Genomic DNA, 144,179 nt, shown 5'->3' with positions numbered 1-144,179 from the left:
TTTGAACTATCTTTTACAAAGTCCTGGCGGGGAGGGTGGTCACCTCAATCACAGCCATACAGCCTGGAAAACATGCAACAACCCTGTGATGCCGGCCATGAAAGCCTGGACAGAATATGTCTAGAACATGGCCATACAGCCCAGAAAACATACAACAGCCCTGTGATCCCGGCCATGAAAGCCTTCGACAACACATTGAGTTCAAAATGCAAAGACAATGGCATTCATTTCACTTAGTAGAGAGGAGAGGACAATGCAGAACTGGGTTAGGCAAAAGCAAACTGCAGCAGCCTCTTTGAGCATGCATGTTCTTCTTCACTGATACGTTTTTCCCCCATCTTGACCATGATGTTGTTTAGCCACATACATCTTGTGAAATGTTGGAGATTAGATTTGCTGGAATTTCATATTTCCACTGCAAATTGCATTGCTGTGGGCCTTCCCACTGCTTTCCTCACAACACCCTGTTCAAGAGACGGAGGTGTTGCTTTTCTCGGGTGCCAAAGACGAGAGACGTGCCCGAGTCCGCCTGGGGAATGGCAGCCAAATGCCTTTGCTCACGGGCAGAAGGAGGAGTCGGCTTTTTTATATTACCGGCTGCTTTGAACGTTGTGCAAACTCATAAAGGTTTCCCTGCCCACACAGTCTGGGGCCAGGCCTTTGCCTTTCCTAAACATGTCAAGTTATTGTGTCACTCGTTTGCAGAACTTGGAGGCGAGGCTGCAAAAATGTGACGGTTGGCCACTCCGTTTTCCTCTTAGGTGACAAAATTCACCAAAAAAACCTAGCATGACTTGGGTGGTGTGTCACTTCGGAAAAAAAAAAAAGCATAATTTCACAATATTTATAGTTTAAATAACAAAAATGTATAATTGTAATATATAACTGTATTTAGTAAATCAAAAACTATTTACTACCCTTATTTCCACGTACAACGATATATGGTACCTCTTGCAATTTCCACACTGATTTCTCTCTATTCTAGTTTCAATGTAGTCATGAATAATGAATAATATAATAGTAATAATATGATAATACGCTACAATAATAATAGAATAATAATAGAATTATATATATATATATATATTATCATTAATATATATATATATATATATATATATATATATATATATATATATATATATACACACAGTAGAGTCTCACTTATCCAACATAAACGGGCTGGCAGAACGTTGGATAAGCGAATATGTTGGATAAGAAGGAGAGATTAAGGAGAAGCCTATTAAACATCAAATTAGGTTATAATTTTACAAATTAAGCACCAAAACATCATGTTATACAACAAATTTGACAGAAAAATTAGTTCAATATGCAGTAATGCTATGTAGTAATTACTGTATTTACGAATTTAGCACCAAAATATCACGATATATTGAAAACATTGACTACAAAAATGCGTTGGATAATCCAGGACGTTGGATAAGTGAGTGTTGGATAAGTGAGACTCTACTGTATATATATATATATATATATATATATATATATATATATATATATATATACACTAGCTGTGCCCGGCCACGCGTTGCTGAGGCAAAGTATGGTGGTATATATTACAGTAGAATGTCACTTATCCAACATTCGCTTATCCAATGTTCTGGATTATCCAATGCAGTCTGCCTTTTAGTAGTCAATGTTTTTGTAGTCAGTGTTTTAAATTCATTGTGATATTTTCGTGGTACATTTGTAATACAGTAATTACTACATAGTATTACTGTGCATGGAACTACTTTTTCTGTCAAATTTGTTATATAACATGATGTTTGGTGCTTAATTTGTATAATCATTACGTAATTTGATGTTTAATCGGCTTTTCCTGAATCCCTTCTTATTATCCAAAATATTCACTTATCCAACATTCTGCCGGCCTGTTTATGTTGGATAAGTGAGACTGTACTGTATATTTATAATCTTATATTATCTGCTTAGAACTGGATTATATGAGGCCCCTTCTACACAGTTGTAAAAAAATGCACACTGAAGTGGATTATATGACAGTGTGGAGTCAAGATAATCCAGTGCAAAGCAGATAATATAAGTTTATAAATGGGTTATATAGCTGTGTGGAAGGGCCTTGAGTCTACACTGCCATATAATCCAGTTAAAATCAGATAATCTGTATTTTATAGGCAGTTTGGAAGAGGCCTAAGTGAGGCCTAACTCTGCCTGTCCCCTGGGCTGAGTGCGTTTCTAGGAGACCAAGTGGGCGGAGCTTAGCCTTCTAACTGGCAGCAATTGGATAAAAACAATTATTCATCTCCCTCTAATTAGGACTTTATTTTTCTTTTCTTTTTATTGTATGAACGTAGAGGCATGGATGAGGGGTTGTGCTGCCAAGTTTAGTGTTTCTGGGATGTGTAGTTTTGTTGTTTTGTCCTAGGCCGAAACGTCATTACCCTTATATATATATAGATGTAATCTGCATAATTCCCATGGAGTAAACAACAAAACCACTGGACCAAATCACACCAAATTTGGCCACAAAAGGCATAGTCATCCAATCAATCTGCATGTGGCAGCGTGGCAGCAAAAATGTCTAGGCGTGTCAGTGCTGACACGCGTGTCATAGGTTGGCCATCACTATCCTAGGTTCACATTAACTGCTGCCGAATGACTCTTAGGTTTGCTGCATTTGGAAGAAAGAATGAGTTAAGAGCAAATAACTTCCACGAAGGAAATGCGTCTCCAATTAATATGAACCAGAATAGTTCCAGAAAGGAACCTGTGAAATTACAATTATATTACCATATATACTTGAGTATAAGCCGACCCGAATATAAGCGGAGGCACCTAATTTTATCACAAAAAAACTGGGGAAACATTGACTCCAGTATAAGCCAAGATACCAATCAAATTACCGTATGTACTCAAGTATAAACTGACCCGAATATAAGCCGAGGCACCTAATTTTATCACAACAAAACTGGGGAAACATTGACTCCGGTATAAGCCAAGATACCAATTAAATTACCGTATGTACTCGAGTATAAGCCGACCCGAATATAAGCCGAGGCACCTAATTTTATCACAAAAAAACTGGGGAAACATTGACTCCAGCATAAGCCAAGATACCAATTAAATTACCGTATGTACTCGAGTATAAGCCGGCCCAAATGTAAGCCGAGGCACCTAATTTTACCACAAAAAAACTGGGCAAACATTGACTCCAGTGTAAGCTGAGGATGGTAAATTTCAGAAATAGAAATAGATACTGTATATGTAGAAACTAAGTAAGGGAGGTTTTTATATCTGTGGAAGGTCCAGGATGGGAGAAAGAACACTTGTTTGTTGGAGGCCAGTGTGAATGTTGTAATGAATCACCTTGATTAGCATTAATGGCCTTGTCAGTTTCATGGCCTGGCTGCTTCCTGCCTGGGGGAATCCTTTGTTCTGAGGTGTTAGCTGCCCCTGATTGATTCATGTCTGGAACTCCCCTGTTTTTGGAGTGTTGTTCTTTATTTACTGTTCTTATTTTAGAGGGTTTTTTTAAAAAAAAAAATACTGGTAGCGAGATTTAGTTCATTTTCATGGTTTTCTTCTTTCTGTTGGAATTGTCCACATGTTTATGGACAATATCAACACCCTTGTTTGGATCTGGAGTGTTTGCTCTTTGGAGCTGGGGAGAAAATAAAGAAACATGTTGTTGACGGTTTTTGCTTGGTTCCATGCAAATGTGCCTCAACGTGTTCTTGTTTTTAATTAAGCAGCAGCCCCAGGAAATGAGGATTGTTTAGCAGAAGTTGGATGGAGAGAGCATTAGGAACATTTCCCTTCAAACTGTTTTTCTTTTCCATGAAGTCCTGGGTCGAGGTTTATAGGAGAGCTTCCCATCTCAGCGGGGCAGCAAATCCTGGGAGTTGTAGTTTTACAACATCTGTACAAAGAGTACTGATGCCTCATCATACTACAAATCCCAAGATTTCATACATTGAGTCATGGAAGTTAAAGGGAAATCTACCTGATTTCATTCTACAATGCAGACATGTCCTACATGCTGGATTTTAGTTGCAATGTTTAAGGAGCTATCCAAGAAACAGAAATCCAGAATGGTTTCACCAGCTCATTGGCATGGCAAACATTAACCTCTCCTGTAAACATGTATCTAAGACTTCATCGCAATATTTTTAAAGAAACTTTTTAAAAATGCAGTAAAATGGGACATTTTGGCACTATCCCCATCAAACCGGAACAGTTGGAGAGTATGCATTAAACCAAGCCTATTCGATCAATTTCAAACAATGAATTTTAATTTTACATTCTCTTTGTATTTTGATATATGTCTTTGCATTGCATTTTAATCCTTGCACTAGGTATTTTAATCTATGTGTTTTGTCATGGTGCATTTTAATGTACATATTTTATGGAGATGATGTGTTCAGGTGTGTTGTGTCCCACCTCGAGTCATTGTCATCGTCATCATCATCATCATCATCATCATTAATGCCATTATGATACTTTCCCTGGTGGTGGCGCAGTGTGTTAAAGCGCCGAGCTGCTGAACTTGCAGACCAAAAGGTCCCAGGTTCAGATCCCGGGAGCGGAGTGAGTGCCCGCTGTTAGCTCCAGCTTCTGCCAACCTAGCAGTTCGAAAACATGCAAATGTGAGTAGATCAATAGGTACTGCTCCGGCGGGAAGGTAACGGCGCTCCATGCAGTCATGCCAACGGCCACATGACCTTGGAGGTGTCTACGGACAACACCGGCTCTTCAGCTCAGAAATGGAGATGAGCACCAACCCCCAGAGTCAGACACAACTGGACTTAACATCAGGGTAAACCTTTACCTTTACCTTTAATTGCAGCATTCATACCTACCACACCGAGACTATTAATTGCTATTGAAACTGGCCAACCAAGGATTCCGCAAGGTAGAAAGCAGCCAGGCTTGCAAGCAGCAAGGTTATTCAGTGCTATTCAACCTGGCCAATCAGGTGAAAAAACCCCTAGGTGAAAAACCCCCAGGCTTTGAAGTCATGAGGCTACTCCGTCCCATTCAACCTGGCCTAGCAAGGATGCCCTATGTAGAAAGCAGCCAGGCTTTGAAGCTGCAAGACTATTCAGTGCAGTCCTGCTTCTTAGCAGGGGGTTGGACTAGATGGCCCATGTGGTCTCTTCCAACTCTACTATTCTATGATTCTATGATTCTATGATTCAAGCTAGCCAAACAAGGATTCCCCTACAAAGGAAGTCGCCAGGCTTCAAAGTAGCTCTTGGATTGAGGGTGCTACTCCAGCTACTCCAGAAAACGGCCAGGCTTTGAGGCTGCAGACTATTCACTGCTATTCCACCTGGCCAACAAATGATTCCCATAAGCCACAGCAACGCGTGGCCGGGCACAGCTAGAGTTTTATATAAAACTTTGGAGAATAAGCCACCCAGTAAGACCTTGGTGACCAAAGCACCTCATGACCCAGGAACACTTTCCAACAGTTTTCCTGGGCATCATCTAAACACAAAGGACTCAAGCTCCCATCAACACCGGAGCCAATCTATCTCTATTGGCCCCATAACCCTGAGGACGATAGGATCCATTTACAGGGCCACCTGCCCTTTGAACAATCACTTGGACATTACAAAAGACACTCACCACCTGGCATGACTAGCCATACGCTGGACAATCATGTCCTGTTTTCCCAAATGGACATTCCCCCTTTCCCAGGACTGGATTGGCTAATCCCATCACTTTGGACAATGTACAGTACGGAATACTATGGACATGGGCACCGTGAATACCAATGTTTTATCACAGGAGAAGCAGAGCTGTCCAGAAGAGGAGGAGACCCTTTATCTGTCTTTTTTTTGCTGGAGACGAATTCCAGGAGGCCGAGGAGGGTGGGATGGATGGATGGCTGTGCTTCTGTGCTTTCAGATAAGGGACACGCCTCCCCACTGGCCCCATAGTCATCTTCTCCTTCCTTAAAAATGCCTCCTCAGCCTTTCTGCACGAACCCATGCACAATTATTGTTCTGCCTTCTTCTTTTCTGCTTAAAAAGAGGACATTTGGATTGGAGCCAAAAGGGGCTAATCCAGTGATGGCCAACCTATGACACACGTGTCAACACTGACATGCCTAGCCATCTTTGCTGACACGCTGCCGCATGCAGATTGATTGGATGACTATGTCTTTTCTGGCCAAATTTGGTGTGATTTGGTCCAGTGGTTTTGTTGTTTACTCTATGGGAATTATGCACATTACATCTATCTATCTATCTATATAAAAGGGTAGTGAAATTTCGGCCTAGGACAACACAACAAAACTACACATCCCAGAAACACTAAACTTGGCAGCACAACCCCTCATCCATGCCTCTACATTCATACAACAAACAGCTCCAGCTACTCCAGAAAACGGCCAGGCTTTGAGACTGCAAGGCTATTCACTGCTATTCCACCTGGCCAACAAAGGATTCCCATAAGCCACAGCAACACGTGGCCGGGCAAAGCTAGTATATATATAAACTAGCTGTGCCCGGCCACGCGTTGCTGTGGCGAAGAATGGTGGTATGGGAAATAAAGTATTGAGGAATTGGTGGTAGTTAAGGTCAAGGGTAAACGTTTTCCCCTGACGTTAAGTCCAGTCGTGTCTGACTCTGGGGGTTGGTGCTCATCTCCATTTCTAAGCCGAAGAGCCGTCGTTGTCTGTAGACTCCTCCAAGGTCATGTGGGATGACTGCATGGAGCGGCGTTACCTTCCCACCGGAGCAGTACCTATTGATGCACTCACATTTACATGTTTTTGAACTTCTGGGTTGGTAGAAGCTGGGGCTAACAGTGGGGGCTCTGTCAGTTCCCCCAATTCAAACCTGCGGCCTTTCGGTCCAGAAGTTCAGAAGCTCAGCGCTTTAACATGCTGTGCCATCAGGGGACATTATTTCCTAAAGGTTGTGAATATACAATATTTCTGATTGTTTTTTTTTTGTCTGTTGGAGGCAAGTATGAATGCTGCAATTAGGAAAAATGATTAGGATGTAATGGCCTTGCAGATTTAAAGCCTAGCTGTTTCCTCCCTGAGTGATTTTTTTGTTGGGAGGTGTTAGCTGGCCCTGATTGTTTCCTGTCTGGAATTACCTTGTTTTCAGAGTGGTGTTGTTTGCGATATTTTATATGCTTCTACTGTCTGTGGCCCTGAGAAAACAGAGGATTGGCCAGACTTTGATTATGGGAATCCTTTGTTGGGAGGTGTTAGCTGGCCCTGATTGTTTTCTGTGTGGAATTCCCCTATTTTCAGAGTGTTGTTCTTTATTTAGTGTTCTGATTTTAGAGATTGTATTGTTCTGTTTTATTATACCACATTAATTTTTATATATTCTGATTTTAGTGTTTTTGAATACTTGGAGCCAGATTGATTTCATTTTCATGGTTGACAGCAACACAATAATAATAACAGTAAGGATAGTAATGATAGTAATAATAATGACTTTGGTAATACATAGTGCTTCACTGCCTTCTCAGCTTCCTTTCTGGAAGAATCCTTTCTTGGGAGGTGTTAGCTGGCCCTGATTGTTTCCTTTGTGGAATTTCTAATTTCCTTGCTTTATTTACTTTCTTTATTTCTTTATTACTGTCCTGGTTTTAGAGATTATATTGTTCTGCATTATTCTATCCTAGAAATTATTTCATATCAAAGTAGAATCAAACTTATCCAACATTCGCTTATACAATGTTCTGGATTATCCAACACAGTCTGCCTTTTCATAATCAATGTTTTTGTAGTCAGTGTTTCAAATTCATTGTGATATTTTACTGGTAAATTTGTAAATACAGTACAGTAGAGTCTCACTTATCCAACATAAACGGGCCGGCAGAACGTTGGATAAGCAAATATGTTGGATAATGAGGAATTAAGGATAACCCTATTAAACATCAAATTAGGTTATGATTTTACAAATGAAACACCAAAACATCATGTTAGACAACAAATTTGGCAGAAAAAGTAGTTCAATACGCAGTAATGCTATGTAGTAATTACTGTATTTATGAATTTAGCACCAAAATATCACGATATATTGAAAACATTGACTACAAAAATGCGTTGGATAATCCAGAACGTTGGATAAGCGAATGTTGGATAAGTGAGACTCTACTGTAATTACTACATAGCATTACTGCGCATGGAACTACCTTTTCTGTCAAATTTGTTGTATAATATGATGTTTTAGTGCTTAATTTGTATAACGATTACCTAATTTGATGTTTAATCAGCTTTTCCTGAATCCCTTCTTATTATCCAATATATTTACTTATCCTGCCGGCCTGTTTATGTTGGATAAGTGAGAGTCTACTGTATATTTATAATCTTATATTATCTGCTCAGAACTGGATTATATGAGGCCCCTTCTTCACAGTTGTATAAAATGCACACTGAAGTGGATTATATGGCAGTGTGGAGTCAAGATAATCCAGTGCAAAGCAGATAATATAAGATTATAAATGGGTTATATAGCTGTGTGGAAGGACCTTGAGTCTACACTGCCATATAATCCAGTGCAAATTAGATAATCTGTGGAAGAAGCCTAAGTGAGGCCTAAATTTGCCTGTCCCCTAACTGAAACCTGGCTGTCCCTTGGTTGCTAGGCAACGAAGTGGGCAGAGATTAGCCCTCTAAACTGGCAGCAATTGGATAAAAACAATTATTGCTCTCCCTCTAATTAGGACTTTATTTTTCTTTTCTTTTTGTTGTATCAACCTAGAGGCGTGGATGATGGGTTGTGTTGTCAAATTTCGAGGTTGGGGGGCCTGTAGTTTTGTTGTTTTGTCCACTGCCCTGATGCCATCACTCTTTTATATATATAGAAGGGTAATGAAATTTCGGCCTAGGACAAAACAACAAAATTACACATCCCAGAAACACTAAACTTGGCAGCATAACCCCTCATCCATGCCTCTACGTTCATACAACAAAAAGAAAACAAAAATAAAGTCCTAATTAGAGGGAGAGGAAAAATTGTTTTTATTCCAATTGTTGCCAGTTAGAAGGCTAAGCTCCGCCCACTTGGTCTCCTAGCAACCCACTCAGCCCAGGGGACAGGCAGAGTTAGGCCTCATTTAGGCCTCTTCCATACTGCCTATAAAATACAGATTATCTGATTTTAACTGGATTATATGGCAGTGTAGACTCAAGGCTCTTCCACACAGCTATATAACCCATTTATAATGGACTTAATGTCAGGGGAAAACCTTTACCCTTGACCTTAACTACCACCAATTCCTCAAGACTTTATTTCCCATACCTCCATACTTCGCCACAGCAACGCGTGGCTGGGCACAGCTAGTTTATATATATATTATATCATTCAATTATTATTCTATTATTATTGTAATATGTTATCATATTATTACCATTATATTATTATTATATTATTTATTATTCATGACTACATTGAAACTAGAATAGAGAGAAATCAGCGTGGAAACTGCAAGAGGTACCATAGATTGTTGTACATGGAAATAATGGTAGTAAATGGTTTTTGATTTATTAAATACAATTATATATCACAATTATATATTTTTGTTATTTAAACTTTATATATTGTGAAATTATGGTTTTTTTCTCGAAGTGACACACCACCCAAGTCATGCTAGATTTTTTGGTGAATTTTGACACATCAAGCGCAAAAGCTTGCCCATCATTGGGCTAATCCCTCTTCAAGGGAATAAATGGCTCAGGACTTTGGGGAGGATTGCTTCTCCTCCTCCTTGAAATGCCTTCCCCATTGTTTTGAAATCCTTCTTCAACAGGGATTTGAAGGCAGGGATCAAGGATTTACGGCAAAGAGAAATCAGCCACACACAGGAGAGGATTCAGCTGAGCTCAGGAAGATTTCTTGAAGAGGATCATAAATACAAGACAGGGAAGACAGAGACACCTCCCAGGTGGACAAACCAAAGCCAAATGTGGATTTGGTGCCTTGGGGACCACACACGAGGCCCAGAGTTTGCTTCGCTTGCACAAAGAGATGGCAAGTGCAAAGCTGGTTGGAAAAGGCACGATGTTAAAAATACAGTGTGCAAATCTGCAGGTCAAAGGGCCTTGGTGCAATGCAATGCTCCTATTTCCAATGGCAAAACTTAAGGGTGTATTTACATTATGGGATGAATTCAGTTCCAAACCACTTTTAACTGCCATGGCTCAATAATAAGCCTGCTGTGGCGCAGGCTGGTGAGCAGCCTGCTGCAATAAATCACTCTGACCATGAGATCATGAGTTCGAGGCCATCCCGTGGCGGGGTGAGCACCCGTCAATTAAAAAATAAAAAATAGCCCCTGCTCGTTGCTAACCTAGCAACCCGAAAGATAGTTGCATCTATCAAGTAGGAAATAAGGTACCACTTATAAAAGTGGGGAGGCAAATTTAGCTAATTTATGACGTTGGAATGAGGAAGTGCCGTCAGAGTGGATGATGAAGCAGCTGCTCCCCCCTGTGGCCAGAATCGAACATCCCCTCAGGAGAAGGTTAAATTGCCTCTGCGTCTGTCTGTCTCTATCTCGGTTCTGTGTGTATATGGGCATTGAATGTTTGCCCTGTATGTATATAATGTGATCTGCCCTGAGTCCCCTTCGGGGTGAGAAGGGCAGAATATAAATGCTGTAAATAAATAAATAAATAAATAAATAAATAAAACTTTATTTATACCCCGCCACCATCTTCCCACAGGGACTCGGGGCGGCTCACATGGGGCAAGGCCCGACCAGCACAATTTACAAAAACAACAGCATAAATACATTGAACAATATACAAGAAGTAAAACACAGTAAGACAATAAAACAAGAGTTAATACAGCAGTAATAATATCAATCAGCCACCAAGTACAATTCAGTCGACTTCATTGGTGGGGGGACTGCAGCAGCAATATAAAAATAACATCATCAGTTAAAATACCAGAATAAAAGGGACCTAATAAAATTCTGGATAGAGTTATAATGCCAACTGAGGCTGGTCATCCAATGCTATGGGGATTTGGGAATTGTTGTTTGCTGAGGCTCCGGCACTCTTTGGCAGAAGTGGCTGAAAACTTCATTAAACTACAACTTACAGGATCCCATAGCATTGAGCTGTGACAGTTCAAAGGGTGTCAAACTGCATTCATTCTGCATTCATTGCCTTACGAGTCAAATAGGGCAGCAATCTTGGCAAGTCTCCACAGTAGAATGAATATACAGTAGAGTCTCACTTATCCAACACTCGCTTATCCAATGTTCTGGATTATCCAACGCATTTTTGTAGTCAGTGTTTTCAATACATCATGATATTTTGGTGCTAAATTTGTAAATACAGTAATTATTACATAGCATTACTGCGTATTGAACTACTTTTTCTGTCAAATTTGTTGTATAACATGATGTTTTGGTGCTTAATTTGTAAAACCATAACCTAATTTGATGTTTAATAGGTTTTTCCTTAATCCCTCCTTATTATCCAACATATTTGCTTATCCAAGCTTCTGCTGGCCCATTTATGTTGGATAAGTGAGACTCTACTGTACTTTGAACCCACTTCAACCCCCCCTTGGCTCAATGCTATCAAATCTTACGAATTTTGAGCCCCCGGTGGTGCAGTGTGTTAAAGCACTGAGATGCTGAACTTGCAGACTGAAAGGGGAGTGGAGCAAGCATCCGTTGTTAGCTCCAGCTTCTGCCAACCTAGCAGTTCAAAAACATGCAAATGTGAGTAGATCAATAGGTACCGCTCCGGCGGAAAGGTAACGGCGCTCCATGCGGTCATACCGGCCACATGACTTGGAGATGTCTATGGACAACGCCAGCTCTTTGGCTTAGAAATGGAGATGAGCACCAACCCCCAGAGTTGGTCATGACTGGACTTAACGTCAGGGGGAACCTTTACCTTTACCCAGAGGCGGTCCAACCATAAGGCGAAATAGGCACTTGCCTGTGGCGCCCTCGTCCCGGGGGCACCATCGTCCTGGGAGGAGGGCACCACTCTCCACCTCCTTCTCTCTCGGGCCTTCCGGCCAGCGCAGACCCACCTTCGCACCACGCGAGCCCACTTTTGGGGCCTTCAGAGATTGTGAGGTCTGTGGGAACTTGGAAGCTAGGTATGTGGGGTTGATATATCTGTAGAAGGTCCAGGGTGGGAGAAAGAACTTTTCTTTGAAGCAGGTGTGAATGTTGTAATTAATCACCTTGATTAGCATTTAATGGCCCTGTGGCTTCAAGGCCTGGCTTCTTCTTGCCTGGGAGAATCTTTTTTTGGGAGGAGTTAGCTGTCCCTGATTGTTTACTGTCTGGATTTCTTCTGTTTTCAGAGTGTTGTTCTTTATTTATTGTCCTGATTTTAGAGGGTTTTTTTCAATACTGAGGGCTATCTGGGTTATCCAAGTCCACACTGCCCTATATCCCTGTTCAATGTTTAGTGCTAAATTTGCAAATATAGTAATTCCTACATAACATTACCATGTATTGAACTGCTTTTTCTATTGATTTGTTGTAAAACATGATGTTTTGGTGCTTAATTTTTAAAATCATAATGTAATTTGATGTTTTATAGGCTTTTCCTTTATACTTCCTTATTATCCAACATTTTCGCTTATCCAACGCTTTTATTTTTCAGTGATTGGTTGGGGGGGGGGGGGGCGCCAAAATTCTGTTCGCCTACACTTGAAAAATACCTAGGGCCAGCTCTGCCTTTACCTTTACCTTTCTTGCATCGGGAAAATTAAATATTATGGCACACCATTCCTTTAAGAGCGACCCATAGTGTTTAATGATCTACAAGGCTTGGCTGTAATCTATAAAACACAGCCTGGTTTCCGTCTGAAATTCTTTGGCGGAGACCATTATACATTGTATGTTAAAGGTCCTTTAATCCAACTGTCTTTTTCACTCCGAGGCTGAGTCTACAGTGACTTATGTCCCAGGATCTGAACCCAGATTATCTGCTTTGAACTGGGTTATATGAGTGTCCAGTGACAGATAATCTGGGATCAGATCCTGAGACATAGGATCTGATTCCAGATTAGTGTAGATCTCATGTGCCTTAGTTGTGCACATGAATGTTTCAAAACTCCTGTAGATTCACTCCTTTTGTTTATAGCACTTTTTATTCTTGGCTTGGCAATAAAATTGTGTTTATGACATAGCTAACTTCTTTTACAAAGGCTTCTGTATTGAACAAGAACAACTTTTCCTGAAGCAATAAAAGAAGGGGGAAATGTAAAGAGCAATAATTGTATTTCAGATGTACGGGAATCAAGAAGAGCTTTTTCCCAGAGTCCTGGGCCACATCTACACTGCCATATAATCCATGGATTGTGTGGCAGTTAGATATTTATATAATCCAATTCAAAACAGATACTGGATTATGTGGCAGTCTACATCCAGCCCTAGTCCAACACTGAATTCATGGTGCACTATCTCTGATCAGCTTCCAAAGCAGTAGTTCAAATAATGTTTATGCCTTACGGATAAACTTATGGGAGGGACCGAACCCGAACATTTATCATCGCGGCTTCATTCATTTCACCGCTGCAGGAACAGATTTGTGCATGCAGTGCCAGGATACGCCTTGCACATGCGCGTGACGGTATGTTTTGTGTCTCAATTCAGTTGCACAACACCAGCAATTAACACAAAGGTTGTGTGGTGTAGTTAATGCATAAGAATGGTATGTCCTATACACAACACACCCTTTATGACAGGGGTCCCCAAACTAAGGCCCGGGGGCCAGATGCGGCCCTCCAAGGTCATTTACCTGGGCCCCGCCCTCATTTATAATATAATATTTTATATCAGTTTTAATAATATAATAGATTGTATATAATAATAATAATAATAATAATAATAATAACTACTTTATTTTTATACCCCGCCCCATCTCCCCAAAGGGACTCGGGGCGGCTTACATGGGGCCTTGCCCGATACAACAATCAAATATCAATCACAAAGCCATAACACAATTATCCCAATAAAAACATCAACATCAGTAAAAACAATCATTAAAATCAACATGAATCGTACAATGTTAAAATCAGGAGACTAAATTCATAGATCCTGGGCAAAGTGCAGAAAGTACCAAAATGGAGAAAGGTAATTTCACAGTTAATATACATATGATATTGATAATAATATTATCATTTTATACAATAGAATACTAATAATAATACCATATAATAATATTAATTATATGTTATATATTACATATAATATTATAGTATAGCGGTATAGTTCAATATAGTAATATATAACGCTAATATTGTGCTATGCTAATAATATAATATATTGTATGTACATACAGCTGCTCTGAATTCCCTTTGGGGTGAGAAGGGTGGGATATAAATGTAATAAATAAATGTAGTAAATGAATAAATACATTATTTTGGACTTAGGCTTGCCCAGAGTCTGAAATAACTTGAAGACACACAACAACAACAATCCTAATTAACCTGACTATCTCATTGGCCAGAAGCAGGCCCACACTTCCTATTGAAATCCTGATAGGTTTATGTTGGTTAAAATTATTTTCATTTTTAAATATTGTATTGTTCTTTCATTGTTATTGTTGTTGTTTTGCACTACAAATAAGATATGTGCAGTGTGCATAGGAATTTGTTTTTGTTTTTTTTCAAATGATAATTCGGCCCCTCAACAGTCTGAAGGATTGTGGACCAGCCCTCGGCTTTAAAAGTTCGAGGACCCCTGCTTTACGATGTTGCATGTTTTCAAAGGGTTTACTGTGAGTTTTTTGGGCTGTATGGCCATGTTCGAGCAACCTTCTCTCCTGACGTTTTGCTTGCATCTGTGGCTGGCATCTTTAGAGGTCTGTTGGAAGTGAGGCAAGTGGGGTGCTCATTGCAACATTCACACTTGCTTTGAACATTTATTTATTTATTATTTATTTCTCACATTTATATCCCGCCTTTCTCACCTGAAGGGACTCAGGGCGGCTTATAACAGTGGCAACAATTAGATGCTCATGCAAACCAATATAAAACAGCACATAAAACAGTTAAAACTATTAAGATACATTATGAATTAAAAATATACATTTCAAACAGATCAAGGTTCTGTCGTACCTCAGGTTAGCTTCACCTTGCTCAATACACCAGGCTGCACACAGGTTTAAGTCTTTTGTAGTTTATTAGGAAATAGGAAATAAATAGTTCTGAAAGGAAAAAGTAAAGTTCCAAAAGATTGTTGCAAAACGAGGCTATAAAGAATAATCCAAGAAAACACTAGACATAAAACAAGGTTTCATTAATGCATGACAATGTCCCATAAACATGAACAAACCAAGGCTGCAGGATAATCCAGGAAAACACGAGCTTGCTTCTTGACTCGAACGAGAAGTTGCTTTGACAAAGGTTTCTCTCTCAGCACACTCTTTTAATACCCCTTGCCTAGCATGAAGGCATTTCTTTGGCCTCTGACCTCCCTCTTGTTTGCTATTCTAACACTCCTGCGAATCCTGAATTCCAATCGACCAGCTCGATCCAAAGATTGCGTTTCGTCGAGGCCAGACAGCTCGTTAGCGTTAGCGTTTGTCTGTATGCTATCAGACTGGGAGCTGTCCTCCCTTCCTGAGTCAATTTGCACCTGGCTAGCTTCAGTATCATCAACACCATTCCCTGCCGTGGAAAAGCCTCCCTGTTCCTCCTCTTCCACAGCAGCAGGAACACTCTGAACCTGAATCCCATAATTCCCGTCAGAGTCATCTTGAACCTGAATCCCATCATCTTGAGCCCGAATCCCATAATCCCCATCAGAGTCATCTTGAACCTGAATCCCATCATCTTGAACCTGAATCCCATAATCCCCATCAGAGTCATCTTGAACCTGAATCCCATCATCTTGAACCTGAATCCCATAATCCCCATCAGAGTCATCTTGAACCTGAATCCCATCATCTTGAACCTGAATCCCATAATCCCCATCAGAGTCATCTTGAACCTGAATCCCATCATCTTGAACCTGAATCCCATAATCCCCATCAGAGTCATCTTGAACCTGAATCCCATCATCTTGAACCTGAATCCCATAATCCCCATCAGAGTCATCTTGAACCTGAATCCCATCATCTTGAACCTGAATCCCATAATCCCCATCAGAGTCATTTTGAACCTGAATCCCATCATCTTGAACCTGAATCCCATAATCCCCATCAGAGTCATCTTGAACCTGAATCCCATCATCTTGAACCTGAATCCCATAATCCCCATCAGAGTCATCTTGAACCTGAATCCCATCATCTTGAACCTGAATCCCATAATCCCCATCAGAGTCATCTTGAACCTGAATCCCATCATCTTGAACCTGAATCCCATAATCCCCATCAGAGTCATCTTGAACCTGAATCCCATCATCTTGAACCTGAATCCCATAATCCCCATCAGAGTCATCTTGAACCTGAATCCCATCATCTTGAACCTGAATCCCATAATTCCCATCAGAGTCATCTTGAACCTGAATCCCATCATCTTGAACCTGAATCCCATAATCCCCATCAGAGTCATCTTGAACCTGAATCCCATCATCTTGAACCTGAATCCCATAATCCCCATCAGAGTCATCTTGAACCTGAATCCCAACATCTTGAACCTGAATCCCATAATTCCCATCAGAGTCATCTTGAACCTGAATCCCAACATCTTGAACCTGAATCCCATAATTCCCATCAGAGTCATCTTGAACCTGAATCCCATCATCTTGAACCTGAATCCCATAATCCCCATCAGAGTCATCTTGAACCTGAATCCCATCATCTTGAACCTGAATCCCATAATCCCCATCAAAGTCACTCTGAGGCTCCAGCTGAGTCACAATAGGTTCTTTCTTTCCAGTATATATACACTCCACTTGTCTCATCACCAACAGACCTCTGAAGATGCCAGCCACATATGCAGGTGAAACGTCAGGAGAGAATGCTGCTGGAACATGGAGAAAAGACGGCTATGAGAAAAGGACATTATAGTCATGTTTAAAATATTTGATAGGATGTCACGTTGAAGAAAGGACATGCTTGTTTTCTGCTGTCTGGAGGCTAGGACACAATAGAACAACGGGTTCAAATGGCAAGAAAAGAGATTCCATTTAATCACTAGGAAGGAAGGGTTTTCTGACAGTCATCAAAACCTATCACTTGTGGCAGAAAATGATAGTCTTCCAAGGGTAGAGTTCCCGATAGTAATGAAATATGTTTCTTAGGAGTTCGTGGAATCTGCTCATCTGGAGGCTTTTGAGCAGAGGCTGGATGGCCATCTGTCGGGAGGGCCTGGATTGTATTTTCCCGCAAGTTAGAATAGAGTTGGACTGGATTGCTCTCAGGATCTTTTCCAAAACTATGTTTCTTTGGTTCTAAGATATCTGTGGTATGTGTATGTTCTGGAACCATGACTTGGGTGCGATTTCTACTTAGTCTAATGTGCTTAATATTTATGGAAACAGCTCAGTTGCCACAAAGTTAGATCCGTGTTGCAAACTGAAAGGCAAAAACCCAAACACTTTGGACTGTGTATTGTCAAAGGCTTTCATGGCTGGAATCATTTAGTTGCTGTTAGTTTTCAGACTGTATGGCCCTGTACAAGCAGCATTCTCTCCTGATGTTTCACCTCCTGCACCTGTAGCTGGCATCTTCAGAGGTCTGTTGGGAGTGAAGCAAGTGGAGTGTATATACAGTAGAATCTCACTTATCCAATCTTTGCTCATCCAACGTTCTCTATTATCCAACGCAATCTGCCTTTTAGTAGTGTTTTGTAGCCAATGCTTTCAATACATTGCAATGTTTTGGTGCTAAATTCGTAAATACAGTAATTACTACATAACATTACTATGTATTGAACTGCTTCTTCTGTTAATTTGTTGTAAAACATGTTTTGGTGCTTAATTTGTAAAACCATAACATAATTTGATGTTTAATAGGCATTTCCTTAATCCCTCCTTATTATCCAACATTTTCGCTTATCCAGCGTTCTGCCGACCCATTTATGTTAGATAAGTGAGACTCTACTGTATATCTGTGGAATAATGTCCCGGGTGGGAGAAAGAACTCTTGTCTGGTTGAGGCAAGTGTGAATGTTGCACTTGGCCATCTTGATTAGCATTGAATAACCTTGCAGCTTCAAAGCCTAGCTGATGCCGCCTGGGGGAATCCTTTGTTGGGAGGTGTTAGCTGGCCCTGATTGTTTCCTGTCTGGAATTCCCCTGTTTTCTGAGTGTTATTCTTTATTTACTGTCCGGATTTTAGAGGGTTTTTTTTTTTAAAAAAAAAACTGGTAACCAGGTTTTGTTGGTTTTCATGGTTTCCTCCACGTGCTTGTGGATTTCAATGGCTTCTCTGCATAGTCTGACCTGATGGATGTCAGAGTGGTCAAGCATTTTTTGTGTTCTCAGATAATATTCTGTGTCCAGGTCGGTTCACCTATTGCTTTCCTTTAAAAGACTTCACTGACTAAATCAGTCTGCAGTGCCTTTCGTGTTCTTTGACTCAGACAAGGGTTCTTCCTCACACCCTGGACATTCCACAGATATATAATATATAGGTAAAGGTAAAAGTTTTCCCTGAGATTAAGTCCAGTCGTATCCGATTCTGGGGGTTGGTGCTCATCTCCATTTTTAAAATGAAGAGCTGGTGTTGTCCGTAGACACCTCCAAGGTCATGTGGCCAGCATGACTGCATGGAGTGCCGTTACCTTCCTGCTGGAGCAGTACCTATTGATCTACTCACATTTGCATGTTTTCGAACTGCTAGGTTGGCAGAAGCTGGGGCTAACAGTGGGCGCTCGTTCTGCTCCCCGGATTCAAACTGCCAACGTTTTGGTCTGCAAGTTCAGCAGGTCAGTGGTTTATACTCGGGTTGGCTTATACTCGAGTATATATGGTACCTTCCAAATTGCCAACTATCTAAAAATCCAAATGCCAAAACACTTTAGAGAGGTATTTACTCGAGCTAGATTTGATCAGCTTGATACAATGGTTAGATTTGGGAGATTTAATAACATCCCTTATAATGAACGATTCTGTATCTGTGGAACATCTGAAATTGAGGATTTAGCACATATATTATTTGACTGTAAACTGTATCAGAAGGTGAGAGATTTGTTCCTTGGTCCATATATCAAACGGACAATGCACTGGGAATCGCATATCAGAACAACGTATTTTATGTGCGGTCAAGATCCAAAAATAACATATAAAAAGGCTCTGTATTTGAGCAAAACAATACATTTGAGATCCACATATGTGGGGCTGATTGGGGTAAATTGTAGGGGTGACAATGAAATATGTTGCATACATTCAGTTTTATCATATTTATTTATTGTATTTTAACAAGTTTTTTTATCTAATTTTTGTATAGAATGTAATCAGGTCTTTTCAAGCCTGGTTGTTTGGCTTGGTACTTTGATATGGCCTAAGGGCTAATCAATAAAATGTTCTGTGTTCTATATACACACTGTTTAACTCACTGCCAAGAGGACTTCTGAAGATGCCATTATCCACAGATCATAGAATCATATGATCATAGAATCATAGAGTTCGAAGAGACCTCCTGGGCCATCCAGTCCAACCTCCTGCCAAGAAGCAGGAAAATAATAATAATAATAATAATAATAATAATAATAATAATAATTCATTTTTGTATCCCGCCACCATCTCCCCGAAGGGACTCGAGGCTGCAAACACGGGGCCAAGCCCAAAAGAATACAAGGTATAAACAAGTTAAAATATAAAGCAAAAACAATAACAATAACAGTATAACAATAAAATAAAAACAGATTCAGGCACCAATTATACAAGTAAAACCATAACAACAAGAGAAAAGGAAAAAAAGTCATAAAAATCACATTCAAAGCACCCCCAACAGATGGCCACCCAGCCTCTGCTTAAATGCCTCCAAAGAAGGATGCAGAAGAAACATCAGGAGAGAATGCTACTGGTATACGGCCATACAGCCCGAAAAAAATCTCACAGCAACCCAGCTTTGGATTGTAAACGTGCAAGAATCCAGTTTGACGAGAAAGTCCGTTAAGGCATGGTGACCTTTATGCTCTTTAAACATTGCAAAGCAGGAGTGGCCGAGAGAACAAAAGGGAACGTGAGCGAGTGAGTGAAAAGGCCCCACGCTTCCTTGAGCAAGCTCTAAGATTGTACAGTATGCACGGCCCAATGCAAAGAACGATCCTGCCCCGGGACAAATTGATGTGCCAAAAGCCAAGATGTGCCAAAATGATGTGCCAAAAGTCAAGAATGCCTAGGTCTTTCTCGCCTTGCTGGCCGGGGAAATGGGGAAGTTCTACACTCAAAACAAGAACTTTTCCAAACTTTTGGATTAGACCCAAAAACAGATTGCTGTATATACTTGAGTATAAGCCTAGTTTTTCAGCCTTTTTTTTAAAGACTGAAAAAGCCCCCCTCGGCTTATACTCGGGTGAGCTTATATTTGGGTCAGCTTATACTCGAGAATATGTGGTACATTTATTATTTTTCTCTATTATTATTGGTATTATAACATTTATTATTTTTCTCTATTATTGTTGCTACTATTACATTTATTTTATTTTTATTATTATTACACTAGAGTGTCACTTATCCAACAAAAACGGGCCGGCAGAACGTTGGATAAGCGAATATGTTGGATAATAAGGAGGGGTTAAGGAAAAGCCTATTAAACATCAAATTAGGTTATGATTTTACAAATTAAGCACCAAAATATCATGTTATACAACAAATTTGACAGAAAAAGCAGTTCAATATGCAATAATGTTATGTTGTAATTACTGTATTTACAAATTTAGCACCAAAATATCACGATGTATTGAAAACATTGACTACAAACATGGATTGGATAATCCAGAAACTTGGATAAGAGAGGCTTGGATAAGTGAGACTCTACTGTATTATTTTTCTCTATTATTATTGCTACTATTACATTTATTTTACTCTATTTTTATTATTATTAATAATACATGTATTATTTCACTCTGATCTTATTATTATTATTATTATTATTATTATTATTATTATTATTATTATGGCATTTATTATTTTACTCTATTTATTATTACATGTATTATTTTCCTGTATTTGTTGTTGTTGTTGTTATTATTATTATTATTATATGTATTATTTTACTCTATTATTATTAAAAGGATACATAAGGGCATTTACATTGAAGAAGATGAGAATAATGATTTGATCAGAGTTGGACAGTCTTACCTTAAATTTTAGCTTTATGAAAATATTTAAAATCATTTAACCTACTGATGCCTCAATTAATGTAATTTTATTGGTATCTATTTTTATTTCTGAAATTGACCACCCTCGGCTTATACTGGAGTCAATGTTTTCCCAGTTTTTTTTTTTTGTGGTAAAATTAGGTGCCTCGGCTTATATTTGGGTCGGCTTATACTTGAGTATATACGGTAATCGCCCCAATCTTATGGGGAAAACCAGAGGCCACTGCTTGGCTGTACTTTCTTGGAAAACCACGCAGATAGCAAAGTCAATGTGACTTTAGATAACTAGGAACTTCTCCTTGTGTTATCTAAAGTATAGAGAATAATAGGCAACCGCCTAGAAAAAGCACATCAATTTCTCTCAGAAGAGCTAAGATCCTCTGAAGGTGCCATCAGCCACAGATGCAGGCGAAATGTCAGGAGAAAATGCTGCTAGAACATATTGGCCATACAGCCTGGAAACCACACAGCATGGCAAAGTTAAAATTAGTTTTCAAATTAGTTTTCAAGGATTGGATGAAGAATGAAAAAAAAATTAAAGTATTGATATAACGCCCATTAACAGACCGAGACAAGTCAACTATTGAAGACAAAAGCAGTAAACACTGAAAACAATAGATGAAAACATCAGTTGATAAGACACCATTATAGAGAAGAAAGGAAGTCAAGAAAGAAAAGACTCCCTACCCCAACCCCTCCTTTTTCTTTTTTTTCTTTTTTCTTTTCTTTTTGTTTTGTTTTGTTTTGTTTTTGTTTTTGCTCCTTTTCTTTCCTTTCCCACTTTTTGCAAACCTTTCCCTTCCCCCCAATCCACCAAGGTGGTATTTTTTTAAAACTATTTTACCAATGTAACACTCAATAAAAATTTATTTAAACTAAAAAAAAATAGTTTTCAATCTCAAAGTCAGGCACGTGCCCCAGAATCTATATATATAAAAGAGTGATGGAATCCTGGCGACCGACAAAACAACAAAACTAAACACCCCACAACCTCAAAAATTGACAGCACAACCCCTCATCCATGCCTCTAGGTTGATACAACAAAAAGAAAAGAAAAATAAAGTCTTAATTAGAGGGAGATGAATAATTGTTTTTATCCAATTGCTGCCAGTTAGAAGGCTAAGCTCTGCTCACTTAGTCTCCAAGCAACCCACTCAGCCCAGGGGACGGGCAAAGTTAGGCCTCACTTAGGCCTCTTCCACACTACCTATAAAATACAGACACCACCAGACAACGCCACAGCAACACGTGGCCGGGCACAGCTAGTTCCCTCTAAAAGAACATTTTGTGACACTGGTTCCTTTCTTTCAAAAAGGTAGCCATCAGAATTGGTGGTGCTCCATGCAAGTGAGGCTGTGAATTCATCTGGGTTTTAATCCAGATCCTAAAAGAGCTTCCCAAAGGGCTGACTTCATTGGAGCCGTAGAGCTCAACGTCTAAAATTGCCGATTTATTTATTTATTTATTTATTTATTATTTACAGCATTTATATTCCGCCCTTCTTTCTCACCCCGAAGGGGACTCAGGGCAGATCACATTACACATATAGGTGAACATTCAATGTCTTTTAACATAGAACAAAGACAAGACAAACATAGGCTCCGAGCCGGGCCTCGAACTCATGACCTCCTGGTCAGAGTGATTCATTGCAGTGATTGATTGCAGCTGCTCTCCAGCCTGTGCCGCAGCCCGATTAATGTTTGAATCAAATCCTGGAGTAGAAGATCGATTGCTCCATTCAGCTGTAGAATTTTACTACAGCTTCATATCCTTTCTGTTCTGTGTCTGGTTCCTTATCATCCCTTCTTCTTCTTCTTCTTCCCTCCCTCTTGGCTGGTGTCCAGATAAGGCTCTATCTCGGCTGTGTCAAGGGCACTTTGCAGAATGCAAGATGTCCTTCCCGGAGCACAATAAGCGCAGGCCCTGGGGCGCATCTCGGGAATGCACATGGCAAAGGTTGCTCGGCTGCAAAGAATTCTGGCCGAGTTGTGACACAGTCACGGATAAGCATGCATGTCTCCACCAGTTCCTCGGTGCCTTCTTCTTTTCTTTAACCATTTAGAGTTAATGCAGGAAGGCCCAAAGGTTTCAGTGCACAGCTCTTCCCCTAAGGACCCTACTGTTGTGACTCAGCTGGAACCTCAGATGGACTCTGATGGGGATGATGGGATTCAGGTTCACAATCAGGTTCAAAATGTCCCTATTGTAGAAGATGAGGAACAGGGAGTGCTAGTCCATTTTCCCTCAGCAAGGAATGGTGTTGATGATACTGAAACTAGCCAGGTGCAAATGGACTTGGAAAACGAGGACACTTCTCAGGCTGATAATGAGGTTCAGCAAACTAACGAGCAGGCTGACCTTGACAAAACAGGTTCCTTAGATTGAGCTGACCGTTTGGAATTCAGGGTTCAAAGGAGTGTGAGAATTGCAAACAAAATAATAATAATAATAAGTTTATTTATATCCCGCCTCCATCTCCCTGTAACACCCCTAGACTGCGTGAGCACTGGAAACCAACACGGAGGCCAATAAACAATCTAATATCTTTATTAATGCAATAAAAGAATAAAACAAAAGTATGCAGAGTATATAGTCAAGCAATTGTCCTTTTAGGAAAGATCAAAAATAGTCCAAATAAATGAAGTTATATGTCCAGTATTAGTTTACAATCCAATAGTTTACAATCCAATAACCGAAACACACTCAAACTCTTTGGAAGTTTGAGTGGGGAAAGAGCAAGGATTCACCGGGAGATTCTTGAAGTAAGTCCAGACAAGGATTCAAGGCTAGGCAAGATAATTCGTGGTGGATCTGAAACGCAGTCCAAACTTGAACAGGAGTGAAACGCAACTCCCGGTCTACTCGTGAGTAAGCGCACCGAAAGGCTGCTTAGGAGCTCGAAAACAAGGGACGATGTTCTTCTTTGATTAGTCACGTTGATACCGCGATAGGGAGAGCTCAGTGCAGAACTTTTATGGAAGTTCAAGAGCTCCCCCCAACAGGTGTTTAACTCCCCAATTGTTCCCAGAGAAAGTAGCTGTGTCTACACTCCCCTGAAGGGGACTCGGGGCAGCTTACAGCAAAATCAGATACAAATCAATGATAAAATACGAAATATCAAAGAACAATAACAAAAACCAATAATAATATATACACAATAACCAAAAAAACACAACGCTGTATTAAAACATCGAATTAAAAACAATGAGGTTGCAATAGTGAATAAGCAAGGTGCACATTATGAGTTACAAATTCATAAATAGATAAAGTGCAACAGATTCATTTAAGGTCACATTAGGTAGGGAGGAGCCCTGAGGCTAGAAAGGGAGGCTAGAGGCCAAAGAAATGCTTTCATGCTTGGCAAAGGGTATTAAAGCAATGTGTTTGGAGACAAACCTTTGTCAAAGCAACTTTTGTGCAACCAAGAAGCAAGCTCTCGTTGGACTACCTTGCAGCTTCAAGGCTAGAAAGGGAGGCTAGAGGCCAAAGAAATGCTTTCATGCTTGGCAAAGGGTATTAAAGCAATGTGTTTGGAGACAAACCTTTGTCAAAGCAACTTTTGTGCAACCAAGAAGCAAGCTCTCGTTGGACTGCCTTGCAGCTTCAAGGCTAGAAAGGGAGGCTAGAGGCCAAAGAAATGCTTTCATGCTTGGCAAAGGGTATTAAAGCAATGTGTTTGGAGACAAACCTTTGTCAAAGCAACTTTTGTGCAACCAAGAAGCAAGCTCTCGTTGGACTGCCTTGCAGCTTCAAGGCTAGAAAGGGAGGCTAGAGGCCAAAGAAATGCTTTCATGCTTGGCAAAGGGTATTAAAGCAATGTGTTTGGAGACAAACCTTTGTCAAAGCAACTTTTGTGCAACCAAGAAGCAAGCTCTCGTTGGACTGCCTTGCAGCTTCAAGGCTAGAAAGGGAGGCTAGAGGCCAAAGAAATGCTTTCATGCTTGGCAAAGGGTATTAAAGCAATGTGTTTGGAGACAAACCTTTGTCAAAGCAACTTTTGTGCAACCAAGAAGCAAGCTCTCGTTGGACTACCTTGCAGCTTCAAGGCTAGAAAGGGAGGCTAGAGGCCAAAGAAATGCTTTCATGCTTGGCAAAGGGTATTAAAGCAATGTGTTTGGAGACAAACCTTTGTCAAAGCAACTTTTGTGCAACCAAGAAGCAAGCTCTCGTTGGACTACCTTGCAGCTTATGTTCTTGGGACTTTGTCATGCTCGATTGGGACTTTGTTTATTCCTCGTGATTTCTGGATTTATTCTCTAAGGCTTTATTTTGTAACCATTTTTTGGAACTTTACTTTTACTTAAGAACCTTTTATCTTCTATTTTCTAATAAACTAAAAAGACTTCAACTTGTGTGCAGTTTGGTGTATATAGCAAGGTGAAGCTATCCTGAGGTGTGACACCTGCCCATAACTTTCTCTTAGGGCCTCACCACACTTGAGCATTTATCCACTTTAAATCTGGTTTCTGCCTCCTGCAGAATTCTGGGCTTTGTAGTTTGGTGATGCCCAGGACCTGTCTGGTTGAGCTGTTTAAAGGCTCCTCCCTAAAGTGGATTTAAAGTGGGTCCGAACTCTAATGTAATGAAGGCCTTAGAATCATAAAATAATAGAGCTGGAAGAGACCGCACGGGCCATCTAGTCCAACCCCCTGCCATGCAGGAAAAGCACCATCAAAGCATCCCTGACAGATGGCCATCTGATGAAAGGCCTCCAAGGAAGGCACTTCCATCATATTCTGAGGCAGAGAGTTCCACTGCTGAACAGCTCTTTCACACAGTCAGGAAGTTCTTCCTAATGTTCAGGTGGAATGTCCTCTCCTGTAATTTGAACCCATGGCTCTATTGGGCTGCCTCCAAAGGAGTCTAGTGTCCAGATTGAAGGAAGTCATGGTGCATCTCTATTCTGCTTTGGTCAGACATTTTCACCTGGCATCACACTGTATCAAGTTCTGGTCACAACAGTTTAAAAGAGACATTGATAAGCTGGAAGGTGTCCAGAAGAAGAGGGTGACTAAAAGGACCAAAGGTCTGGAGACCATGAACAATCCCTCTGAGGAGCGTCTTAAACAGGGGTCCCCAAACTAAGGCCCGCCCTCAGTTTTAGACTTAGGCTCGCCCAAAGTGTGAAATGACTTGAAGGCACAACAACAACAATCCTACTTGATGATCTCATTGGCCAGAAGCAGGCCCACACTTCCCACTGAAATCTTGATAAGTTTACAGTATGTTGGTTAAAATTATTTTTATTTTTAAATATTGTATTGTACTTTCATTTACCAATATTGTAAATGAAAGATTGTAAATGAATGTTATGGTAATAATATATAATATAACTAGCTTTGCCCGGCCACGCGTTGCTGTGGCTTATGAGAATCCTTTGTTGGCCAGGTGGAATAGCAGTGAATAGCCTTGCAGTCTCCAAGCCTAGCCTTTTTCTGGAGTAGCTGGAGCTTTTTGTTGTATGAACGTAGAGGCATGGATGAGGGGTTGTGCTGCCAAGTTTAGTGTTTCTGGGATGTGTAGTTTTGTTATTTTGTCCTAGGCCAAAATTTCATTACTCTTTTATATACAGTAGAGTCTCACTTATCCAACACTCGCTTATCCAACATTCTGGATTATCCAACGCATTTTTCTAGTCAATGTTTTCAATATATCATGATATTTTGGTGCTAAATTCTTAAATACAGTAATTACAACATAGCATTACTGTGTATTGAACTACTTTTTCTGTCAAATTTGTTGTATAACATGATGTTTTGGTGCTTAATTTGTAAAATCATAACCTAAATTGATGTTTCATAGGCTTTTCCTTAATCTCTCCTTATTATCCAACATATTCGCTTATCCAACATTCAGCCGGCCGATTTACGTTGGATAAGTGAGACTCTACTGTATATAGATAATATTATAATGTAATACAATACAATATTTATTTATTTATTTATTACAGTATTTTTTTCCTCATCCTTCTCACCCAATAGGAGACTCAGGGCGGCTAATAATAATACAATATAATAATATTGTATAATATAATAATATTAATTATATATTATATATTAAATGTAATATTAGTAATAATATTATGGTATAATGGTATAGTACAATATAGTAATATATAATGCTAATATTGTGCTATGCTAATACAGTAGAGTCTCACTTATCCAACATTCGCTTATCCAACGTTCTGGATTATCCAACGCATTTTTGTAGTCAATGTTTTCAATACATTGTGATATTTTGGTGCTAAATTCGTAAATACAGTAATAATTACTACGTAGCATTACTGCCTGCTGAACTACTTTTTCTATCAAATTTGTTGTATAACATGATGTTTTGGTGCTTAATTTGTAAAATCATAACCTAATTTGATGTTTAATAGGCTTCTCCTTAATCTCTCCTTATTATCCAACATATTTGCTTATCCAACGTTCTGCCGGCCTGTTTATGTTGGATAAGTGAGACTCTACTGTAATATAATATATTGTATGTACACATACAACTTGTAACCCACTTCGGAGTCCCCTTCGGAGTGAGAGAGGGTGGGGTATAAATGTAGTAAATAAATACCGGTAAATAAGTAATTGTTGCTGGTTTTTTTGTTTGTTTGTTTTTTTGCACTACAAATAAGACATGTGCAGTGTGCATAGGAATTTGTCTCTGGCTGGTCCAAAACCGGTGACCTAGGGATGATTCCTGTCATTCATAAGGTTCAGATCTTGCTGATGCCATTAAACATGACACATTAAGCATCAGCCACAGTTGCGCAATATATATCATTCCAATCCCAATCGCTAAATTTAAGAAATATAGAAACCATGCCATTACACATTTCTCAAGGTAGTGCTCTCACCTTGAGATTCCTCCCCTTGCTCCGAGGACCAAATCAGAGAAACCGAGAGTGCATCTACACTGCAGAGTTAATGCAGTTTGACACCACTTGAACTGCCACGGCCCAATGCAATGTAAACCATGGGAGTTGTAGTTTTACAAGGTCTTCAGCCGTCTATCCCACACATCGCTAGTGCTTCACCAGACTACAATTCACTCCTATGACTCCATAGCATAGAGCCATTGTTGGAGGTTGTAGATATAAATAGAAGCTTTACCACTGTTTTGGAACCAAAATATACCCTGCAGTATAATAAAGTGTCACTCAGGCTTGTGTAACAAGTAACAGCAACTTTACTTCAGTTCAAAAGTTCAAATAGGGCAACAATATATACAGCAGTCTCTCTGAATTCACACAGAGAACAGAGGGAATAAACAATCCTTTTAAACAGTCATTTGTCTTAGAAATAATCAGGCTTTGGAGAGTTGGCAGCCATTTCCCTCCTGACTATTTCCAGTCAGCGCTCTCTTCACTCTCCGAGGTGAAAGTGGCAGTTAAAACCGTTTGTGTCAGCAGCAAGTTAGACAGTGGCCAATCGGAATGTTGGCTTTTGGCCTGCTCAGGCAATCAGCTGCCAACACATGCCATTCTAGTCAACCCATTTCATCATGATGCCTCTTTTCAAATCCTCCCACTTCACCAGACCACAACTCCTATGACCCCATAGCATAGAGCCATTGTTGAAGGTTGTAGATATGAATAAATAGAAGCTTTGCCACTGTTTTGGAACCAAAATATACCCTGCAGTATAATAAAGAGTCACTCAGGCTTGTGTAACAAGTACAGTAACAGTAACTTTGCTCCAGCTCAAAAGTTCAAATAGGGCAACAATATATACAGCAGTCTCTCTCCTATGACTCCATAGCATTGAGCCATTTTTGGAGGTTGTAGATATAAATAAATAGAAGCTTTACCACTGTTTTTGAACCAAAATATACCCTGAAGTATAATAAAGAGTCACTCACGCTTGTGTAACAAGTAACAGAAACTTTACTTCAGTTCAAAAGTTCAAATAGGGCGACAATATATACAGCCGTCTATCTCCTATGAGCCCATAGCATAGAGCCATTGTTGGAGGTTGTAGATATAAATAAATAGAAGCTTTACCACTGTTTTTGAACCAAAATATACCCTGCAGTATAATAAAGAGTCACTCAGGCTTGTGTAACAAGTAACTGTAACTTTGCTTCAATTCAAAAGTTCAAATAGGGCAACAATATATACAGCAGTCTCTCTCCTATGACCCCATAGCATAGAGCCATTGTTGGAGGTTGTAGATATAAATAAATAGAAGCTTTACCACTGTTTTTGAACCAAAATATACCCTGCAGTATAATAAAGAGTCACTCAGGCTTGTGTAACAAGTAACTGTAACTTTGCTTCAGTTCAAAAGTTCAAATAGGGCAACAATATATACAGCAGTCTCTCTCCTATGAGCCCATAGCATAGAGCCATTGTTGGAGGTTGTAGATATAAATAAATAGAAGCTTTACCACTGTTTTTGAACCAAAATATACCCTGCAGTATAATAAAGAGTCACTCAGGCTTGTGTAACAAGTAACAGTAACTTTGCTGTATATATTGTTGCCCTATTTGAACTTTTGAACTGAAGCAAAGTTACTGTTACTTGTTACACAAGCCTGAGTGACTCTTTATTATACTGCAGGGTATATTTTGGTTCAAAAACAGTGGCAAACTGCAGTTTTACACTGCAGATTTAATGCAATTTGAGACTGCTGTATATATTGTTGCCCTATTTGAACTTTTGAACTGAAGCAGTCTCAAATTGCATTAAATCTGCAGTGTAGATGCACCGAAAGCTATGAAATCTGGGAATGCCGGGGAGAAGTACATTTGGCAGAACATTTTAAGAAGCAATTATGTGAATGTCTTATGCTGACTTACATTTTCCGTTTAGGTTGGAAAGATTTGCTGGGAGATTGATCATGCCCTTCATGCTCACCCGCGATTTCCTCTTTTTTTTTCCAACCAAAATAGAGTAGGCGGAAGAAATCAACAATATATATTTCTGAGCAGTCGGTACTGTGAAAATCATAGCTGTTATACATGGCAAAAAGATAATGGAAGAATATCTTCCCTGGCTCCGGGATCCGTTTTTCTAATGTTTTCTCTCGGCTTTCATGTCAGGAAGTCAGTTTCTTCTTCATAGCAAAACCCACTTTATATTAATACAAAACCATTGGCTGTCTTCCCTTTGTTTGTTTAATTGAAATGATCCAAGTGTCCTCATTTGGCCTGCTCATTTTTTGTGAGATCCATACTTTTAAATTACTGTATATACTCGAGTATAAGCCTAGTTTTTCAGCCCTTTTTTAGAACTGAAAAAGCCCCCTCGGCTTATACTTGAGTGAGGGTCCTGCTCGGCTTATACTCAAGTATATATGGTACATTTATTATTTTTCTCTATTTTTATTGATATTATTACATTTATTATTTTAATATTATTAAATAATATTATTTTATTATTTATTATTATTACAGTAGAGTCTCATTTATCCAACATTCACTTATCCAACGTTCTGGATTATCCAACGCAGTCTGCCTTTTAGTAGTCAATGTTTTTGTAGTCAGTGTTTTCAATACATTGTGATATTTTAGTTCTAAATTCGTAAATACAGTAATTACAGTAGAGTCTCACTTATCCAACATAAACGGGCCGGCAGAACGTTGGATAAGCGAATATGTTGGATAATAAGGAGGCATTAAGGAAAAGCCTATTAAACATCAAATTAGGTTATGATTTTACAAATGAAGCACCAAAACATCATGTTATACAACAAATTTGACAGAAAAAGTAGTTCAATACACAGTAATGCTGTGTACTAATTACTGTATTTACGAATTTAGCACCAAAATATCATGATTTATTGAAAACATTGACTACAAAAATGCGTTGGATAATCCAGAATGTTGGATAAGCGAGTGTTGGAGAAGTGAGACTCTACTGTACTACGTAGCATTACTGTGTATTGAACTACTTTTTCTGTCAAATTTATTGTATAACATGATGTTTTGGGGCTTAATTTGCAAAATCATAACCTAATTTGATGTTTAATATACTTTTCCTTAATCCCTCCTTATTATCTAACATATTCATTTATCCAACGTTCTGCCGGCCTGTTTATGTTGGATAAGTGAGACTCTACTGTATTGTTACTATTACATTTATTTTACTCTATTTTTTATTATTAATACATTTATTATTTCATTCTGATATTATTATTATTATTACATGTATTATTTTACTCTATTATTATTAAAAGGATACATAAGGGCATTTACATTGAAGAAGATGAGAATAATGATTTGATCAGAGTTGGACAGCTTTATTTTAAATTAGAGTTTTATGTAAATAATCAAAAAAATTTAACCTACCGATGCCTCAATTAATATAATTTTATTGGTATCTATTTTTATATCTGAAATTTACTGCTCTCAGCTCTATTATTGTTGCTACTATTTCATTTATTTTACTCTATTTTTATTATTATTAATAACACATTTATTATTTCACTCTGATCTTATTATTATTACATGTATTCTTTTCCTTTATTTATTATTATTATTACATGCATTTTTTTACTCTATTATTATTAAAAGGATATATAAGCACATTTACATTGAAGAAGATGAGAATCATGATTTGATCAGAGTTGGACAGTCTTATCTGAAATTTGAGCTTTATGTAAATATTCAAAAACATTTAACCTACTGATGCCTCAATTCATGTAATTTTTGGAATCTATTTTTATTTCTGAAATTTCCCACCCTCGGCTTATACTTGAGTCAATGATTTCTCGGGTTTTTTGTGGTAAAATTAGGTGCCTCGGCTTATATTCAGGTCGACTTATACTCGAGTATATACGGTATATCCTGGACTCTTGTGTGGTGCAGTGGCCATCTCCTTCAGCAGATTGATGCACTAGACTTAAATATACATTTTAAATTGACCTTACCTAAGTATGTGTTGTGAATGCGCCTTTGGAAACTGTGGATGATAGTGGTGGGATCAGGGGAGGAAGGAAAAACCCTCGCGAGGAGGGCTCGTTGGAAGATTTGTTTAGGAAGAGGCTCAGGGAGACTGATGGGGAGTCTTCTGAGGAGGATTCAGATGGGGATCTGGAAGGGGAAATGGATGCTGGGGAACAGGTATTGATGGAGGAACCGGGCACGGACTGGGCACGGGCACCGGAGATGCTTGGGGAAGAATCGGGGCCCATGGATGCTGCTGATGCTGGGGAAGCTTGGATGTCTTCAGAAGCAGATCTCACTTGGTCTGCTTGGAGGAGTGAGAGGGGGTCCACAGGTGTGGATAGAGTTGGGCATGGGCAGGATGATTGGGACTCTGATGAGGAATTAGGAACGCCTGACCCAAGGGCATTGGCTGTGTGGAGTTCTGATTCAGATTAAGAAGTTGAGACACCTGCTCTTTGGGTGTGGATAGTTTGGAAGCCCAGGGAGACCTGATATCATTCTCTACTCGGTGGCTGCCTGACTGCTTATCCCGACTCTGGACCGGCTTGACGACGCTTTCCGCTCTGCCCCCTTAGCTCCTGGCTTGGTGTTTGCTTCTATAACGGCTTGGTGCTGCTGGCTTATCCCGACTCCGGACCGGCTCGACGACGCTTTCCTGCTCCACTCCTTTAACTCCTGGTTTGGCATGTGTTCCTGCAGCAGTTGCTGCGGGCTTGCCAGCGTCTCGCTGTTCCGCTGGCTTGTTTGCTCTTAACTGAGAGTCCTTTAGCCCAGTCTGGGAGTTTGTTTGGTTTTGAACTCCTTTTGAACGTTTAAGTTTTGCGAAGGGTTTGTGGGCTTCAATACTGCTTGTTTTAGTTTTTGCCCTCATTTTCCGCCCATTGTGAACTCTTGAGTCAAGTTTTAGGACTCTAAATTTAATCCGGATTATATCTCTGGTTAATCCGGATTATTTGCCAGTCTTTGTTTTTGGGGTTTTTTCTCACTCAATCTGCTTAATAACACTGAAAGTTAAGTGTTTTAAGCCTTTTTGTGTTTGTTGAGCTATTTTTGGACATTTGCTTTAATAGACTCTGTTTTGCTCTCTTATTGGCGTCTGACTTTTGACAGTATGGGTGATTCTAATGTGTGATTTAATCCTGTGTTTATGTGTATTTAATCTATGTGTTTTAGCTGGTTTTATGTATTCTTAGTTATCTATTGAATTCTAATTCTATGTTGTTCCCTGCCTTGAGCCTTGTTACATTATGTATTATTATTGTATTATGTATTATTATTGCATTAAAATGTATTATTATTATTTTCATATAGTATGTCTGTGTGAATGTGCTTTTAATTAGCTGCCTTTGGAGCAATATATAGTATTTCCACCCCCAAAACAATTCAAAAGATCCTTTTAACTCCCTATTAATGCTGCCCTTTGGAAACAGAAATGCCTGTTTGCAATTAGCGTCAATTGCACTTGCAGGAAGAAGCATGCAAAGATGGCAAAAGCATGAGCCGGGCAAAGTGTTTCCAAAATAATTAAATGCAATAATGATAGGGTAGGCGGAGGCGCCCAGTGCCACCAATAGAGAAGACTTAGGAAATCGGGCCCCGAGTGCGAAGCGTTAAGGCCAAAGATCCAATTAATTTGGAGGCGCAGGAATCTGAACTCTGGGAACGTTTATTCTTCTCTTTCAAGGCTAATCCTCTTTCCAATCATGAGTTATGCTAAACGTTCAAGCTTCTCCTTTCAAGAGGCTTTGCGTTTTGTGCCCGAGAGCATTCAAAGCGTGCACCCAGGCCACAAGGCGAAAGAACAGATGCGTTTTATTTTTGGATTTAGGAACAGAATGTGTGGCTGATCAGCTCAGGTATACATAAAGCCACACAGAATAGGAGAACCGAACAATGGTTGGGTTGTTGTGTGTTTTCCGGGCTCTATAGCCATGTTCCAGGAGTATTCTCTCCTGATGTTTCGCCCACATCTATGGCAGGCGTGTTTAAACTGGTTCTCCAGCAGCAGGACAGCAACAGTTGCAAACCAAACACACACACACACACACACACAGAGAAACCTTTCAAACTGGTTATCCAGCAGCAGGACAGCAACAGTTGCAAACCAAACACACACACACACAAACCTGTTTAAACTGGTTCTCCAGCAGCAGGACAGCAACAGTTGCAAACCAAACACACACACAGAGAGAAACCTTTCGAACTGGTTCTCCAGCAGCAGGACAGCAACAGTTGCAAACCAAACACGCACACACAGAAACCTTTCAAACTGGTTCTCCAGCAGCAGGACAGCAATAGTTGCAAACCAAACACACACACAAAGAAACCTTTCCAACTGGTTCTCCAGCAGCAGGACAGCAACAGTTGCAAACCAAACACACACACAGAGAACCTGTTTAAACTGGTTCTCCAGCAGCAGGACAGCAACAGTTGCAAACCAAACACACACACACAGAAACCTTTCAAACTGGTTCTCCAGCAACAAGACAGCAACAGTTGCAAACCAAACACACACTCACAGAAGCCTTTCAAACCAGTTCTCCAGCAGCAGGACAGCAACAGTTGCAAACCAAACACACACACACAAACAGATATATAAACCCCACTTGACTAATTTCCAACAGAGCTCACAACCTCTGAGGATACCTGCCATAGATGTGGGTGAAACGTCAGGAGGTAATACTTCTGGAACATGGCCAGACAGCCTGGAAGACATACAACAACAAGGTTGGCTTTAAGCCCATCTTTAAATCTCTTTTTCTGCCCACCAACATTACGTTTATCATGGTCTGAAAAGATACTATATGTGGATTAACTGGAAAATCAAATGAATGAAGCCAATTGGCTGAGTTTGCAAGGACCTGGGAATTGGTTTGCAACTGTTGCTGTCCTGCTGCTGGAGAACCAGTTTAAACAGGTTTCTGTGGGTGTGTGTTTGGTTTGCAACTGTTGCTGTCCTGCTGCTGGAGAACCAGTTTAAACAGGTTTCTCTCTGTATGTACAGTAGAGTCTCACTTATCCAACACTCGCTTATCCAACGTTCTGGATTATCCAACGTATTTTTGTAGTCAGTTTTCAATACATTGTGATATTTTGGTGCTAAATTCGTAAATACAGTAATTACTACATAGCATTACTGCATATTAAACTACCTTTTCTGTCAAATTTGTTGTATAACATGATGTTTTGGTGCTTAATTTGTAAAATCACAACCTAATTGATGTTTAATAGGCTTCTCCTTAATCCCTCCTTATTATCCAACATATTCGCTTATCCAACATTCTGCCGGCCCGTTTATGTTGGATAAGTGAGACTCTACTGTATTTGGTTTGCAACTGTTGCTGTCCTGCTTCTGGAGAACCAGTTTAAACAGGTTTCTGTGTGTGTGTGTTTGGTTTGCAAATGTTGCTGTCCTGCTACTGGAGAACCAGTTTAAACAGGTTTCTGTGTGTGTGTATTTGGTTTGCAACTGTTGCTGTCCTGCTGCTGGAGAACCAGTTTGAACAGGTTTCTGTGTGTGTGTGTTTGGTTTGCAACTGTTGCTGTCCTGCTGCTGGAGAACTGGTTTGAACAGGTTTCTCTGTGTGTGTGTTTGGTTTGCAACTGTTGCTGTCCTGCTGCTGGAGAACCAGTTTAAACAGGTTTCTCTCTGTATGTACAGTAGAGTCTCACTTATCCAACACTCGCTTATCCAACGTATTTTTGTAGTCAGTTTTCAATACATTGTGATATTTTGGTGCTAAATTCGTAAATACAGTAATTACTACATAGCATTACTGTGTATTGAACTACTTTTTCTGTCAAATTTGTTGTATAACATGATGTTTTGGTGCTTAATTTGTAAAATCACAACATAATTGATGTTTAATAGGCTTCTCCTTAATCCCTCCTTATTATCCAACATATTCGCTTATCCAACATTCTGCCGGCCCGTTTATGTTGGATAAGTGAGACTCTACTGTATTTGGTTTGCAACTGTTGCTGTCCTGCTTCTGGAGAACCAGTTTAAACAGGTTTCTGTGTGTGTGTGTTTGGTTTGCAAATGTTGCTGTCCTGCTACTGGAGAACCAGTTTAAACAGGTTTCTGTGTGTGTGTATTTGGTTTGCAACTGTTGCTGTCCTGCTGCTGGAGAACCAGTTTGAACAGGTTTCTGTGTGTGTGTGTTTGGTTTGCAACTGTTGCTGTCCTGCTGCTGGAGAACTGGTTTGAACAGGTTTCTCTGTGTGTGTGTTTGGTTTGCAACTGTTGCTGTCCTGCTGCTGGAGAACCAGTTTAAACAGGTTTCTCTCTGTGTGTGTGTGTGTGTTTGGTTTGCAATTGTTGCTGTCCTGCTGCTGGAGAACCAGTTTGAACAGGTTTCTGTGTGTGTGTGTTTGGTTTGCAACTGTTGCTGTCCTGCTGCTGGAGAACTGGTTTGAACAGGTTTCTCTGTGTGTGTGTTTGGTTTGCAACTGTTGCTGTCCTGCTGCTGGAGAACCAGTTTAAACAGGTTTCTCTGTGTGTGTATTTGGTTTGCAACTGTTGCTGTCCTGCTGCTGGAGAACCAGCTTGAAAGGTTTCTGTGTTTGTGTGTTTGGTTTGCAACTGTTGCTGTCCTGCTGCTGGAGAACCAGTTTAAACAGGTTTCTCTGTGTGTGTATTTGGTTTGCAACTGTTGCTGTCCTGCTGCTGGAGAACCAGTTTAAACAGGTTTCTCTGTGTGTGTGTTTGGTTTGCAGCTGTTGCTGTCCTGCTGCTGGAGAATCAGTTTGAACAGGTTTCTCTCTGTGTGTGAGTCTACTGAGTACAGTACTGGCTGGAAAGAAGATGGCTCTGTATTCAGAGAAGCCTGACTATTTCTGAGACCTTTTTTGTTGCTGACCTTCACTGAAGCAGATTTATGGACTGAGAAAGGACTGCTTATGACTGCTGATTTCTGTAAGCAATCAGAGGAACTACTGTAAACACCATTGTTCTGTTGATCTCTTGGACTTAGTAAAAGTTCCTGTGTTATTTGTTCTGCAAAGCTGAGCGGTGCATCATTCTGCACAGTGAATCTGGGTTTGTGGGCACACGTAAGAGCTTCTACTTATCATCCACAATCCCTAACAACGTTTCCTGTTCTTGAGTTGGGTAACCTCCAAGTGTTTTGGACTTCAACACTCACAGCTCCTAACAAACTGTAACCACTATTTACGGTTTTTCTACTATGGTTTATCTTATCTGCTGGTGGTTTTTATAAGAAAAAGGGAAGCCAGATTTGTGCATTTAATAAAAGTATCCAAGGTGACTTAGGCTAGGCAATGCTTAATAAAAGGAGGAACATGCTGGTTCGAATCTATTGTTCCTTTGAAATTATTTCTGCTCATCTACGCATGACAAAGTACACTTGTTGACTCTTCTGCGGAAAATATGAAAACTATGACAGAACTTCCCCTTCTGCTTCTACTAATTTCATTGCCATCAGAGAGTTTCAACCACAAATGGTACTTATCATTCGTATGTACCATATAAGCTGTCCACATGAACTGTATAAGTCAAGAGCACAAATAGTGCTTACCATATATACTCGTGTATAAGTTGAGGGCAGGTTTGGGGTCTAATCACAAATAGTGCTTGCCATATATACTTGTGTATAAGTCAAGGGCAGGTTTGGTGTCAAACTTTAAATGGTGCTTATTGTATATACTTGTGTATAAGTCGAGGGCAGGTTTGGTGTCAAGCTTTAAATAGTGCTTACCATATATACTTGTGTATAAGTCAAGGGCAGGTTTGGTGTCAAACTATAAATGGTGCTTACCATATATACTTGTGTATAAGTCGAGGGCAGGTTTGGTGTCAAGCTTTAAATAGTGCTTACCATATATACTTGTGTATAAGTCAAGGGCAGGTTTGGTGTCAAACTTTAAATGGTGCTTACCATATATACTTGTGTATAAGTCAAGGGCAGGTTTGGTGTCAAACTATAAATGGTGCTTATTGTATATACTTGTGTATAAGTTGAGGGCAGGTTTGGGGTCTAATCACAAATAGTGCTTGCCATATATACTTGTGTATAAGTCGAGGGCAGGTTTGGTGTCAAACTATAAATGGTGCTTACTGTATATAACTGTGTATAAGTCGAGGGCAGGATTGGTGTCAAACTATAAATGGTGCTTACCGTATATAACTGTGTATAAGTCGAGGGCAGGTTTGGTGTCAAACTACAAATAGTGCTTACCGTATATGCTCTTGTATAAGTCTAGGACAAGTCTGGGGTCCAACCACAAATGGTACTTACCATATATACTCTTGTATAAGTCGAGGACAAGTCTGGGGTCCAACCACAAATGGTACTTACCATATATACTCTTGTATAAGTTGAGGACAACTGATTAAAATTTCTGGATGTATACATGAGTATATACGGTAATTCACTATATGAGCCACTGTGAAATGGATGCCACCCATTATGTGCTAACAAGTAATTATTGGCCGGGCTAGTAGCCAGCTGTAATAAATCACTACTGATAGAGAGGTCATGAGTTTGAAGCCAGTCCCGGTCAGATTGAGTTCCCAACCACTAATAGTCTAGCTCACTGTTGACCTATGCAGCTCGAAAGATAAGTGCATCTATCGAGTAGGAAATTTAGGTACCGCTTTATGCGGGGAGGCTAATTTAACTAATTTACGACACCATAAAAACTCCCAGCAGCGTGCGGAAAGGAATGAGGAAGTACTCCATCAAGGACTTGGTGTCACAAGTGGACAATGAAGTGGTAGCTCCCTCTGTGGCCGGAGCCGAGCATACCCCCATGAAACTGGAAGCTGGAAAATGTTAAATTGCCTCTGTGTCTGTCTATATGTTGTATGTGCACTGTGTTTGACATGTATATGTGAATTGTAATCCGCCCTGAGTCCCCTTTGGTGTGAGAAGAATGGAATATAAATACTTCAAATAAATAAATATTCATACGATTCTATGAATTGTTATACAATGTTATACAAGGCGGAGCAAGCGGTTGAAGAGGATATGGCAAGCATGGCACTGGGATGATTCCATCATGCCGTGTAGGATGTCCCTGGGTGTTATTTTTATTTAATCTTTACCTATCGCCACAAGGCTGCCTCTGCAGCTCCGGACACGTCTTGTTTGCTAATTGCCTTTCGTAATAATTGGGCTAGGAAGAGCTGCAGACAAATATTTGGCTGGCTTAGTTCAAATAAATATTTGGAAGCCAGACCCACCCCATCGCTGCCTCTTTGTCCTTCTGGCCTTTGGCTACCAGGCGCCTTCTTTCTCTTGCCGAGACATGCCTCTCGGTCAGTCCCCGTCCCACAAACAAACCTTCCTATCTTTTTCCCATCAACCTCTCAGCAACTCATGTTTCCTCCTTGAGACTGGCATCCTTGCTTCCCTGGTGGACTTCCCACATACCCTGTTTCCCCGAAAATAAGACCGTGTCTTATATTAATTTTTGCTCCCGAAGATGCGCTAGGTCTTATTTTCAGGGGATGTATTATTTTTCCACAAAGACAAATTCACATTTATGGTTGAATTTTTTTAAATGAAAATGTATTATCTACTGTACAGTAGTTGTCATCACAAAACAGCATAACCAAACTGTGAATCCTTTCAAGAATTTCTATATTATATTTTATTGCTATACTGTTTTAAAATTACTGTTTTAAATTTCTGTTTGTATGTAAATTTATGTTGTTATTGGCCTTCTCCCTGTGTAAGCTGCCCTGAGTCCCTTCTGGGAGATGGAGGTGGGATACAAGAATAAAGTTATTATATTATTATTATTATTATTATTATTATTATTATTATTATTATTATTATTTCTTGTTACTACCTTTATTTCCATGTACAACAATATATGGCAGGGGTCCCCAAACTAAGGCCTGGGGGCCAGATGCGGCCCTCCAAGGTCATTGACCTGGCCCCTGTCCTAAACTTTAGAATTAGGGTTGACCTAAGTCTACCTGGTCTTTGGAAGTCTCTTTGCTTATCTAAGGTCTTGTGAAATCGTCTAGATGGTCTTTGGAGGTCTCTTTGCTTACCTATGATCTTATATCGTCTAGATGGTCTTTGAAGGTCTCTTTGCTTAGCTACGGCTGTATGAGACCATCTAGATGGCTTTTGGAGGTCACTTTCATTACCTATGGTCATATGAGACCGTCTAGATGGCCTTTGAGGGTCCCTTTACTTACCTATGGTTTTATGAGACCATCTAGATGGCTTTTGGAGGTCACTTTCCTTACCTATGGTCCTATGAGACCATCTAGATGGTCTTTGAGGATCCCTTTCCTTATCTATGGTCTTATGAGACCATTTGGATGGTCTTTGGAAGTCTCTTTGCTTATCTATGGTCTTATGAGATCATGCCAAACTAAGGCCCATGGGCCGGATGCAGCCCCCCAAGGTCATTGATCTGGTCTCTGTCCTAATCTTTAGACTTAGCGTTGACCTAAGTCTGAAGCGACTTGAAGACACACAACAACAACAATCCTAATTTTGGACTATTTCATCCTAGTCCGGCCCTCCAACAGCCTGAGGGACTGTGAATCGGCCCTCCACTTAAAAAGTTTGAGGACCCCTGATCTATGGTGTGTACATTTACCGATCCTGCATGCTTCTAAACAAAAACTTTACTAGGTCTTACTTTCGAGGGAAGCCTTATATTTAGCAATTCAGCAAAACCTCTACTAGGTCTTATTTTCTGGGGATGTCTTATTTTCAGGGAAACAGGGTAGGTCTCAGAATAAGAAGCCTCAGAATAAAATAGATATTTGCTGATGGATTCCCCTCTCATGCTGATGGGTTACCCAACGCTAGCACTGCATGGTGTCCATACTGAATACCATCATTACACAATGGAGAAAAAAACAATCAATTCATAAAATCATAGAGTTGGAAGGAACCCCAAGGGCCATCCAGAACAGCCCACTTCTGCCAGGCAGGAAGGCACAATCAAAGCCCTCCCAACAGATGGCCATCCAGGCTCTGCTGGCAAGTCTCCAAAGGAGTCTCTACCAGACTTCCAGGCAGTATATTCTGTTAGGTAGATTTATTTATTTATTTATTTATTTACAGTATTTATTAGGGTTGTCCAAAAATTCGTTATGATTCTTATATCGGAATTATTTTGGATTGTTCTCCCTTTTTGAATCGAGTTTTGAGACATTGTCCCTGGGTATTGCACCCTTCTCAGGGCAGATCACATTGTATACATATAAGGCAAACATTCAATGCCATCTATATATATAAAAGAGTGATGGAATCCTGGCGACCGCCAAAACAACAAAACTAAACACCCCCCAACCTCCAAAATTGACAACACAACCCATCCTCCACGCCTCTAGGTTGATACAACAAAAAGAAAAGAAAAATAAAGTCCTAATTAGAAGGAGAGGAATAATTGTTTTTATCCAATTGCTGCCAGTTAGAAGGCTAAGCTCTGCCCACTTGGTCTCCTAGCAACCCACTCACCCAGGGGACAGGCAGAGTTAGGCCTCACTTAGGCCTCTTCCACACTGCCTATAAAATACAAATTATCAGATTTTAACTGGATTAGATGGCAGTGTAGACTCAAGGCCCTTCCACACAGTTATATAACCCATTTATAATCTTATATTATCTGCTTTAACTGGATTATCTGGACTCCACACCTTTGCCCTTTACCTTAACTACCACCAATTCCTCAATACTTTATTTCCCATACCACCAGACTTTGCCACAGCAACGCGTGGCCGGGCACAGCTAGTATAATATAGAACAGAGACAGAGACAGACGCAGAGGCAATTTAAACCTTCTCCAGCTTCCAGCTTCCTGAGGGTATGCTTGATTCCGGCCACAGGGGGAGCAGCTGCTTCATCATCCACAGCGATGGCAACTTCCTCATTCCAATGGCGGCTGGGTGATTTTTATGGTGTCCTAAATTAGCCTCCCCAAATATAAGTGGTACCTAAATTTCCTACTTGATAGATGTAACTATCTTTTGGGTTGCTTAGGGCAGCAACAAGCAGGGGCTATTTTTTTTTTAATTGTCGGGTGCTCACCCTGACATGGGCTGTCCTTGAACTCATGACCTCTTGGTCAGAGTGATTTATTGCAGCTGGCTGCTAACCAGCCTGCACCACAGCCCGGCCCCTAGATAATGCTAGATATTGCTCTGTTAGATAGAATGGAATTGTTTATAATTCCATTGTGCATTACTGTTGGCTGTGTGCACAAGCTTTTAACGAGTAATATGATAACGTCGACATGGTCCGCTTTAAGGCTGAAGCATGAGGTTTTTAGACAAATGGATCTAATTTACATATGTTTTAAATGTTACAATGTATTTTAATGATGTATTTTTATAGCTTTAATTGATGCTATGTACTGCTTTGTTTTATTATTATTTTCTTGGCATTAAATGTTGACAACTGTTGTAAGCCGCCCTGAGTCTCCCCGGGTGAGAAGGGCGGGGTATAAATGCTGGAAATAAATAAAATAAAATAAAATCTTGCTTTCTTATTTAAGATCAATGCCTCCTGGCTGGATTACAATTTTTGGTCCAAGTTTTCAAGCCTTTTCATGATAGTGATATGCAAGTCTTCAAGCCTTTGGACATAGTTTTGCTTCAAGTGTTGAAAGCCCTGGATTACAGGGTTTTTACCTTTAGGGATTTTGGATTCATATTCAGAATTGGTTACGCCCAAAAATATCAATCTTATGGATATAACTTTGAAAATGCTTTTACTGTCTGGCCTTTTATTGTACCCTTGTGATTGCTTCGTCTGCTGATTTTGGAATGACTTTTGGATTATTGTCTACTCATTTTCAAAACTTTCTTTTCTATTATATACTCTTTTCGTAATAAACTTATGACTTATTGTTGAACTGTGCGGTGTTTGGGTGAAAAGGAGTCCTGCAAGCGGCTGGGTTGCAACAAAGAGATTCAAAAAGATGTCACCTCATTTTGTAAGGCAATTATCTCCAAGGGTCCTAGCTCAGGAAGCAATCAGGCAGAAAAATCCAGTCCCAGAAGAGAATACAAAAGCTAAGTTTATTTTCATCATAGCTATCATAAGGCAAAACAGCCGTACACACACAAAGGTCTGTACTTGCAAATGGCCGCTGCAAAGCGTATAACAGTTGTGGAGAAGTGGGGGAAGGGATCTTTTGATTAGTTATTTTATTTTATATATATATATATATATATATATATATATATATATATATATATATATATATATATTCCCCGCTGCCACCAATTGTGGAGATGTGGCAGGGAGGAATCTTTTTATCCCACCGCTGCCACCAAATTGTGGAGATCTCAGGCAGAGAGGAAATTTATCTTCTTTATTCTTCTTATTTACTTTAGATGGTAGCGTTACTTAGTTTTGAATATAGGTGACAGAGACTTGGATATTGAAGAACAAAAACGAGTTTATTTCAGGCAAAGAGCTTAGTGGTGGTTACAGTAACTTCTTTAGAGGCACTTAGATAATGGTTGCAAAGTTATTAACTGATCACTTTGGATCCAACTGGGATTGCTTCCCCTTACTACTCAGACTCTACACATAAACTCAAACAAGTCACCTAACTTGCTTAATTTAACACCACTAGAAATCTGAGTTCCCCTGGTTTCCCTAACCTGGAACCAGTGTCTTCCCTGTGAATAAAAATCACAGACTAAACTGTTATTTAAAACATTCCCTCCTTTTCTTCCAAACGGCGGTTGGCTCCGCCCTCGTTGCTATGGTAACCTGCCTTAGAATGCTGAGCTGGTTACCATCCCCCACGCACTGATAACTAATACTTACCCTTTTAAACATAGTTAAACATGACTTTTAAAACAAAATTAAACAAACATGACATCTATAAATCAAAATAAAAACACACTTCTTTACAACAGTAAACAAAGAATATATATCTTGGCTTATCTAAACTTGACCAGTTACTGAGGGTCTTTTCACCTCCACACCTACTTTGGCATAGGTGGTATCTGTGACCTAACTTGGTTACTCCAAGCTAGCTTTTCTCCTCAGAACTTTCTGGAGAAAAGCACCAGCTCACAAAGAAAGGGAGGGCCACAGGTCCTTTGTTACACGTACTACTGTATATACTCGAATATAAGCCTAGTTTTCAGCCCCTTTTTTAGGACTAAAAAAGCCCCCCTTGGCTTATACTCGGGTGAGGATCCTGGTTGGCTTATATTTGAATCAGCTTATACTCGAGAATATATGATACATTTATTATTTTTCTCTGTTATTATTGGTATTATTACATTTATTATTCTACTCTATTATTGTTGCTACTATTACATTTATTTTACTCTATTATTATTATTATTATTATTATTATTATTATTATTATTACATTTATTATTTCACTCTGATCTTATTATTATTACATTTATTATTCTACTCTATTATTACATGTATTATTTTCCTGTAATTATTATTATTATTATTACATGTATTATTTTACTCTATTATTATTAATAGGATACATAAGCACATTTACATTGAAGAAGATGAGAATAATGATTTGATCAGAGTTGGACAGTCTTATCTTAAATTTGAGCTTGATGTAAATATTCAAAAACATTTAACCTACTGATGCCTCAATTAATGTACTTTTTTGGTACCTATTTTTATTTCTGAAATTTCCCACCCTCGGCTTATACTTGAGTCAATGATTTCTCAGGTTTTTTTAAATGGTAAAATTAGATGCCTCGGCTTATATTCGGGTCGGCTTATACTCGAGTATATATGGTAGGTCCTGGCTAGCACCCATGGGGAAAAGAAATTTACTTTTTTGGTATCTATTTTTATTTCTGAAATTTCCCACCCTCGGCTTATACTTGAGTCAATGATTTCTCAGGTTTTTTTTATGGTAAAATTAGATGCCTCGGCTTATATTCGGGTCGGCTTATATTAGAGTATATATGGTACTTTGGTTCATACAAAGAGCTTACATTGTCTCTATGAAAGGCTAATATGATATATGCAGAGGCAAAGCGATATATGCAAAAGTTTACTATTTTCTGGCTTATGGCCCCTTCAGTTTCACAATGTATACCTGTCTATATATATAAAAGAGTGATGGCATCACGGCAGCGGACAAAACAACCAAAGTAAACACCCCACAACCTTGAAAATTGACAGCACAACCCCTCATCCATGCCTCTAGGTTGATACAACAAAAAGAAAATAAAAATAAAGTCCTAATTAGAGGGAGAGGAATAATTGTTTTTATCCAATTGCTGCCAGTTAGAAGGCTAAGCTCCACTCACTTGGTCTCCTAGCAACCCACTCAGCCCAGGGAACCCTTTACCTTAACTACCACCAATTCCTCAATACTTTTATTTCCCATACCACCATACTTCGCCACAGCAACGCGTGGCCGGGCACAGCTAGTATTTTATAATGTGTTTTATGAATACTGATGTAAGTTAATAATAATTTTTTAACTGATTCATATTGCACTGTATAATTTTTATATATGTGTTTTATTGTAAGCCGCCCTGAGTCCCCTGTTGGGTGAGAAGGCCGGGATATAAATATTGTAATAAATAAAATAAATAAATGTGCACTGTGTTAATATTCATTTCACAGCGCATATTAATACACCACGTTAGATGCGTAGTTGCACATCTGCAACCATTTGATTGCAATTTTGGATGAACTGTATTAATTTTATAGAAATATAAGATATCACACACATTTCCTGCACTGTTCAGTGGATACTTCTGTGGATTCTTTGAAATAGAGATTGGATGGCCATCTGTTGGGAGGTCTTTAGTTGTGTCTCCCACCCTAGCAGAATGAGGCTGGACTGGATGGCCCTTGGGGTCTCTTCCAACTCTACGATCCCTTGAAAAACTTCAAAACCCATTAATTCATGGATCATATATCCAACCCTACCCACTCTCCCACCAAGACTGTTTTATTGTTTGCGCTTCCTGGATGAATCTACCCGGCAACCTCTTTGTGGGCAGCTTTTTTCTTTTTGGCCCACAAACAGCTGGGTAAGTACTTTTTTTCTTATATCAAAAGGCCTGTGTGTGTCCAGGTGGTATAGCCACCATCCAGATGTTTCCACCGTGGCTACAAAGCATGAAAAGCATAGAAAATCATACCAGAAAAAGGAAGAAGTGGGATGAAGAATGAGGAACCGCAGAGTGATGGGTAGACACATGTTTCTTTGGAAACGAAAGACCAACGAGTTCAAAAAAGTGTATTTTAAAATTTAAAAAATTGCACTAAAGTATTCTTGCTCAGTTCAGCACTATTTCTCAAACCGTCTTTGCACAAATGTTAATCTTGGAAAGGGTTGATAGGTATGACTCATTATGAAAATATCAGATGCTGTTTTTAATAAATCAGTGCTTTTGGGCTCTTCAGTTAAAAGTCATTATACATAATCTTTTTAAACGGCCAATAAATGTTTTACCATCAGTCAAAAGATGAGTTGTGTTGTTTAAGGCTTTCATAGCCGGAATCACTGGGTTGCTGTATGGCCATGTTCCAGAAGCATTCTCTCCTGACATTTCACCTGAATCTATAGCAAACAACCTCAGAGATAGTGAGAGCTGTTGGAAACGGCTATAAACTTCACAAGAAATAATTAGGGCTGGCTAACACCTCCCAACAAAGGATTCCCCAAGGAAGGAATCAGCCAGGCCTTGAAGCTCCAAGGCCATTCAGTGCTAATCAAGGGGTCCAATTGCAACATTTACTCTTTCTTCAACAGACAAGAGTTTTTTTTCTTCCAACCTGGACATCTTTTCAAACAGTAGAGTCTCACTTATCCAACATAAATGGGCCGGCAGAACCTTGGATAAGCAAATACGTTGGATAATAAGGAGAGAATAAGAAAAAGCCTATTAAACATCAAAATAGGTTATGATTTTACAAATTAAGCACCAAAACATGTTTAACAACAAATTGGACAGAAAAAGTAGTTCATCTTTACACATTAATGCTATGTAGTAATTACTGTATTTACGAATTTAACACCAAAATATCACGATGCATTGAAAACATTGACTACAAAAATGCATTGGATAATCCAGAACGCTGGATAAGTGAGATTCTACTGTATCTATGGAAAAATGTCCAGGTTGGAAGAAAAAAAACCTCTTGTCTGTTGAAGAAAGAGTAAATGTTGCAACTGGACGCCTTGATTAGCACTGAATGGCCTTGGAGCTTCAAGGCCTGGCTGATTCCTTCCTTGGGGAATCTTTCATTGGGAGGTGTTAGCCTGCCCTGATTATTTCTTGCCTGGGATTCCTCTGTTTTCTGAGTGTTGTTCTTTATTTACTGTCCTGATTTTGGATTTTTTTTAATACTGGTAACCAGATATTGTTCATTTTCATGGTTTCCTCCTTTCTGTTGAAATTGTCCACATGCTTGTGGATTTCAATGGTTTCTCTGTATAGTCTGACATGGTGAATAAATAAAAAGCAACACACACAAAAGGGGAATTCCAGACAGGAAACATTCAGGGCCAGCTAACACCTCCCGGCAAAGGATTCCCCCAGGCAGGAAGCAGCCAGGCTTTGAAGCTAATGCTAATCAAGGTGGCCAACTGCAACATTCACACTTGACTCCAATAGATAAAGAGTTCTTTCGCTTATCTTGGACATTATTCCATAGATATACTAGCTGTGCCCGGCACGCGTTGCTGTGGCGTTGTCTGGTGTTGGTGAGAAATAGTTGAGGTAGTGGTGATATTGAATGTCTGTTGTATGGTTGTCTTTATGTTTAGTATGCACACTGAAGTGGATTATATGGCAGTGTGGAGTCAAGATAATCCAGTTCAAAGCAGATAATATAAGATCACAAATGGGTTATATAGCTGTTTGGAAGGGCCTTGAGTCTACAATGCCATATAATCCAGTTAAAATCTGATAATCTGTGGAAGAGGCCTAAGTGAGGCCTAACTGTGCCTGTCCCCTGGGCTGAGTAGGTTGCTAGGAGACCAAGTGGGTGGAGCTTAGCCTTCAAACTGGCAGCAATTGGATAAAAACTACTATTCCTCTCCCTGTAATTAGGACTTTATTTTTCTTTTCTTTTTGTTGTATCAACCTAGAGCCGTGAATGATGGGTTGTGTTGTCAAATTTCAAGGTTGGGGGGCCTGTAGTTTTGTTGTTATTGTCAGGGTATTGTGAATTTGTGTGAAATGTTAAAATCAATCTAGGCTTTTAGAAATGCCTTCTGTGTGAGTTTTCGGCAAGGCATTTCAGTAACTATGGAGTTAATAAGAACCTGCTTTGATTGACTGCTGCCCTGATGCCATCACTCTTTTATATATATATAGATAAACCCCAATTGCCTAATGTCCAACAGAACTCACAACCTCTGAGGATGCCTGCCATAGATGTGGGCGAAACGTCAGGAGAGAATGCTTCTGAAACATGGCCAGACAGCCCGGAAACCTCACAGCAACCCAAAAGATGGGTTAAAAGCAATAATCATACTGTTAGGGTGGTAAATGCCAAAGAGGGTGCATCTCACTATTGATTTCTGCAGCATTTCAATGTTTTACATAGACTGTGTTACCCAAGGCTGTTGGGATTTGCAGTTCAACAACATGTGGAGATATCGGTTTTTGCACACCTTTCTGGCAGAGTACAGTGAGCAAAAGCACCTGCCAAAAAAACGTAATGGAGACAGAACTTTTCAATATTTGCTTTTCTGGAAATCAGTCGTCTATAACCATCCAGTTTAAACAAATGCAGTCACACTTTTACCTACTTCCTCTCCCCAAAGAAAGACAAGGCTGTTCTGTTTTTTTCTCTCTCTCTCTCTCTTCCGTCAACACTCAAAAAAAGAGCAAAATTGTAATATTAGGCATTGTTACAGTGTCATCCCTTAATGTTCATTTAATGCTACCAGCTTTGACAGGTCTCATAGATCATGTGTATATTATTACCCTGCTTTTATCTCCTTTTGGTTACATTTTTTATGGAGACAGATTAAAACATCATCATTAGTGATACCTCATTGCCGGAGCATGATTGCTTTCCAAGTGTAGGGTCTTGGCGGTGGGTCCGAAAGTGACTGTGGATGCCTATTCTTGATCCGCATGTTCTTCTGAAGGAAATCAGTTTCCAAATGGGTTGTCTTGACACACCTTCCTCTTGACATCTTTCTCCCTTTCGCCTTCCATTCGTGCCTCTTCGAACTCCACAGCACTGCTGGTCACAGCTGACCTCCAATTAGAGCGCTCAAGGGCCAGGACTTCCCAATTCTCGGTGTCTATGCCACAGTTTTTAAGGATGGCGTTAAGCCCATCTTTAAATCTCTTTTCATGTCCACCAACATTACGTTTGTCATGGTTTGCAAAGATACTGTATGTGTGTTAACTGGAAAATCAAATGCATGGAGCCGATTGACTGAGTTTGCAAGGACCTGGGAACTGGTTTGCAACTATTGCTGTCCTGCTGCTGGAGAACCGGTTTGAACAGGTTTCTCTCTGTGTGTGTGTGTGTGTGTGTGTGTGTGTGTGAGTCTACTGGTTTGCAAAGATACTATATGTGTGTTAACTGGAAAATCAAATGCATGGAGCCGATTGACTGAGTTTGCTAGGACATGGGAATTGGTTTGCAACTGTTGCTATCCTGCTGCTGGAGAACCAATTTGAACAGGTTTCTGTGTGTGTGTGTGTGTGTGTGTGTGTGTGAGAGAGAGAGAGAGAGAGAGAGAGAGTCTACTGGTTTGCAAAGATACTATATGTGTGTTAACTGGAAAATCAAATGCATGGAGCCGATTGACTGAGTTTGCAAGGACCTGGGAAATGGTTTGCAACTGTTGCTGTCCTGCTGCTGGAGAATTGGTTTGAACAGGTTTCTCTGTGTGTGTGAGAGAGAGTCTACTGAGTACAGTACTGGCTGGAAAGAAGATGGCTCTGTACTCAGAGAGGCCTGACTATTTCTGAGGCCTTGTTTGCTGCCGACCTTCACTGAAGCAGATTTATGGACTAAGAAAGGACTGTTCATACCATTGTTCTGTTGATCTCTTGGACTTAGTAAAAATTCCTGTGTTATTTGTTCAATCTTTTTTCAGACCCACCAACATTGTTTTCTGTTCTTGAGTTGGGAGTAGAGTAACTGCTTTGGGAAACCACAATCAGGCATTTGGACAACGTGGCCAGTCCAGCAGAGTTGATGTTGGAGGACCATCACTTCAATGATGGTGGTCTTTGCTTCTTCCAGAACACGGACATTTGTCTGTCTGTCTTCCCAAGAGATTTGCAGGATATTTCAGAGGCAACGCAGATGGAATCATTCCAGAAGTTTCGTATATAATAGAATTGTTATAGAATCTGTTATAGATTCTACAACAGTGTCTATAATACAGTATGTTATAGAACTCCTATATGCTGATGACAACATAGTCTGTGCTCATTCAGAAGAAGGCCTACAAGCCACTCTAAACACCTTCGCAGAAACATACGAGAAGCTCGGCCTCTCATTGAACATTGAGAAAACCAAAGTGCTCTATCAAAAGATGCTTAAATAATCTCTCTGCAATAACAGAAATACAGCTTAATGGTGCAACATTAAAAAATGTTGACCATTTCCGCTACCTTGGCAGCCACCTCTCCACAAAAGTCAACATCGACGCTGATATACAACACTGTTTGAGCTCTGCGAGTGCAGCATTTTTAAAAAAATAAAGCAGAGAGTGTTTGAGGATTGGGATATTTGTAGGGAAACAAAGATGCTTGTTTATAAAGCCATTGTCCTCCCAACTCTGTTCTATGCCTGCGAAACGTCGACCATCCACAGACATTACACTCCACTTCGAAATCAAAACAAAACCTACATAAAGGTAAAGGTAAAGATAAAAGTTTCCCTTTGACATTAAATCTAGTCGTGTCCAACTCTGGGGGTTGGTGCTCATCTCCATTTCTAAGCCGAAGAGCCAGCGTTGTCCGTAGACACCTGCAAGGTCATGTGGCTGGCATGATGGTATTGAGTGCCGTTACCTTTCCACCAGAGCGTTACCTATTGATCTACTCACATTCTGCTAGGAGGCAGAAGCTGGGGCTAACAGCGGGAGCTCACCCGACCCCCCAGATTCAAAATAAAATCCAGAGCAGCCATAACAATGGTCAATAATTTGCAAATATTCATGGTTGCAGGCTTTAAAATAATCTAGAAACAGGCCAAAGCAAGATTAAAACTGCACCAAAGGCAAAGAGGAAATTGCTGTTTTGGGTTCTTTTCAAAAAAGGATAGCCACCAAGAAGTTCTTTCATATTCTGGCCATCTTATTAATTACACTAGATACATGTTGTGCCATGTATTCTCCAGTATCTTATAAATCAAGCAGTCAGGAATTGCATTTGGGCCAAAACCACCCGTTTTGAGGCGGGTTGTTGTTGTTTATAATATTTATTTGTATCCCACTTTGTTACTGAGATGCAAAATGGCTCTCAGCAATTAAAAAAAGGAATGCAATTTAAAATCTCCAGCATATAAGTATTAAATAGTTCAACCTGTTGTTTTGAGAATGTGGCATTCTCCACTCCCGGCGCCGTGTCTAAACATTGCATGGGATTACTTGATAATAAAAAAGGAAGCATTGCACAACGTGAAAACATTGCACAATACAAACACTGCAACTCTTCTTTTCGTGGTTTTATCTGGGGAAAAAAACCTTGAGAAAGCTTTGCTTATCCCCATCCATCAGTTCCCGTGTAATTTGCGAAATAAATTCAAGGGTTTTCTTTTTCCTCCAAGATAAACTGGAGTCCCTGGATTGAGGAACAAATGCCTCTGGAGAGGCTTGCTCCGTCTTGTGCAACTGGTTGCAAGTACGTGAGCATAACAATGCATTGCAGAGGAAGAGTGCCAAATGCTACCTTCACTTCAGCATCATCATTAGAAGCCATGAATTATATTACTGGGAAGAACCAATCCAGACAGACCTGTGGCTTGTTAATGCTTTAACATGAAAAAGCGTAGGCGTCCATCTAATTGTCACACAGAGGTTTAACAGATCTTTAGTATTCACAGAATTCTAGAATCTCATAGTAGTGTTGTCCAAAATCTCGAGTTCATCTCATTGTGGTTCAGAGGTTTAACAGATCTTTAGTATTCACAGAATTCTAGAATCTCATAGTAGTGTTGTCCAAAATCTCGAGTTCATCTCATTGTGGTTCAGAGGTTTAACAGATCTTTAGTATTCACACAATTCTAGAATTTCATAGTAGTGTTGTCCAAAATCTCGAGTTCATCTCATTGTGGTTCAGAGGTTTAACAGATCGTTAGTATTCACAGAATTCTAGAATCTCATAGCAGTGTTGTCCAAAATTTCGAGTTCATCTCATTATGGTTCAGAGGTTTAACAGATCTTTAGTATTCACAGAATTCTAGAATCTCATAGTAGTGTTGTCCAAAATCTCGAGTTCATCTCATTGTGGTTCAGAGGTTTAACAGATCTTTAGTATTCACAGAATTCTAGAATCTCATAGTAGTGTTGTCCAAAATCTCGAGTTCATCTCATTGTGGTTCAGAGGTTTAACAGATCTTTAGTATTCACAGAATTCTAGAATCTCATAGTAGTGTTGTCCAAAATCTCGAGTTCATCTCATTGTGGTTCAGAGGTTTAACAGATCTTTAGTATTCACAGAATTCTAGAATCTCATAGTAGTGTTGTCCAAAATCTCGAGTTCATCTCATTGCGATTCAGAGGTTTAACAGATCTTTAGTATTCACAGAATTCTAGAATCTCATAGTAGTGTTGTCCAAAATCTCGAGTTCATCTCATTGTGGTTCAGAGGTTTAACAGATCTTTAGTATTCACAGAATTCTAGAATCTCATAGTAGTGTTGTCCAAAATCTCGAGTTCATCTCATTGTGGTTCAGAGGTTTAACAGATCATACTGTTCATAGAATCATAGAACCTCGTGATGTTGTTGTCCAAAATCTCAGGTTTTCCCAATGTGCTAGAGTTCAGATTGACCCAATGAAGAAAACGCAGGGATTTGTGAACTAAATGATTATGAAATAATACATGTGTATAAACTACCCGGTGGCGCAGCGGGTTAAACCACTGAGCTGATGAACTTGCTGACCAAAATGCCAGTGGTTCAAATCCAGGGAGCGGGGTGAGCTCCTGCTGTTAGCCCCAGCTTCTGCCAACCTAGCAGATTAAGAACATGCAAATGTGACTAGATCAATAGGTACTGCTCCGGCGGGAAGGTAACAGTGCTCCATGCAATCATGCCTATGGCCACATGACCTTGGAGGCGTCTATGAACAATGCTGGCTCTTTCGCTTAGAAATGGAGATGAGCACCAACCCCCAGAGTCGGTCATGACTGGACTTAACATCAGGGGGAAAATATCTATATCTATATCTATATTTATATCTATCTATCTATCCATAATAAAAGTGAAAACTCATTTATGTGTATGTGGCAAGGGTGTACACTCACACAGACAGCCTCTGGCCTCCACAAACAGGCTACAGTTCCCAGTGCTGAGGAGCCACCAAGTCACTCTTTTCCACTGACATTGCGGTTACAGCGAGTGCCATGAACATGCAGCCCAACCCCTGCCAATGTCCTCCCCAAACACTACGGCCCACCACCCAAGGAATGCTATCATTTGGGGAACATTTCATCCTAGATTTTGCACTTTCCTCCACCACAGGCAGGCATCCCAGGGTTCTCCATTGGTGTGGAATTTGCATGACCACGCCTACTGCCCTTGACTCCTACTGGGGAATGTAGAGGAGTTGTAGTTCACCTACACCCAGAATGCATTATGAACCCAAACAATGATGGCTCTGAGCCAGGTCTTCTCAGAAAAAGAAAGCCATCTTCAACCTCAGCAACACGGAATGGACGAAGGATTGGGGGAAATCCAACCCCAAATAGGGAAACAAGTTGTCCAGGAACACTTGGCCTCTCTAAACGAATTCAAGTCCCCAGGGCCAGATCAGCTACATCCAAGAGTACTGAAGGAACTAGCGGAAGTTATTTCAGAACCACTGGCAATTATCTTCGAGAGTTCTTGGAGAACGGGAGAAGTCCCAGCAGATTGGAGGAGGGCGAATGTGGTCCCTATCTTCAAGAAGGGAAAAAAGAACGACCCAAACAATTACCGTCCGGTCAGCCTCACATCAATACCAGGCAAAATTCTGGAAAAGATCATTAAGGAAGTGGTCTGCGAACACTTAGAAACAAATGCGGTCATTGCTAATAGTCAACACGGATTTACCAAAAACAAGTCATGCCAGACTAATCTGATCTCTTTTTTCGATAGAGTTACGAGTTGGGTCGATACAGGGAATGCCGTGGATGTAGCATATCTAGATTTCAGTAAGGCCTTCGACAAAGTCCCCCACGACCTTCTGGCAAACAAACTAGTAAAATGTGGGCTAGACAAAACTACGGTTAGGTGGATCTGTAATTGGCTAAGCGAACGAACCCAAAGGGTGCTCACCAATGCGTCGTCTTCATCATGGAAAGAAGTGACAAGTGGAGTGCCGCAGGGCTCCGTCCTGGGCCCGGTTCTGTTCAACATCTTTATTAACGACTTAGACGAAGGGTTAGAAGGCACGATCATCAAGTTTGCAGATGACACCAAACTCGGAGGGATAGCTAACACTCCAGAAGAAAGGAGCAGAATTCAAAACGATCTTGACAGACTAGAGAGATGGGCCGAAACTCACAAAATGAAGTTCAACAGGGACAAATGCAAGATACTTCACTTTGGCAGAAAAAATGGAAATCAAAGATACAGAATGGGGGACGATGCCTGGCTTGACAGCAGTGTGTGCGAAAAAGACCTTGGAGTCCTCGTGGACAACAAGTTAAACATGAGCCAACAATGTGATGCGGCAGCTAAAAAAGCCAACGGGATTCTGTCCTGCATCAATAGGGGAATAGCGTCTAGATCCAGGGAAGTCCTGCTCCCCCTTATTCTATTCTGCCTTGGTCAGACCACACCTGGAATACTGTGTCCAGTTTTGGGCACCGCAGATGAAGGGAGATGCTGACAAGCTAGAAAGCGTCCAGAGGAGGGCGACTAAAATGATTAAGGGTCTGGAGAACAAGCCCTATGAGGAGCGGCTTAAAGAGCTGGGCATGTTTAGCCTGCAGAAGAGAAGGCTGAGAGGAGACATGAGAGCCATTTACAAATACATGAAGGGAAGTCCTAGGGAGGAGGGAGGGAGCTTGTTTTCTGCTGCCCTGCAGACTAGGACGCAAGGGAACAAGGGCTTCAAACTACAGGAAAGGAGATTCCACCTGAACATCAGGAAGAACTTCCTCACTGTGAGAAGGGCTGTTCGGCAGTGGAACTCTCTCCCCGGGCCCGTGGTGGAGGCTCCTTCCTTGGAGGCTTTTAAGCAGAGGCTGGATGGCCATCTGTCGGGGGTGCTTTGAATGCGATTTCCTGCTTCTTAGCAGGGGGTTGGACTGGATGGCCCATGTGGTCTCTTCCAACTCTACTATTCTATGATTCTATGATTCTATGACTTGCCATGCATCCCCAATATGCCCAGATTTGAATACTGGTGGGTTTGGAGGGGAATTGGCCTGGACATTTGGGAATAGTGGGTACTGGGATTTATAGTTCACCAGCAATGAATGCGCACTCCAAACCCCACCAATGATGGATGAGGACCAAACTTGGACCAACAAAACATATTGGACAAGTTTGGGGGAAAGGGAATTATAGTTCACCTGCATCCAGAGAAACTGGCCCACACCAACTATGGACCGGTACCAAACTTGGCACAGAGAAGCCGCATGACCAACTGAACATACTGCAGGGGTTTGTGGGAATGGGCCTTACTTCTGGGAGTTGTAGTTCACCCGCATCCAAAGAGCACTGGACCCACCCAACGACGGATCTGGACCACACTTGGTTCACAGACCCAAAATGGCCAACTTTGAATACTGGCAGGTTTGGGGAGGCTTGATCCACAACTCTGGGAATTGTAGTTCACCCACTCCAAACTGAAAATAACATTCACAGACAAATAATGCCTTTTTCATTGCCGGGTCCCCAAGATAGTAGTGTAACAAGACAGCATTTCCAAGGCTTGCTAAACAGGCTGATTTTCTTTTTCATGGAGTACAGCTTGAAGCATTTGTGTAAATGTCAAAAAACAGACAATAGGTGGCAGTCAGTCAAATATGTTTTCCTGATGCCAAATTTTTCAGGACCCCAAGATTGAGCTAAGGGGACCCCATTTGGCAACCACAGTTTGAGAAGCAATGTTTTGGACCCAAACTTGAATCCGGCTGTCGTGTACTCTAATTTCCAAAAGCCTCAGTTGCCTTGGTTAATGGTCAGGGATTCTGGGAAATATATATTCTGCTACACTTCATAAAGCAGCATGCAATGATGCAATGTGCATTACTTGTATTCATATCCAAACTTTCCTCCACGGAGCATTGATGCAATGTGCATTATGTGCATTTATATCCAAACTTTCCTGCACGGAGCATTGATACAATGTGCATCACTTGCCTTCATATCCAAACTGTCCTGCACAGAGCATTGATGCAATGTGCTTTAGTTGCCTTCATATCCAAACTCTGCTCCACGGAGCATTGATGCAATGTGCATTATGTGCATTTATATCCAAACTCTCCTCCACAGAGCATTGATGCAATGTGCATTATGTGCATTTATATCCAAACTCTCCTCCACGGAGCATTGATGCAATGTGCATTATGTGCATTTATATCCAAACTCTCCTCCACGGAGCATTGATGCAATGTGCATTATGTGCATTTATATCCAAACTCTCCTCCACGGAGCATTGATGCAATGTGCATTATGTGCATTTATATCCAAACTCTCCTCCACGGAGCATTGATGCAATGTGCATTATGTGCATTTATATCCAAACTCTCCTCCACGGAGCATTGATGCAATGTGCATTATGTGCATTTATATCCAAACTCTCCTCCACGGAGCATTGATGCAATGTGCATTATGTGCATTTATATCCAAACTCTCCTCCACGGAGCATTGATGCAATGTGCATTATGTGCATTTATATCCAAACTTTCCTCCACGGAGCATTGATGCAATGTGCATCACTTGCATTCATATCCAAACTCTCCTCCATGAAGCATTGATGCAATGTGCTTTAATTGCATTCGTATCCAAACTTTCCTGCACTGAGCATTGATGCAATGTGCTTTACTTGCATTCATATCCAAACTTTCCTCCACAGTCCTTTAGTGACTATGTGGGTTTAGTTAGTATAACTAGTGTTCCTGGCATCGTAAGGTGCATCTACACTGTAGAATTAATGCAGTTTGACACCACTTGAACTGCCATTGCTATCCTGGGTGTTGTAGTTTTGCGGAGGCACCAGCATTCTTAGGTAGAGAAGGCTAAAGATTCTGTGAAACTACAGATCCCATGATTGAGCCATGGCAGTTAAAGTGGTATCAAACTGCATTAATTCCACAATGTAAACTCACCTTTAGTCCAACATTTTAGACCAGAAGTGGTCAATTCAAGAGGGAATTTTGCATAATTTTGGAAGTGAGAATCTATAGAAGAGAAAAGGATTTATTTTCACCTTTGAAAAGGACAATTTCCCTTTAAAGCAAAGTACCTGAGGAACTAATTTGCTTGGGAGTTAATTGGGAGTCTCCCAGGAACATTAATTGTCAGTCAAATGAGGCACCTGGATTCAACATGGAATGGACTGATTTAAAAGCAAAATACACAGGATTTTAGTTACTAGAAAAGAGCCAAAGATTCCTGAAGATCTCCAAGGAGATATATATTTCCTCTTCTATTAACCACTATACTACACTAATTTAATTTTTTTAAATATTGCAAACTTTTGAACAATACCCATGCTTTTCTTCCCATGGGAGAGACTCCAAAGTGTCTGAATCATAAACTGGAATCGTAAAACGTGGGCATGCAAAGGCGCGCTCGAGGGAGACGGATTCCCCTGACCCTCAATTATTTCCAGTTATGTAACATCCTGCGTTTAAATTTTCATCGTTATTAATTTTTGCTAATGATAGATATTAAATGCACTAGTCGGGAATTTAAGGCTGTGCTTTTTAAAAAAGAAGACAGAAGTTGTTTCAGAAAAACAAGGGAAGCTTTCTCTCAGAAAGAGGCGTCGGATGAGCTGATGGCAAACCATAGAAAAGTATTAGGCTCATACTTCCTTTCATTAAAATATTATTATTATTATTATTATTATTATTATTATTATTATTATTTTATTTTATTATGACACAGCAAACAAGATAGACATGCTGGATTTCATATCACAAAATCACAAGTCGAACACTTCCCAAGTGTCTAGGACTGTGTGATGTATTTTCGGATGATGCGTGCAGATCCCAGTAGGGTGGCCTTTTGCAGTTGGCAGATCGTAATTTTGTCAATGTCTATTGTCTCCAAATGCCGGCTGAGATCTTTTGGCACGGCACCCAGTGTGCCCATCACCACTGGGACCACCTGCACTGGTTTCTGCCAGAGTCTTTGAAGTTCAGTCTTGAGGTCCTGATAGCGGCTGAGTTTTTCCTGTTGTTTTTCGTCAATGCGACTGTCACCTGGGATGGCAACATCAATGATCCAAACTTTGTTCTTTTCCACAACTGTGATGTCTGGTGTGTTGTGTTCCAGAACTTTGTCAGTCTGGATTTGGAAGTCCCACAGTATCTTTGCGTGCTCATTCTCCAATACTTTTGCAGGTTTGTGATCCCACCAGTTCTTCGCTGCTGGGAGGTGGGACTTGAGGCATAAGTTCCAATGAATCATTTGGGCCACATGGTTGTGCCTCTGTTTGTAGTCTGTCTGTGCAATTTTCTTACAGCAGCTTATTATTATTATTATTATTATTATTATTATTATTATTATTATTATTATTATTATTGTTATTGCAATAACACTTCAGCTGTCACAGCTCCATCCTATAAATTCCGGGGATTTGTAGTATTTATAATTCTTTGTAGGAGAGCATTAGTGTCTCCTGGGTGCCTTCAAATCATCTGCTGACTTCTCTTTCAACCTCCTTTTCCACCTCCTTGTCTTCTTATTCCTCCTCCTCCTCTTCCTATTCTTCTTCCTCTTCTTTCTTCCCCTTCTCCTCCTTTCCTCTTTATTCCTCTTCTTTCCCCCCTCCTAATCTTCTTCTTATTATTATGTCTTCTTCTTATTCCTTCTCCTCCTTCATCATCATCACCTTCTTCGTCTTCTTTTTCTTCTTCTCCTCTTCTTCTCATCCACCTCCTACTCTTCCTATTCTTCTTCCTTCCCCTCCTCCTCCTTTTCTCATAATTCCTCTTCTTCTCCTCTCCTCCTAATCTTCTTCTTCCCATTATTTGTCTTCTTCTTATTCCTTCTCCTCCTTCATCATCTTCTTCGTCTTCTTTTTCCTTCTTCTCCTCTCCTCTTTACTTTTTGTATTTTACTTCCTCTTGTTATTCTTTCTCCTCCTCCTTTCCTCTTTTTTCTCTTCCTCTTCTTATTCCTTCTCCTCCTTCCCCTTCTTATACCCTCCTCCTCCTCCTCCTCCTCCTCTTTCGTCATCTTCTTCCTCTTCTTCTTCCTTCTTCTCCTCCTTTTCTTCCTATTCTTATTTTTCCTCCCCTTCTTCTGCTCCTCCTTTCTTTTTTCTCTTCCTCTTCTTATTCCTTCTCCTCCTTCCCCTTCTTCTCCTCTCCTCCTCCTATTCCTCTTCCTATTACTAATCTTCCCCTTCTTATTGCTCCTTCTCTTTCGTCATCTTCTTCCTCTTCTTATTCCTTTTTCTCTTCCTCCTCTTATTTCCTCCTCCTTTCTTCTACTCCTATCCTTTTTCTTCCTCTTTTTCTTCTCTCCTCCTCCTCCCTCTTCTTCTCTTTTCCTCCAGTTCTTCCTCTATTTTTTGTATTCCTGTTCTTATTCCTCCTCCATCATCTTGTTCTTCTTCCTTTTCTTCTCTTCTTATCTATTCTCCTCCTCTCCTCTTTTTTCTCCTCCTCCTCTTCTTCTTGCTCCTTCTCCTCCTTCCTTCTCTTCTCCTCCTTCTCTTCTTCTTATTATTATTCGCCTTCCTCTTCTTATGCTCATCCTCCTTCTCTCCTCCTCCGTCATCTTCTTCCTCCTCTCCCCTTCTTCTCATCCTCCTATTTTTCCTATTCGTATTTCTCCTCTTCTTTCTTATACTCCTTTCCTCTTTCTTCCTCTTTTTCTCTTTTCCTCCTTCTCCCTCTTCTCCTCCAGTTCTTCTTCTACTTCCTATTATTCATGTTCTTAGTCCTCCTTCTTCATCATCTTGTTCTTCTTCTCCTTCTCCTCCTCTTATTATCTGTTCTCCTCCTCTTCTTATTCTTGTCTCCCCCTCTTTTCTCCTCCTCCTCCTCTTCTTCTTACTCCTTCTCCTCCTTCCTTCTTCTTCTCTCCTCCTTCTCTTCTTCTTATTACTATTTGTCTTCCTCTTCTTATTCTTTCTTCTCCTCCTTCCCTCCTCCTCCATCATCTTGTTCTTCTTCCTCTTCTTCTTCTTCTTCTTATTATTATTATCTGTTCTCCTCCTCTTATTCTTCTACTCCTTGTATCGTTTTTCTTCTCCTCCTCCTCACTTCTTCTTCTCCTACTCTTTTTTTCTTCCTATTCTTCGTCTTCCTCTTCTTATTCCTTCTCCTTCTCCTCTCCTCCTCCTCCTCCATCATCATCATCTTCTTCTTTTTCTCACCCTCCTCCTGTTCTTCCTCTTCTTATTATTCTTTCTTGTCCTCCTGCTGCTTCCTTTTCCCTTCCTCTTCTCTCATCTTCTTCTTCCTCTTCTTCTTCCTTCTTTATTATGTTTTATGTTCATGGTATGATATCTTTTTATTGTTTTAATGGTTTTAATTCATATTTTTATGTTATTGATTTAGTTATGCTATCTATTGCTTTGATATATATGTTCGGCATTGGATTTTTGCCATCTTGATATGTTGTAAGTCCCACCAGGGGTGAGCAAAGTGGTATAGAAATGCAAGAAATTAATAATAATAATAATAATAATAATAATCCTCCTCTTCATCGTCTCTTCTTTCCTCTCCTTCCTTTCCTCTCCTCCTTTTCCTCCTTCTTGTCCTCTTACTCCTTCTCCTCCTTTTCTCCTCCTCCTCTCCTTCCAACCAGCTGCTAGGAATTGTGGGAGTTGTAGTCCAAAACACCTGGAACAAAGGATGCCCAGGCCTGGACTAGCCTGAGAGTTCGTGATAGGCTGGCAGGTGTTCAGGCTGGCCAATCAGAAAAAAGCTTCTGCCTGAAGGGGCGGGGTTAAGCAAGGCGGGGAAATAAAAGCAGAGAAGCAGATTGTCAACAAGAAAATACGAATTAAGATAAATAGAAATAAATCCAATTGACTTGAATTCTCCTAAAAATGGAACTATGCTCGCAATCAATCACAATGCAGTGTTTAAAAGGGTGTTTCCCAGGAGGAGTTGTTATTATTATTATTATTATTATTATTGACACAACGACGTTGTATGACACAGCAAACAAGATAGACATGCTGGATTTCATATCACAAAATCCCAAGTCGAACACTTCCCAAGTGTCTAGGACTGTGTGATGTATTTTCGGATGATGCATGCAGATCACAGTAAGGTGGCCTTTTGCAGTTGGCAGATCGTGATTTTGTCAATGTCTATTGTTTCCAAATGCCGGCTGAGATCTTTTGGCACGGCACCCAATGTGCCCATCACCACCGGGACCACCTGCATTGGTTTCTGCCAGAGTCTTTGAAGTTCAATCTTGAGGTCCTGAGAGCGGCTGAGGTTTTCCTGTTGTTTTTTTCAATGCGACTGTCACCTGGGATGGCGACATCAATGATCCAAACTTTGTTCTTTTCCACAACTGTGATGTCTGGTGTGTTGTGTTCCAGAACTTTGTCAGTCTGGATTCGGAAGTCCCACAGTATCTTTGCGTGCTCATTTTCCACAACCTTTGCTGGTTTGTGATCCCACCAGTTCTTTGCTGCTGGGAGGTGGTACTTGAGGCATAAGTTCCAATGAATCATTTGGGCCACAGAGTTGTGCCTCTGTTTGTAGTCTGTCTGTGCAATTTTCTTACAGCAGCTGAGGATATGATCAATGATTTCATCGGTTTCCTTGCACAGTCTGCACTTTGGGTCATCAGCTGATTTTTCGATCTTGGCCTTGATTGCATTTGTTCTGATGGCTTGCTCCTGGGCTGCAAGGATCAGGCCTTCTGTCACCCGCAGGTGCCACCTTGACGTGGTGGGGGGGCTTAACTGCTCCAATGATGACTGAGGGCTGTGCTGGCGGTAGTGTAACTACCGGTAGGTCCAACCAAGCCACAGAGACCTCAGCTGAGGAGCAGAACTAAGAGCACCTAACCCATTAGCATTATGGAGAATCAAACCCAAACGAAGTCTATACTGGCTCGGTCGTCGCCCAGGATAAAAAGGACCGCGGTGGATGCTGCTGATTCTGGACATCCATCGACAAGTGGGCTACGGAATCATCAAACCCCAAATGAACAGTCACAGAAGCGGCAGAAATACACAATGCCAGAAAACCGCACAATTATTATTATTATTATTATTATTATTATTATTATTATTATTATTATTATATAGTATATCAATAATAATATATATTATTATTCAATAAAATATTCAATAAAAATATATATTAAAATAATAATATATTATTAATATAATATATTATATACACTACAACTTATGATTTAGTATTCTATAATACTAATAGTGTAATATACTGGTAGTGTATTATATATATTGTGATATAATATAGTATAATGTAATAATATATAATAATTATATATATTTATTACACATACAGTGGAGTCTCACTCATCCAACATAAACGGGCCAGCAGAATGTTGGATAAGTGAAAATGTTGGATAATAAGGAGATATTAAGAAAAAGCCTATTAAACATCAAAATAGGTTATGATTTTACAAATTAGGCACCAAAATATCATGTTATACAACATATTTGACAGAAAAAGTAGTTCATTAGACATTAATGCTATGTAGTAATTGCTGTATTTGCGAATTTAGCACCAAAATATCACAACGCATTGAAAACATTGACTACAAAAATGCGTTGGATAATCCAGAATGTTGGATAAGTGAGACTCTACTGTATTACAAATAATATTGCAGTATAGTGGTATAGTACAATATAGTAATGTATAATATTAATATTGTGCTATGCTAGCAATATAATATATTGTATATACATATAATATTCATATATTATAATGTAATACAATATAATACTACTACTAATAAACATAAGACAATAATAATATAGTAATATAGTAATACTAATACTGTATATATACTACAACTTATGATTTAGTACAATATATTATAAAAAACTAATATTGTCATATAGTGGTAGTGTATTATATATATTGTGGTATAATAATATAGTAGAATATAATAATATACTCTAATTGTATATTGTTTATTACAAGTAAGATTACTCATAATATTGCAGTATAGTGGAATAGTACAATATAGTAATGCATAATACTAATATTGTGCTATGCTAGTAATATAATATACTGTATATACATATAATATTGATATATTATAATGTAATACAACATAATACTACTAATAATAAAGATAATAACATATAATAATAATATTGTAATATAGTAATACTAATATATTAAATATAGTTACTATTGATAATATATAATTTGCATCTTATAATATTGTGTTTTTGTTAATGTATAATACTAATATTGTGCTATGCTAGTAATATAATATATTGTATATACATATATTATAATGTAACACATAATACTACTAACAATAAACACAATAACATAATAATATTGTAATATAGTAAAAATATTAAATATATTAAATTATTAAATTATTAAATATAATTACTACTGATAATATATAATTTGCATCTTATAATGTTGTGTGTATTTCTTTCTTTCAATCAATACCCCAAAAAATGTAATATTACTATTGTTATTTATAAGTTTGGAAATACAGTATATAACTTGCATCTTAAAATGTTGTGTATGTTTGTTTCTTAAAATCAATACCCAAAAAAATGTAATATTACTATTGTTATTTATAAGTTTGGAAATACAGTATATAACTTGCATCTTAAAATGTTGTGTATTTTTGTTTCTTAAAATCAATACCCAAATAAATGTAATATTACTATTGTTATTTATAAGTTTGGAAATACAGTATATAACTTGCATCTTAAAATGTTGTGTATTTTTGTTTCTTAAAATCAATACCCAAAAAAATGTAATATTACTATTGTTATTTATAAGTTTGGAAATACAGTATATAACTTGCATCTTAAAATGTTGTGTATTTTTGTTTCTTAAAATCAATACCCAAAAAAATGTAATATTACTATTGTTATTTATAAGTTTGGAAATACAGTATATAACTTGCATCTTAAAATGTTGTGTATTTTTGTTTCTTAAAATCAATACCCAAATAAATGTAATATTACTATTGTTATTTATAAGTTTGGAAATACAGTATATAACTTGCATTTTAAAATGTTGTGTATTTTTGTTTCTTAAAATCAATACCCAAAAAAATGTAATACAGTAGAGTCTCACTTATCCAACATAAACGGGCCGGCAGAACGTTGGATAAGCGAATATGTTGGATAATAAGGAGAGATTAAGGAAAAGCCTCTTAAACATCAAATAAGGCTATGATTTTACAAATTAAGCACCAAAACTTCATGTTATACAACAAATTTGACAGAAAAAGTAGTTCAATACACAGTAATGCTATGCAGTAATTACTGTAATTACGAATTTAGCACCAAAATATCACGATGTATTGAAAAGATTGACTACAAAAATGTGTTGGATAATCCAGAACGTTGGATAAGCGAGTGTTGGATAAGTGAGACTCTACTGTATTACTATTGTTATTTATAAGTTTGGAAATACAGTAAACGCAAAGCTCAGCACAAAAAAAAAAGAAAAAGAAAAAAAAACACAAGACAGGGAGCCAAGAAAAGCTTAACTTTCCAAAGTTGCCCAGCGAGCATGCGCAGTAGTAAGCCAGCCGGAGAAAGGGGGCGTGGCTTAGGAGCAGCTGTATAAAAACGGCCTCGCGGGCTTCGCGGCTCAGGAGGGGAAAAGACGGAGTGTGTGGGTGTATGCGCATGCGCGACTCTGCTCTGGTAAGAAAGGGGCGGGGCTTCCCCGGCAGAGGGGCGGGTCACGTGGCTCACGCCCTGAGCGCGCGCGCGCTCTCTCTCTCCTTTCTCTGCTCTTGTAGTCCAGCGGACGTGCCGGGCGAGCGGGCGCCGTTCTTAAAGGGGCCGCAAGGTGAATTGGGGGCGAAAAGAAGGGGCTTGCTTGCATTAAACTGGGTGGGGGTCCGAAGAGGTGTGGGCTTGGACAGGCTGCATGGTTTCCCTTCTGGGATTTGGCAGAGCTTTTGCACAGCTGCAAAAGGCATGGAGGACTGTAGTAGGCACTGCAGAGGCCCTCCTTTCTCCCAATAGTAGGCTGACCATAGGTGCAAAGAAGGGAAAGGCATTGTTGTATTGGAAATGTATTGGCATTGTTAAGTGGATGATGGGACAGGCAAGTCACAGAGCGGGGCCTGCAAGGCATGGGGCTTTGGAGCACGTGGCCTCCACGTTTCTTGACCTTGAAGCAGGCCTGGGCCAACTTGGAGTTGCAATAGGCCTGGAAATAGTAACACATTATATTTAACATAGCATATTTATCACTGCACACTTTATTTTAATAATAATAACAACACATACAGTAGAGTCTCACTTATCCAACATAAACGGGCCGGCAGAATGTTGGATAAGCGAATATGTTGGATAATAAGGAGGCATTAAGGAAAAGCCTATTAAACATCAAATTAGGTTATGATTTTACAAATGAAGCACCAAAACATCATGTTAGACAACAAATTTGGCAGAAAAAGTAGTTCAATACGCAGTAATGCTATGTAGTAATTACTGTATTTATGAATTTAGCACCAAAATATCACGATATATTGAAAACATTGACTACAAAAATGCGTTGGATAATCCAGAACGTTGGATAAGCGAGTGTTGGATAAGTGAGACTCTACTGTACTATATCTTACTTGGCTATGTTTGGGTCAGTAAGGCTGGAAATCCATGCTTCTGGCATATTATATTTAATCACTGCACACTTTATATTTACTTTTAAATAATAATTATTATTATTATTAATAATAATAACACATACTATATCTTACTTGGCTATGTTTGGGTCAGTAAGGCTGGAAATCCATGCTTCTGGCATATTATATTTATCACTGCACACTTTATTTTTAATAATAACAACACATACTATACCTTACATTGCTGTGCTTGGGGCAATAAGGCTGGAAATCCTTGCTTCTGGAATATTATATTTAGCACTGCACACTTTATACAGTAGAGTTTCACTTATCCAACATTCTGGATTATCCAACACATTTTTGTAGTCAATGATTTCAATACATCGTGATATTTTGGTGCTAAATTCGTAAATTTTTACAACAGTAATTACAACATAACATTACTGCATATTGAACTGCTTTTTCTGTCAAATTTGTTGTATTTTAATAATAATAATAATAATAATAATAATAACACATACTATATCTTACTTGGCTATGTTTGGGTCAGTAAGGCTGGAAATCCATGCTTCTGGCATATTATATTTAATCACTGCACACTTTATATTTACTTTTAAATAATAATAATTATTATTAATAATAATAACACATACTATATCTTACATGGCTGTGCTTGGGACAGTAAGGCTAGAAATCCATATTTATAACATATTATATTTATCACTGCACACTTTATATTTACTTTTAAATAATAATTATTAATAATAACATACTATATCTTACATGGCTGTGCTTGGGACAGTAAGGCTAGAAATCCATATTTATAACATATTATATTTATCACTGCACACTTTATATTTACTTTTAAATAATAATTAATAATAACATACTATATCTTACATGGCTGTGCTTGGGACAGTAAGGCTGGAAATCCATGTTTATAACATATTATATTTATCACTGCACACTTTATATTTACTTTTAAATAATAATTAATAATAACATACTATATCTTACATGGCTGTGCTTGGGACAGTAAGGCTGGAAATCCATGTTTATAACATATTATATTTATCACTGCACACTTTATATTTACTTTTAAATAATAATTAATAATAATAACATACTATATCTTACATGGCTGTGCTTGGGACAGTAAGGCTGGAAATCCATGTTTATAACATATTATATTTATCACTGCACACTTTATATTTATTTTAATAATAGTAATAATAATAACACATACTATTTCTTACATGGCTGTACTTGGGTCAGTAAGGCTGGAAAGCCATGCTTCTGGCATATTATATTGATCACTGCACACTTTATATTTATTTTTAAATTATTATTTCTATCCTGCCCCTTTCCCCAGCGGACTTGGGGTGGCTTACAACATAATAATACAATACAATAAATACAATACAGAAAATCACATAGATAAACAATTAAATAAACAAAAAAGAGATAAACAATTAAAAACATCCAATTGATATAAAAATGACACAACAAGTAACAAAATAGCAATAAAATTATGAACACTAGAATAAAAACACAGTTATTTCCTATTAGCTGAAGGGGCTTGCTATCCCAATTGAGGTAAATTCATATTGTGGAGACTGACTAATCACTGCCAAAAGCCTGTCTAATTAAATAGGTCTTCAAGTCCTTCCTAAATGCTGTAAGGATGTGTGCTTGTCTAGCCTGCTTTCCTCTCTTTAAGGCTATGCTAGAAGCAATAAGGCTGGAAACCCAAGCTTCCAGCATGCAATATGCAACACTACATATTCTATGCATTACAAGGCTTTGCTTGAAGCGGTAGGACTGGAAATCCATGTTTCCAGCATATTATATTTAGTACTGCAGACTTCACATTAAGTGCTTTATTGTCATAAAGCTGTGCTTGGGGCAGTCAGGCTGAAAATCCATGTTTCCAACATGCAATATCCAATACTACACACTTTAGATTTATTTTTACCTTACTTTCACCTCTTTAAGGCTTTGCTAGAAAAAATGAGACTGGAAATTCATGTTTCCAGCATGCAATATGCAACACTGCACATACTATACATTGCACACTTTATATTTTGTCCTTATAGTCTGCTTTCCATGTTCAGGTTGCATTAGGGCTGGGGATCCATGCTCCCAACATGTATTATTATATTTACCACTGCATACTTTTTACACTTATATCCTACTTTCCTTTATTTTAAGGCAGGAAATCTTCCAGCCCTGGATTTGTATGCATGTTCTTTCTTTCTTGCATGGTCTGCCCATACCAGGCCTTCTTTGTATTCACTCAGCCTTTTAAATAGGGTGGTTTTGTGTGAAGTTGTGCAGTTAATTAACCATTTGTAAGTGATATGAACTGATTAGTATGTTTAATTCTATTTGAATAGTTATTTGTTGTAGATAGTAAGTGCCTGCTTGTAATATTGTCATCCACTTTGTGCTTCAATTAAGAAATAAAAGGCAGGATATAAATACTAAATGTGATCAAAATAATAATAACACTTGCGAAGTGTTTGACTTGTGATTTTGTGATACAAAATCCAGCATATTCATCTCATTCGCTGTGTCATACTATTTATGTCAGTAAAATAATAATAAGTTGCTTTGTGCCATGTACTGATAGACAGTACTGTGAACCTTGCTTTTTAAAATGACATTAACTGCTTTATATGTTTAATTCCATTTAAATATTTATTTGTCGCGGAGAAGAAACCCTCCTTTTAATGTTGTCATCCGCTTTGAGCCTCAATCAAGATATAAATAATAAATGTGATAAATATAATAACAATAATTATAGGCTGCTTTGTTCCATGTATGGATATACATGCCATGTTGTAGTAACCTGTGCCTTCAATTCAATCCCAATTTATGGCAACCCTAAGACGAACCTATATTTGTTCTTGTTGCAAGATTTGTTCAGAGGGATTTTTGCCTTTCCCTTCCTTTAAAGGCTGAGAGAGTGTGACTGGTTCAAAGTCAACCAATGGGTTTCTGTGGCAAAGTGTGGCTTCAAAGTCATTGTCCAACTGTATTATGTTATGAGGATATTGTTTTTAGTCATTTATAATAGTTTTAATTTGTCATATTTTGTTTCTGCTTTGAACTTGGCCCCATGTTAGCCGCCCCGAGTCCCTTCGGGGAGATGGTGGCAGGATAGAAAAATAAAGTATTTTTATTTATTTATTATTACTCTGCTGGCTATGTTTTGTTCTAAATGAAGATCACAAGCTTTAAGTGATCAGATTGAATTGATGGGACTGAGTGCACTGGCACTGAGTTTTGTATACTTCTGGAAACCATTCCGACTCTTAAAAGAAGAAAAACTGTGCTTTCCAAGGTGCTTGGTGTGCAGGACTGTTATTTCCTCTGGATATGTCACAAATTGTATTTGTGCCCATTGGGTATATAGTTGTTTCTTTCCTGGAAACTCCCTCTTTGAACTACAGGGATATAAAGACTTTTAGTTGCAATTGTCAGCTTGCATTATGGTTTAATTCCTTTATAACTCCACTAGCTGTGCCCGGCCACGTGTTGCTGTGGTGTAGTCTGGTGGTTAGGATCCCTTTGGTTAGGAAGCAGCCTGGCTTTGAAGCTGCAAGGCTATTCCACCATGGCAATTTATTTTAAAAGTGGCATTAAGCTCCACGCACAGCTATGAGGTCCTCTGGGTAATGTAGTTGCTTCAGTTCTTGGGGGCCCTCTTTGCATGCATAGTAAGCCATTGGGGTTTTTCTGTCATTTGGACTTAATTTCTCTAGGGTTTTTTTTTGAATGAAAGACATAAATTGGAGGACTATGTTTTTTTGTGGCCAAATTTGGTGCGATTTGGTTCAGTGGTTTTGTTGTTTACTCCATGGGAAAAATGCACATTACATTTTTATATATAGACTAGCTTTGCCCGGCCACGCGTTGCTGTGGTGAAGTATGGTGGTATGAGAAATAAAGTATCTTATATTATCTGCTTAGAACTGGATTATATGAGGCCCCTTCTACACAGCTGTATAAAATGCACACTGAAGTGGATTATATGGCAGTGTGGAGTCAAGATAATGCAGTTCAAAGCAGATAATATAAGATTATAAATGGGTTATATAGTTGTGTGGAAGGGCCTTGAGTCTACACTGCCATATAATCCAGTTAAAATTGGATAATTTGTATTTTATAGGCAGTGTGGAAGAGGCCTAAGTGAGGCCTAACTCTACCTGTCCCCTGGGCTGAGTGGGTTGCTAGGAGACCAAGTGTTTTGAGCTTAGCCTCCTAACTAGTAGTAATGGGATAAAAACAATTATTCCTCTCCCTCTAATTAGGACTTTATTTTTCTTTTCTTTTTGTTGTATGAATGTAGAGGCATGAATGAGGGGTTGTGCTGCCAAGTTTAGTGTTTCTGGGATGTGTAGTTTTGTTGTTTTGTCCTAGGCCGAAATTTCATTACCCTTTTATATATATAGATATAGATGATTTTTTTTTTTTGGTATAGTTTTGGTAAAGCGGTGTAATTTCAAGCTAGTTTTTTTGTAGTCTACTATTTTCTTTCCCCTTTTTGTTGGTTTGATCACAGTATGCAAAACTGGAATAGTATTAAAAAGGCCCACACCTGCCTTAAACAAACAGTGCCTTAAAGCTTTCTTTGGAAGCCTTGTCATCACCGCGTTGAGCCATAGTTTGCATTGCGCTACAACTGTGTGTTGTGCAAGAAAGCTAATTATGTAACTTACTAAGAGCCTTGAACACGTAGATTGAGTAACAGACATCCTGCAGAACTTGGAGATCCAGGTGCAAAAGGAGTTGCATTAGGTTAGGAAGTTGTTATCCTTGGGGCAAACTCTTCATTTCACCCACATGTTGCGTTTGCAGCCGCAATTACTTTCTCTACCATCTGAATTGAGAAAGCCAAGAGCAAAAAAGGTTCTTTGTTACTATAATAATTTAAATTAACATGCCCAGCACATTTCAAAGAGCCAGACTATCAGTGAAGATAAAACGGTGGTGGGAAAGTTACTATTAGAAGTATTCTTCAGCAAGGAAGAAAGCTTACACACTTGACAACATAATTCTTTCCTATAGTAGTTGATTCTTTTGTGTGTTGAAGGGCAGGTGCACTTAGTCAGTGGTTAAGGCTAGCTTGTAAAAGCAAACTTTAGGCAGAGTTGGCTGGTTTAAATGATTGTTAAAAGCCTTTAAGCCTTAAAATATGATTAAACATGCTTCGCAATGCATCATGTTCCACAGTATTAGATTATATAGAGCATGATATTACATTCACATTACAGAAAAGGAAACATTTCCACCTATTTATTCATCCCGTTCTGGTCTGACTTGTATTCTTAGTTGAGTTGCTGTGAGGTTTCCAGGCTGTCTGGACATGTTCCAGAAGCATTCTCTCCTGATGTTTTCCCCACGTCTATGGCAGGCATCCTCGGAGGTTGTGAAGTCTGTTGGAAACTAGGCAAGTGGGGTTTATATATTTGTGGAATGTCATGGGTGGATGAAATAATTCCTTTCTGTTGAAAGCAAGTGTGGATGTTGCCATTGCCCAGCTTGATTAGCATCGAATAGCCTTGCAGCTTCGAAGCCTGGCTTCTTCCTGCCTGGGGAAATGTTAGGATTTTGGGAGGTATTAGTTGACCCTGACTGTTTCCTGACTTGAATTCCCTTATTTTCAGAGTGTTGTTCTTTATTTACTGTCCTGATTTTAGAGATTTTTAAAATACTGGTTAGCCAGATTTTGTTCATTTTCATGGTTTCTTTCTTTCTATTCAAATTGTCCATGTGCTTATGGATTCCTAGCCTTTCCATTTCTATAATTGTCTACTATTGATACCTGTCTGTTTTTACCCCTCCCTCTCACCTCCTTCCTCCAGTAACAGTTGTACCTTTCTTTTTTAAAACAACAACAAAAACACATTATTTAAAAATAAATAAATATTTTTAAAATATTATTTGTTCGGTCATGAAGATGGTCTGATTCAGTTCCTTATATTTTCCTTCCCCTTTTACTCTGGCTATCAGCTCTTTCCATTTCGAGTCCCAGTTCTCCTTAGAATATCTGTTCCTATTTTCAATTCTCTTTTCCGTAATATAATCCTGCATCATACAATCTGCTAATTATTTGTACCTTTTTTATTTCCCCTTTTCTGAGCTGTTTCCACTCCCAGGCACAATATTAATAAATAATAGTGAATTTTTTTGATTAAAGTAGCAATGCAAAAAGCTCTGCTTAAACCAAAAAGGGTTTTTTTCTTTATTTAAATTATAAAACAATGGTTTGTTTGATTTTTATCCCTGAGAGATAGTCCAGTATTATTTGCATTACATTTGCATAAAAAGCACCAAAAATCCCAGGTGCTGTAGTTTGAATTTCAGGTAAATGCAATGTTTTATTCTGTATTTATTTTATAATCATATGTTTTCTATTTTTTTGGCTATAACTAGTCTTAAAGCAGTAACAAAAATTACTATTAATTCTTTTGTCATTTTGGAATTTTTTGTAGAGTAATAGTATGCCTTTCATTTCAACAAATACTTGGAAATACCATTTTTTATGTTTTCACACTCCCACCATAAATGTATATAAGCCCCAGTTTCCTTATTGCACCTAAAACAATTTTGTAGATTGTTTCTATTATAATAACATAACATTATTGGAGTCATGCACCATCTTCAAATTGTTTTATAACAATTCTCTTTTCATTCTAACAGACATTTTTTTTCATAATTCTTTGTTTCCAAATGTTTAACCATTCTTCCTCCGTAGTATTGATTCCTAAGTCCTTTTCCCATTTATTTTTTGTTCCAAATTGTATTGGATCACTTTCTACCATTGAGTTGCTCTGAGTTTTCCAGGCTGTATGGCCATGTTCCGGAAGCATTCTCTCCTGACGTTTTGCCCATATCTATACCTGGCATCCTGAGAGGTTGTGAGGTCTGTTGGAAACTAGACAAGTGGGATTTATATAGTATATCTGTGGAAAGTTTCAAAACCTGGCTGCTTCCTGCCAGATGATTCCTTTGTTGGGAGGTGTTAGCTGGCCCTGATTGTTTCTTGTCTGGAATTCCCCTCTTTTCTTAATGATGTTCTTTATTTAAGGTCCTGATTTTAGAATTTTTTAATACTGGTAGCCAGATTTTGTTCATTTTCATCGTTTTCGCCTTTCTGTTGAAATTGTCACCATGCTTCTTGTTGATTTCAATAGCTTCTCCATGTAGTCTGACATGGTAGCTGTTAGAATGGTCCAGCATTTCTATGTTCTCAAATAATATTCTGTGTCCACATATTATTTGATTGTAAATTGTATCAGAAGGTGAGGGACTTGTACCTTGGTTCATATATCAAACTGACAATTCATTGGGAATCCGACAACAGAACAACGTATTTTATGTGTGGCCAAGACTCAAAAATCTATATATATAATAGAGTGATGGCATCACAGCAGCGGACAAAACAACAAAAGTAAACACCCCACATCCTCGAAAATTGACAGCACAACCCCTCATCCATGCCTCTAGGTTGATACAACAAAAAGAAAAGAAAAATAAAGTCCTAATTAGAGGGAGAGGAATAATTGTTTTTATCCAATTGCTGCCAGTTAGAAGGCTAAGCTCTGTTCATTTGGTCTCCTAGCAACCCATTCAGCCCAGGGGACCCTTTACCTTAACTACCACCAATTCCTCAATACTTTATTTCCCATACCACCATACTTCGCCACAGAAACGCATGGCCGGGCACAGCTAGTAACATATAAAACAGCTCTGTTTTTAAGCAAAGCAATACATCTGAGAACCACATATGTGGGGCTGATTGGGATAAATTGTAGGGGTGATATGGAAATGTGATGTTATATATTCATTTTAGCATATTTATTTACTGTATTGTTGTAAGTGTTTTATTCAACTTACTATATGGTGTGTAAGCATGTTTTAACAAACATTTTTGATACTGTGATATGGCCTTAAAGGCTAATCAATAAATTTACTACTACTACTACTACTATAGTATGTTCAAGTGCTCTGCTATGGCTGTCTTCTCTGGTTGAATTAGTCTGCAATGCCTTCCACGTTCCTTGATTCATGTTCGGGCAATGCTATGTTTGGTGGTCCCAATGTAGACTTGTCCACAGCTGCATGGTATCTGGTAGACTCCTGCAGAGGTGAGAGGATCCCTCTTGTGCTTTGCTGAACATAGCATTTGTTGGAGTCTGTAGATAGCTTTTAGCTTGTGTTTCTTCATCAGCTTCCCTTTGCGGTCAGTGGTTCCCTTGATGTATAGCAGTTTATGTTTTGGCAGTGTAATAAACTTTCCCCATGTTTTATAGACCCAACCAGCTTGGGGATCCAGTGATGCCCGGGTTATTTGAAAAAGGCATTATTTGTCTGTGAATGTTAGGTTATTCTCAGTTTGGAGTGGGTGAACTACAATTCCCAGAATCGTGAGTCAATCCTCCCCAAACCTGCCCGTATTCAAAGTTGGCCATTTTGGGTTTGTGTACCAAGTGTGGTCCAGATCCGTCGTTGGCTGGGTTCAGTGCTCTTTGCGGGATTGCGGGAGAACTACAACTCCCAGAATCAACACCCATTCCCATATACCCCTCCAGTATGCTCAGTTGGTCAAGCGGCTTCTCTGTGCGAAGTTTGGTCCCAGTCCATTGTCGGTGTGGGCCAGTTTCTCTAGATGAACTATAACTCCCTTTTCCCCAAACTTGTCCAATATGTTCTATTGGTTATGGGGGCTCTGTGTGCCACGTGTGGTCCGGGTCCATCATCAGAGGGGTTTGGAGTGCTCATTCATTGCAGGTGAACTATAAATCCCAGTACCTACTACTCCCAATTCCCCTCCAAACCCACCAGTATTCAAATCTGGTCATATCAGGTATGCATGGCAAGTTTGGCCCAGACCCATCATTGTTTGGGTTCATAGTGCGTTGTGGTGTAGGTGAACTACAGCTCCTCTATATTCCCCAGTAGAAGTCACAGTGCTCTGACTTGATGCAGGGTGAACTACAACTTCCACCATGTGGAGTCAATCCTCCAAACTCCTCTGCAGTGTTTGTTCTGCAGACAGATTTGAAAGGGAAGGGCAGTGGGCGGGGTCATGCAAATTCCGCAGCTATGGAGAACCCTGGGATGCCTGCCTGTGGTGGAGGAAAGTGCAAAATCTAGGGTGAAATGGTCCCCAAACGAAAGCATTCCTTGGGTGGTGGGCCATAGTATTTGGGAAGGACATTGGCAGGGGTTGGGCTTTATGTTCATGGCGCTCACTGTAACCTCAATGTCAGTGGACAGGAGTGACTTGGTGGCTTCTCAGCACTGGGAACTGCAACCTGTTTGTGGAGGCCGGAGGCTGTCTGCGTGAGCAGCCACCCATGCCATACACACACATACGAGTTTTTACTTTTATTATGGATATAGATATAGAGAGATTATGGATATCTATCTATATATATAAAAGAGTGATGGCATCACGGCAATTCACAAAACAACAAAAGTACAGGCCCCCCAACCTCGAAATTTGACAACACAACCCATCATCCACGCCTCAAGGTTGATACAACAAAAAGAAAAGAAAAATAAAGTCCTAATTAGAGGGAGAGCAATAATTTTTTTTATCCAATTGCTGCCAGTTTAGAGGGCTAATCTCTGCCCACTTGGTTGCCTAGCAACCAAGGGACAGCCAGGTTTCAGTTAGGGGACAGGCAGATTTAGGCCTCACTTAGACTTCTTCCACAGATTATCTAATTTGCACTGGATTATATGGCAGTGTAGACTCAAGGCCCTTCCACACAGCTATATAACCCATTTATAATCTTATATTATCTGCTTTGCACTGGATTATCTTGACTCCGCACTACCATATAATCCACTTCAGTGTGCATTTTATACAGCTGTGAAGAAGGAGCCTCAGATAATCCAGTTCTGAGCAGATAATATAAGATTAGAAATATACAGTAGAGTCTCACTTATCCAACGTAAACAGGCCGGCAGGATAAGTGAATATGTTGGATAATAAGAAGGGATTCAGGAAAAGCCAATTAAACATCAAATTAGGTAATCGTTATACAAATTAAGCACCAAAACATCATATTATACAACAAATTTGACAGAAAAAGTAGTTCCATGCGCAGTAATACTATGTAGTATTTACAGTAGAGTCTCACTTATCCAACACTCGCTTATCCAACGTTCTGGATTATCCAACGCATTTTTGTAGTCAATGCTTTCAATATATCATGATATTTTGGTGCTAAATTCATAAATACAGTAATTACTATATAGCATTACTGTGTACTGAACTACTTTTTCTGACAAATTTGTTGTCTAACATGATGTTTTGGTGCTTAATTTGTAAAATCATAACTTAATTTGATGTTTAATAGGGTTATCCTTAATTCCTCATTATCCAACATATTCGCTTATCCAACGTTCTGCCGGCCCGTTTATGTTGGATAAGTGAGACTCTACTGTACTGTATATACAAATTTACCACTAAAATATCACAATGAATTTAAAACACTGACTACAAAAACATTGATTATGAAAAGGCAGACTGCGTTGGATAATCCAGAACATTGTATAAGCGAATGTTGGATAAGTGAGATTATTCTTTAATATGAAATAATTACTGGGATAGAATAATGCAGAACAATATAATCTCTAAAACCAGGACAGTAAATAAACAGGGGAATTCCACACAGGAAACAATCAGGGCCAGCTAACACCTCCCAACAAAGTATTCCCATCATCAAAGTCTGGCAAATCCTGTTTTCTCAGGGCCACAGACAGTAGAAGCACATAAAATATCGCAAACAACACCACTCTGAAAACAAGGGAATTCCAGACAGGAAACAATCAGGGCCAGCTAACACCTCCCAACAAAAAATTCACTCAGGGAGGAAACAGCCAGGCTTTAAAGCTGCAAGGCCATTACATCCTAATCATTTTTCCTAATTGGAGCATTCATACTTGCCTCCAACAAACAAAAAAAACCCAATCAGAAATATTGTATATTCACAACCTTTAGGAAATAATATCCCCTGATGGCGCAGCGTGTTAAAGCGCTGAGCTGCTGAACTTCTGGACCGAAAGGCCACAGGTTTGAATTGGGGGAGCGGAGAGAGCCCCCACTGTTAGCTCCAGCTTCTGCCAACCCAGAAGTTCGAAAACATGCAAATGTGAGTGCATCAATAGGTACTGCTCCGGCAGGAAGGTAACGCCGCTCCATGTAGTCATCCCACATGACCTTGGAGGAGTCTACTGACAACGCCGGCTCTTCGGCTTAGAAATGGAGATGAGCATCAACCTCCAGAGTCAGACACGACTGTACTTAATGTCTGGGGAAAACCTTTACCCTTGACCTTAACTACCACCAATTCCTCAATACTTTATTTCCCATACCACCATACTTCGCCACAGCAACGCGTGGCCGGGCACAGCTAGTATATATATAAAAGAGTGATGGAATCCTGACACCAAGCAAAACAACAAAACTAAACACCCCCCAACCTTGAAATTTCACACCACAATCCATCATCCATGCCTCGAGGTTGAAACCACAAAATATCACATCACGAATCTCCACAGGGCCTAAAAAACCCCAAAAACCGGAGCTATTCAGTGCAATTCCAATGGGCCACAGCAACGCGTGGCAGGGCACAGCTAGTAGATATATAGATAGATTAGGAAATGACATTGATAACCCAGGAACAAAAATCAGCAGAGCAAATATTTTAGAAAAGCATATTCTTGGCAACTTTCTCAGAGTGTTATAGATTGCTCTGTTCCTTAAGCAAGCCTTGCAAAACTTTGGCCCTCCGGGTGTTTTGGACTCCAACTCCCACCATTCCTAACAGCCTACCGGCTGTTAGGAATGGTGGGAGTTGGAGTCCAAAACACCCGGAGGGCCAAAGTTTTGCAAGGCTTGCTAAACAGACTGATTTTTCTTTTTGTTAAGGGAGAACCAGGTTGGGTCACGAAACCATCTCTTGCTTGCATATCTATGTTCAGCTTCAAGGAGAAGTTCTGCAGATAAGACACCGGTTGGTTCCCACTTCTAGGAAATCTCCTTGCCTTCAGTACAGAAAGGTGGGGTTCCTCTTGCTTGGCTATCTTCACCCAGCAGCTCAGCGCTGTCCGTGCGATGGCAGACTGGTTTTCCTTGAATCGGTTAATCTCTTTGGGTGCAGAGCATGCACAGAACTGAGTTTCCTCATTGCCGTGTCATTGGTGGACCATATCTGAATTAATGGAGCCAGATGCACGTTCTGGACAGTTGAGGAAATGCTCAAAACTGTTGTGCAAAGCAATTTACGTTTGCATGACTTCTTGGGATGTTGGCTTGCTTGGTGGAAAGAGTAGGAGGTGTGGTGGCCTTCCATAGCACACCCATCTTCAGATGTTCTTCATAGTTGGCTACCTTAGAAATTATTTCTGGGATTTGGCAGTCCAGCAAGAAGGGTTTGGATTCCTGGTGTATTGGGTGCAAAATAAAGACCCACTCTTCACCTAGATCATAGAAGTGCAAGAGATAATAATAATAATAATACGTCGTTGTGTTGATAATAATATGGGTGCAGTGCCAAAAGATCTCAGCCAGCATTTGGAAACAATAGACATTGACAAAATTACAATCTGCCAATTGCAAAAGGCCACCCTGCTGGGATCTGCACGCATCATCCGAAAATACATCACACAGTCCTAGACACTTGGGAAGTGTTCGACTTGTGATTTTGTGATACGAAATCCAGCATATCTATCTTGTTTGCTGTGTCATAATAAAATAATAATAATAATTTAAATCTGTATTTATATCCCGCTTTTCTCCCTAACGGGACCCAAAGCGACTTACAACATATAAAATCACATTGACAATTAGACCTATGCATGAGTTAGACTTATACATGAGTATATTACATGTAATATGACTAATAATATTAGTCTAGTGGTATAGTACAATATAGTAAGATATAATACTAATATTGTACTATGCTAATAATATTATATATTGTACTAGCTGTGCCCGGCCACGCGTTGCTGTGGCAAAGTGGTGGTGGTATTGGTTAAAAATTGTTGTGTAATTTTTATTTGACGTTATTTGTATTTTTTAAATTAATTTTATTGTAAGTTATCTTCTTATTTATTATATTTTATTATTTTCTTGTATTATTTTTAGTTATGTTCTGTTATTATAGTATTTTATTGTCTTAATTTTTAGTGTTTTAAATTATTTTTTAGTGTTTTTTATTATTTTTTATTGGGTTGCTAGGAGAACAAGTTGGAGGAGCTTAGCCTTCTAACTGGCAGCCATTGGATAAAAGCAGTTATTCCTCTCTCTCTAATTAGGACTTTATTTTCCTTTTCTTTTTTGTTGTATCAACCTAGAGGCGTGGATGATGGGTTGTGTTGTCAAATTTCGAGGTTGGGGGGCCTGTAGTTTTGTTGTTTTGTGGGTCGCCGTGATGCCATCACTCTTTTATATATATAGATATACATATAATATCATATAATGTAATACAATATAATATAATGACTAGAGACTAGGCATTCTCAAATGCAAGTTGATATATCCATGTTTTTAACTCCCTGAGAAAGGAGGACAGTGAGGGTCTTGTCTAATATCCCTTGAGATCGAGTTCCAAAGTAAGGGGTCACCACTAAGAAGGCTCTCTCCCTAATCTCCACTAACCGTGCTTGTGACAGTGGTGGGAGCGAGAGGAGGGGCCTCCCCAATAGATCTTGAAGCCCGTGCCAGTTCATAGGGGAAGAAGCAGTCATTTTGGTCCCCCTTCACAGGATAACTTCCATCTGGTCCATATCCTTGAATTGCTTGACCCAGAACAGGACACATTCTAGGTGAGCCCTGACCAAAACAGAATAGAAGCAGGACTATACTTCCAAAAAGACTACCAGACGGGTGATGCTATATGGTGATAATTCTTAAGACAATAAATAAAGTGATGACAGATATTTGGGTGTTGTATGTTTCCTGTCTTAAATTGCTGGATGTTCTAAAACAAGGTACTGTATATACTTGAGTATAAACCTAGTTTTCAGCCCTTTTTTAAGACTGAAAAAGCCCCCCTCGGCTTATACTCGGGTGGGGGTCCTGGTTGGCTTATATTTGGGTCAGCTTATACTCGAGAACATATGGTACATTTATTATTTTTCTCCATTATTATTGGTATTATTACATTATTTTTCTCTATTATTGTTGATACTATTACATTTATTTTACTCTATTACAATAGAGTCTCACTTATCCAAGCTAAACGGGCCAGCAGAAGCTTGGATAAGCAAATATCTTGGATAATAAGGAGGGATTAAGGAAAAGCCTATTAAACATCAAATTAGGTTATGATTTTTCAAATTAAGCACCAAAACATCATGTTATACAACAAATTTGACAGAAAAGGCAGTTCAATACGCAGTAATGTTATGTTGTAATTACTGTATTTATGAATTTAGCACCAAAATATCCCGATATATTGAAAACATTGACTACAAAAAGGGCTTGGATTATCCAGAGGCTTGGATAAGTGAGACTCTACTGTATTACTATTATTATTATTGCATTTATTATTTTACTCTATTACATGTATTATTTTCCTGTATTATTTATTTATTATTATTATTACTTTATTATTATTATTATTGGGATTCGGGCTGTGGCGCAGGCTGGAGAGCAGCTGCAATGAATCACTGCAATGAATCACTCTGACCAGGAGGTCATGAGTTCGAGCTCCGCTCGGAGCCTATGTTTGTTTGTCTTTGTTCTATGTTAAAAGGCATTGAATGTTTGCCTATATGTGTAATGTGATCCGCCCTGAGTCCCCTTCGGTGTGAGAAGGGCGGAATAAATTATTATTATTATCACATGTATTATTTTACTCTATTATTATTAAAAGGATACATAAGCACATTTACATTGAAGATGAGAATCATGATTGAATCAGAGTTGGACAGTCTTATCTTAAATGTGAGCTTTATGTAAATATTCAAAAACATTGATACCTCAATTAATGTAATTTTATTGGTATCTATTTTTATTTCTGAAATTTACCACCCTCGACTTATACTGAAGTCAATGTTTTCCCAATTTTTTTGTGGTAAAATTAGGTGCCTCGGCTTATATTCGGGTCGGCTTATACTCAAGAATATACGGTAACTGCCAAAGACAGTTTATGCTGTTTAGGGCATAAAAGAACCTATGTGAGTGTGCCCATAAGCTCCTTCTGGCTCCAATGCAGTGCCTTCTAAGCACACATGAAAATGTATTGGGAGACCACCTTGGAAAGGTCACCCTCAAGCCAGGCACTGGTCCAGAGATTCCTTGATGGGTTCAAGTTCCCTGGCAGAAGACTAGATCTATGGGGAAGACTGCAGCATGAATGACCTGGGAATCATTGGGCAGCAACACAAGAGAGGTTCATGGGAATATGTTGACCTCTAGAGCAGGGGTCCCCAAACTAAGGCCCGGGGGCCGGATGCGGCCCTCCAAGGTCATTTACCTGGCCCCCGCCCTCATTTATAATATAATATTTTCATATCAGTTTTAATAATATAATATATTATATATACATATGATATTGATAATATTATCATGTTATACAATGTAATACTAATAATAATACCATATAATAATATTACAGTAGAGTCTCACTTATCCAACATAAACTGGCCGGAAGAATGTTGGATAAGTGAATATGTTGGATAATAAGGAGGGATTAAGGAAAAGCCTATTAAACATCAAATTAGGTTATGATTTTACAAATTAAGCACCAAAACATCATGTTATACAACAAATTTTACAGAAAAAGTAGTTCAATACGCAGTAATGTTATGTTGTAATTACTGTAGTTACGAATTTAGCACTAAAATATCACGATATATTGAAAACATTGACTACAAAAATGCGTTGGATAATCCAGAACGTTGGATAAGCGAGACTCTACTGTAATTACATGTTATATATTACATATAATATTACAGTATAGTGATATAGTTCAATTTAGTAATATATAATGCTAATATTGTGCTATGCTAATAATATATTGTATGTACATACAGCTGCTCTGAGAAGGGTGGGATATAAATGTAGTAAATGAATAAATAAATAATTTTAGACTTAGACTCGCCCACTTGACTTGAAGGCACACAACAACAACAACCCTAATTAACTTGACTATCTCATTGGCCTGATAGGTTTATGTTGGTTAAAATTGTTTTCATTTTAAAATATGTTGTTGTTTTGCACTACAAATAAGACATGTGCAGTGTGCATAGGGATTTGTTCGTATTTCTTTTTCAAATGATAATTTGGCCCCTCAACAGTCTGAAGGCCCCCTGCTTAAACAGTTTGAGGACCCCTGCTCTAGAGCATTCAGATAGAATATTGTAAACACTGGAATGATGTCTTGTAGGGATAAATTCAGTCCTGATGTAGCCAGAGTGCAAACAGTGCTTATGTTTCTAATTGTAGCCTTGGTGCTGTTAATTATTTTGACTGTGTATTAGAACATGGCTAGCATGCTGTACCATTCTTTTTTAAGGGGCATGTTTAAAATTCTTTCTAATTTAGCCTGCGTAAGAACTTTTGGCATGTTTATATGCTTTGTCTCTATTCTTTGCAGTCCGCCTTGAGCTTTGGTTCTATCGGGAGAATGCAAGTTGTAAATAAAGTACTGACCCCATTATCCCTTAACTTGGTATCCACTGTTTTACTTTCTCCTTCCTAATACAAGGACAGCAATACATTTACAGTAGCAGCCCTATATCTGCAGACTTGCAATTCACTGTAAGACAGAAAAAGCAGTTCAATACGCAGTAATGTTATGTTGTAATTACTGTATTTACGAATTTAGCACCAAAATATCACGATGTGCAGTAGAGTCTCACTAATCCAACGTTCTGGATTATCCGACGCATTTTTATAGTCAATGTTTTCAATACATCGTGATATTTTGGTGCTAAATTCGTAAATACAGTAACTACTACGTAGCATTACTACGTATTGAACTACTTTTTCTGTCAAATTTGTTGTATAACATGATGTTTTGGTTCTTAATTTGTAAAATCATAACTTAATTTGATATTTAATAGGCATTTCCTTAATCCCTCCTTATTATCCAACATATTTGCTTATCCAACATTCTGCTGGCCCATTTACGTTGGATAAGTGAGACTCTACTGTATCTATTTTTATTTCTGAAATTTACCACTCTCAGCTTATACTGGAGTCAATGTTTTCCCAGTTTTTTGGGGTAAAATTAGGTGCCTTGGCTTATATTTGGGTCGGCTTATACTCGAGTATATACAGTAGGTCGTGGCTAGCACCCATGGGGAAAAGAAATTTGCAATGTGCCTGAATGCAAGAAGAGACAATTCTGTATCATAAGACAGGGATGGGCAAACTTGGGCCCTCCAGGTGTTTTGGACTTCAACTCCCATAATTCTTAACAGCCGGAAGGCTGTTAGGAATTGTGAGAGTTGAAGTCCAAAACACCTGGAGGGCCCAAGTTTGCCCATGCCTACCTTAAAGCAATCAGCCTGGAAAACCAATTTATAAATGGGACGGAAGTTTGCACTATACAAGTCTAGTCTATATTGTACCAGTGCAAATAATATTTTCTCTTCAAACTTTCAGGTTTCGGTCAAGGTCCTGAAGAAGTGTCTGGAAGGATGGATCATGCCAGGAAAGCCATATATAACATGGTAAGGGCTGAAACCACTATTATAATCATGCCCAGGAAGGACAGACATGTCCCTTTGGGTTCCTTTAGTTCAATCAGCTTTATAAGTTGTTGTATGTGGTATAATTCAGACTGAAGTAAGCAGTTCCTAGTTGGGCTTGGCCATAATTTGACTTGCCAATTGGCAATACTTTCGAGCGAGGCTAGGCAATACGTCACTGAAAGTTGCCAGTACTTCCTCCCTGAGTTATAAGAGTCAAAACCAAACAAAACTTAGAAACACAGAACTGGGAAGAGTCACACATATACATATTTATGATGGCTAAATATAGGCAACACATATTGATATTCAACAGTCAATGCAATATTTTGAAGTGCCAACTTTAGCCATAGCATTGCAATACCTTGCTTGATGATGAAACAGATTGTTTTGAGTTCTGCTGAGTATTTATTTATTTATTTACATCACTTTTACCCCGCCTTTCTCCCCGAGGGGACTCAAAGCGGCTTGCAATAAATAGGCAAAAATTCAGTGCCTAAAAACAACCTAAAAACAACAAATCATATAAAACAATCTACAAAACAACAATTCATATAAAACAGGTACCATTGCAAAATAAAATCACATTATATACAATTTTAAGCATGTCCAAGATTAAAATCAATTCATCCAGAATCCTCAATAAATCTTCGTACAGGAGTAGATTAAGACCAAACTAAAATACTCCTATGCAATAGATTTAAAAGAAAATTGGTACAAAATGATGTACCGATGATATATGACGCCACAAAAATTAGGGACAGTGTATAAAAATTTGCAAAATAAATGCTGGAAATGTGGAGATCAAGAAGGTACGTTCTACCACATGTGGATGTACAAAAAGGCTAACAATGATTGGAAAATGGTTCATGCAACAGTTCAAGAGATTTTAACAATTAAAATTCAACTGAGACCTAAATATTTCCTATTGAGTATGATAGGGGAGGAAGAAAAAATGGACAGAAATAAGGACATCTTATTGGTATACATCACTACAGCAGCAAGAATGGTTTAGGCTAAAAAATGGAAACAGGAAGAAGTACCAACAAAAGAGGGCTTATTAATTAAAATAATGGACATCATGGATATGGATAAATTAACGTTTTTTACTGAAAAAAGTCACAGGAAATAATGTTAGAAGTACAGACTGGAGTCTCTTTAAAGAATACATGAAATAGAATTATAAATACAGCTATTTATGTGTGTATATATACATATAAAAGAAAAGAAGACCCAATAGAAAAGAACACAGAATAGGGATGAAGAAGGGTAGAAAATGGGGGGGAAATGATAGTGTTTCGAACTACTGCAAAGAATGAAGAATGGAAGTACAAGTTTTCCCTTATATAAACAATTTTTTTTGGTCTTTTTCTTTTTTCTTTTCTTTTATTTTTTTTCTACACATTTTTAGATACGTAGGTATATATATAGATATATATCTGTCCTCTTTTTTTTCACCCACATCTATGGCAGGCATCCTAAGAGGTTGTAAGGCCAGTTGCAACATTCCCACTTGCCTCCAAAAGACAATAGGTCTTTCTCCCACCCTGGACATTGTTCCACAGATATATAAACCCCACTTGCCTGGTTTCCAACAGTCCTCACAACCTTAGAAGATGCCTGCCATAGATGTGGGCTAAACGTCAGGAGAGAATGCTTCTGGAACATGGCCATACCACCTGGAAAACTCGCAGCAACTCAGTGATTCTGGCCATGAAAGCTTTCGACAACACAATAATAATCATAATAATAATCATAATAATTTAAATTGAAGCTTGCTTTGTCAAATTTGGGGTGAAGGGGATATTTTTGAAAGCTGTGAATGGTGAACTCCATAGATATGGACGACTCAAAATAGTTAAATCTTGGAGACCCAGACTAGGTAAAAAGTGGGATATAACTAAAGACGAAAATGACAATAGTCCTTCACGCTATGGCAGATTTTATTCTGGTCTCAAATATAGGGTGTCCCAAAAATGCATACACACTGTAAAAGCTGATATCTCAGTTGATGTTTTGTTTGTTCCAAGTTCAAGAGGATTAATTGGACCATTCTTTTTTGACACTACTGTGACTGATGTTTAATTTCAGTGTTGCCTCATCACTCCACACCATCTTGGTTGGAAAGTGTACCATTCTGAACAGTTCCATTGGATTCAAACTTATCTTTAATTTGACTCATGGTAGAAATTATGAGTGGAAGAAAGAACCCTTGTCTGTTTGAAGCAAGTGTGAATGTTGCAATGAGCAAGCTTGGGTAGCATTAACCATGAAGCTGCAAAGTCAATAAGTGAAGGTATCTGCATAGACTATTGTTACTGGAGACATCCCCTGTTTGAGAGGTGTTAATTACAACATTCACTCTTGCAATTGGAACGCTTGGATTATTGAGTAGCCATGAAGCTGCAAAGTCAATCAGTGAGGGTATCTGCATAGAGGTAGCCTGAACTTTGTTGCCTGAAGGCATCCTCTGTTTGGTAGGTGTTAGCTGTGTCGAGGTTGGGTCATCAAGTGACTTCTCTGGTTGAATTAGTCTGCTGTGCCAGTGTTTCCGGCCTTTGACAACACTGTCAGGAACTGGTTAAATTGAGACTTAATCACTTCTCTGTCTCAATTTACCACCACCTCCGACGATCTGGCAATCTGCTCAGTCGCACAGAAATAAATCCAGACTTCCAGATGTCAACTGAAATCAGCGGCTTTTACTTTTATTGCAGTTTGTACAATATTTACATAGTTTTTCCGGAGCCTAACAACTGTGCATCTGACCAGGGAAGCACTGTCACCTCCCACATTCTACATCATGAGGAAATGTCCTGTTACCTACTGGAAATCTTTCACTATTTCCCTCTAGCCATAAATCTCTACTCTATGCAGTTAACTCTTACATAGGAGCCTCCGGTGGCCTAGTGGATAAAAGCCTCATGACTTGAAGGCTGGGTTGCTGACCTGAAAGCTGCCAGGTTCAAATCCCACCTGGGGAGAGCGCGGATGAGCTCCCTCTTTTAGCTCCAGCTCCATGCGGGGACATGAGAGAAGCCTCCCACAAAACATCCGGGCATCCCCTGGGCAACGTCCTTGCAGACGGCCAATTCTCTCCAGAAGCAACTCTGGTTGCTTCTGACACGAAAAAAAACCTACCAGAAATCTTTCACTGTTTCCCTCTAGCCATAAATCTCTACTCTATGCAGTTAACTCTGGGCATCCCCTGGGCAACATCCTTGCAGACGGCCAATTCTCTCCAGAAGCAACTCCGGTTGCTCCTGACACGAAGAAAAAAAACCTACCAGAAATCTTTCACTGTTTCCCTCTAGCCATAAATCTCTACTCTATGCAGTTAACTCCGGGCATCCCCTGGGCAACGTCCTTGCAGACGGCCAATTCTCTCCAGAAGCAACTCCGGTTGCTCCTGACACACACACACAAAAAAAACCTACCAGAAATCTTTCACTGTTTCCCTCTAGCCATAAATCTCTACTCTATGCAGTTAACTCCGGGCATCCCCTGGGCAACGTCCTTGCAGACGGCCAATTCTCTCCAGAAGCAACTCCGGTTGCTCCTGACACACACACACAAAAAAACCTACCAGAAATCTTTCACTGTTTCCCTCTAGCCATAAATCTCTACTCTATGCAGTTAACGCTTACATTACTGGATTACATGTTGCATGACAGACACACACTGTCAGTTAGCTTTAAACTATAAATACAAATTTCAAACTACACAAAATGAATACATTCACAAACACATCCGTTGAGCTATCCGCTTTCAAAGTGTATATACATTTTTTTTTGGGAAAACCTGTATTTTGAGCAGTTACCAAATTACAGACGAAATGCTAGTAATGTCAGTGGACTCCCAACTCTTTAGAAAACAGGCTTGGAAACATTTTATTTGGTGCTCTAGCATCCTGTAACCCCTGTATTTGGCTCTGACGAAAGCCTTTCTCTTCCTCAGTTCGGAGGGGAGCCGCTCTCCTACACCCGCTTCAGTCTCGCCCGGCAGCCCGACGGGGACAACAGCCACGTTGAAATGAAGCTCTCCGCCGAAGACGAGGAAGTGGGCGAAAACGGGTCCATTGACCACCTCCATACCCAGACAGTCCGGCCAAAGAACAGCAACAGGCACATCTGGTTTGTCCTTTCTGCAGTCACCCTGCTGTTCCTGATAGGTGAGACACAAAAGCTTGAACTCTTTAAATCAGGCCTGGGCCAACTTGGGCCCTCAGGGTGTTTTGGACTTCAACTCCCACAATTCCTAACAGCTGCTAAAATGGCTAGGATTGCTGGGAGCTGAAGTCCAAAGCACCTGAAGGGAACATAGTTGGAGAAACACTGCTTTGAATGGACATGTTTTTGAAATAATAATAATAATAACAGGAAAAACTCAGGAAAAACAACAGGAAAAACTCAGCCGCTATCAGGACCTCAAGATTGAACTTCAGAGACTCTGGCAGAAACCAGTGCAGGTGGTCCCGGTGGTGATGGGCACACTGGGTGCCGTGCCAAAAAATCTCAGCCGGCATTTGGAAACAATAGACATTGACAGGATTACGTTCTGCCAACTGCAAAAAGCCACCCTACTGGGATCTGCGCGCATCATCCGAAAATACATCACACAATCCTAAACATTTGGGAAGTGTTCAACTTGTGATTTTGTGATACAAAATCCAGCATGTCTATCTTGTTTGCTGTGTCTAATAATAATAATAATAATAATAATAATAATAATAATAATTGTTTCCGGCATTTGGAAACAATAGACATTGATAAAATTACGATCTGCCAGCTGCAAAAGGCCACCCTGCTGGGATCTGCACGCATCATCCGAAAATACATCACACAGTCCTAGACACTTGGGAAGTGTTCGACTTGTGATTTTGTGATACGAAATCCAGCATGTCTATCTTGTTTGCTGTGTCATAAAATAATAATAATAATAATTGTTTCCGGCATTTGGAAACAATAGACATTGACAAAATTACGATCTGCCAACTGCAAAAGGCCACCCTGCTGGGATCTGCAGCATCATCCGAAAATACATCACACAGTCCTAGACACTTGGGAAGTGTTCGACTTGTGATTTTGTGATACGAAATCCAGCATGTCTATCTTGTTTGCTGTGTCATAATAATAATAATAATAATAATAATAATAATAATGTGTGTAGCCTTGACTTAAATTCGTCCCACGTAACCTTGCTAGGAGCTAGAGTTAAACTCAGGCCCCTTCTACTTCTATTATCAAAGCAGATAATTTGGATTTTATATGGCAGTGTAGACGGGGCCAAAGTCATCCACAATGTTTAGGTGTTTTGTGTTAACCCTCTCAAGGCTTTTATGCAGGCATAAAACTCCTGTTCTTGCGGATGTGATTCTATTCATTCTGGTTTGGAACTAGGTATCCAAAAGCACAGTTGTTGTCGTCTTCTACATGAACGACAAAACACAGACACTTTTGTTATTTCTCAAATGAAGGCATTTCTTTCTCCTTTGTTACAGCAGTATACAAAGTATATCCAACATATGCAAACTTTGCAGCATCTTCTTCCTCACTACTCCCATCAGCAATTCTGCAACATACTCTTCAAACCACCATCCTCAGTATAACTACAACTTATATACTACTCCCGTTGCATTAGCCATCACACCTTAAACACAATGGCTTAACTCTTTTACAGGTGGTTAGGCCAGAGATATTAACTCTGCTATCACTTAGAATAGCACCAAGTAATTTCCAGGTCCTGACAGACAGTATTATTGAGATTGCTAAAGATCGGATAAAGAACTAACTTAGTTAACCAGCAGTGCAAACAATGCTATAAATTGGGGTTGCGGTGTGTTTTCTGGGCTGTATGGCCATGTTCCAGAAGCATTCTCTCCTGACGTTTCGCCCACATCTAGGGCAGGCATCCTCAAAGGTTGTGAGGTATATCCTCTGAAGATGCCTGCCATAGATTTCGCCCCATAGATGTGGGCGAAATGTCAGGAGAGAATGCTTCTGGAACATGGGCCATACAGCCCGGAAAACACACAACAACCCTGTGATTCCGGCCATGAAAGCCTTCGACAACACAATGCTATAAATTGCACGCCTCTTGGTCAGGTATAGGTGAACTTCGGTACCTGCTGTTAGGAATTGTGGGAGTTGAAGTCCAAAAACACTGGTATTTGACTCCTTGATGGGATATATTGCTTGGATTTGTAACTGTGTCCATCTTAATTGAACTGTTTTAGTTTTTGTCTTATGATGTTGTTTTATTATGTTTGCCATGTCAAAGTTGTTGTAAGATGTTTTTGACAATGGACTGTTTTTGCACACATGTTGGAAACCGCCCTGAGTCCTCTCGAAGAGATGGAACGGTATATAAATAAAGTTTTATTTCTTAAATTTTATTAAAACACCTTGAGAGAAGGGCCAAAGCTTGCCAATATCCGCGTTAACTGCATCTAATGAAAGCGATTGCGGAATTAATTCCATAGTTGCAAGCAGTTTCGGTCATTTGTGTACATTAAAACTAATTCTTGCCCCTCTTAGATTATTTAAAGAATGAAAAGAAAACAATAATAGTATAAAAAGAGACACAAAACACCAATCGTCACAGAATATTGGATGAAACTATAGGGAAGCTAAACTAAAATTGGGAATAATATACTAATAGAAAAGATATAGCATGAATGTTAGTTGGAAGTCCACAATATACATAGAGATTTATTATTATTATTACAGTAGAGTCTCACTTATCCAACACTCGCTTATCCAATGTTCTGGATTATCCAACGCATTTTTGTAGTCAATGTTTTCAATACATCCTGATATTTTGGTGCTAAATTTGTAAATACAGTAATTAGTACATAGCATTGCTGCCTATTGAACTACTTTTTCTGTCAAATTTGTTGTATAACATGATGTTTTGGTTCTTAATTTGTAAAATCATAACCTGTTTTGATGTTTAATAGGCTTTTCCTTAATCCCTCCTTATTATCCAAGATATTCGCTTATTCAAGCTTCTGCCAGCCCGTTTATGTTGGATAAGTGAGACTCTACCGTAGTCATACAGAATATTGGATGAAACTATAGGGAAGCGAAACTAAAATTGGGAATAATATACTAATAGAAAGGATATAGCATGAATGTTAGTTGGAAGTCCACAATATACATAGAGATTTTGTATTATTATTATTATTGTGTCCTTCCTATATCTTTTTATTATTTTATTCTATATATATTTTTTTCTTTCTTCTTTTTTTCCCCTCTTACAATTGATTAGGGTGGAAGATTTCTCTACTATAACTTTCTTATCACTTTCCTATACAAATTTTGCTCTCACTCTTTTGCTGTATAAAACTATTGAAACTTTAATACTGTATATACCCAAGCATAAGCCTAGTTTTTCAGTCCTTTTTTAGGGTTGAAAAACCTCCCCTCGGCTTATACTCGAGTGAGAGTCCTGGCCGGCTTCTATTCAGGTCGGCTTATACTTGAGTATATAGGTATTATAAGTATTCAGAGTTGGACAATCTTATCTTATTAAAGTCTTATTATTATTATCTTAAATTACAGTTTATATAAATATTCAAAAACATTTAATAATAATAATAATAATAATAGCTTTATTTTTTATACCCCGCCCCATCTCCCTGGAGGGACTCAGAGCGGCTTACATGGGGCCATGCCCGACAGCAATACCTACTGATGCCTCAAATAATGCAATTTTATTAATATCTATTTTTATTTTTGAATTTGACCTGTAGCTGCTGAATTTCCCACCCTGGTCTTATACTCGAGTCAATAAGTTTTCCCAGTTTTTGTGGTAAAATTAGAGGCCTTGGCTTATATTCGGGTCGGCTTATACTTGAGTATATACAGTAATTATTTCTTTTAAAAAAACGAATTCTTGTTACCCGCCATGCCAAACAGGTTTCTTGACCGGCTACCTGAGTTACCGTGGACGGATGCAAGCAGAAAAGCCATGTGCGGCCAATCCTGATGTAACAAGTTATTCTGCACAAACGGATGACCTCGCTGAGCCCGTGAAGCCCGTGGAGCTCTACTGGGGAGACCTCAAGCAGAAGCTGGAGGAGAGACTGAAGAGCGCTTCCTTCCAAACAAACATCAGGTAACGTTCTCCAGTGGGCTCCTCAACAGACAGCATTTTCTCCAGCTTTGGGTTGACTGCGTCTCCACAATTTAAGCCTTTGACCGCAACGTAATTGTTGTCTTCTGTTTCCAGGAAAGTGTTTTCTACCTCCCACGAGGCCGGCAGTCCAGGAGACGAGGTTCTGGCTGGCGAAATCCATTCCCTGTTCGAAGCATACAGGCTAGACAAAGTTTGGAATGACGAGCATTATGTCAGACTCCAGGCCCCAGGAAAGTATGTGATTTTCTTAACGTCTTCCCCTCACTTTTTTTTTTTAAGATTCCATTTTTATTCATCACTAGCTTTGCCCGACCACGCGTTGCTGTGGAAAAGTATGGTGCTATGAGAAATAAAGTATTGAGAAATTGGTTGTAGTTAAGGTAAAGGGTAAAGGTGTGGAGTCCAGATAATCCAGTTAAAGCAGATAATATAAGATTATATGGGTTATATAGCTGTGTGGAAGGGCCTTGAGTCTACACTGCCATCTAATCCAGTTAAAATCTAATAATCTGTATTTTATAGGCAGTGGGGAAGAGGCCTAAGTGAGGCCAAACTCTGCCTGTCCCCTGGGTGAGTGGGTTGCTAGGAGACCAAGTGGGCAGAGCTTAGCCTTTTAACTGGCAGCAATTCGATAAAAACAATTATTCCTCTCCCTCTAATTAGGACTTTATTTTTCTTTTCTTTTTGTTGTATCAACCTAGAGGCGTGGATGATGGGTTGTGTTGTCAATTTTCGAGGTTGTGGGGTGTTTAGTTTTGTTGTTTTGGCGGTCGCCAGGATTCCATCACTCTTTTATATATATAGATTGACATATATTTTTTCAAGAGGATGTGGTAGGGAAAGAGAGTACCTGTTGATCCACTCACATTTGCATGTTTTCGAACTGCTAGGTTGTCTCTTGCCTGGGGGGCATCCTTTGTTCAGAGTCATTAGCCAACAACTCCAACAACTATCATGTCAGACGACACAGAGAAACCATTGAAATCCATTCTGCAATTGTTCTCTTTGGATTTCTTCAATTTTCCTTTCCATTTTTTTCCGCCTTATTTGGCTCCTTCTTTTGATCTTTTGCATTTTCAATTGCTGATCTTCTGAAACTAGAAACCTAATACCTCTTGAAGTCCAAAATACCTGGAGGGCAGATTAACAATGTGCAGTGAAAACGGCAAAGATAAAAATGTACCGTTTTGAAGGACTAGTAAGCAAATGCCTGGGAGGTGTGTCCACCTTTGTCTTTGTCTATCAGGACCAGTCATGTCCTTTCCAAAATTTTGTGTTATAGTTGTGACTTTCTTTTCACAGATCCCCGAATGTAGTTTCCCTGGAAGGACCAAATGAGGCTGTGGAGACACCCAAGGCCTACGTCGCATACAGTGAGAGTGCCGAAGTGTCCGTAAGTTGACTCGACTTGTTATTATTTTATTTGTATCTTGCTTTTCTCTCAAAGATGGAACTCAAAGCAGCGAACAAGTGGTCACAAAACGGCAATTACATAATACAAGAACACAACAAATATTGATCATCCACAACATCTCTCTTTTTTTTTTTTTTGCAAAATAATTTTTATTTATTTCTTAAGAGTGTCAATACATCGAAAGTGGGAGAACAAAATAAATAGTAAAGAATAGTGGGAAGAGAAGAGAAAAGAGAAAGAATGTTTTTTAAAAAAGACTGCAATTTGACTTCCCATCTTATGCTTCGAAGTCTTTTTTCTCGTCTTTCCCAATACAGTAGAGTCTCATCTAAGCTAAACGGGCAGGCAGAAGCTTGGATAAGCGAATATCTTGGATAATAAGGAGGGATTAAGGAAAAGCCTATTAAACATCAAATTAGGTTATGGTTTTACAAATTAAGCACCAAAACATCAAGTTATACAACAAATTTGACAGAAAAAGTAGTTCAATACGCAGTAATGTTATGTTGTAATTACTGTATTTACGAATTTAGCACCAAAATATCATGATGTATTGAAAACATTGACTACAAAAATGCGTTGGATAATCCAGAACATTGGATAAGTGAGACTCTACTGTATTTGCAGCACAGCAGTAGTTGGATAGAAGCAGTGGAGCGCAGAACGAAAAGACACTCAAAGACATTGGTAAAACTATTTACAAAGTTTTACTGTATGCAGCAGTAATAAACACAAACAGACTTGCAGACGACAGACAAACTCAGGACTGCTCTGTTTTCCAACAGAACTTGACTCGAACTCTAGGCAGACACAACTCAACTGAACTGATGCAATCGTTATGCACAAACACTTGTGTCTGGATACTCCCTAGTTCCAGCCACACATCAAGGTCATCATAGCTTCTTGGCAATTAACTCTTTCCACATTATGGTACATTCTGGATGATGCAATCAGTTGCAATACAAGCATGGCACAAATTGCATTTAAACACTATCAATACACAAATCCCACATTAACATTATTTATATCCCACTTTTCTCCCAAAGATGGAACTCAAAGCGGTGAACAAGTGGTTAAAAAAACCCCAGCAATTACATAACACAAGAACACAACAAATATTGATCATCCCCAACTTCTCTTCTAGGGAAAGCCGGTCTATGCCAATTACGGCAGGGACGAGGACTTCCGTAAACTCCTAGAGAATGTGCCCAACATAAATGGAACTGTGGTCTTGGTCCGAGCTGGAGAGATTCCTTTTGCCAAAAAGGTATATTTTCCATGTGCTATAAATGGTTGAAACAGCCCTCCCGACAGATGGCCATCCGCGCAGTCCCCAATTTACAAACTTTGGCCCTCCAGGTGTTTTGGACTCCAACTCCCACAATTCCTAACAGCCTACCGACTGTTAGGAATTGTGGGAGTTGAAGTCTAAAACACCTGGAGGGCCAAAGTTTGCCCATTCCTTGTGCTTGGAGCTCCAATGCGAGCAACCTTGTTGCCTACCTAAAAATAATTGACCAGTGATATTTCCCATGCGTCTCCCTCCTTCAGGCAGCCAATGCCAAGAAGTTGGGCGCTGCAGGAGTGTTGATCTATCCGGATCCTGCTGACTTCAGGAACCTTAGACAAGACGCCTCTTTGTTTGGACACGTAAGTATATGGTGCCACTGTTGTAAATACTTTTTAAGTATTAAAGAGGTTTAAAACCACTGCAGGAGTCTACCGTATACTGTGAAGCTGTGGACAAGTCTAGATAGGGACCACCCAACGCCGCAATGCCCAAACACGAATCAAAGAACATGAAAGGCACTGTAGACTCATTCAACCAGAGAAGTCAGCCATAGCAGAGCACTTGATGAACCTGTCAGGGAAATTGGCGACCCCAACTTGATTGATGACCTAGCCCTCAGCTCACCCGTCAGACCACTTCGCAAAGTGGCACCGACAAAGAAGGACAGCTTTGCTGATTTATGTCTGCTGAAGACAGCAGCACTAAGGCTTTATTTACAATATTTGCATTGCTAGTTGACCAAAACTATCGGGACACATGTTTGCATCCACACAAACAAACATGTAGCACGTCCATCTCTTTCAAAAGTCCGTTCCTCCACGAAGCACCTCTGCATTCCACAGCTTGTGATATATCTTCCTGTCACGTAGCACAAATGGAAGTGCTTGCGTTGTCGAAGGCTTTTATGGCCGGGATCACAGGGTTGTTGTATGTCTTTCGGGCTGTGTGGCCATGTTCCAGAAGTATTCTCTCCTGACGTTTCGCCCACATCTATGGCAGGCATCCTCAGAGGTTGTGAGGTATGGACCTCTGAGGATGCCTGCCATAGATGTGGGCGAAACGTCAGGAGAGAATACTTCTGGAACATGGCCACACAGCCCGAAAGACATACAACAACCCTGGAAGTGCTTGCCATTTGCCCTTCCAGCAATCAATCAGGGCTCACTGCAATTAACCTCTTGACTGCTGGAATGCTTGCCCAAACAAAATGCACACAATTCTACAGCCACAATAGATTAAACGTTTCACTCTATATCAACAAAAACACGAACAGAACCAACCTGGACACAGAATATTATTTGAAACACAGAAATGCTGCACCACTCTCACAACTAGCATGTCAGGCTACACAGAGAAGCCACTAAAATCCACAGGCATGTGGACAATTTCAACAGAAAGGAGGAAACCATGAAAATGAACAACATCTGGTTACCAAAAACACCACAATCAAGACAGTAAATAAAGAATACCAATCAGAAACTGGAATTCCAGACAGCAAACAGTAAAGGATGCCCCCAGGCAACAACAGCCAGGCTTTGCAGCTGCACGGCTACTCAGTGCTAATTAAGCTGGCCAATTGCAACATTCACACTTTTTCAAACAGACAAGAGTTCTTTCTCCCACCCTGGACATCCTTCCACAGATATATACACTCACATACACTCCACTTACCTCATTTCCAATAGATCTCTGAACAAACCTGCCATAAATGTCAGGAGTTAATGCTACTGGGACAACCTGAAAAACAGCCCAAAAAACTCATGAAAACCCATGAAAACGATTATTTTATTCCGTTTGCAGCGAGGCAGAGAAAGAAAATAGACATGCAGACTCTATATAGCTACATTGCTTACACAATCAAAGGAAATATTGCATTTTACTCAACATGTTGTCAAAGGCTTTCATGGTCGGTGGTTGTGTGTCTTCCGGGCTGTGTGGCCATGTTCCAGAAGTATTCTCTCCTGACGTTTCGCCCACATCTATGGCAGGCATCCTCAGAGATTGTGAGGTATGGAGAAACTCGGCAAGGAAGGTTTATATATATCTTTGGAAAGTCCAGGGTGAGTGTCGACTTCTTCTGTGACGGCTTCAGAAAACTTGTTCATCGTTGGCAGAAATGTATCCAATTGTCTGGTGATGATGTGGAAAAGTGAATAGTGGTAGTTAAAGAGCAGATTCTAAGGATTATTTCAATACTCCCATCCCAACCCAATTAACGACGGTGGAGGCATTACTTTTCATTCAACCCTTGTACTTATCACACCGCTCTCTAAGATGGGCTCCTTTTGCTACTCTTCCTCGTGCTTCCGGTCTCCAATATTGCTCTTTTCTCCTTTCTTACAGGCACATCTTGGGACTGGTGACCCATATACCCCTGGCTTCCCATCTTTCAACCATACCCAGTTCCCTCCCGTTGAATCTTCGGGACTCCCGCGCATCCCCGTCCAAACCATTTCCAGCTCTGCTGCAAGAAAAATATTTAGGTAACGGTATTTTTATTTTCTGAAGTGAAGCCTCCACTCTGACAAACTGCTAGGTTTGTCAAATATCTTGTAAATCCATGTAACTTTTAACTGTGAATATGTTTTAATGGTTTTTAACTGGGATTTTTAAAAATACTGTTTATATTTAATCATGGATGGAGTGACGGTTACACCTCAGGTGCCATGACTTTCAGCCCCTTCTCATCTCTATAAATAGGAACCCACGGTATTGAAGAAATAAATTATATTTACCGTATATACCTGAGTATAAGCCGACCCGAATATAAGCTGAGGCACCTAATTTTACCACAAAAAAACTGGGAAAACATTGACTCCAGTATGAGCCAAGGGTGGTAAATTTCAGAAATAAAAATAGATACCAATAAAATTACATGAATTGAGGCATCTGTAGGTTAAATGTTTTTGAATATTTACATCAAGCTCAAATTTAAGATAAGACTGTCCAACTCTGATCCAATCATTATTCTCATCTTCTTCATTGTAAATGTGCTTATGTATCCTTTTAATAATAATAGAGTAAAATAATACATGTAGTAGTAATAATAATAATAATAATAATAATAATAAATACAGGAAATAATACAAGTAATAATAAATAGAGCAAAATAATAAATGGAATAATAATAATAAGATCAGAGTGAAATAATAAATGTCTTAATACAGTAGAGTCTCACTTATCCAACATAAATGGGCCGGCAGAACGTTGGATAAGTGAATATGTTGGATAATAAGGAGAAATTAAGAAAAAGCCTATTAAACATCAAAATAGGTTATGATTTTACAAATTAAGCACCAAAACATCATGTTATACAACAAATTTGACAAAGTAGTTCATTACACATTAATGCTATGTAGTAATTACTGTATTTAGTAATTTAGAACCAAAATATATATTGAAAACATTGACTACAAAAATGCATTGGATAATCCAGAATGTTGGATAAGTGAGACTCTACTGTACCAATAAAATTACATTAATTGAGGCATCAGTAGGTTAAATGTTTTTGAATATTTACATAAAGCTCAAATTTAAGATAAGACTGTCCAACTCTGATCCAATCATTATCCTTCAGTGTAAATGTGCTTATGTATCCTTTTAATAATAATAGAGTAAAATAATACATGTAATAATAATAATAATAATATATAATATAATATAATAATAAATACAGGGAATAATACAAGTAATAATAAATAGAGTAAAATAATAAATGTCTTAATAATAATAATATCAGAGTGAAATAATAAATGTCTTAATAATAATAATAAAAATAGAGTAAAATAAATGTAATAGTAGCAACAATAATAGAGAAAAATAATAAATGTAATAATACCAATAATAATAATAAAGAAAAATAATAAATGTACCATATATTTTCGAGTATAAGATGACCCAAATATGAGCCAACCAGGACCCTCACCTGAGTATAAGCCGAGTGCGGCTTTTTCAGTCTTAAAAACAAGGCTGTAAAACTAGGCTTATACTTGAGTATATACAGTAATTTATGTAACACACTGTTCCCATGTGAATTCAAAAGGAGGGCTTATGCATGAAGCTTCAGTGAGTTATTGTCAAAATTATCAGTGTGAGGGTTAAATTGAGACACAAACAACTCTGTCTCAATCTCCCCTCCGTCGCCAATCTAGCATCTACTTAGACGCATGAACAAACATGTCTGCTGAGCCCAGCGGTAATTAACTTTATTTACAGCTATTTACAGAGCACACAGCTAGAGAAGCTCTCTCTCATCTGGCAAGATGGAAGCTGCACAATGTCACTCTAGCAGTAAATCTATACTCTATGTGTTTAACCATTTTTCTTCTAGAATGCTTACCGAAGCATTGCACACACTTGCTTTAACAATGAGTGAACATTTCACACTACACAAACCATTACTCTGACAAAAATGGTGAATGGATGCTCATGGTTTCTCTCCCCAGTGTTATGAATGGGCCGGTGTGTCCAGCACCATGGACAGGCACCACGGGAGCCACCTACAAGTTCGGCTCAACTGCAAGCGGGAGAAACGTGAAGCTTCAAGTCAAGAATGAGCTTGTGGAGAAGAAAATCCTCAACATATTCGGTGTGATCAAAGGCTTCGTGGAACCAGGTAAGTAAACAGCTGGGAGTGGTCTGCATTCTGGAGATTGGAAACTGAGCATAGATTGGCATGGCATTCCGTCTCCAGGCATTTCTGAGTCAGTTAGACCAGCCAGCTACGGTTTTCATAGAATCCTAGTGTGGGAAGGCCATCTAGTCCAACCCCAGTCTACCAGTCAGGAAGACCCAATCCAAGCCCTCCTGACAGATGGCCATCCAGCCACTATTCAAAAAGCTACAGAGAGGCAAGCTCCATTAGACGCTACGGTGGTGGTATATCCCACTGTTGAATAGCACTTACTATCAAGAAGCTCTTCCTAATGTTTGATAATAATAATAATACTTTATTTATACCCCACCACCATCTCACTGTGGGGACCCGAGGCGGCTTACATGGGGCGAAGCCCAAACAACATAATTAAGCAGAGAAACAACAACATAAATACAATTCACAGTATAAAAATATAAAAACAATAATACAATATAAAACAGGAGTATTTTAATAGTTAATATCAGTCAAATACTAGGCACAATACAGTTAATAATATCAGTCAACCACCCGGCACAACTATTATTATTATTGTATGACACAGCAAACAAGATTTATTATTATTATTATTATTATTATTATTATTATTATTATTATTGAACGCATTTCTATTATCTAGAGCAATGGAAAACAAGCTTCCTCCCTTCACTGCACTTTCCAAACTTATATAATAAGGGGGATAGATTGTAAAGTGGCTGATTTAAACAGGACTGGTAAAATTAGGCTCAGACTATATTACTATTATATTTAATTATATCCCGCTTTATCTCTCCGGAAGGAGACTCAAAAGCGGCTTGACGTGACATTCTTCATAGAGATAGTTGTAGGAAATTTTATTTATTTATTGACAGTATTTATATTCCGCCCTTCTTTCTCATCCCGAAGGGGACTCGGGCCGGATCACAATGCACATATACATGGCAAACATTCAATGCTATTATTAGACATACAACATATATACACAAACACATATAGACAGACAGAGGCAATTTAACATTTGACATTCCAGCTTCATGAGGTTATGCTCGATTCCGGCCACAGGGGGAGCTACTACTTCACCATCCACTTGTGACACTGAGTCCTTGATGGAATACTTCCTCATTCTTCCACACACCACTGGAGATTAGCTAAATTAGCCTCCCCGCATAAGATGCAACTGTCTTTCAGCTGCATAGGTCAACAGCAAGCTGGACTATTAATAGTCAGGAGCTTACCCCGACCTGGGCTGGCTTCGAACTCATGACCTCTCGGTCAGTAGTGATTTATTGCAGCAGGCTACTAACCAGCTGCGCCACAGTCCGGTAAAATGCAGGGTTTTTTTCTACCTGAGGTATCTTGGGTTTAAATAATCATCATCATAATCAAAAGTTAAAAAAAATAGTGAATTACATGTGAAATGGAGATCTTGGTGGTGTAGCGATTTGAACATTGGTCTGACTGTGGAGACCTGAGTTCAAATCCCAGTTTGGGTGGCTTTGTACAAGTCACACACATTCCAAGTCCAAAACACCGGGAGGGCCAAAGTTGTCTCAGGCCTGTATGAGAACCCAAAATGTCTTTAAAGCCCAGAAGGATGGAGAAATGAAGGTGATGAGCATCCTCTTTTGCCTTGCAGATCGGTACGTTGTGCTTGGAGCCCAGCGCGATTCTTGGGGCTCCGGAGCGGTCAAGGCCGGCGTCGGAACGGCTCTCTTGCTGGAACTTGCCCGGGCCTTCTCTGACATGGTGAAAAAGGGTAAGGGCATCTTGACCACACACTTCTCCAAAAAGGTGTCCTTGAGGCACAGCAAAACGGAAAAGTATGGTATATAATATAGTACAAGGTAAGTCGTATTCAAGTTATATACTTCTATTGTAATATAGTCCTTTAAACATGTGAAATGTAACAAAAAAATTATATTCAAAACTGTATGGGAAAGAAATTGTAGTTCTACACCCTTTCAGGTCTGAACTGGGTTTAAATAAACCCGGTAACTGACCGTAGCCCCGTCCCTGTCATTCATCCAACAGCTAATGGTAACCTTATGCAATAGTTTTGATTTCATTTGAATGATTGACTTTGTACAATACTTATTCAGTGCTTGAAAATATTATCAAGACATCGGCAAGACTTTTGTTTAGTATCTCCTAATCTTACTTGTTAGAACTGGATTTAAAACAAGAGACTCTAACAGTTTTAAGGGAATCCAAACTTTAAGTACAGTAGAGTCTCACTTATCCAAGTCTCTGGATTATCCAAGTCCCTGGATTATCCAAGCCATTTTTGTAGTCAATGTTTTCAATATATCATGATATTTTGGTGCTAAATTCATAAGTACAGTAATTAAAACATAACATTACTGCGTATTGAACTACTTTTTCTGTCAAATTTGTTGTATAACATGATGTTTTGGTGCTTAATTTGTAAAATCATAACCCAATTTGATGTTTAATAGGCTTTTCCTTAATCTCTCCTTATTATCCAAGATATTCGCTTATCCAAGTTTCTGCCGGCCCGTTTAGCTTGGATAAGTGAGACTCTACTGTAATGTTACATTGTCTCTCTTTATGTTAAGAGTTGTATAAATCCATTTGGATAACAGTATACCTATAAGGTACCTACACTGTATTGTATGTTGTTTATTTGAACTGATACTATAAATAAGGTTGCAGTTACCTGTTGGATGAATGACAGGGACGGGGCTACGGTCAGTTACCGGGTTTATTTAAACCCAGTTCAGACCTGAAAGGGTGTAGAACTACATTTTCTTTCCAATACAGTTTTGAATATAATTTTTGTTACATTTTACATGTTTAAAGAATTGTATTATAATAAAAGTATATAACTTGAATACTACTTACCTTGTCAGAGACAGAACGCCAGCAAGTAAAACAAAACTCAGTTTATTGAGGTTACAGACGCCCGTAGGAAACAAAGAACAGGGCAAACACTTGACTTCAGTGTGCTAAATAACAAAAAGCAGCTCAGTTCGAGCTTAAACAGTTCAAAGGAACAAACCGGGTTAAACAGCAGTATAATCCGGATTAAATCAAAGAGCTTACTTCAGCTTGGCAAACAATGCAAACAAAAGAGGATCAACAGGAGTTAAAATGTAAACAAAAGACTGGTGGCAGATTCCTCTCTGCTACTCAGGAACAGCAGGGGAGTAAACCAGGCTTTATTCCTTCCTGCAGTGAACGAAAGCGTGGTCGTAGTCAGGATTCAGGTTTAGGGTAACAGCAGTCAGCAGGGTCCCAATCCGGTCCAGAGGATCAATAGCCAAGCGTAGTCGTCAAGGAATCCAAAGGTCTCACCGATAGCCAGCAGAAGGGTTAATCCGGAATCGTAGTCAGTCAGTCCAGCGTCAATCCAGTGAAAGTAGGTATTGCCCGTCAAAAAGACGACGGAGGTCCAAGCTATCAAGATTAAACACAAGTTGCACAGAGAAAAACCCCGCACAGTTCCTCCCGCCGTCAATGCCCCGTCCTTGGTAAACTTACGTATCCAGTAATGAATCACACCCGTCTTCAGGAAATTCCCCAGCAAGAGCCCAAGCGTCCGTCCAGATTACCTTGCCCAACGCAATTAGACATTGGTCCCAAACCCCATTTTATCACAGTTCAAGCTCATCATCGCTGTCAGCTGCCATCCCAATTCCAGACGCCCCAAACTCATCATCCTCATCAGAGCTAAAGCACCTTTGACTACGCCCCACAGCATCCCCAGCTGTGGATCCCGCTCCATCCCTCCAGCCAGTCCATGGGTCTGATCCTGCAACCCGCCAATCACCTCCCATGCTTTCATTGCCTGTTTCCCCAACACCCAAATCCTCCCTCACACGAGTCCATTCCATATCATCCTCCTCCAAGCTGGCCATCTCTTCCTCCAAACCCTGAGAAAAACCCTCAAATGAGTCCTCATCTGTCGGCTCTGCAAACAAATCCCGGAGCCGTTTCCTTTCACGCTCCTCGAGAGTGTCTGACTCTCGAGGAGTCTTACGACCCCTTCTTTCATTACCGGAGCCCGAAGGCTCAACCATAACATACCTTGTACTATATTATATGCCATACTTTTCCTTTTTGCTGTGTATTATAGACATCTGTGCATATAGTCCTTGAGGCACAGACTGGATCAAGAGCTGAATGTAACAGTTGTCCCTGTGGGGATTTGTAAATAGACACCATTATGTAGTGGGTTGACTGGAAAAGCATGTGTCGGCAGCTGATTGGTTGAGCCAGCTAGCAGCCAGAATTCCGATTGGCTGCTGTCTCTGGCTTGCTGCTGAGACAAACGGTTTTAACTGCCACTTTCACTTTGGAGAGTGAAGAGAGCGCTGACTGGAAACAGTCAGGAAGGAAATGACTGCCAACTTTCCGAAGCCTGATTATTTATAAGGCAGATGAGGCATATTTAAAGACTGTTTAAAACAGGGGTCCTCAAACTTTTTAAGTAGAGTGTTGGGGGGCCAGACTATAGTTTGAAAAAAAATTACACATTCCTACGCACAGTGCACATGTCTTATTTGTATTGCAAAACAAAATGAAAGAACAATACAATATTTAAAAATAAGAACAATTTTAACTAACCTATCAGGATTTCAATGGGAAGTGTGGGCCTGCTTCTGGCCAACGAGATAGTCAAGTTAATTAGGATTCTTGTTGTTGTGTGCCTTCAAGTCATTTCAGACTTAGGGCAAGTCTACGATAAATGACCTTGGAGGTCTGCATCTGGCCCACGGGCCTTAGTTTGGGGACCCCTGGTTTAAAAGGACTGTTTATTCCCTCTGTTCTCTGTGTGAATTCAGAGAGACTGCTGTATATATTGTTGCCTTGTTTGATCTTTTGAACTGAAGTAGAGCTACTGTTACTTGTTACACAACCCTGAGTGACACTTTATTATACTGCAGGGTATATTTTGGTTCAGAAACAGTGGTAAAGCTTCTGTTTATTTATATCTGCAACCTCCAACGGTCTCTTCTAATATCCACAGATGGTTACAAACCTCGCCGCAGCGTTGTATTTGCCAGTTGGAGCGCCGGAGACTTTGGGGCTGTTGGTGCCACGGAATGGCTGGAGGTACTTGCATGACGCTGCCTTTCGTGGCACAAGTTGGTTTAGAGTTGTGACTCGTAAGGGAGGATGGGTTCATTTATTAAATTATCGGGACAACTGATTGCCACTGCTTTTTTTTTTTCTTTCTCTTCAGGGCTATGCCGCCTCGCTTCACTTGAAGGCCTTTGCTTATATCAACTTGGATTCTGCCGTTACAGGTAATAGTCATGAATGGCAACTTGAGCAGACTTTTCCTTACAGTATCAACTAGTGTTTGGTTCCAGGATCCCTCTGTAAATAACAATATCATTGCATGCACAAGTCACATTATTTACAACAGTGTAGTAAAACGGTGTCCCTTACATAAAATGACAAAATCAAGATTTGCTTTTTGGAATTTATTTTATTTTATTTTATTTTTTTGCTGAGGAAAAATATTTTCAAGCCGTAAATGATTGAATCCGGGTATACAACATACAGTAGAGCAGGGGTCCTCAAACTTTTTAAGTGGAGGGCCGATTCATGGTCCCTCAGATTGTTGAGGGGCTGAATTATCATTTGAAAAAAAATGAACAAATTCCTATGATCACTGCACATGTCTTATTTGTAGTGCAAAAAAAAAAAAACAACAACCCAGCAACAATTACTTATTTATTTATATATTACATTTATACCCCACCCTCTCTCACCCCGAAGGGGACTCAGAGCGACTTACAAATTGTATGTACATACAATATATTATATTATTAGCATAGCACAATATTAGCATTATATATTACTATATTGTACTATACCATTATACCGTAATATTATTAGTAATATTACATTTAATATATAATACATAATTAATATTATTATATTATACAATATTATTATATTGTAATTATTATTAGCCGCCCTGAGTCCCCTATTGGGTGAGAAGGGCGGGGTAGAAATACTGTAATAAATAAATAAATATTATATTGTATTACATTAAAATATTTATTATCAATATTATATGTATACACAATCTTTATTTTTTATTACAATATATTATATTATTACCATATCATTCATTTACAATATTTCATTTACAATATTGGTAAATGAAAAAACAATACAATATTTAAAAATAAAAATAATTTTAACCAACATACTGTAAACTTATCAGGATTTCAGTGGAAAGTGTGGGCCTGCTTCTGGCCAATGAGATAATCAAGTAGGATTGTTGTTGTGCCTTCAAGTCATTTCAGACTTTGGGTGAGCCTAAGTCTAAAACTAGGGCGGGGGCCAGGTAGATGGCCTTGGAGGGCCGCATCCGGCCCCCGGGCCTTAGTTTGGGGACCCCTGCAGTAGAGTCTCGCTTATCCAATGTAAACGAGCTGGCAGAACGTTGGATAAGCGAATATGTTGGATAATAAGGAGAGATTAAGGAAAAACCTATTAAACATCAAATTAGGTTATGATTTTACAAATTAAGCACCAAAACATCATGTTATACAACAAATTTTACTGAAAAAGTAGTTCCATACACAGTAATGCTATGTAGTAATTACTGTATTTATGAATTTAGCACCAAAATATCACGATGTATTGAAAACATTGACTACAAAAATACGTTGGATAATCCAGAACGTTGGATAAGCGAGTCTTGGATAAGTGAGACTCTACTGTATTTATATTCCGCCCTTCTCAGGGTGGATCACAATGCACATATACATGGAAAACATTCAGTGCCATACAACATTTAGACAGAGACAAAGACACGGAGGCAATTTAACATTTTCCAGGCTTCCTTGAGGGTATGCTTGATTTCGGCCACATGGGGAGTGGCTGCTTCATCATCCACTGTGACACCCAAGTCCTTGATGGATTGCTTCCTCATTCCTTTCTGCACGCTGCTGGATTATTTTTATGGTGTTGTAAATTAGTTAAATTAGCCTCCCCGCATAAGCGGTACCTAATTTTTCCTACTTGATAGATGCAACTATCTTTCAGGTTGCTTAGGTCAACAACGAGCTGGGCTATTTACAATGGTTGGGCGCTCAGTCCGACTCAGGCTGGCTTCGAGCTCATGACGTCTCAGTCAGTAGTGATTTATTGCAGCTGGCTACTAACCAGCTGGTGCCATAGCCAGGCCCTATAATCTAGTTCAACTGTAATCTAGTTCAAAACAGATAATCTAGATTTTATATGGCAGTGTAAATGTAAAAGGGGCCTCCGTCCTTTGCTTCAGATGGTAGTCACAGAATCATAACAGAGTTGTGGTTTAGTCTCATGATGAAGGGGGATTTGGGTTTATGCAGGTTGATCAAAGAAATGTTGAAGGCTCTGAATTGTCAGAGAGGCCGCAGGCTAGCAAGGAAGCTGAAGTTAGTGATAAAGGTGACCTTTCACAAGATTTTGAACATCAACAAAGTCTAGGTGGCTCTGGCAGCAAGTCAGAGGAGTCTTCCTTAGATAGAGATACAAGGTTAAAGTCAAGAGTTTGCCCTAGGCGTTCTGTGAGAATCGCTAGTAAACGTGTGGTGCCCAAGGTCAAAGGAATGCTTTCTTAGCTTGTAAGCATGGTTAAATAGGGTGAAACAAGGAAAGATTTCAGACGAAGCAACGTTGATTTTGGAAGCTTAATTTCTGCCTTTTTCTCTGCTCATGGAGAAAAGATTCTTGCTTTTGTTCTTGCCTAGATTCTGTGTTTGGATTGTATTTTGGAGTTCATGCTACCTTGTTTTTCAGGACTGATTTGCTATATTAGAGACTTTGAACTATATTTTGCAGATTGCCTTTGCAATTGGATTACTGCTTTCTTTACTGCTTTTTATTAAGATTTTGCTATCTTTTATCAATAAACTGAAAAAACTGTCAGTATTTTCAGCGCAGCAGTAGTTGGATGGACACTCAGAGACGTTGGTAAAACTATTTGCAAAGTTTTACTGTATGCAGCAGTAATCAACATAAACAGACTTGCAGAAGACAGACGAACACAGGACTGTTCTGTTCTCCAACAGAACTTGACTCGAACTCTAGGCAGAGAGAACTCAACTGAACAGAACTGAACTGATGCAATCGTTATGCACAAACACTTGTGTCTGGATACTCCCTAGTTCCAGCCACACATCAAGGTCATCATAGCTTCTTGGCAATTAACTCTTTCCACACTATGGTACATTCTGGATGATACAAACAGTTGCAATACAAGCATGGCACAAATTGCATTTAAACACTATCAATACACAAATCCCAAATTAACAAAAACCATGTCTTCTGTGGTGGAGTGTGTGTTAAGAGCAAGGTGGACCAGTGCTGAGATGCAACAAAGAGTTGGAAAAGACTACATGGGCCATCTAGTCCAACCTTCTCCCATTTCAGAAAAAGCACAGTCAAAGCTTTTCCTGCAAGGCAAGAGGTTGGACTAGATGGGTTTTGAGCCCTCCATTTAGGGAAGCTTCTCCCCATTGCTCCGTCATGCAATACCACATCCATTGTATGAGTGCTCTTGACTTCAGACCTTCTGGAACTCATGCTTCTGGATCTCGTTCCACAGGATCTCGGGACTTCAAGTTCTCTGCCAGCCCCATGTTGAAAAGGCTGTTGGAAGAAGCAGTCACAGGGGTGAGTTGTTTCCCTTCACAAGTGCCTGGGCATTGATCTAGAGAGGTTACAAAGGGGAGTAAACACATATGTTTTATTGCTTGCCTTGTTCTGCAGTAACACAACATGCAAAAGGACTATATAATTAATTGAACACCTCTGCAACGATCAATGCTGCCTTCAGTGCCTGAGCAAACTTTGGCCCTCCAGGTGTTTTGGACTCCAACTCCCACAATTCCTAACAGCCGGTATGCTGTTAGGAATTGTGGGAGTTGAAGTCCAAAACAATATTATAAACATAATCATAAAACAATATTGTAATCATAAAAACATGGGAGGGAACATCCTGTTATAGTACATTCTCCTATATTTTTTAATGAATATCTCTTATGAGCCTCAACCAATTCAACATAGTTTGTGGCACAAAAACAAAGTTTCTGAAGCAGAACAACGACTTTCAAAATAAAGAGTGCACAATTAAACAGAAAATAACACTTTCAAACTAGGAACAGAATTTTTTTTCAAATTTTGTTATGTAGTGTTTTTTTTGTGGGAAGGAGGCTATTTACTGTATATACTCGAGTATAAGCCTAGTTTTTCAGCCCTTTTTTAACACTGAAAAAGCCCCCCCTCTCGGCTTATACTCGGGTGAGGGTCCTGGTTGGCTTATATTTGGGTCAGCTTATACTCGAGAATATATGGTACATTTATTATTTTTCTCTATTATTGTTGCTACTATTACATTTATTTTACTCTATTTTTATTATTATTAATAATACATTTATTATTTCACTCTGATCTTATTATAATTGCATTTATTATTTTTCTCTATTATTAGTGGTATTATTACATTTATTATTTTTCTCTATTATTATTGGTATTACATTTATTTTACTCTATTTTTTATTATTATTATTAATACATTTATTATTTCACTCTGATCTTATTACAGTATTATTATTGCATTTATTATTTTACTGTATTTATTATTACTTGTATTATTTTACTCTATTATTAAAAGGATACATAAGCACATTTACATTGGAGACGATGAGAATAATGATTTGATCAGAGCTGGACAGTCTTATCTTAAATTTGAGCTTTATGCAAATATTCAAAAACATTTAACCTATCGATGCCTCAATTAATGTCATTTTATTGGTATCTATTTTTATTTCTAAAATTTACCACTCTCGACTTATACTGGAGTCAATGTTTTCCCAGGTTTTTTTCGTGGTAAAATTAGGTGCCTCAGCTTATATTCGGGTTGGCTTATACTCGAGTATATACGGTAGTTTAACAGGACATGTACTGGAATTATTGATTGCTTATGGTGTCATGGGGAAAATCAGTAAATATGTAGACTTTTTTAAAAATTATGTATTATTATTCTCCTATAGTAGAAGACATGTACTGGAAAATTATTCCTGCGTACGATGTTGGGAAAAAATAATATGTAAACTTTTAAAATATCAGCTATTTTCTTATTATTTACCCCTTGTAGTTCAAAGTGTCTTCTGGCAACATTAAGGACGTCCTGGCCTCCAAAGAGTAAGTATGGAAACTTTTCCATTCACTGTTTGGATGTGGTTGCAATGTCTTTGTGGATAGACATGGACTATCTGTCATTAAATCAGTGCTCAATTGTATTATTTATTTATGTGCTGTATTTATATAGCTTCTACCAACCTAGCAGTTCGAAAACATTCTTTTTTTAAATGATTTTTATTCAGATTTTCTTTCAAATACATAATTTAAAAAAGAAAGGAAAAGAAAAAAAAGAGAAAAGAAAAAAAAGAGAAAAGAAAAGATAAGTGAGGATGGGGATTGGAGGTAGAATTGAAATAAAACAAGAAGAAAGGAATTTAAAAAAAAGATGGGAATACAGGTAGATAGTCTAGGATAGTGGGGTTAAAAGTCCTGTTTAGTCTTCCATTGTCTATTATTTGTGGTATAATTCATTTCATGTTTATTTTTCCTTTATATTCTGGTCTAGTTCATCATTTCCATTCTCGTGTTCTCCTTTTGTTTAATTTTCCTTTGACTTTTTCTGGTATTCTTCATATTTTCCCCAGTATGTCCTTTTTATTGCATTTCCTCTACTTGATTTCATTAAGTGTGTTAACTTATCCATGTCATATATATCGTCCAGTTTCTCTAGCCATTATTGTTTTGTTGGGATTTTTTTTTGTTTCCAATATCTTGCAAAGGTTATTCTTGCGGCTGCCGCTGCATATGTAAAAATAATGTCCTCATTCTGGTTAAATTTTATTGTGTTCTCCGTTAATCCAAGTAAATAAAATTCTGGCTTCATTGGGAATGATTTTTGTAATATTTTCTGTGTTCCTTCGTGTATTATTTTCCAAAAGTTTGTTGTTTCTGGGCAAGTCCACCAAATATGGAAGTAGGTCCCTTCTTGTTTTTTTTTACATTTATTTTGGGTATTTTTATACATTATTCCTAATTTTTTTGGTATTATATGCCATCGGTAAAACATTTTATACCAATTTTCTTGTAGATCTGAGGCGTACATATATTTTATTTTCTTATTCCAAATTATTTCCCACTCCAACATCATAATTTGACGTCCCAGTTTTTTTGCCCATTTAATAGCACAGTTTTTAACAGTTTCTGGTTCCGTTGACCACGCTAATAATTTTTTATAAATTCTAGTGATTTCTTTTTTAGCATTTTGCATCAGGATATCCCCAAAAAAAAATCTTTTTCATTAAATCCTATCAATTTGCAGTTCGAAAACATTCAAATGTGAGTAGATCAATAGGTACCGCTTCAGCAGGAAGGTAACGTTATGCCTATGGCCACATGACCTTGGAGGTGTCTATGGACAACGCCGTCTCTTTGGCTTAGAAATGGAGATGAGCACCAACCCCCAGAGTCGGACACGGCTAGGCTTAACGTCAGGGGAAAACCTTTAACCTACCTATAAAACAACAAATAAACAAAATCTGGCAACCAGTACTAAAAAACTCTAAAATCAGGACTGTTCGGAAACAGGAGAACTCCAAACAGAAAACAATCAAGTGACAATGTTGAGCGCTGTTGAAGCATCTTGATCTATGACTAAGACCCAAATTGTTTCATCTGCAGGAAACCACTTCGTCTCGATGATGCAAGCTTCCCATTCATTGCCTACTCAGGAATCCCAGCTATTTCATTCAGCTTCTATGACGTAAGCTCTGTCTTGCACTTCAAACTTACAAGTACAGTAGAGTCTCACTTATCCAACATAAACGGGCCAGCAGACCATTGGATAAGCGAATATCTTGGATAATAAGGCGGGATTAAGGAAAAGCCTATTAAACATCAAATTAGGTTATGATTTTGCAAATTGAGCACCAAAACATCATGTTATACAACAAATTTGACAGAAAAGGTAGTTCAATACGCAGTAATGCTGTGTAGTAATTACTGTATTTACGAACTTAGCACCAAAATATCACGACGTATTGAAAACATTGACTACAAAAATGCATTGGATAATCCAGAACATTGGATAAGTGAGACTCTACTGTACCAGTAACTCCCAAAATCCCCATTCCCCCTTTTATATATTTTTTCTTTTTCTTTTGCACCCGACTTTTCCATTTTCTTTCTTTGTGTGTTTGTGTGTGTGAAAGAAATGTAAATGTTTAGTAATAATAATAATAAGTGAATGCATTGTGTTTCTTTTTTTCCATTTTCTTTCTTTGTGTGTGTGAAAGAAATGTAAATGTTTAATAATAATATAATAATAAGTGAATGCATTGCGTTTCTTTTTTCCATTTTCTTTCTTTGTGTGTGTGAAAGAAATGTAAATGTTTAAATAATAATAATAATAAGTGAAAGCATTGCGTTTCCTTTTTTCCGTTTTCTTTCTTTGTGTGTGTGAAAAAAATATAAATGTTTAATTATAATAATTATAATAATAATAAATAATAATATAATATAATAAAGTGAATGTATTGTGTATCTTTCTTTTTCCATTTTCTTTCTTTGTGTATGTGTGTGAAAGAAATGTAAATGTTTCATAATAATGATGGTAATAATAAGTGAATGCACTGTGTTTCTTTTTTTCCATTTTCTTTCTTTGTGTGTGTGAAAGAAATGTAAATGTTTGATAATAATAATAATAATAATAAAGTGAATGCATTGTGTACCTTTCTTTTTCCATTTTCTTTCTTTGTGTGTGTGAAAGAAATGTAAATGTTTAATAATAATAATGATAATAATAATAATAATAATATAAAGTGAATGGATTGTGTATCTTTGTTTTGCCTCTTTTGTTCTTTGTGTGTGTGTGAAAGAAATGTAAATGTTTAATAATAATAATAATAATATAAAGTGAATAGATTGTGTATCTTTCTTTTTCCATTTTCTTTCTTTGTGTGTGTGAAAGAAATGTAAATGTTTAATAATAATAATAATGATAATAATAATAATAATAAAGTGAATGCATTATGTAGCTTTCTTTTTCCATTTTCTTTGTGAGTGTGAAAGAAATGTAAATGTTTAATAATAATAATAATAATAATAATATAGTGAATGGTTTGTGTACCTTTCTTTTTCCATTTTCTTTCTTTGTGTATGTGTGTGAAAGAAATGAAAACGTTTGATAATAATTATAATAAAGTGAATGCATTGTGTACCTTTCTTTTTCCATTTTCTTTCTTTGTGTGTGTGAAAGAAATGTAAATGTTTAATAATAATAATAATAATAATAATAATAATAATAATAATAATAAAGTGAATGCATTATGTAGCTTTCTTTTTCCATTTTCTTTGTGAGTGTGAAAGAAATGTAAATGTTTAATAATAATATAATAGTGAATGGTTTGTGTACCTTTCTTTTTCCATTTTCTTTCTTTGTGTATGTGTGTGAAAGAAATGTAAATGTTTCATAATAATGATGGTAATAATAAGTGAATGCACTGTGTTTCTTTTTTTCCATTTTCTTTCTTTGTGTGTGTGAAAGAAATGTAAATGTTTGATAATAATAATAATAATAATAAAGTGAATGCATTGTGTACCTTTCTTTTTCCATTTTCTTTCTTTGTGTGTGTGAAAGAAATGTAAATGTTTAATAATAATAATGATAATAATAATAATAATAATATAAAGTGAATGGATTGTGTATCTTTGTTTTGCCTCTTTTGTTCTTTGTGTGTGTGTGAAAGAAATGTAAATGTTTAATAATAATAATAATAATATAAAGTGAATAGATTGTGTATCTTTCTTTTTCCATTTTCTTTCTTTGTGTGTGTGAAAGAAATGTAAATGTTTAATAATAATAATAATGATAATAATAATAATAATAAAGTGAATGCATTATGTAGCTTTCTTTTTCCATTTTCTTTGTGAGTGTGAAAGAAATGTAAATGTTTAATAATAATAATAATAATAATAATATAGTGAATGGTTTGTGTACCTTTCTTTTTCCATTTTCTTTCTTTGTGTATGTGTGTGAAAGAAATGAAAACGTTTGATAATAATTATAATAAAGTGAATGCATTGTGTACCTTTCTTTTTCCATTTTCTTTCTTTGTGTGTGTGAAAGAAATGTAAATGTTTAATAATAATAATAATAATAATAATAATAATAATAATAATAATAAAGTGAATGCATTATGTAGCTTTCTTTTTCCATTTTCTTTGTGAGTGTGAAAGAAATGTAAATGTTTAATAATAATATAATAGTGAATGGTTTGTGTACCTTTCTTTTTCCATTTTCTTTCTTTGTGTATGTGTGTGAAAGAAATGAAAATGTTTGATAATAATAATAATAATAAAGTGATTGCATTGAGTAGCTTTCTTTTTCCATTTTCTTTCTGTGTGTGAAAGAAATGTAAATGTTTAATAATAATAATAATAATAATAATAATAATAATAATAATATAGTGAATGCATTGTGTATCTTTTTCTTTTTCCATTTTCGTTCTTTGTGTGTGTGTGTGAAAGAAATGTAAATGTTTAATAATAATAATTAAAATAAATAATTATAATATAAAATAATAATTAAAATAAAATAATAAATAATAAAAAGTGAATGCATTGTTGTATGATAGGGCCCATGCCGTGCCTGAGTTTTCCATCGGTCTGCTTCCCTCTTGCAGGGCGAAAGCGTCTATCCCTTCCTGGGAACAGAGGACGATACGATTGACAACCTGCTCAGCTTCTTTGGTTCCTCTTCTGGTCAGCTAGACAAGATGATGCTTGCGGCTGCCGAAATAGCCGGCCGCATGGCTCTCCGGATGACACATGACCACGAGCTGTACTTGGACTTCACCAGCTACAACGACAGACTGCTTCGGCTTGTAGGAAAGTTCCTGGCCTACAGGAAAGACCTAGAGGTAATGAGGAATGTGGAGTCCTGCTAGTATAAGCACTTTACATGTTTTCAATTTTGTATATTGTTTTTAATTGTTTAATACCTAATTGTTTTAATTGCTCTATGTTTTATTTTATTGTACAGTAGAGTCTCACTTATCCAACATAAACGGGCCGGCAGAACGTTGGATAAGCGAATATGTTGGATAATAAGGAGAGATTAAGGAGAAGCCTATTAAACACGAAATTAGGTTATGGTTTTACAAATTAAGCACCAAAACATCATGTTATACAACAAATTTGACAGAAAAAGTAGTTCAATGCGCAGTAATGCTACGTAGTAATTACTGTATTTACGAATTTAGCACCAAAATATCATGATGTATTGAAAACTCTGACTACAAAAATGCGTTGGATAATCCAGAATGTTGGATAAGCGAGTGTTGGATAAGTGAGACTCTACTGTATTGTTGTTTATTGGCATTGAATTTTGCCAGATTTGTAAGCCGCCTTGAGTCCCCTTGGGTGAGAAAGGCGGGATAGAAATGACGCAAATAAATAATAAATGTGTATGTGTATGTATGCATAAGTATATGTATATATGTGTATGTATACAGGTGTATGTGTGTGTATGTATACATATGTATGTGTATATAACTGTGTATGTGTTTGTATATGTGTGTATACATATGTATGCGTATTCTATGCATATATGTCTTTTTAAAATTGTTTTATTTGATATCTTAATTGGGTTTTAATCGGGATATGGTGTTTTAATTGATTATGTATTGCTGTTCAGTGTATATGTATGAATTTTATATGCTGTACGTTGCTTTGAATCCCACCTGCGAGAGAAAAGCAGGATAGAAATGAATAAATAATAATAATACCTGTAATAATAATATGTATGCATATGGATGTGTGAATGTGTATATATGTTATATATGTACCGCCATATATGTGCATGTGTATGTGTGTGTGTGTGTATATGTATATGTATATATGGGTATGTATATATGGGTACGTGTATATGTCTGTGGGTATGTGCATGAATGTATACATACATGTGCACATGTTTACATACATGTGTATGCATATGTATGTGTGTATGTGTATACATATGTACATCTATATATATGTATGTATACATGTGTATGTATATGTGTGTGTATATATGTGTTTATGTATATATATTATTTAAAAGATTTTGTTTGGTAGCAATTCTCCACTAGTTCCTTGTGCAAATATTTCTGACATGGGAAGGGGAAATGATAGAATCATAAAGGTGGAAGCAATCCCAAAGGATGTCCACTTTAGTCCCCATTTGCCATTCAAAAACACACAATCAAAGCACTGTCGACAGATGGCCATCCAGCCTCTGTTGGAAAACCTCCAGAGAAGGAGACTCCACCAGACCCCCAGTTAGCAGGCTCCTCCTTATATAACACTAGCTGTGCCCGGCCACGCATTGCTGTGGCGAAGTATGGTGTTATGGGAAATAAAGTACAGTAGAGTCTCACTTATCCAACGTTCTGGATTATCCAACGCATTTTTGTAGTCAATGTTTTCAATACATCGTGATATTTTGGTGCTAAATTCGTAAATACAGTAGTTACTACATAGCATCACTGCATATTGAACTACTTTTTCTGTCAAATTTGTTGTATAACATGATGTTTTGGTGCTTAATTTGTAAAATCATAACCTAATTGGATGTTTAATGTGCTTTTTCTTAATGCTTCCTTATTATCCAACATATTCGCTTATCCAACGTTCTGCCGGCCCGTTTATGTTGGATAAGTGAGACTCTACCGTATTGAGGAATTGGTGGTAGTTAAGATAAAGGGTCCCCTGGGCTGAGTGGGTTGCTAGGAGACCAAGTGAGCGGAGCTTAGCCTTCTAACTGGCAGCAATTGGATAAAAACAATTATTCCTCTCCCTCTAATTAGGATTTTATTTTTATTTTTGTTGTATCAACCTAGAGGCATGGATGCGGGGTTGTGCTGTCAATTTTCGAGGTTGTGGGGTGTTTACTTTTGTTGTTTTGTCCACTGCCGTGATGCCATCACGCTTTTATATATATAGATTACACAACATGTGTGGGTAGACTTGGACCCTCCAGGTGTTTTGGACTTCAGCTCCCACAATTTCCTAACAGTCTTTTGTGTGTTCAGAACAGACTTGTGACTTGGTTTCAACCACAGAATCCACTGCTTTTAACTGCTTTAACTGTGTCCTCCAGCAAAGTTTTTGCCATCCTATTCCATCAAGTCCACAGCTTGAACAACCCAATCTGTTTAAGGAAAGTTCACAACTGAATTATATAGCAGTGTAGACTCATATAATACAGTTCAAAGCAGATAATGAGAGCCATGCGTGAGTTAGGGCCTTTTACCCTCGCACTCAAGACCTGGCTCTTTACTAGAGGTTTTAATCTATGTTAATTTTATTAATATTTTTATGTATGTATTTTTATCCTTTACAATTTTATCTTGTAAATCACCTAGAGCAGGGGTCCCCAAACTAAGGCCCGGGGGCCGGATGCGGCCCTCCAAGGTCATTTACCTGGCCCCTGCTCTCAGTTTTATAATATAATATTTTTATATCAGTTTTAATAATATAATACCATATATATATATATATATATATATATATATATATATATATATATATAATATTGATAATAATCTTATGTTATACAATATAATACTAATAGTAATACCATATAATAATATTAATTATATGTTATATATTAGATATTATATAATAGTATAGTGGTATAGTTCAATATAGTAATATATAATGCTAATATTGTGTTATGCTAATAATATAATATATTGTATGTACATACAGCTGCTCTGAGTCCCCTTCGAGGTGAGAAGGGTGGGATATAAATGTAGTAAATAAATAATTAATTTTAGACTTAGGCTCGGCCAAAATCTGACATGACTTGAAGGCACACAACAACAACAACAATCCTAATTAACTTGACTATCTCATTGGCTAGTAGCAGGCCCACACTTTGCATTGAAATCCTAATAGGTTTATGTTGGTTAAAATTGTTTTCATTTTTAAATATTGTATTTGTATTGTTCTTTCGTTGTTGTTGCTGTTGTTGCACTACAAATAAGACATGTGCAGTATGCATAGGAATTTGTTTGTATTTTTTTTTCAAATGATAATTCGGCCCCTCCACAGTCTGAAGGATTGTGGACCGGCCCTCTGCTTTAAAAGTTTGGGGACCCCTGACCTAGAGCATCGTGGATGGAGGGCGATTAATAAGTTATTAAATGATGATGATGATGATGATAATGTGGATTATCTGTTTTGGTCATCTCGATTATATATATGGCAATGTAGAAGAAGCCTGAGTGTTATTCACAACCAAGATTCGGTTTTCCTGCCTCTCTATCTGTGGTCACTGTGACAACTGGCGAAAAACTCATTGTACTTCCTCCAAATTCTGAATTTCGTTTGCTTTCTTTCCCATAGAAAATAGGCTTAGGTGTGCAGTGGCTGATGTCGGCCCGGGGAGACTTCAACCGAGCCACACAAGCCCTGACTCTTGATGTCGCAAACACCGACCTCACCAACACCGTGGCTTGCCGGGCTTTGAATGACCGGATTATGAAGGTAGGTTGCCACTTTTCATCCCTAGGATGCCCACAAAAGAGTGAGAAATTAATTGTGTCTTTATTGAATGTGATGTGGAACGTCTCTCTTCAAGGGAGTTTTGCCAAGAGTTGATGCAAATGAACAAAGTTAGGGCAAAGAGCATTGCAGCATTGCAAAGAATGAAGTTGCAAAGAACAAGTGAATGAAGTTAATAATAATAATAATATTAACTTTTATTTATAACCCACCCTATTCTCCCCAGGGGACTCAGGGCGGTTTCCAACCAAGGATGGCAAACATTCAATGCCATAAAACAATACAAAGTGAACAAATAACCCCATGAATAAAACATCTATAACAAATTATAACAACTACTCACAAAGTAGAAATAATTAAATAAAACATTTATTTATTTATTTATTTATTTATTTGTTGGCGGCATTTACTGTGTATACTCGAGTATAAGCCTAGTTTTTCAGCCCTTTTTTTTAGGACTAAAAAAGCCCCCCTCGGCTTATACTCGGGTGAGGATCCTGGTTGGCTTATATTTGGGTCAGCTTATACTCGAGAATATATGGTACATTTATTATTTTTCTCTATTATTATTATTGGCATTATTACATTTATTATTGTTCTCTATTATTGTTGCTATTACATTTATTTTACTCTATTTTTATTAATAATAATATTTATTATTTCACTCTGATATTATTATTATTATTATTATTTATTTTACTCTATTTATTATTACTTGTATTATTTTCCTGTATTTATTATTATTATTACATGTATTATTTTACTCTATTATTATTAAAAGGATACATAAGCACATTTACATTGAAGAAGATGAGAACAATGGTTGGATCAGAGTTGGACAGTCTTATCTTAAATTTGAACTTTATGTCAATATTCAAAAACATTTAACCTACCGATGCCTCAATTAATGTAATGTTATTGGTATCTATTTTTATTTCTGAACTTTTCCACCCTCGGCTTATATTTGAGTCAATGATTTCTCGGGTTTTTTTGTGGTAAAATTAGGTGTCCCAGCTTATATTTGGGTCGGCTTATACTTGAGTATATACAGTATATCCCTCTCTTCTCACCCCAACGGGGACTCAGGGCGGCTTACAAGTAATATGTACATACAATATATTACATTATTCATATAGCACAATATAAGCATTATATATTACTGTATTGTACTGTACCACTATATTGCAGTATTATTAGTAATATTACATGTAATATATAATATACAATTATAATAGTGTATTATTATTATTATATTGTATTACATTATAACATTATTAATATTACATGCATATACAATATATTATATTATTAGTATAGCATAACATGATTATTATATATTCTTATATTCTTATATTGACACAGGAGACACGGTGGAATGATGTCTTCCTAATATACATCTATTAGACCTACAAAGTAGCAAAACCAATCAATTTAAAAGCAATAAAAACAGTTAGAATGACCACTGTTACATAATTTATCCACCACCAACAAGTTGCAACGGGTTGTTTGCTAGTAGTCTCTCCACTAAGTCTATGGCTCCGAAGAGCCGCCAGGACTTCCTCCTTCCTATTGGTCACCAGCATTTTATGGTGTCGTAAAATACACAGAGCCTCTGGTGGCTCAGGGTGTTAAAGCGCTGAGCTGCTGAGACCGAAAGGTCCCAGATTCAAATCCTGGGAGCGGAGTGAGCGCCCATTGTTAGCCCCAGCTTCTGCCAACCTAGCAGTACGAAAACATGCAAATGTGAGTAGATCAATAGGTACCGCTCCGGCAGGAAGGTAATGGCGCTCCATGCAGTCATGCCTATGGCCACATGACCTTGGAGACATCTATGGACAACGCCGGCTCTTTGGCTTAGAAATGGAGATGAGCACCAACCCCCAGAGTTGGACACGACTGGACTTAATGTCAGGGCAAATTTTTACCTTTTTTAAAATACCTCCCCTGTTAAATTAGTGGTACCTAATTTCTCTGTTTACAGCCCTAAGCTGTTTTCGAACTGCTTAGGTAAACCGTGAGCAGGGCTTGACAATCGGGTGCTCACCCCGACCGGGCTTCGAACTGCCCACCTTTCGGTTGACCGATCTTATTACTGCTGGTGATTTACCAGTTGTGCTACAGCCCAGTTAAACCCTTGTGCCTGGTGTACTTCTGATCTGACGGTTGGGTTGTTGACCTGAAGTTTGCCAGTTCGAATCCGCGAGACGGGGTGAGCTTCCTTCTCCTCCATGATCTTATAGCACTTTTAACTTCCTCACGTTTACAAGACTTACTTAGCGCACTTTTGCCCAGATCATTTTGTCAGAGTATTTGCAGTGCAGCAGTAGTTGGATGGAAGCAGTGGAACGCAGAACGAAGAGACACTCAGAGACGTTGGTAAAACTATTTACAAAGTTTTACTGTATGCAGCAATAATCAACACAAACAGACTTGCAGACGACAGACGAACTCCAACAGAACTTGACTCGAACTCTAGGCAGACTGAACTGAACTGAACTGAACTGAACTGATGCAATCGTTATGCATAAACACTTGTGTCTGGATACTCCCTAGTTCCAGCCACACATGAAGGTCATCATAGCTTCTTGGCAATTAACTCTTTCCACATTATGGTACAATCTGGATGATGCAATCAGTTGCAATACAAGCATGGCACAAATTGCATTTATTTATTTATTTATTTATTTACAGCATTTATATTCCGCCCTTCTCAACCCGAAGGGGACTCAAGGCGGATCACATTACACATGTAGGCAAACATTCAATGCCTTTTAACATAGAACAAAGACAAACAAACATGGCTCCGAGCGGGCCTCGAACTCATGACCTCCTGGTCAGAGTGATTCATTGCAGTGATTGATTGCAGCTGCTCTCCAGCCTGCGCCACAGCCCGAGCCTATCACTATTAAACACTATCAATACACAAATCCCACATTAACACATTTTTATGACTTTATTGCTATGTTTTAACTTGTGTTCCATTAATGGTTGTGATTGTATTTTGTGTCATTTTAAAAATTTCATTCGCGCATTGTTCAGTACCTGATGTTATTGTATGTTCGTTTTGTATTTGTTAGCTGCCCCAAGTCCCCTCGGGGAGATGGAGGCGGGGTTCAAAAATAAAATTGTTATTATTATTAATTTCTGCCAGCTCTAGCTTGTGGGGACATGAGAGAAGCTTCCCAGCAGGATGGTAACACACCTGGGCTTCCACTAGGCAACGTCTCTGTAGACAGCCAATTCTCTCACACCAGAAGCGATTTGCAGTATGTTGTTGAAGGCTTTCATGGCCGGGATCACAGGGTTGTTGTATGTCTTTCGGGCTGTGTGGCCATGTTCCAGAAGTATTCTCTCCTGACGTTTCGCCCACATCTATGGCAGGCATCCTCAGAGGCTGTGAGGCATGGATAAACTAGGCAAGGAACCTCTGAGGATGCCTGCCATAGATGTGGATGAAACGTCAGGAGAGAATACTTCTGGAACATGGCCACACAGCCCGAAAGACATACAACAACTCTGATTTGCAGTACGTTCACAATAAAAAAACTTAGAATTGTATTGGCCTCTTGAGTTGAAGTGTGTTGTCTTGCCTATCTCTGGACCTGTTTTCAGCCGTGTCTTCTGTCTCTTCTGAAGGTGGAGTACCACTTCCTGTCGCCCTACGTCTCCCCGAAGGACACCCCACTCCGCCACGTCTTCTTTGGCTCCGGTCCCCACACCCTCCAGTCTCTTCTGGACCAGCTCAGCGTTTGGAAGCGAGACCAAAGCGCTTTCAACGAGACCTCCTTCAAGAACCAGCTGGCCCTCGCGACTTGGACCATCCAGGGCGCCGCCAACGCCCTCTCCGGCGACATCTGGGACATTGATAACGAATTCTAAAAAAAAGTAGAGCACTTAATTCTGAGATACAGGAACCCCCAACCCTACTATTTGTTCACCAATTTGGTAGCACAGAGGTGGATTTTCCAGAAGTCCAAATTCCAGATTCCAAAATCGTCCCTGACGTCAACTTGAGATGTTCGTAGGCGTCCTTCTCCATGTCCTGTCTCAACCCAAAAAGTCAACAAACACAAGGTCTGGGTATTTTGTTTTAAAGTGAGCTTAATCATGGCCTCCCGTTTAGAAAGAGGGGGGAGCATGCAAGCCAAGCCTCAACTCAGACCAGCCTCAAACTTGGCAGGAGAGGAGGCAAAAAATACACAAAAAACAGAGTCACAACGTCACTTGTGGAGGCAGAAGGTGAGCCCGAATCTCTCTTTCACTCTCCTGCTCGTCAGTAGGATATTATATTTTTCCTAGGAAGCGGAAAACTTTGCAAATTTGGCTCGAATTGCTCACTCACTCTCCCGCTCGTCGGTAGGATAATATATTTTTCCTAGGAAGGGAAAAACTTTCCAAATTTGGCCCGAATTGCTCATTCACTCTCCCGCTCGTCGGTAGGATATTATATTTTTCCTAGGAAGGGGAAAACTTTGCAAATTTGGCCCGAATCTCTCACTCACTCTCCCGCTCGTCGGTAGGATAATATATTTTTCCTAGGAAGGGGAAAACTTTCCAAATTTGGCCCCAATCGATCACTCAATCTCCCGCTCGTCGATAGGATATTATATTTTTCCTAGGAAGGGGAAAACTTTCCAAATTTGGCCCCAATCGGTCACTCAATCTCCCGCTCATCGATAGTAATTATATTTTTCCTACGAAGGGGAAAACTTTCCAAATTTGGCCCCAATCGGTCACTCAATCTCCCGCTCATCGATAGTAATTATATTTTTCCTACGAAGGGGAAAACTTTCCAAATTTGGCCCGAATCTCTCACTCACTCTCACGCTCGTCGGTAGGATAATATATTTTTCCTAGGAAGGGGAAAACTTTCTAAATTTGGCCCAAATCTCTTACTCATTTTCCTGCTCGTCGGTAGGATAATATATTTTTCCTAGGAAGGGGAAAACTTTCCAAATTTGGCCCCAATCGATCACTCAATCTCCCGCTCGTCGATAGGATATTATATTTTTCCTAGGAAGGGGAAAACTTTCTAAATTTGGCCCAAATCTCTTACTCATTTTCCTGCTCGTCGGTAGGATAATATATTTTTCCTAGGAAGGGGAAAACTTTCCAAATTTGGCCCCAATCGATCACTCAATCTCCCGCTCGTCGATAGGATATTATATTTTTCCTAGGAAGGGGAAAACTTTCCAAATTTGGCCCCAATCGATCACTCAATCTCCCGCTCGTCGGTAGGATATTATATTTTTCCTAGGAAGGGGAAAACTTTCCAAATTTGGCCCCAATCGATCACTCAATCTCCCGCTCGTCGGTAGGATAATATATTTTTCCTAGGAAGGGGAAAACTTTCCAAATTTGGCCCCAATCGATCACTCAATCTCCCGCTCGTCGATAGGATATTATATTTTTCCTAGGAAGGGGAAAACTTTCCAAATTTGGCCCCAATCGGTCACTCAATCTCCCGCTCATCGATAGTAATTATATTTTTCCTACGAAGGGGAAAACTTTCCAAATTTGGCCCCAATCGGTCACTCAATCTCCCGCTCATCGATAGTAATTATATTTTTCCTACGAAGGGGAAAACTTTCCAAATTTGGCCCGAATCTCTCACTCACTCTCCCGCTCGTCGGTAGGATAATATATTTTTCCTAGGAAGGGGAAAACTTTCTAAATTTGGCCCAAATCTCTTACTCATTTTCCTGCTCGTCGGTAGGATAATATATTTTTCCTAGGAAGGGGAAAACTTTCCAAATTTGGCCCCAATCGATCACTCAATCTCCCGCTCGTCGATAGGATATTATATTTTTCCTAGGAAGGGGAAAACTTTCTAAATTTGGCCCAAATCTCTTACTCATTTTCCTGCTCGTCGGTAGGATAATATATTTTTCCTAGGAAGGGGAAAACTTTCCAAATTTGGCCCCAATCGATCACTCAATCTCCCGCTCGTCGATAGGATATTATATTTTTCCTAGGAAGGGGAAAACTTTCCAAATTTGGCCCCAATCGATCACTCAATCTCCCGCTCGTCGGTAGGATATTATATTTTTCCTAGGAAGGGGAAAACTTTCCAAATTTGGCCCCAATCGATCACTCAATCTCCCGCTCGTCGGTAGGATATTATATTTTTCCTAGGAAGGGGAAAACTTTCCAAATTTGGCGCGAATCACTCACTCACTCTCCCACTTGTTGGTAGGATATTATATTTTTCCTAGGAAGGGGAAAACTTTCCAAATTTGGCCCTAAACCCAGTCTAGTGTGTTCCAAAATGGGAACCTTCTGCCTCTTCGAGAAAAATAACAAAGTCTTTACGGACGTTGTCACCGATCTTTTCCTTTACTCAGGAAGGCCAAAGAGAGGTTCTGTGAGTACGACTCAAGAGTAAAAAAGTAAATTTCCACAAGGCCTTCTTTTTGGGGTTATGGTCAAAACACGAGTCGTACGTACTTAACTTTATGTATTGCCGAGGCCTTTTCGGGGAGTCTTGACTTTGAAACACTGGACTCGGGGAGGCGTGTCGATCCCGCCCCGGGACTTGTTTGTTAAGGTATTTATTAGTTTATTTATTTATCAGTGGCAGTGTTCACTATAAATGGTATTTTTTGTTTTTTCTACAGAAGATAATTATCGGAAGCAGTGACTTCCATAATTATGACAGTTATACTGTCGTGTTTTTTTATAATATATATAAGTAAATAAAAAGCAGCATCTGCTAATTACAATCCAACCATGATCACTGGAACTTGGTTTGGAACGATTTAGGATCGGGCATGGGCCAACTTCGGCCCTCCGGGTGTTTTGGACTTCAACTCCCACAATTCCTAACAGCCTACCGGCTGTTAGGAATTGTGGGAGTTGAAGTCCAAAACACCCGGAGGGCCGAAGTTGGCCCATGCCCGATCTTAAATTGTCGCAAACCATTGCAGGCTCGCACCGTGCCGTGCTTTCCATCCGAAGTTCCAGCTCTACGAAGTATCATGAGAACTTGGGTCACATTATCGGGGGCAGTGTCTCCCATAATGTTCAAAGAACAAGGTAGTTTTTGCCTACCAAAGTGTTGTATCGGGGGCAGTGACCCCCATCTTGCACTAACCAAGGGTGTGTCTCAGTTATCGGGGACAGTGTCTTCCCATAACTAACTTCCTTTCGTTTATTTTTTTCTTCCGAAATGCTCTCCTAAATGCCACGACATCTGCAGAGCACGATCGTTAGTATCTAACATGTATATATATATAATCCGAACGTCTTGCCGTGCGGTCTCGTCTTTTCTGCTTCCGGCCTCGCTCCGCGCGTAATTGTAAAATCTTTCTGGCCTTGCTCCATGTGCAATTGTGGAGCATCGTGGGCAACGCCATAGATTCGATCCATGGCTGTCGCGTGGAGTCCTTCCAGGCCTTTTTTTGAGGGGAGAAAGTGGTGGTCTTCCTTTTTAGGAGCCTGAATGCATCCTGGCCTCTTCCTTCTCTTCTCTTCTGCTTCTACGGCTTCAGTAAATGGCTGGATGAATGTATGTATATATAGGCTTATGACTAGAAAAGCATTAGGATGAGATTTTCATAGTCATGGGCAACACCATAGGGTCAATCAATTTCGCGTGGAGCCCTTCCAGGCCTTTTTTTGCAGAGGAGAAAGTGTGGTGGTCTTCCTTTTTTTGGAGCCTGAATGAATCCTGACTTCCCTCCCTTCCATCCATCCTCTCTTCCTTCCTTCCATCCATCTTTCCTTCCTTCAATTTTTCCTTCCTTCCATCCATCCTTTAATCCTTCCATCCATCTTTCCTTCCATTTTTCCTTCCTTTGATTCTTCCTTCCATCCATCCATCTTTCCTTCCTTCAATTTTTCCTTCCTTCCATCGTTCGTTCAATCCTTCCTTCCATCCATCTTTCCTTCCATTTTTCCTTCCTTTGATCCTTCCTTCCTTTAATCCATCCTTCCATCCATCCATCTTTCCTTCCATTTTTCCTTCCTTCCATCCTTCCTTCCTTCCTTTAATCCTTCCTTCCTTCCATCAATCCTTCCTTCCTTCCTTCCATCCATCCTTCAATCCTTTCTTTAATCCTTCCATCCTTCCTTCCTTTTATCCTTTCTTCCATCTATCCTTCCATCCATCCATCTTTCCTTCCATTCTTCCTTCCTTCCATCCTTCCATCCTTTCTTTAATCCTTCCATCCTTCCTTCCTTTTATCCTTTCTTCCATCTATCCTTCCATCCATCCATCTTTCCTCCCTTCCTTCCTTCCTTCCTTTAATCCTTTCTTCCATCCATCCTTCCTTCCTTCCATTCATCCATCTTTCCTTCCATCCTTCAATCCTTTCTTTAATCCTTCCTTCCTTTAATCCTTCCATCCATATTTACTTCCATCCATCTTTCCTTCCATTCTTCCTTCCTTCCATCCTTCCATCCTTTCTTTAATCCTTCCATCCTTCCTTCCTTTTATCCTTTCTTCCATCTATCCTTCCATCCATCCATCTTTCCTTCCTTCCTTCCTTCCTTCCTTCCTTCCTTCCTTCCTTCCTTCCTTCCTTCCTTCCTTTAATCCTTTCTTCCATCCATCCTTCCTTCCTTCCATCCATCCATCTTTCCTTCCATCCTTCAATCCTTTCTTTAATCCTTCCTTCCATCCTTCCTTCCTTTAATCCTTTCTTCCATCCATCCTTCCTTCCTTCCATTCATCCATCTTTCCTTCCATCCTTCAATCCTTTCTTTAATCCTTCCTTCCTTTAATCCTTCCATCCTTCCTTCCTTTTATCCTTTCTTCCATCCATCCATCCATCTTTCCTTCCTTCCTTCCTTCCTTTAATCCTTTCTTCCATCCATCCTTCCTTCCTTCCTTCCATCCATCTTTCCTTCCATCCTTCAATCCTTTCTTTAATCCTTCCTTCCTTCCTTTAATCCTTCCTTCCTTCCTTTAATCCTTCCATCCTTCCTTCCTTTGATCCTTCCTTCCATCCCTTCCTTCCTTCCTTTCTTTAATCCTTCCTTCCTTCCTTTAATCCTTCCTTCCTTCCTTTAATCCTTCCATCCTTCCTTCCTTTGATCCTTCCTTCCATCCCTTCCTTCCTTCCTTCTTTCCTCCCCCCATCTCTCTCCCTCCCTCCCTTCCTTCCGCTTCTACGGCTTCAGTAAATGGCTGGATGAATGTATGTATGTGTATATATAAGATTGGCTTAGGACTAGAAAAGCGTTAGGACGGAAACGTCATCTAGGAATTCTTCCGTCAAAATCGGGCTGCTCCGATCAGTCGTATTTGTAAGAAAAGTTTGCAATGGCTGCTGCAGTTTTCCTTCTGTCTAATGCGAAAATACGACTCGCAGAAATGGCACAGTCTGTATTTCTTTTCCAGAGATGCTTCCTGAACACAAAGGACTCATTCCAAGACTCGCTTGAAAAAAAAAAATTGAGTATACCATATTAATCTATTATTCGGTTCATTCCCAATATTAATCTATTATTCAGTGCTTTGTGATTGAGAAGAATTTTGTTAAACTGGCAAACTAGACGAAGAAAAAAAAAGCGTTGTTCAGGATTAGATCCATCCCTTTGTAAACTCCTTTCTGCTGTTAATTCAGTGAATTCGAACCTCCTTGTGTGACTGAAGATCTAGCTTAAGTGACCCTTCTTTTGCGCATGTTTTCCTCTTCTGTGTTTTCGCGATGCGCACCTTTAGTGGCGTTTTGTGATGACATGTTCCTCCCGTTGCACTGCATGCATCTTGAATGGGGTGATCAAAGCATATAAGTGTAGTTACTGACATTTAGGGATTGAATCCAACCTGTAAAAGAGAAGTATATCTTCTCTAAAGCTCATGTGTTTTGTGTTGTTGTTGTTAAGCTACGCCTTGACCTAAAATTGGGTGGATTACAATCCGGGTTGAATTGCTGAAAGACTTGATTGTCTTTAATAAAAAACAAACACGTGGTGGTTTCTGAGGTGTGGCTTATTGCGTAATATATATCATTTGGGGGAGGATGGACCACACATGATGGGATTTGCAGTACTTTCCATCGCTTCAGCTCCCACAGACCACTGTAACGCCCACCAGTGACGGAACTGGGTCAAACGTGGCACACAGATTGGGGGGAAATGGACCGTGGATGATGGGATTTGCAGTAACCACTCACTTCCTGAAACTACTACTACTACCAGGAATGACAGAATTGGACCAAACTTGGCACACATATCCCAGATGACACATGTTACACACTGCAGCAATTTGGGCGAGGATGGACAAAGAATTATGGGATTTGCAGTACCTACACCCAAATCACCTCCCACAGACCACTGCAACACCCACCAGTGATGGAATTGGACCAAACTTGGCACATAGAATCCCCATGACCCACTTCACACCCTTGTGTGGGCTGTGGCGCAGGCTGGTGAGCAGCCAGCTGCAACAAATCACTCTGACCAGGAGGTCATGAGTTCGAGGCCAGCTTGGAGTCTGCGTTTGTCTCTGTCTTTGTTCTATGTTAAGGCATTGAATGTTTGCCTTATATGTGTAATGTGATCCTCCCTGAGTTCCCTTGTATATAAATACTGTAAATAAATAATAAATAAATTGTGCAGTTTGGGGGAGGATGGACCATGGACGATGGGATTTGCAATACCTTCACTCACAGAGACTACTGCGACTCCCACCAATGACGAATCAGTACCAAACGTGGCACACAGCACCCATGACCCACTACACCCTGGTGCAATTTGGAGGAGGATGGACCATGGATGATGGGATTTGCAGTACCTTCACTCACTTTCTCAGAGCACTCCCGACTGCCACCAATGACGAATCAGTACCAAACTTGGCACACAGATCACTTATGAACCACTCTACATCCTGATGCAGTTTTGGAGAGGACAGACCAATGATGATGGGACTTGCAGTACCTTCACTCACTTCCTGAGACTGCAAATGTCACAAATTACAGAACGACCAAATTTGGCACATAGAGCCTCCATGACCCACTCTATGTCCTGGCGCTGTTTGGAGGGGGATGGACCATGGACGATGGGACTTGCATATGGGAGTTGTAGTTCACCCGCACCCACTGAACCCAGCTGACATTGAATCTAGACTAAACTTGGAACACAGGCAAACAATACCTTTCTCAAATGACCTGGGCACCGCCTGATCCCTGAGCTACCGTGTTTCCCCGAAAATAAGACAGTGTCTTATATTAATTTTTGCTCCCAAAGATATGCTAGGTCTTATTTTCAGGGGATGTCTTATTTTTCCATGAAGAAGAATTCACATTTATTGTTGAACAAAAAAATGAACATTGATTATATACTGTACAGTAGTTGTCATTACAAACCAGCATAACCAAATAAACTGTGAATCCTATCAATAATTTCTTTTACTACCATTATTCCCATGTACAATAATCTATGGTACGTATGTTTACTGCTCCTGCAGGCTGTAATGTTCTGTTTGTTGGGCATGCTTCCAAACAAAACCTTTGCTAGGTCTTACATTAGGGGGAGGCCTTATATTTAGCAATTCAGCAAAACCTCTACTAGGTCTTATTTTCTGGGGATGTCTTATTTTAGGGGAAACAGGGTAGTACATAATAAAAGTGAAAATATGTATGCGTGTCCACTTACACAAACAGGCTCCCACTCCCACAAATAGCTATAGCTCCCAGTATTCAGGAGACACCAATGGCCCAATGACATTGCAGGTTATAGAGAGCGCCATGACAGGTAAATCTATACACATAATTAAAGTAAAAATATGCATGTGTGGCTGGGGTGTCCACTTACACACAGACAAGCTCCCGCTTCCGCAAACAGCTATTCTCAGTGCTGAGGAGCCACCAAAAGCAATCCCTCCAATGACATTTCAGTTATAGTGAGCGCCATGAACATGTAGCCGAAACCCTGCCAATGTTCTCTCCAAACACTTCTGCCCACCACCATTCAGGGACAATTACACACTAGATTTTAGGTCAGGGGTCCCCAAACTAAGGCCCGGGGGCCGGATGCGGCCCTCCGAGGTCATTTACCTGGCCCCCGCCCTCAGTTTTATAATATAATATATTGTATATACATATAATATTGATAATATTATAATGTAATACAATATAACACTAATAATAATACCATATAATAATATTAATTATATATTCTAATTACATATAATATTACTAATAATATTACAGTATAGTGGTATAGTTCAATATAGTAATATATAATGCTAATATTGTGCTATGCTAATAATATAATATATTGTACGTACATATAATTTGTAAGTCACTCTGAGTCCCCTTTGGGGTGAGAAGGGTGTGATACAAATGTAGTAAATAAAGGCAGTAAATACATAATAAATAAATTTTAGACTTAGGCTCACCCAAAGTCTGAAATGACTTGAAGGCACACAACAACAACAACAACAACCCTAATTAACATGACTATCTCATTGGCCAGAAGCAGGACCACACTTCCCATTGAAATCCTGATAAATGTATGTTGGTTAAAATTGTTTTTATTTTTAAATATTGTATTGTTCTTTCATTGTTGTTGTTGTTGTTTTTGCACTACAAATAAGACCTATGCAGTGTGCATCGGAATTTGTTTGTAATTTTTTTCATATAATAATCCGGCCCCTCAACAGTCAGAAGGATTGTGGACCAGCCCTCGGCTTAAAAAGTTTGAGGACCCCTGTTTTAGGTGTTTCCTCCACCGCAAACATCCCAGTGTTCCTTACTCTATGTTGATGTGGAATTTGCATGATCCCGCCCACTGCCTCTTAACCCTTTCCTACTGAGAGGGGAAATGCAAGGGCCTGAGGCTGTTAGGAATGGTGGGAGTTGGAGTCCAAAACACCTGGAGGACCCAAGTTTGTCCATGCCTGGTATACACTGAACCATCATTAGAAAGACAAGGTGTCAATCAGCCATCCATTTCGATGTATGTTGGAATTACAGATAAGGGCAGCCTCCAACCAGAAAGAAGTAACTGTTGAATGCACCCACATCATATACTACCACAGAGAAGTATAAATGCCAGCAGGCAATTTATTTCTACAGGAACATAGATTTTTGCTGGCTTGTAATAACACATTGCGACTGCAAAAATCTCTTACTGCTGGGCTTTTGGCAAATGAATTATAGAGCTGGGTTGTTGTGTGTCTTCTGGGCTGTCTGGCCATGTTCCAGAAGCATTCTCTCCTGATGTTTCGCCCACATCTATGGCAGGCATCCTCACAGGTTGTGAGGTGTTGCACCCCAAGGCAGCATGAGCACTGAAAACCAGACAGAGACCAATAAACATATACAGTAGAGTCTCACTTATCCAACATAAAAAGGGGCCGGCAGAACGTTGGATAAGCGAATATGTTGGATAATAAGGAGGGATTAAGGAAAAGCCTATTAAACATCAAATTAGGTTATGATTTTACAAATGAAGCACCAAGACATCATGTTAGACAACAAATTTGGCAGAAAAGGTAGTTCAATACGCAGTAATGCTATGTAGTAATTACTGTATTTATGCATTTAGCACCAAAATATCATGATATATTGAAAACATTGACTACAAAAATGCGTTGGATAATCTAGAACATTGGATAAGCGAGTGTTGAATAAGTGAGACTCTACTGTAATATCTTTATTAAAACAATTATAAATCCAGGAATGAATAGGTGGAAAGGTTAAGCAGATAATAGTCCTTTATGAAAAGGTATGAATTAGTCCAAAGAATTGAAGGGAAATGTCCAATATTATTGTCCAAAGTCCAGAAACCGAAACACGCTCAAAACTGTTGGAAAGTTATTGAACGGGGAAAAAACAAGGAAGCAAGACTGAATAAACAAGCCCAAAGTCACTAGGAAGTCTTTGATATCAAGGCAGGAACGTGATGAACCTGGGGCAAAACTTGGTTCAGGAACAAGGCAAGGAACTTAATCCGGGTCTAATCGGGAGTCGTGGCTCGGCTTAGCTGCCAGGATCTGAAAACTTGGCTTGGAAGAAACGGGAGCTAGAGTTGGAGAACCTTTCTCAGGTAATAGCAAAGTTGACACCGCGAAGTGTCCATGGTGCAAACCACTTTTATGGAAATTAGATTAATCACAAACAAGGAAAGCCAAACTCCCTAAAGGTTCCCAAAGGAAAATCTTCTATCCATTATCTCCTCGAGATGCCAAGCGGTTACTCCTGCTTGTTCTTGTTTCTCAGATCTCTGGTGATGCAGAAACTCCCTTCTGTTGAAGGACACATTCTCTGGGGAACTAAGAACATCTGGTTCTGCCATGGGGGTAATATTTTCACTTTCTCTCCCAATTAAGGAATCATCCGAGCTATCAACAGCCGGAAAGAGCTCTGTGGACTAGGTAAAAAGTCAGAATAAGCTTCATCCTGGTCATAGTTCATTTCTGGATCAGGTTCCGAAGCCAAAGGTGGCTGGGGTATGACATGAGGTATGCCTCTGAGGATGCCTGCCATAAATGTGGGCGAAATGTCAGGAGAGAATACTTCTGGAACATGGCCATACAGCCCGGAAGACACACAACAACCCTGTGATCCCGGCCATGAAAGCCTTCGACAACACAATGATAGAGCTCATCAGACACAGAAAGCTCTCCGTTTCTATACACGTCCAGTCCATTTCGAGGATGAAGTGCCATGGAACCCATCACACAAGGTTTCTTGATTTCCACAAGTCATCCGTAGCATTTCGTCCTCGAAATGTGGTTGAAGTGTGTAGAGATGGGGAAAAAGCACAAGAAAATGAGGAAACACGTGGGATGGGATCTGTCAGTTTCACCCATGTCAGATCACTTCAGTCATATTCCTATGGGCAGTCTCCTCCCAAACGTTGATATTTCTCTCCCAGAATCCTCCTTTGTGAGCCTGGCATGATCATTTTTAATAATTAATTAGAAAATGTCAAGATATTACCGCTTTGTTTTTCCTGTCATTTCTCCTTCATAGTCATCTTAGCTTTCGAAATTGAGCTCCTCCTAGTTTTGGATTTCCGCGATGGAGAGTAATGGGTTTTGGAGGAAAGGAGAGGATCACAGAAAGGAGGTCTATCTTAATAATTGTATTTATTTTCAGTATTTATATTCCACCCTTCTTTCTCACCCAAAGGGGACTCGGGGCGGATCACAATGTACATATACATGGGAAACATTCAGTGCCATATGAGCATAGAGACAGAAACAGACGCAGAGGCAATTTAACATTCTCCAGCTTCTAGGCTTCCTGAGGGTATGCTCGATTCCGGCCACAGGGGGAGCAGCTGCTTCATCATCCACTGTGACGCCGAGTCCCTGATGGATTCCTTCCTTGTTCCTTTCTGCATGCTGCTGGACAATTTTGATGATGTAAATTAGTTAAATTAGCCTCCTCACATATAAGTGGTACCTAAATTTCCTACTTGATAGATGCAACTATCTTTCAGGTTGCTTAGGTCAACAATGAGCAGAGCTATTTTTTTTTAATGGTCGGGTGTTCACTCCTCCACGGGCTGGCCTCGAACTCATGTGCTCTTGGTCATAGTGATTTATTGCAGCTGGCTACTAACTAGTCTGCACCACAGCCCGGCCCCCCTGTCTCCTGTTTCCTCGAGAGTAACAAAATTAGAGGAAAAAGTCAAGCATCCCCAAATATTTTTTTCCCACACGGTTGTATTGTTGTTTTTCAAAGGAGTGGGTGGGAATTGCACTCACTCGTGTGATAAATATGAAAATGGATGATTTTGGGAGAAAAGGCAAGAAAGAACGTGTGATAGGATGTGAAAAATTTTACAATTCACTTTCTAACTCAATGGGACACAACGTCATGGTAATACAATGTTTTCCTCCACTTGTGGGATGAGATGCTGAGACAGGTGTTAGATGACACTCTAAAATTACTAAAATCGTCCAACTCCGTACTGGACACTCAGCAAAAGGATTCCAAAGCATTGAGCCATGGAAGTTAAAGTGGGGTCAAACTGCATCAATTTGACAGTATAGATCAATGATTCCCAAACTCTAATATTTCAGAGTTTTTAATAATAAATCGTAAAAATAAACCTTTATTTATATCCCACCACCATCTCCCAGAGGGACTCAAGATGTGACATACAAAATACAACAAATGCAATACAAAACATAGGCAATAAAAAGTCAACACAATATTATAAATTCATAGTAGTTTTTGGACTTCAACTCCTAGAAGCCTCAGCTGTTTCGGCCAATAATCAGGAAATGATCATTGGCTGGGAGATGAAGTCCAAAACACCTGGAAGAGTTTGGGAAACACTGGTGTAGGTGCACAAGTCCTGAGTCCTGCCCATACTATGCCCCTATTCCTACATAGCAGAATTGGGCTGTTGATTTTTCAATCTTGGCCTTAATTGCCTTTGTCCTGATGTCTTGCTCCTGGGCTGCAAGGATCAGGCCTTCTGTCTCCTTCTTCAGGGTCCCATTCGTGAGCCAGAGCCAGGTCTTCTCCTTGTCAGCTTTTCCTTCAATGTTGTCAAGGAACTTTCCATGCAATGTTTTGTTGTGCCAGCTGTCAGCTCTAGTTTGTAGTGCGGTTTTCTTGTACTGATTCTTTGTCTGCTGTGCTTTGAGGAGTTTCTGATTTTTGACTTCAATCAAAGCAGGTTCTCCACTTTGCTTTACGTCTTCTGCCAGGGCATGTTCTTCTTCTTTGACTGCTTGTTTTACTTGTAAGAGTCCTCTGCCCCCTGATCTTCTAGGCAGATATAGCCGATAGGCATGTCCGATCGATGAAAAAAATGTTTCAATTCTCGTTTCTAAAGTAGGGGGCACTGGCACTTCGATATAGAAAGTGTTTCCGATTTTTTTCACCCAAAAATTTCGGATATTTCCGAAAATTCGTAATGATTCTAAATGTTTCTAAATTGGCAGACACGCATGCGCAATCGCCAAAAAAAAAAAGGGGGGGGGACCGGGGGGGGACTTTTACAGGGCTCTCCCACCCTCATTTCTTGAACTATCCTCATCAACACTAGCCCCCACCTTTGCGTCCATCGTGGAAGCTTCTGATTGGCTGGGGAGCGGCAGCCATGTTAGGCTGCGCTAAGCTCCCATTCAAGGTAGATTTCAGAAACAAGATGTTTTTTAAAAAATATTTTTTTAAATATAAGAGACATTAAGAGACAATTAGAGAATGGGCCAACAATGGTTCGAATTACATTGCTGGTTGCGCTGTGAGACAATGTCTCGGAATGTGTATCAAAAAGCGAGAACAATCCGAAATAATTCCAATATACAATTCAGAACGATTCTTTGGACATGTCTAATAGCCGATCAACATATTATTATTATTATTATTATTATTATTATTATTATTATTATTATTATTTTATTTTCCTGCATGAAGGCATGTGGTTGGACTAGGCTTTCAAATAACAATTAGCAGCACTAATAATTATTATTATGTATGCTGGAACTCAATTGACAGACCGTCTTTTAGACTTGGAACATGCCCATCTGTATTTTATAAGTGTTTTTATGAATGTCTGATGTAATTTAATAACTTTTTAATTGGTTCACAATATATTGTACAATTTTATATATGTGTTTTATTGTAAGCTGCCCTGAGTCCCCTATTGGGTGAGAAGGGCGGGATATAAATATTGTAATAAATAAATAGATAGACGACAAGTGCGATCTCTTCCAAGTCTATGGTTCTATGATTTATTTGCTTGTATTTGTTTGTGCACCAGCTGCACCATCCGATGCCTGCATCTTCCTCTTAACTTCATATTGGCTTCTATTTTTCTTCCTTCTTGCAAATGCAATCTCCTGTCACGGTGATGAATGTGCCTGGGCCTTGGCCTGTCCAGGAGCGCACCGCTGATGGATCTGCTTGCGGCCAGGGCCACTTTCCTTATTCGAGCAGCCATCTGGGGTAACGTGGTGCTCTGATCGAAGCCGAGAGCGTTGCCTGTCCTTCCCGGCTGGCTGTGCCGAGGAAGCTGGCACACACAGCAACGCGCTGCACGTATCGCCGGCCGGTCAGCCACGGCTGCTGCTGCTGCTTTTCCAGGCTGCAGGGCGATGCACAGATGGCACAGCCCGGAGCTGCCGGCTTCCAGAAGCTCTCCTGCCTCGTTCCAAGGAGCTGCGTCATCTGTAGCCGTCAAGCGACAGGATGACTCTTCCTTGCTTGCGTGGGCCCACCTCTGCATCCCAGCCTGATGATAAGAGACTGACGGTGGGAAGAGGAAGGAGGGGAGGTTCATTAGGAAACAAACAAGAGCCTGGGCTGAGATGGCTCATCCAACGTCAGACCTGGCTGGGATGAGAAACTAGACACATCTAGACGACGCATTTGCCGTCTGACTCACAACTTCGGAAGGACTCGCTTTATGAGTCGACAAGGTGGGATCACAAGAGATGTATGTTATACAAGCACTCCACAACCCCCCTTCCCCCGGAAATGTTATGAGGGTTGAATGAAAAGTAATGCCTCCACCTTCGTAACTCCTCAACTGATGGCAGTCCTGGTCTGCGACAGGTCCTGGCTTGTTCAGTAGACTCTCCTCTACAGTTCTGTTTGGTGGGAAGCCTTAGCATTGAACGGTTGTGTTGTTAAAAGGTGAAGTATTGAATCCTGCGCAGACGGGGAAGCCTTAGCATTGAACAGTTGTGTTGTTAAAGCACGAAGTATGGAATCCTGCGCAGACGGGGAAGCCTTAGCATTGGATGGTTGTGTTGTTCAAGTGCAAAGTATGGAACCCTGCGCAGACGGGGAAGCCTTAGCATTGGACAGTTGTGTTGTTAAAGTGTGAAGTATGGAACCCTGCGCAGACGGGGAAGCCTTAGCATTGAACGGTTGTGTTGTTAAAGTGTGAAGTATGGAACCCTGCGCAGACGGGGAAGCCTTAGCATTGAACGGTTGTGTTGTTAAAGTGCGAAGTATGGAACCCTGCGCAGACGGGGAAGCCTTAGCATTGGACGGTTGTGTTGTTAAAGTGTGAAGTATGGAACCCTGCGCAGACGGGGAAGCCTTAGCATTGAACGGTTGTGTTGTTAAAGTGCGAAGTATGGAACCCTGCGCAGACGGGGAAGCCTTAGCATTGGACAGTTGTGTTGTTAAAGTGCGAAGTATGGAACCCTGCGCAGACGGGGAAGCCTTAGCATTGAACGGTTGTGTTGTTAAAGTATGAAGTATGGAACCCTGCGCAGACGGGGAAGCCTTAGCATTGAACGGTTGTGTTGTTAAAGTGTGAAGTATGGAACCCTGCGCAGACGGGGAAGCCTTAGCATTGAACGGTTGTGTTGTTAAAGTGCGAAGTATGGAACCCTGCGCAGACAGGGAAGCCTTAGCATTGGACGGTTGTGTTGTTAAAGTGCGAAGTATGGAACCCTGCACAGACGGGGAAGCCTTAGCATTGAACGGTTGTGTTGTTAAAGTGCGAAGTATGGAACCCTGCGCAGACAAGGAAGCCTTAGCATTGAACGGTTGTGTTGATAAAGTGCCAAGTATGGAACCCTGCGCAGACAGTCAGTCAATGCGACTTAAGCAACGTGCAGTCACTGAATTCTTGACAGTAGAAGGTGTCGCCCCGAAGGAGATTCAACAGAGAATACAAACTGTTGATGGTGATTGTGTTGATGTGAGTCCTGTGTGTTGTTGGGTGAGTAAGTTTAAAGATGTTGAGGTGGGAACATCTGACTTACGTGACAAACAGTTGGACGTCCTGTGACAGCAGCTACTGAGTTTCACAAGCAAAAGGTTGACAGATTAATTCAGGACGATCGTCGTATCACTCAGAGAGAAATTTCAAGCATCATCGGCATTTCACAATAACGTGTGGGTCACATGATTGCTTTGCTTGGCTGTCGGAAGATCTGTGCATGATGGGTACTGTGTGATGCCGGTTGCGGAAACAGAGTGTCGACTTCTGTGATGGTTCATCATTGTCAGAAATGTATCCAATTGTCTGGTGATGATGCGGAAAAGTGAATAGTGGTAGTTAAAGAGCACGTTCTAAGGATTATTTCTGCATTTGAGTTATTAAAATATTCCCATCCAAATCCAAGTAAAGAAGGTGGAGGCATTACTTTTCATTCAACTCTCATAATTGTGCATTACAGAACACTTATAGGCAACTGAATACAAGTTTGGGATTCAGCTGAGAGATGGAAGTTTTTAGTGGCTGATGTCTGAAGATGACAGTATTGTATGATGTTGTGGTTTGAAATGGGCGATGGCTTTGAGGCCAGAATTTGAGGCACACTCTCTCAGCCTCAGAGGAAGGCAAATGGCAAGCCTCTCCTGCCAAGGAAACATTGTGATACGCTTGCTGTAAGGCTGCAATTGTTGTACCTCACCTTGCTCTCACACACATACCACTACAGCAGGCTTGGTTCAAATAGTTTATTGATAAAAGATAGCAAGGTCTGGATAAAAAGCTGTAAAGAAAGCAATAATCCAAATGTAAAGGCAGTTAGTAATAACAATAATCTAAATGCAAGGCAGCCAGTAAAAGGCGATAATCCAATGCAAAGGCAGTCTGTAGAATTTAGTTCAAAGTCTCCAATATAACAAATCAATCTTGAAAACAAGGCAGCATGAGTTTCAAAACACCATCCAAAATGCAAGATCTAGGCATGAACAAAAGCAAGAATACTTTTCCAAGAGCATAGACAAGACAGAAGTTGTTTCCAAAACCAACATTGCTTCATCTGAAATCTTTCCCTGTTTCTCCCCTTATTTAACCATGCTTACATGCCAAGAAAGCCAAGAAATTCCTTTGTCCTTGGGTTCCCACACATTTACCCGCTATCCTAAGAGAACGTCTGGGACGATGAACTCTTAACCTTAACCTTGTATCCTTATCTAAGGAAGACTCTTCTGACTCACTGCCAGAGACACCTGGGACTTGTTGATGTTCTGAACTCTGTTGATGTTCCGAATCCTGTGAAAGATCACCCTTATCATTGGCTTCTGCTTCAGTGCTAGTCTGTTTATCACAGGTTTCTGTTTCACTGTTAATCTGCGGCCTCTCTAATAATTCAGAACCTTCAACATTTCCTTGATCAGCCTGCATAGACCCATATCCCCCTTCATCATCAGACTGAACCACAACAGCTATCAGTTGGAAACCATTTGGAGGCACACGACAACAATGGGAGAGGAAACAGCAAGGATGCAGGAGTGTATTGTTGTAATGCAACCCTTGTCAGCCTTATTAGCAGTGGATGATGAGAGTTGCACTCCAAAAACATTGAGAGAGCCACACAACCTGAGTTGTTTTGATACCGTTCATCCCGTAGATGGCAGTCAAGCACCATTCTGCCCGATTTCTTCCTTTTGTAGCAAATAGTAAACAGGTTTGCAGCTGCCAAGAATCAGTTTGGGGTTTGTTTTTGGTTTTCTGCAGGTGAAAAACATCATTTCCCTTTCACTCCCAGCTGGGTTTCCTAACGGTCTCTTTGACATCAAGGTAAATCATAAAGCACTTGCGGAAATGTTTGCCTGTGTGCACCATTCCTGTTTTCTAATCCGAGGGTTTAATCCTTTCGTCCTCCTCATCCCTTACAAATCCAGCTGCACAGACAAAGATTTACAAGCTCCTCGGAGCAAAGATCCATTTCGTTTGTGTTTGCAACTCTGTGGGACCCTGTGCATGTTAATGATGCTAAATACATGACAGTAACAGCTGTTGGAACAATGCACTAATTGCACTATTGTAAAGTATATGATTCTATCTGGAACATGTTAAATGGAGAGGGTAAGAAATTGAGATTACCTCCAATTGATTCTTCTTCATCATCTTGAGATGTATTGGGTCCCTTGAAGTTTGGGTTGAATCAACAATTGGAATAATACACACCTGAACTTTGAAATGTGACTTTTAGAGACTACAACTTGTAGTTGTAGTTGAAATGTGACTTTTGGAGATTACAACTTGTAGTTGTAGTTGAAATGTGACTTTTAGAGACTACATCTTGTAGTTGTAGTTGAAATGTGACTTTTGGAGACTACATCTTGTAGTTGTAGTTGAAATGTGACTTTTAGAGACTACATCTTGTAGTTGTAGTTGAAATGTGACTTTTGCAGACTACATCTTGTAGTTGTAGTTGAAATGTGACTTTTAGAGACTACAACTTGTAGTTGTAGTTGAAATGTGACTTTTAGAGACTACATCTTGTAGTTGTAGTTGAAATGTGACTTTTAGAGACTACATCTTGTAGTTGTAGTTGAAATGTGACTTTTGGAGACTACATCTTGTAGTTGTAGTTGAAATGTGACTTTTGGAGACTACATCTTGTAGTTGTAGTTGAAATGTGACTTTTGGAGACTACAGCTTGTAGTTGTAGTTGAAATGTGACTTTTGGAGACTACAACTTGTAGTTGTAGTTGAAATGTGACTTTTGGAGACTACATCTTGTAGTTGTAGTTGAAATGTGACTTTTAGAGACTACATCTTGTAGTTGTAGTTGAAATGTGACTTTTAGAGACTACATCTTGTAGTTGTAGTTGAAATGTGACTTTTGGAGACTACAACTGGTAGTTGTAGTTGAAATGTGACTTTTAGAGACTACATCTTGTAGTTGTAGTTGAAATGTGACTTTTAGAGACTACATCTTGTAGTTGTAGTTGAAATGTGACTTTTGGAGACTACATCTTGTAGTTGTAGTTGAAATGTGACTTTTGGAGACTACAACTTGTAGTTGTAGTTGAAATGTGACTTTTAGAGACTACATCTTGTAGCTGTAGTTGAAATGTGACTTTTGGAGACTACATCTTGTAGTTGTAGTTGAAATGTGACTTTTAGAGACTACATCTTGTAGTTGTAGTTGAAATGTGACTTTTAGAGACTACATCTTGTAGTTGTAGTTGAAATGTGACTTTTGGAGACTACATCTTGTAGTTGTAGTTGAAATGTGACTTTTAGGGACTACATCTTGTAGTTGTAGTTGAAATGTGACTTTTGGAGACTACATCTTGTAGTTGTAGTTGAAATGTGACTTTTAGAGACTACATCTTGTAGTTGTAGTTTAAATGTGACTTTTGGAGACTACAACTTGTAGTTGTAGTTGAAATGTGACTTTTGGAGACTACAACTTGTAGTTGTAGTTGAAATGTGACTTTTAGAGACTACATCTTGTAGTTGTAGTTGAAATGTGACTTTTGGAGACTACAACTTGTAGTTGTAGTTTTACTTTACAAGGCCTTCTCTGCTTCTTGGCCTCATGAAATTGTAAGTCCCAGGATTCCATAACATTGAGCCCCGGAAGTTTGGGTTGAATTAACAATGGAAAGATTAGACACCTGAACGTTGAAATGTGACATTTGGAGACTACGACTTGTTAAGGATTGTAGATGACCGATGGAAGCTCTTACGTGTACCCGGAAGTTTTGGTCGACAATTGGAATATTAGACACTTGAACTTCATGACTTTTAGAGACTGTAGTTATAGTTGTAGTTATAGTTTTACAAGGCCTTCTCAGCTTCTTGGCCTCACGAAACTATAAGTCCCACAATTCCACAGCACTGAGCCCTGGAAGTTTGGGTTGAATCAACAATTGGAATAATACACACCTGAACTTTGAAATGTGACTTTTAGAGACTACAACTTGTTGTAGTAGTTTTATTTTACAAGGCCTTCTCTGATTCTTGGCCTCATGAAACTATAAGTCCCAGGGTTCCATAACACTGAGCCCCGGAAGTTTGGGTTGAATTAACAATTGAAATATTAGACACCTGAATGTTGAAATGTGACTTTTGGAGACGACTTGTTGGGGATTGCAGATGACAGATGGAAGCTCTTACGTGTACCCGTGACCCAGAGACACCCTGCAGGATGATGTACCACTTAGCTTTGGAGAACGAAGCAAGACAGGAACTTTTACTAAGTCCAAGAAATCAACAGAACAATGGTATTTACAATAGTCCCTCTGATTGCTTACAGAAATCAGCAGTTGCAGGCAGTCCTTTCTTTGTCCATGAATCTGCTTCATTGAAGATCAGCAGCAAACGAGGCCTCAGAAATAGTTAGGCCTCTCTGAGTATGGAGCCATCTTCTTTCCAGCCAATACTCAGAAGACTCACACAGAGAGAGACAGAGAGAGAGAGACTTGTTCAAACTGGTTCTCCAGCAGCAGGACAGCAACAGTTCCAAACCGATTCCCAGGTCCTTGCAAACTCAGCCAATCAGCTTCATGCATTTGATTTTCAGTTAACACACATATAGTATCTTTGCAAACCAGTAGACTCACACACACACACACACACACACACACACACACAGAAACTTGTTCAAACTGGTTCTCCAGCAGCAGGACAGCAACAGTTCCAAACCGATTCCCAGGTCCTTGCAAACTCAGCCAATCAGCTTCATGCATTTGATTTTCCAGTTAACACACATACAGTATCTTTGCAAACCAGTAGACTCTCTCACACACAGAAACTTGTTCAAACTGGTTCTCCAGCAGCAGGACAGCAACAGTTCCAAACCGATTCCCAGGTCCTTACAAACTCAGCCAATCAGCTTCATGCATTTGATTTTCCAGTTAACACACATAAAGTATCTTTGCAAACCAGTAGACTCACACACACACACACACACACACACACACACACACACAGAAACTTGTTCAAACTGGTTCTCCAGCAGCAGGACAGCAACAGTTCCAAACCGATTCCCAGGTCCTTGCAAACTCAGCCAATCAGCTATGTGTATTTGATATTCCAGTTAACACACATATAGTATATTTGCAAACCAGTAGATTCACACACACACACACACACACACACACACACAGAAACTTGTTCATACTGGTTCTCCAGCAGCAGGACAGCAACAGTTACAAACCGATTCCCAGGTCCTTGCAAACTCAGCCAATCAGCTTCATGCATTTGATATTCCAGTTAACACACATATAGTATATTTGCAAACCAGTAGATTCACACACACACACACACACACAGAAACTTGTTCAAACTGGTTCTCCAGCAGCAGGACAGCAACAGTTACAAACCGATTCCCAGGTCCTTGCAAACTCAGCCAATCAGCTTCATGCATTTGATTTTCCAGTTAACACACATATAGTATCTTTGCAAACCAGTAGACTCACACACACACAAACAGAAACTTGTTCAAAGCGGTTCTCCAGCAGCAGGACAGCAACAGTTCCAAACCGATTCCCAGGTCCTTGCAAACTCAGCCAATCAGCTACATGCATTTGATTTTCCGGTTAACACACATATAGTATCTTTACAAATCCTGACACAACTTATAGTTGTAGTTAGTTATAGTATTACAAGACCTTCTCTGCTTCTTGGCCTCATGAAACTGTAAGTCCCACAATTCCATAGCATTGAACCACAGCTACTAAAGTAGTGTCGAACTTCATTCTTTCTAGAGTATAGATGCAAATACGTGAAATGAAATATTCCAAATGTAGTCACAATAGTTAAATGAGACCAAAATGCTATAACTATTAGAGACAATATGCATACTGGGTTGCTGTGAATTTTCTGGGTTGGATGACCAAGTTCCAGAAGCATTCTCTCCTGACGTTTTGCCACATCTATGGCAGGCATCCTCAAAGGTTGTGAGGTCTGTTGGAAACTAGGCAAGTGGGATTTATATCTCTCTGGAATAATGTCCATGGTGCGGGGAGAAAGAAAGAACTCTTTGTCTGCTGGAGGCAAGTGTGAATGCTGCAATTGGCCACCTTGATTAGCACTGAATAGCTTTGCAGCTTCAAAGCCTGGCTGCTTCCTGCCTGGGGACTGTAAATAAAGAACACTCAGAAAACAGGGGAATTTCAGACACGAAACAATCAGGGCCAGGGTTGTTGTGTGTTTCCCTGGCCATGTTCTAGAAGTATTCTCTCCTGACGTTTCACCCACATCTATGGCAGGCATCCTCGGAGGTTGTGAGGTCTGGAGAAACCAAGCAAGGAAGGTTTGTATATACATTAGAGTCTCGCTTATTCAACGTGAACGGGCTGGCAGAACGTTGGATAAGTGAATATGTTGGATAATAAGGAGAGATTAAGGAAAAGCCTATTAAACATTAAATTAGGTTATGATTTTACAAATTACGCACCAGAACATCATGTTATACAACAAATTTGACAGAAAAAGTAGTTCAATACACAGTAATGCTACGTAGTAATTACTGCGTTTACGAATTTAGCACCAAAATATCACGATGTATTGAAAATATTGACTACAAAAATGTGTTGGATAATCCAGAACGTTGGATAAGCGAGTGTTGGATAAGTGAGACTCTACTGTAACTGTGGAA

At 39.3% G+C, this 144,179-nt stretch overlaps 1 protein-coding gene across 2 annotated transcripts; it reads left to right on the top strand.

The window, feature by feature from the left end:
• Positions 1–65,150: 65,150 nt before the first annotated feature.
• On the top strand, positions 65,151–125,194 carry tfrc (transferrin receptor). 2 transcript variants are annotated; one of them, XM_062976911.1, is made up of 19 exons: positions 65,151–65,222; positions 83,793–83,860; positions 87,836–88,049; positions 91,798–91,996; positions 92,111–92,251; positions 93,320–93,410; positions 94,576–94,698; positions 94,983–95,081; positions 97,066–97,205; positions 99,168–99,337; positions 100,992–101,111; positions 104,346–104,431; positions 104,562–104,625; positions 107,931–107,998; positions 109,482–109,528; positions 111,086–111,167; positions 114,088–114,324; positions 117,794–117,934; positions 121,589–125,194. In XM_062976911.1, the coding sequence occupies exons 2-19, from the start codon at positions 83,828–83,830 to the stop codon at positions 121,829–121,831; spliced, it is 2,298 nt and encodes a 765-aa protein (XP_062832981.1). In that variant the 5' UTR covers positions 65,151–65,222; positions 83,793–83,827; the 3' UTR covers positions 121,832–125,194. The 2 variants fall into 2 exon arrangements, with proteins under 2 accessions (XP_062832981.1, XP_062832980.1); XM_062976910.1 differs by lacking the exon at positions 65,151–65,222 and adding an exon at positions 65,245–65,370.
• Positions 125,195–144,179: the final 18,985 nt, after the last annotated feature.

Source organism: Anolis carolinensis, chromosome 3 (assembly GCF_035594765.1).
Source record: "Anolis carolinensis isolate JA03-04 chromosome 3, rAnoCar3.1.pri, whole genome shotgun sequence".
Taxonomy (NCBI): domain Eukaryota; kingdom Metazoa; phylum Chordata; class Lepidosauria; order Squamata; family Dactyloidae; genus Anolis; species Anolis carolinensis.
This window is presented reverse-complemented; position numbering and strand designations above follow the sequence as displayed.

Bases quoted from the DNA above. Each gene is read 5' to 3' on its own strand.
- tfrc (XM_062976911.1), top strand. From the start codon at position 83,828: ATGGATCATGCCAGGAAAGCCATATATAACATG. The intron at 83,861-87,835 runs GTAAGGGCTGAA...TCTCTTCCTCAG, and splicing joins GGAAAGCCATATATAACATG to TTCGGAGGGGAGCCGCTCTC. The intron at 91,997-92,110 runs GTAACGTTCTCC...TTCTGTTTCCAG, and splicing joins TCCTTCCAAACAAACATCAG to GAAAGTGTTTTCTACCTCCC.